At 39.5% G+C, this 142,441-nt stretch overlaps 10 protein-coding genes and 1 long non-coding RNA gene across 20 annotated transcripts in view; 5 read left to right on the top strand and 6 right to left on the bottom strand.

Moving 5' to 3' along the window:
- LOC128258411 (antigen 5 like allergen Cul n 1-like) overlaps nucleotides 1–1,595 on the top strand; it is a 1,844-nt gene extending 249 nt beyond the window's left edge. The window contains exons 1-3 of the mRNA XM_052990010.1: nucleotides 1–44; nucleotides 401–819; nucleotides 884–1,595. The exon at nucleotides 1–44 is cut by the window's left edge and continues 249 nt beyond it. Coding sequence (XP_052845970.1) covers nucleotides 1–44; nucleotides 401–819; nucleotides 884–1,109 — 689 coding nt within the window. The 3' untranslated portion in view covers nucleotides 1,110–1,595. The remainder of the gene's footprint in view (nucleotides 45–400; nucleotides 820–883) is intronic.
- Nucleotides 1,596–21,948: 20,353 nt separating this feature from the next.
- Nucleotides 21,949–63,870, bottom strand: LOC128258501 (zwei Ig domain protein zig-8). 7 transcript variants are annotated; one of them, XM_052990134.1, is made up of 8 exons: nucleotides 63,704–63,870; nucleotides 59,535–59,818; nucleotides 31,794–32,005; nucleotides 29,844–30,054; nucleotides 28,447–28,584; nucleotides 25,656–25,783; nucleotides 25,071–25,239; nucleotides 21,949–24,171 (listed from the first exon to the last, which is right to left on the bottom strand). In XM_052990134.1, exons 2-8 carry the CDS (start codon nucleotides 59,572–59,574, stop codon nucleotides 23,855–23,857), a joined length of 1,215 nt encoding a protein of 404 aa, XP_052846094.1. In that variant the 5' UTR covers nucleotides 59,575–59,818; nucleotides 63,704–63,870; the 3' UTR covers nucleotides 21,949–23,854. The 7 variants fall into 7 exon arrangements, with proteins under 7 accessions (XP_052846094.1, XP_052846095.1, XP_052846098.1 ...); XM_052990135.1 differs by having other exon boundaries at nucleotides 59,535–59,741; XM_052990138.1 differs by having other exon boundaries at nucleotides 59,535–59,743; nucleotides 63,835–63,870.
- Nucleotides 26,040–27,622, top strand: LOC128258504 (scoloptoxin SSD976). Of its 2 annotated transcripts, none has more exons than XM_052990142.1 (2): nucleotides 26,040–26,799; nucleotides 26,853–27,618. In XM_052990142.1, exons 1-2 carry the CDS (start codon nucleotides 26,674–26,676, stop codon nucleotides 27,468–27,470), a joined length of 744 nt encoding a protein of 247 aa, XP_052846102.1. In that variant the 5' UTR covers nucleotides 26,040–26,673; the 3' UTR covers nucleotides 27,471–27,618. The 2 variants fall into 2 exon arrangements, with proteins under 2 accessions (XP_052846102.1, XP_052846103.1); XM_052990143.1 differs by having other exon boundaries at nucleotides 26,723–26,803; nucleotides 26,853–27,622.
- LOC128258503 (antigen 5 like allergen Cul n 1) lies at nucleotides 41,610–42,885 on the bottom strand. Its single transcript, XM_052990141.1, has 3 exons — nucleotides 42,626–42,885; nucleotides 42,163–42,569; nucleotides 41,610–42,101 (listed from the first exon to the last, which is right to left on the bottom strand). The coding sequence occupies exons 1-3, from the start codon at nucleotides 42,773–42,775 to the stop codon at nucleotides 41,825–41,827; spliced, it is 834 nt and encodes a 277-aa protein (XP_052846101.1). The 5' UTR covers nucleotides 42,776–42,885; the 3' UTR covers nucleotides 41,610–41,824.
- A 4,448-nt stretch (nucleotides 63,871–68,318) lies between the features above and the next one.
- Nucleotides 68,319–80,645, bottom strand: LOC128258510 (germ cell nuclear acidic protein). Of its 3 annotated transcripts, none has more exons than XM_052990152.1 (8): nucleotides 80,470–80,645; nucleotides 74,690–74,925; nucleotides 74,298–74,450; nucleotides 73,889–74,152; nucleotides 73,358–73,456; nucleotides 69,935–70,169; nucleotides 68,688–69,328; nucleotides 68,319–68,620 (listed from the first exon to the last, which is right to left on the bottom strand). In XM_052990152.1, exons 2-8 carry the CDS (start codon nucleotides 74,913–74,915, stop codon nucleotides 68,409–68,411), a joined length of 1,830 nt encoding a protein of 609 aa, XP_052846112.1. In that variant the 5' UTR covers nucleotides 74,916–74,925; nucleotides 80,470–80,645; the 3' UTR covers nucleotides 68,319–68,408. The 3 variants fall into 3 exon arrangements, with proteins under 3 accessions (XP_052846112.1, XP_052846114.1, XP_052846113.1); XM_052990154.1 differs by having other exon boundaries at nucleotides 68,319–68,626; nucleotides 68,692–69,328; nucleotides 80,470–80,644; XM_052990153.1 differs by lacking the exon at nucleotides 80,470–80,645 and adding an exon at nucleotides 80,240–80,395.
- Nucleotides 80,646–99,037: 18,392 nt separating this feature from the next.
- Nucleotides 99,038–100,971, bottom strand: LOC128258641 (insulin-like growth factor-binding protein complex acid labile subunit). Its single transcript, XM_052990359.1, has 2 exons — nucleotides 100,219–100,971; nucleotides 99,038–100,158 (listed from the first exon to the last, which is right to left on the bottom strand). The coding sequence occupies exons 1-2, from the start codon at nucleotides 100,831–100,833 to the stop codon at nucleotides 99,169–99,171; spliced, it is 1,605 nt and encodes a 534-aa protein (XP_052846319.1). The 5' UTR covers nucleotides 100,834–100,971; the 3' UTR covers nucleotides 99,038–99,168.
- Nucleotides 100,972–101,536: 565 nt separating this feature from the next.
- On the bottom strand, nucleotides 101,537–107,531 carry LOC128258546 (phospholipid scramblase 2). The gene is given in 6 exon segments (XM_052990204.1): nucleotides 101,537–102,175; nucleotides 102,428–102,469; nucleotides 102,471–102,587; nucleotides 102,650–103,140; nucleotides 105,540–105,900; nucleotides 107,126–107,531. Coding segments are annotated over 6 exon segments (1,251 nt in total). The 5' UTR covers nucleotides 107,306–107,531; the 3' UTR covers nucleotides 101,537–102,115.
- A 9,103-nt stretch (nucleotides 107,532–116,634) lies between these two features.
- LOC128258600 (uncharacterized) lies at nucleotides 116,635–117,740 on the top strand. Its single transcript, XR_008267977.1, has 3 exons — nucleotides 116,635–116,780; nucleotides 116,952–117,426; nucleotides 117,587–117,740. It is a non-coding gene; the product is annotated as an uncharacterized LOC128258600 (long non-coding RNA).
- A 7,313-nt stretch (nucleotides 117,741–125,053) lies between these two features.
- On the top strand, nucleotides 125,054–126,567 carry LOC128258302 (importin subunit alpha-3-like). Its single transcript, XM_052989857.1, has 2 exons — nucleotides 125,054–125,407; nucleotides 125,467–126,567. Exons 1-2 carry the CDS (start codon nucleotides 125,120–125,122, stop codon nucleotides 125,893–125,895), a joined length of 717 nt encoding a protein of 238 aa, XP_052845817.1. The 5' UTR covers nucleotides 125,054–125,119; the 3' UTR covers nucleotides 125,896–126,567.
- Nucleotides 125,924–126,478, top strand: LOC128258353 (importin subunit alpha-4-like). The gene has a single exon (XM_052989938.1). It carries the CDS (start codon nucleotides 125,924–125,926, stop codon nucleotides 126,476–126,478), a length of 555 nt encoding a protein of 184 aa, XP_052845898.1.
- Nucleotides 126,568–129,575: 3,008 nt separating the features above from the next.
- On the bottom strand, nucleotides 129,576–131,755 carry LOC128258429 (odorant receptor 67c). Its single transcript, XM_052990030.1, has 4 exons — nucleotides 130,956–131,755; nucleotides 130,704–130,902; nucleotides 130,492–130,647; nucleotides 129,576–130,429 (listed from the first exon to the last, which is right to left on the bottom strand). Exons 1-4 carry the CDS (start codon nucleotides 131,753–131,755, stop codon nucleotides 130,370–130,372), a joined length of 1,215 nt encoding a protein of 404 aa, XP_052845990.1. The 3' UTR covers nucleotides 129,576–130,369.
- Between the last annotated feature and the right edge of the window lie 10,686 nt (nucleotides 131,756–142,441).

The raw sequence follows: 142,441 nt of genomic DNA, 5'->3' as shown, positions 1-142,441 counted from the left end.
GCCCCAAAGGACAAACCCACGTGGCTTGCGAAAGCTATTACAAAGTGAGTACTATTCGAGTCATGAGCCAAAAGAATGAATGCCAAGAGCTTGTATATAACCTGAAGGAGAGTATACATAATCAATATATATTTTATATATTTTTAAGATTAATATAAATCCTTTACTAAAACTTTAGAAATCCAGTCCAGTGCCTCCAAATACCCAAATTCTTTTCAAAAAGTTACAAAAGAGGAGAAATTAAGGAGAAATTGTCTGATAGTTTCTTTTTGTGCCTTTAACATTCTCTCATTTATTTTGCATCTGATACCTAATTTTGCATTGAAATCGAAAACGTATTCGATCTATTATGTAAATTGTATTACTTTATATATAGTTAACTCCCGAAATCCTTTCACAGAGTCTATACCGCTCCTGCGCCGCCAAGGAGACGGTTTTGGTGAACATGACTACACACGCGGAGACTATTCTGAAGCAGCACAACGAGCGGCGGTATTTGCTGGCCAGCGGTAAGGACTCCTCACTGCCACGTGCCGCTCGAATGGTGGCCATGCAGTGGGACGAGGACCTGGCCGCCGTGGCAGGATTCAATGCCAGGATGTGTCAGCCCAAGCACGACGACTGCCGCAACACGGTTAAGTTTCCGCGATCCGGTCAGAATATTATTGTTTTCAATATGACGCGTCGAGTGGATAAAGAACTGATGGAGAAACTCTACCCGAAGCTGCTGTCCATTGCGGTGAAGACGTGGTGGACGGAGTCGCAAAAGATGTCCGCCGGGAACATGGAACTCTATCCGTGTGATGAGAAAAAGCAGGAGTAAGTTGAATCCCTCGACCACTATATGAAGCCGCCTCTTGACCAACTCCACTCCATTCGACAGAGCGTACCGCCACTTTGCGGTCATGGCCATCGAGGGCAACTCGCACGTGGGCTGCGCCGGCCTGCGATACGTGTTGGGCAACCTGACCCAGTTCAAGCTCACCTGCAACTACGCCCGGGCTCCGGTCTGCGGACAGCCGATCTACCGCTTCCAGCACGTAGGATGCCAGACGGGCCGCAACAAGAAGCACTCGTCCCTGTGCTCGCCCATGGAACTCTTCCGCTGAGTTTTCCGCGAAAGCCACTCACTGCGAAAAGCCACATTAACGCATCTTGTTTATTCATGTTTGTCCGAAATCTGGCCCACTTGGCCATGAATACCAGCCAACGAGTGGCCAAAACGAATGGGCATGTCCCACAGCTGCACATGCAAAATTCAAACAACTCCATCGGAATGGAATTTCTGCCAATTTCCTGTGACGAACCCGGCCCGAGGTCCTTGGTGTTCCTGGCAGGAAGTATCGATGGCGGTGCAATTACCTGCATAACAGCCGGCAAAAATACCCACACTGTAAAATAATGATTTGAAACTATGGAGCTCAAACTGGCGAATTTTACTGAATTTTCCCACTTATAACATAATTTTAAAATTGGTAGAAGTGCTTCCTAACTTATATTTAATATAGGGACAAACTTACATTTCTTCGGGTTACACATTTTGTTGTTAAAGCAACATTAAAGACTCCTTTTTAACTTTGAGTTTTATTTTTATATAGATCTAATGTAGCAGTTTCACGTTTTAAAGAAGAAGAATTTTTATAAAATGGAAGAAGTACTTCATAATTTATATAAGTTTTATGTTTTGCATTTAAATCAATAACATTTCTTTTAGTTTCACATATTAAACTTAACTAAGCATCACTTAACGTTTAAACAAGAACTAAAAATTATTTTCAAATAAAAAGCATACGAATTAAAAGTACTTCAAATTAATTTTAAGTATAAAATTCCATCCGGTTTTTCCCTGAGTATACTTTGCGGTCTCGTTTGGGAAATGATAGTTAAAATGTCACTTACAGGCATTCCTCACTTAGCAGGTATCTAGAGCACTCTAAGTGAAAAAAATCGAAGCGAAATGATGCAACGCTCATGATTATCGCAGTCCATACATCCGACGCGCCTTTATGGGTGTAAACAACTTGATTAGGACAACTTGATTGGACTGAGCTCATTTAATTTAATTTTATTTCTGCATAAACTTTATGACTGGCTTAGGATTGGCGTTTAATGGCCAATCGAGTGGCGTTTGGGTCATTAACCGACCCCGTTGCAATGCCAATGAGGGGTGGTCGTGGACGTAGACCCTCCAAAGTGGATGCTGTTGCCGAACAGTATCGGTATCGTAAAAGCTAACTACCTCTTAGGACCAACCGTGGTGTTAAACACGTGTTTTCTTTTCAGGGGCGAAGCTCTAGAGAGCCGATACTGGATAGTTAATTAAAAGTGCCACACCGATTGAATGGCTGAATGATATTCATTTGCTGCGGCACACAGCCCCTCCATTTTCAATCCGATTAGCACTCTTCGCATCATTGCCATTCCATTATTTTATGCGACTTCATTTGATTGAAATGCATGAGAGTTTCGGTGGAATGGAAACGGCAGAGTGGAAAATCGACTTTTCCCCCAGTCGGCAGCTGGCTTGGCTGGCATTAAACTAGAGTTAGGCTACCTCCACCCATTCTTGGCCACTTGGCATTCGCATGTCTGACACCTGGCGAGAGAAAAACTAAAAGTCACCACTTCCGCAGCACATAAATTTGAAGCGCTGCTCGTTTTTGAGGCTTCCTGATCCCCTCCAAAAAATATGCAACAAGCTGGGAGGGCTGAATGAAAAATAAAATGCTAGACGGTGTCCTTCCATTTTTCCTCTTTTCCTTTTTTTCGGGTCGCTTTTCTCTCGCATTGCATGCCAAATTGTTCATGTAGTTTGCAGTTTTTGTTTCGCCACAATTTGTTTTGCTTTGGTTCACCGTTCTCACTGTTCGTTTTCCACTTTACACTTTTCACTTTTCCGTTCCCGTTTAAGCACTTGAACTTAAAGCTTTTGCGTTTTTATGCCGGGTAGCGACGAGGAGCAACAATTTATCAAAGTTATGGCCGTGGATCTGAAAGTGGAGCAAATGTTTGGACCCGCCATGAACCGCCCGAATAAATATCTATTAAAGCCCTTCAGTCTTCAGATGCAAGTGAAGATTTACGGGACTCCGGACTCCTGATGATGGTGCATTAGCGTGTAAAGCGTTTTCGATGCACTTCCCACGGAGACAGTTCCATTTCCATCCCCTTTTTTTCTCGTTGAGCGTCCAAGGACCAAAGTCATTACCATTGTCAGCACGTAAAGCTTGCTCGCATGTTCAATATGTGTTTTCCTTACTAGTGTGAGTGAGTCGGGTTTTTCGCGGCTTTTTCTTGCATTATGCCTTTGACCGCGCTTTTTCCTTGTCCCTCTCACCTCTTCTGTTCCTGCTCCACAAACACCAACTTAAAACTCAGGCGGCAAAGGTGTACCGCCCCAAAGGAAAAGGCCACTTGAAAGAAATTGTTTTTCATGCCCCTAAGCTCCACTCCAAAAGGTAGGATTGAGTTTATTAAAGCAAACGAGGCTTTGAACATTTTTACCTGACATAGAAAAGTTTAGAAAATAATGGACAAGCCATTAAAAAATAATGATGATATTTAAAATGTTTAACAAGTTTAAGACCTCGTAAAATGAATTTTTTTTCTAAAAACCTTAATGGTGTACTATGTCAAAGATATATTTTTTTTGGGAATATTTAAAGAAAGTCTTTTTAAAAATTCTTGACGCCAAAATTATTTATTAAATATTTATTTTAACCACTTTTCTGTGGCTAAGAAGTTTTTTTTTACATACGGACTTACAGATTTAAAAATGTAAACTTTAGGTTTCGAAATACTTCTATACACCCTTTTTATTTTAAACAGCATTGATTATAACCTAATATAATACTATTTCTACGTTTCTAAGAACAATAAACAACACGAAATATTTAAAAATAGAGTTTATAATTTGTAAACACAAGTGAATAAAGACTCTAGGAAACAATGTTCTTAATGGAATGTCCCAATTGGTACTGGTATATTTTTATCGTGTAAAATTATATTTAAATACAATAACACTCACTGAAATCTTCAGTTAATATATATATATTTTTTTTTTAATAGTTGGTCTGGGAAAGTTTAGCTGTCACTTCTCGAGTCGCTTTAGAGCTTATCAGCTCATCGGGAATTGCCTTTGGGGGCTGAGCCACGCCTGCAAATCGCTCCCAGTACTCATCATTTGGTTGTCGGTTATTTTTATTTTTATGACTTCACTTCCCCTGGTAATGGAGCTCGGTTTACGTTTATTAGCATACTTCGCAGTGGCTTTGGCCGTGGCTCAAGGTGCGTTTAATGGCGGACATCTAGTTGCCTCCGCCGGGCACTTTATGACTTCATTAGGAAGCCATTTACGAGTATGTGCTTCAGATGTTTTCCGCCCGCCCATTTGCTATAGACCACATATATATATATCCCCCGATTCCAGAGCCTATCTCACTCTGTCCTATGTGGGCCCGTGCTGAAGGCCAATTGATTTGCTATAGACATTGGTATCAAGAAGCAGGCTTCGGGGCGAGAAATCGAGAGTGGGGACTGAAGGTGGCCAGAGCTAAAATCTAATGAAATTTATGCAGGCGCTGCATTGCGGCTAAACATGAACGGGCAGCCTCAAACTCTCACTCTCACTCACCTGGCCCATGTGGTGGCAACTTTTACCTGGCTTTTCCGCTAGTTTACAATGTTGCATGAATGTGTGTGGCTACACTTGGAAAAATTAGTGACAGTCATGGAACAAAGTTAATATAGCTTGCTTTTCAACTCAATACAAAATGTAACAAAATACGATGGTAACTCATTCCTATTAAATATCAAAGAAACTACTAAACATAATCATAAAACTATGCTTTTTCAATTTATTAAAATTGTTGTGCTGTAATTTAAACAGAATTTTCCCATTTAACATTTTTGTCAAATGTATGCCGAATCATCAGAGTTCAACAGATTTTATTGTACCCTACACAAGTTTATCCAATTCTATTTTAATTTTTCCAATTCATTGTTATTAGATTGGCTAAAACGTTTGGTTTACTTAGCTAATTATGGAAACTCTTAGAATTTGTCAAGTGTACTGCTGACCTACATAGTTTCCTCGCCATTGAGAGGGAAGGCGGAATGGGTTTTATGAACACTCTGGGAAATGCCTTTGTCTCGGCTGTTGGCTTAGCTAAAACCCGACATCGATGGCCAGCTGGAGCCAGATTGGCGACCTGTTTCCCCTTTCCGAGTTGCCCTAGTCGAGTTGAAATCCCAGCCCCGATTCGGGTTCAGCATGTGGAAGTAACAGTTTAGCGCTCGAACAGGCCCCAAGTTGCATGGCGCTGGCACTTTTCACTTTCGCCCCCCGAAAACTAAAGTCTCTGGCAAAGGGAAAGTTTTCGGTCCTGGCGGCAACAAATACAATTTGTGCTCGGTTTTTAAAAACAAACAACTTAAAGTGCTCGGCAATGGAAAGGATGAGCATCCTGATACAAGGTGTCAGTCTCCTGCCAGACAGCCCGAAAGGAAGGAAGCTCTTTCAAAACGCCAAATGATAAATGCATTTTTAATGGAGTGCCCGAGACGCCCGAGGCGGAAAAGCGAGCATTTTCCGGCGGCAAGGCTTAGCGGTAATCGTGAATGGGAGCGCTTCGAAAGTCCCCTCGGGTTGGGCGGATGATTAAGCTAATGTTTCGCTCCTTTAAACTCGGTGAATTCTTGTTTCAATTAACCGAAGCTAGCTGACAAACAAATTGCCTCCCATTGAACAAATGCTCGACGCGTGTGCGTTAATAAATTGCCTGAATTTAACCTTTTGCCAAAGCAATTGCCTAAGCATTTATTTGTGCAATCAGACCGTAATGCAATGAACCCCTGTGTGCCCTCTGCAATTGTTTCTACTCACATTCACAAGCGGCGTATCCATTTAATCAATATTCAAAACACAAAGCCGGCACAAATGGAGATAGCAGAACTTTCAATCCAAAATTGTGGCTAAACAAAAACTAAATGGTGAGCAGAAGCGATGGCAAAAGGTCGAAAAAAAAGGGAGAGGGTGCGAGCGCCTAAAAGCATGCCACACAAATTGAAAATAAATGCCAGCGAAACAAAAAACGCCTCGCTGACCATTTTAATTTACTAAGTTTTGATGATGCACAAAAAGAGAATTGAGGGAAAAATAACCCAGCCAGCCAACCAGCCAGCCAGTCAGCCAGCACATAAAGTATATATATATATATATGTGGTTATTTGATGTATAAAATGTACACACACCAAAGGTGGAAGAGTTCTGAGCAGTGAAAATGAAAAATGGCTTACCGTGTGTGGGAGGGGGATTTGCCTTAGATAGTTATTGATATTTGTACGGTCGGTGTGGCCGGGCCAGCACCTGCAAGCAATCAATTCATAATGCTGTGGAGAAGAGCCCCAGAAATGGCTATCCAATGACCAGAGCAGGATGAATTTATGGCCACTGGAGCAGAGATAGAACCGCAGAGCAATGTCATTAACTGGAAGGCGAAAATGAACCGAAGAACTGGCGGGGATGAAGGATAAATGAGCTGTTGATGGCCAGCCATAAGGATGCTGTGCGGATAAGCTGGCGAAATTGCCATAAAATTACTAACGAGTTGATTAGGTCACTGAAACTAAAAAGCTTCAGTGCAAATTGAAATGGTTTCCGGATCTCCACATAATTTGAGTAGGAATTATTTATCATATGCTGAATTTGAAAGGGAAAGAAGTGCCAGTGTCAGTTCTATTCTTAAGTGTCAAATTCAATTATATAGTTCAGAAATGTAGGTCTACATTACTTAATCTAGGAAAACTAAAATTCTTTTGAGTTAGTTAAAAGAACTAAATACTTAATTTGACTGTAAATGTATGTTCACTTTGTTTAAAAATACAAAAATATACTATATATTTTAAGATATTTAATTTTGATAACTTTTCTAATATGCAACTAAACCATCTTAACTTAAGTTTCCATGCCAAACAACAAAGCTTGTAATAATGAAAGCCTAGGGCTGGAAAAACTTTAACGTAGAGCAGGTGGCTTAGGTTTTAATTAGTTGCTTAGTATAGATAGGGAGGAAATAAAATACTTTTGAAGTTTAATTGAAAGAGCAGGAGAAAGTGTAATACATATATTTTTCAACTTTGCTGCAAATGATAAAATCGCTCGTTCCTTCCTCTTACTTATTGCCACTATAGTTTTTACTCCGTTGGGGCCATTTTTATTTTTCCTTTGTAGCCTGGCAATTATGAATTTTTTACTCTGCCTTCTGTTTGAATATTGCGCATTGCGCCTGGCCAAAGAAAAATGTATTAATATCACTCAGCGAATAAGTAATTTTTTCTTTTCAATAACAAAAAAAAATCCAATAAAATGTAGTTTTAATTGCATTCAAAGCAAATAGCCTGAAGGAAGGAAGTGAATTGTTGATGGCAATATTGGCGATGTCAGTTATGCAAAACTAACGCTGAAAAACAAAGGGCCACAAAAAATAAAAACTGTGCAGTGTGGTAGGGGGTATTCACACGTTTTGCCGTCGCAGCAACCTTAATAGGTAAAACAAAGGGCTCTAGACAAAAGGCTTTGCGGCAGGCCCAATTGGATAAGGACTAGCCCAGTTCACTCCCGCTCTCAGATTTCATACCATTCGCTCCATTGTTGCACTTGTCTGACAAACACAAAGGCCCCACAGAACCGGCTAATGTGTTGCACTTTCTTTAACGTCCTGCGGTCCTTTCCCCGCGGCAACTGTTTCAGTTGTTCGTGCCAGTGTTGGTTTTGTTCCCATCCAGGACTCAGACAATGCCTGTTCTATCTGCAATAAGGAAATGGTTGTGTTCTATATTTAGGCGGCGGTGCCACGCCCTATTAAATGGGCCCGGGCTGCAGCTGCCCATTGTTTATGCCACGCGCGTTGATTCAATAAATTCCAGGGCACGTGGATGTTAGTCTGCGTGTTTTCTGGGGTGAACATTTTATGCCATTGCACTGGGTCAACGAATGTGTTTTGTAGAGATGGCAAAATCCTAGAGGTTTTAATATAATAACTCTTTTGAGACAGTCAAACCCGATCTAATGGGATATTGTATTTAATATTTTGTATTAGAAATCTAGCAAAGCTTATATGCGTATAAATTTGTTTTGATAGTTGCTCAAAAAAAACAAGGTCTCATATTATTTTAGAGTTTATCAAAAGGCGCAAAATATATTAAAAGTGAATATTATGAAAATGCATATATTAATGTTTTGCAAATAATCCTGGCGTACAATCGTAGTACCAGATATTTATTGAAATTTTGTGTTCTCTAGTGAATGCCACAAAAATATATATTCTATATTTTATACTTGCAATAGTTACATTTTCAAATTTGTTTGCACTGCAAATTAGAATCCCTATAAAATTGAATCAGTATCTTTCTCATTGGCATTTATCGCACGCATGATTAGCAAGCCATTCCGCATATTACGCTCGCACCATTATTTCCCGCGATTATCTTGCGAGTAGCAAATTGCAACTGCTGCTGCAGGAGCCTCTTCTTCGTCCTGGAGAACAGGAAAAAAAGAAAGAAAAAAGGAGCAAGCAGAAGACACAAAATGGGGTTAACTCGTGCACTTAACGGCAACTCGAGCGCCTCGAGGACGAGGACAACATTATAAATCCTTGGCAGGCATTTTGCAAGTGGCAGTCGCAACTTGTAACCAGTGGATAAGCCCAGCCCCTGCCCCGTTTTAACCACCGAACGTAAGAGCATTACCAAGAAATGTAAACGGTAGGGTTTTCTTTTTTCGGCGATGTTTAGTCAGTTTTTAATGAGGAAACTCAGTATGCACTATTCCACTGCCACCCCTTGTGCTCTACACTAATAATCACCATGTCACTCTAGTCAACATTATACACTCATACACCTGCAGAAAGTTAACTCAAATTTTATTTAATTATTGTGTTTATTCTAGTATTCTTAATTTTAAGCTTTATTACAGTGATAACGCTGTCTTACTTTATCTACCTAAATGTTGATTTAAATACAAAAGTTTAAATAAACTTTAAGTTATATGTTTATGTTAATTCCAAACCAAATTTTTTTGAAGAATTTGGATATTTGAGCACTCATACATTATTTATATTATATTTCAGCTCATTTTGGCTTCTTAAATTTTAAGAATGCAGAATTTCTTAAACGCTTTTGATATAGTTACTGAAGTTAATACCCTATTAGTATATCTCAAATCATGTTTGCTTTTAGTTTGTTTTTTACATAAATAATTTTCTGCTATATATTTTTCTAAGTGCAGTGAACAGCCCATTTGCATTGGGTAAGCGGTTATGACTATGACAGGAGTCGAGCTCCGATGCAGCGTTCCGGGTTCCTCAAAGGAATTCGCCTAGATGTCTGTCATGTCATTTATTACCGGTCTTCCTCGACGCAAGCCCCTTTCCCCTGGCTCAACTTACCGCCCCTTCCGGCCACGCCTCTTTGGCATCCGTTTTGTTCAATCGTTAGACATTTCCGTTGCGCTGTCCCTTTTTAATGCGACGCTCGACGCTCGTCCTTTGTGTAAACGCCATCCTGCGCCTGTCCAGCCCGTGACCTGTTCTCTGCCTTTTCCGTGCTTCACTGTACAGTGAACACTGCGCTCCCAGTGCGGCGCTTTGTTGTTGGTGTAATCGCATAAAGATGGCTCAATAACAACATGAGCGGGGGAGTCCTTTGGGCTGCGCCAGCAATTTGTGGGTCAAATTGAATTTGTATTGTGCCCGGGCAGCGGCAAAATTGATTGAAACATTTGCGTGAATTTATGTCCTTGAAATGATTGGCCAGCCGCATCTTTGAGAGCCCGAAACTGGGCAGTCCCCAAGTCTGAGTCCTTGCCAATCTACCGAACTTGTTTGGCCTGTGCATTATTTATGGGATTAGTGGCCTCAGCCCATTCGGCGAGTGGCCACGTGCCAGGACCCAAACTTGCTCAAAACTGATTACGTTCAATGAAGTCCTATCCTGTCCTCTGCTTCGTGTCTCTGCTGGGCCGTTTTCTTTGAGGCAGTGAAAAGCTGCCACCGTTTTTTTTCTTCGGCCACCCGGCTTCATCTATTTTTCATGCACATTGCCCAGCAAAAAATAAAACAAATTTTCACTTTAATATGAGACAGAGTTGACCTTGGCTTGAGTTGAAAACTTGCGCACACTCATGCCAACTGCTGGTGTCTGTCGGCCTGTCGGGCAACAAGTTGTCTCGTGTATGTGGCTGGAAATCTGGCTAGAAGACTGCAAAACAGCCATCAGCATGGGTGTGCAAGCACCACACTAGGCAACAAGGATTCAAATCGCAAAAATACTAAAAAAGAACTCTGGATTTGCTCCTTTGCAAGTCAGAAATTTGAAACTGAAATTTTAATTGGATTTCTTTGGCCCTTTTTTTTAAACATGATGAGAGCTAAGCTAAAAAAATGGCAAATATAATTTGTTTTACCAAGCAAAACATACAAAATAATTTATATTAAAATTTGTATTTTCATGTACTTCTGTAAAAGTTATTTATTTACCGTGGACTAGTCTTATATTTCTTTAATTTTTATTCAAAGGTTTATGTTTAGTTGAAGTGAAAGCATAAATGATTGCACAATTTAAAGAAAAAAGTAAAGGTTAAGATAACAAAAATCAAAAGGATTTTTTAACAAATTATAGGGGTATGCAATACATTTTATTGAATATGAACCTCGTCTTTCGAAATGAATATGTAGAATTTTATGCTTAAAAATGTACTGTAAATTGTTTATTCCCTACTTTTAGCCACCTTCATAAATTGTTTCAAAACCCTAGTGATTTCTGAGGCAACGCTCGACAATACCATTTATTAAAAAAACAAGAAAGAATTTTTGTATCCCAAGCATATGGGTTTTTCTTGGTCAGTGTAACGAAGCCAATGTCATGCTTCAACGTACACACATATTTTTTTTTAATTTATAAAATGACGTTTCGTATTTTTCCACCTCCCGCTCAAAGCGGTCGGATTGGGTGGGGGCCAGGCAAATAGTTTAATTCCTTTAAGTGCCCAACGTGGCGTATGCGTAATGGGTGCAACGCTGAGCAGTAGGCTGCAGCAGAATTTCAATTACAAAATGTCAGACAAGCCGCAGATAGCGGGCTTATCAAGATGTTTGTGTCTGTATCCGAATGTGCAACTTTATGGGTTGGGGGTGCCATAGCGTTGTTGTGTGTGTGTGTTATCATTGGCATTGTAAAACAAGTCACTTAACACACAAACAGTGCGGCATACACACACATGGGAAAGAAGTTAAATTTGCTGCTTTTGTTGGCAGTTGTAAAACAATGGCCTGGAATTGTGTCTTTTGTGTGTGTCTGCGCTGTATCTTGTATCTTTTTGTTAGCTCAAGTCAATTGTTCTGCATGTGTCGCTCTTTCTGTGTATATCTGTGTATGTGCGTCTTTATTTACGTGTTATCTGAGCCCATTTTGGCCCCAAGGCACTCCCCCTGTTCGTTGTGTTGCCACATTCCATCGGTGCTGCTGCTTTTGGCACTTGTCTGCCTATTGCGCACTGATTGTTTGCATAAATTGGCATAATTAAACAACGCTGCAAATGGGTATTAACTTAAATACCACCAGGTTTTGGATGAAGTTTTAAGCAATCGGAATGTTAAGCCCCGAAAACTTATAGTGCCAGCATCAGATGTCCTTGGAAATTCCGTGAGACTTAGGGATTATGGAAGTTGTGAAATAATTTGTTAGGTTATTAAGGTGGAGAAATTTAATATTGTATGTAAATTTGTATTAGTATAGTTATGGTAAATTATATATCTAGTTATTGTAATTCCGATATCACTAGAGTTATAAAATATATACTTTAATCGATTCTTGGCTACTTTAAAAACACTTTTAGAGATAAAACAATATTTAATATAGATTGACAATACTTATATGTACTTTACAATAGCTTTCCGAATATGAACTTTAAAAATGTTAACAGAAGTGCAATTTTTTGGCTTTCAACTTGGATTCTCTTTTTTGCCCCAGGCCCTTCTGTGCGGAATAGCGAAAACTTCTGTTTTCTTTTATCACGACCTTTACGCGTGTCCAGTCGTGCACAAAAAACAGAAAACAAGGCTGTCTGCAGGGAGAGGGTGTTTTTTTTTGGAGGGGCCAGGCGAAGAAAAGCGTTATGTAATGGGCCACCACTGCGTATACGCAATGAAGGCGGCGTTGTCGCCTTGTTAGCTGGTCCTTTGCCATTCATTTCCATTTTTTATATGCACTGCTGGCTGCCATTATTTGGCTTTAATTGCCGAATGCACCCCCTTCCATCGGCCACTACGTGCTTTAATTAAAATACAATACAATGAGCGGCACAATAGCACCATTTCAGAGACAGAAATGCTAAAGTGATAAGTTTCAGTCTTAAATTTCATAACTTGCGTATGCCGAACATCTGTGCCGGGCCTTGTTGCTGCCATAATTAAGCAAATTAACAGTAAGTAAAAATTCAGTTAATGCGTGCGCCAATCAAAAAGCAACTTGTTAGGTGCCACACACCAAAACATCGGGCCATAATTCCCCTGCCACATCGAAAGAGCTTATTTATGCGCACATGGACGGCTCGAACGGAGTCTCCGGCATTCGTAATTGGCTCACCTTTAATTTGATGTAAGCAGGTGGGTGAAGAGAAGATGGTGGATGGGGAGGCAAACGGGCAAAGTGTAATAAATAAATTAACATAAAACAAACACAAATTAATGAATGAATAAATGATTGCCAAGGCGGAGCAGCTCGAGGCAAGGCCATTGACAGAAACGTATAAATGTTGTTCAGATTTCTGTATAAATGGCAACTGTCGATCAACATCAATTAGTTGCCAAATGGCTAAGGCACATTTCCAATCAATTTTTTGATAATTTCTTTGTTTTCTCTTCCATGCCCGTAATGAGGGCAGGCAAATCCTGCTTTGGCCAAATGTAAATTGCAAGCAAATCAATCAGCCAGCAGCAACAGCTGCTCATGATTTATTCACGGGTCGGAAAGCAGTCGAAAATTTTAATAATATACAAAGACTGTTGTCAGTCTGTTGAATTGATTTTCTCCGAATTTTCATTTAATGTTCTTTCATTTGTTTACTTATTTATGCGACATTGCGGCACGATGACAAGGAACTAAAAAATTTTGGAGTGAAGCAGCAGGTGTATCTCCTTGAAAGTAAGTTCATGTGAGGGAACTTTTCAAGGAAATCGAAGGTACTTACAAATATGTTTTACATGTACTCTTACCTCCAATAAAAACCTTTTCCGTACATTAAAGCTAGACAAGGGCTTACTTTTAATGGAAACAAAATACGGGGAATATTTCCCTTTCACCGAATAATTTCTGACATCGAGTTGTAAATTTTAATTAAACACAGTTTACGTCAAATTCGGACAAGAGTATCTGCATTATTTATGGCATTCACCACTCCAACTTTCCTGCGAAAAAGGAGAAATCTTCGTGCGCAATACAATAAATAAAAGCGAACGAGCCCAGCGGAAATAATTAACACGAAAGGCAAGGAAAATAACTTGGTTAGCAGTTTTGCTCCTCTTGCGATGATGTAGTTTTCCGATGATGAGAACGATAATGACGGGGCCTTTGTCAGCAGTTTTTCCAGCAGTCGTAATGAATTAATTGATTCGCGGTTGCCGTGGCAAAGGTGAATGAAATATTTAAGTCAACATCTGATGGGAGTTGAGCAGGTGGGGAGGTGCAAAAGTGGAAAAGTGGCAACTGTCATTGGCATCTGTCGCAGCTCGATTTGCATTGCCATTGTAAATGGTGACTCGTATATTTAATGGCCCATACGGGCGCTCTTCAAGTGGCCCAAAGCTTTCATTAAGGGCCCTCACACTCTCTCTGTAGTCCGGGTAATGTGCAATTAAAGTAATTTAATTTATTATTGCCATTGATCAGCAAACTTCAGCAGGCATAAATCATTGAGCAACGGCCTGTTTTTCTGCAGTTATGTTGCATTTTATTTAAATGCTGACAGAACACATTAAGGCGAGTGTATAGTGTAGATTCGAGGACATTTAATTATTCAAGAGTATTAAGGCTCCTAAATCCTTTCAATTTTTAGTTTGCAATTTGGGTTAAGAGCTGCTGTGGCAGCAGCTAGTAAATGCAATTAAACATGCTCTCAGATTTTCGGGCAGAACCCTTCAGAACCAAGCGTATTCCCGCTTCGCATAATCCCCTCTCACTCATTAATACGGTTGTCGCTATATCCGATTAATTACGTCCCCAACCTCCGAATGGCAGGTAAAATGAGTTATGCTGCAGCGACAACCTCAAATTATGTTTGCGGAAATTTATGAGTGGGCCAATTCAGGCCGGGAACTGGATGCCTGGATATTACGAGTGCATATATCAGGGCCGTGTAATTATATTTTTTAATAAGCAGTTAGCATAACAAGGACACCAACTAATCGCCGCTTAACATCTTGGCTTACAGAGTCAAATAACATTTTGTTACCTTTCCCGTTTAATAACTTAATGCAGACACACACATCCCGCCTTTCAGGATTGGTCTAAGCGAATTTAATAAGCTTAATGCGTCTGCCAGGACGCCAGGACTCCAGGACAAACAGGCAGCGCGAACTTAGATGAATTTCCTAAGATATGCTGGGCACACCCTCGAAAAGCACACACACACACTTATACACACATACCCATACACATACGCACATGCGAGTGACTTGTGCGCCCAACAAATGCAATTAATTATAATTTTTAATTAGCTCGGCAGCAGCCACCCAACTGCCATCCAACCATAACAAAGGCGAAGAAAGCTGCAAAATTCTATTTCATATGGCCGACGCATGACGCGCCTCGACACGCGATTAATAAAAGGGGCCAAGCGGCGAGTCAAGTGATGGGCGGTGGGTGGTGGGCGGTTCTCGGGACGAGGGGCGTGGCCGGTATAAGCGACAGAAACAGCGACAGCAAGTGAAAGGTATTTAGTCACGCGGAAAGAAATGTTTACTTTTATTAGCCGGGCGACCGGATTAAGGTGGCCCGGGTGCGAAGAAAGCGGGAAGAGGCTGGTGAAAAGTGAAAATTGGGAGAGTTTCCCATCTGGGTGGACCTTTGTAGGCATTTGAAAACAAAAGGAACAAAATAAAAAGGATCAAGATTTTAATGACCAATAAAAGATTCACTCACTTGCACTATTGCCTTTGAACATCTTCTACTCCGAGCAATTAAATTAAAATACCTACGGATTTTCTGCTAATATTGATAAATCTTTTGTAGGAATGCAGAAAAACCAAGGGAAAATGTGAATGCTATATGAATTTCCTGCCATTAAAATTGAACTTATCAAAGCCAAAACGCGTGTCATTTGCCTAATAGCTATATGCACACATTATTTTTTTCAACTTTTTTGTATTGCGAGATGAAAATGTGTCAAAAAGAAAATTAGTATTAGGTTTTTTGTTAACATGACATTGACTATAAATTTGGATGAAATTAAAAAATCGCTTTAAATTTAAAACCACTGTTTTCTTAAAGATTGCTAAATGGGAAGCCAGTTAAACCTTGAATCTTTTTGACTTTACTTAGACTTCTGATAAATTAAAACAAATAAATATATATTAAAATATATAAGTATTGATAAATTAAAACAAATAAATATATATTAAAATATATAAATATTGATATATATTTGAGCAAATAAGACTTACTAAAAGCCAACGTTAAGGTGAGAGGAACTAAACTTGAATCAACATTACCTCATCCAAGTCCACCCTATTTATCTGCACATGCCTTGGCAAGTCGAATGTGGATTAGCCACTTCCACCCCATTTTTTGGCCACTCAATGCGTTGTTTACGTGCGAATGTGAAATACTCATTTCTATTTCGCTGTTGTTTATTATTGTGAAACGCCGGCAGAAAGGATGATGAAAGCAAATATGGCCGGGGGTGGTGGAGTGAAAGTAAGCCGAGACCCCTGCAATCCATCAGCCAAAATGGCTTTAATTCCCCCACAGGGCTGTCTGTCGGTGGGTCGTGGAATCTGTTTAAGGCCGGAACGGGATACACGGCTCCAAGGTCATCTGTCGTACTCCGAGCAGCTGCTAAGGCGCAAATTAGATTTCGCTGAGCCAACCGTGCGCCGAGACAAAGCCGCCAAAGCCTTGACAGATCAGGGCCAAAAGGGCCGTCAACTCGAGAGCACGGCAAAAACCATAGACAATTTTCGGCTCGGTACTAATCAACATTGGTTCATATCAAGTCTAATAAGTGTCAGTTTCGATTTGATTTTATGATTTTAATAATAATTTAATTTCTGTTAGTTTGCTTTTCAAATGTTTTACATTTCGAGAGAAAAATAAAAGTCTTCTTTAAATCTCTTAAAATTTCTTTCATTGCACAAGCAGTGTTTCAGAGAAGCGAAGGCTAAATTAAAGAGTCGAAGACTTTGTCTCCTTGTTTGTTGCTAATTAGGCAAAAATTACATTTTAAAAGGCTGTCAAGCGTAAAATGGAAAAAGTTCCCGACCAGAACTCGACTCCGCTTGTTCTGCATTTTGCAAGTCTGCAGCTGGAAGAAGGTCATCTCCTGCGGAGAGTGGCACACATAACTTTTAGTGGCCCTAGCACTGCGTTATAATGACTATGACACAAACGTGATGTTGCAGATGGTTGTCGTACGGCAGGACATCAGCACGGATCCTTGGACAGCGGAGAGCGACTCGGATTCAGGGTCAACTTCCTGGGTCACAAAGTTTCAGCTACTGCTATACATGCCAGCCAAACAAATTACGGCCAGCCAGAATTTATTCTATGCATAAGCGAGAATGTGGCAAACCTAACCATGCTTATTTAATAGAGTTCAGCGATAAATTGATAAATCGTCATTAGAGGCGATTGCAAAGAGTTTAAATTGAAATGTCAAAACAAATCGAGTTTGGCCCCCAAAGGCTGCCTGTTGAAAATACAATTTGCCTAAAATGTATTGGTGGCTTTTTCTTGTGACACAATTAGCGGCTCGCTTTGGCATTTTTCGGCCATTTATTAAAGCCCAAAAAAAGCGATATATGTGTATGCGAAATTTATGCCCGAAACTCATTCAACTTTATGCCCACTAAGCCAATAAAAATTCGAACAAAAACGGAATGACAAGCCGCCGAAAATGTCAGTGGCCCATCAAAAGGGATTGACACCAAACCCTGGGGAACAGGCCGCCAGGAGAAGCGAAGGACGAACACATATATAAATAAAGCAGGATTGGGAATAACAAGAAGCCAGCTATTTGCGGCATATTTTACACGCTTCTCTACTTCGTTTACTGGCACGAACCGGAGGACGAGCTGCCAGGACGAAGGACCTTGCCCCACTCCGTCAGTCCGGGCAAAATAGACAGAATAGAGCGACGGCGGCCAAAGTATTTGATGTGCATGTATGAGTGCGCATATAAAGTGAAAACATTTACACATGTTTGATTTATGGGTCAAGTGTGTGATAAAACTCCAAAAGCAGTCTGAATGGAGCGAACGGGACGGGCTCTGAAATCAGAGTAAATCATGCAAAATACAAACGAAAGATGAGAATATGGCGGCGTGCCGCACAGCAAAATTATGCAGTCACAGGGATGTGCGAAAGTCGCAAAAGTATGCTATAAAAGTGACAAAAGGAGTGAGGCCATCATCAACCAGGATTCCACTTTCCGCACTCCTCCATTCCTGCTCGCGTGGCCATAAAAATTGTATTTCAGTTAAGTGCCCGGCAATTGGACACTGTCCGCTCGGAAAAGGACCGGCTTAAATGGAATTAAATGCACACCAGGGCCAGAGTCTTTTCATCCGGCCTCACAGTCCATAACTCGAACTACGTCGAAAGGATAACGACAAGATGAGCAGTTTCTGGCCAGGTTATATTGTTGTATGTACCAAAATGAATTTAAAATCTCTGTTATTTGTCCCTTATTATGCCTTTTCTTAATATATTATGCACATTCTTATAATCTTATAAGATATATAAAAATTAACAAAAATTAATCGTATTATTTATTTTAAAATTTTGGTTCAAAAGCTAAAATGTCAATAGACATAAACAAATAAGTAAAGTAAAGTAAGTAAACAAGTAAGTAAAGTAAGGTACGGGACGTTTATATAAGCCCTTGAATTAAACATAAATTGTTGTTGACAAAAATACTAAAACACTAACTAAAAAACTAAATTATTAATTTTCCAAGAAAGCATTTTTTTACAAAGTTACTATTAATTTGTCACTTGTTTTGTTCGTATCATTTTTTAAAAATATGTATGTACTGGATATTTGCTTTCTGTTTAAAGGGATTGTTGAAATATACTGGTCTGAGCCCATATTTTTATTGGAGTCTTGAAATAAATCTAGTCCACTTTTATCCAAGTCAAACCGACTTGGTAACTCCACCAAGCCACCCGTATAATACGGCACTCACATGCGGCAATCCAAACATAGTGCAGATGGATAATTGCATTTGATCCCAACTTAAATTGACCAGGAACGACAGTTGCCAGCAAATCGAGTTAGCTTGTGGCAGAGCCCAAATCAGATGCCCATACGGATTAACGATTATGCCAACGCTCGTGTAACCGTGACGCCAAGAGAGAATGCCCCTTTAATTTGCAGTCACAGCTACTCCTAATGTAATTGCCAACAGCAAACGAGTTTGTGAAATATGCGAAAAGTAAACAATTTGCGTCCAAGCGAAATGGAAAAAATAATTATTTATACAGCAATTTTTGAGTGCAGCACTGGCAATAGCAAGAGAATAAACAAGCAAAGACGGCAGGACAGACGGTCAGGCCTAATTTATGTGAACGAAATGCCAAAAATTCCATTTGAGACAAAAGCCAGAGAGCCAAAGAAACAAAAATTGAAAATGACAAATTGCATTAGGAGGGCGTTTTCCGGACGGCTTTTTCAAGCGCTCGTGAGAGTGGGAGTGTTGACCGCAAAAATGACAAACCAAAGTGGGCATAGAGTGAGCAACAAATTCAGCACAGCTCGGATATTCATTTATGGAGACAACGGCAACAATGTCGCACATATTCAAAAAGCAATTCTCGGCTAAAACTGGCTCACACACACACAAACACACACCCCAAAACCAAAACCAAAGCCACATGAACACACAGACAATTTAAAAAACGAAATTCCAGCCAAACAAAAAGCAGAGCATCAAAACAAACAGTTAGCAATGGCTAAACCATTTAAACCGATTTCCTAATCAAAGCCGTATTACTTCCCCCGTATAAAACCGCACATCCATGTGTATACGCAATATGAGCCCACATACCCCTATTTTCCACACCTTACGCACAAATGCAAAATTTAATTATGAGCCAGGGCAATGATTTATTTTTTTTCTTTTTTTTAGGTTGCTGTCGACAACGCGGCGTGAAATATAATTAATTTGTTATTTTTAAAGCAGAAAAATGAGAAATTTGGTTGAAAAGCTGGCGCCAAATAATTGCCAAGGGAAACGCCCCCCATGAACTCTTTGTTTTCCCTGGCGAATAACCACAGAAATTTCATTACATGTGTAAATAATATAGCCAACAAATTTGGCTTCCGTTTTTCTTCATTGTTTTATTTTTAAATGCGGAATATTAAGGGAATGTGGAAGTAATTACACTTAATAATAACGCTGTATGTAAGCACTAATGAGGGGTGAAATGAATTGTTTGTTTTCCCAAAATAAAAGTTGGTTACTTCGCCAAGACAAAGCAGCTTAAATCGTTGAAAGTCAATGGGAAAACCGGCAGAGGAATGCATTTATCTCGTCATTTTGCTTCAATTCAAATTGGCCACTGGCATTCGCTTTGACAGTGCCACAAGCACGCTGAATGGTCGAGGGGATCAGTAAAATAATGTACAATATTCCAGTTGGCAGCTCGAGGACAAAGTGCGGCAGTTCCTGACAGGGCTTTGGTCCTGCCAGAATTCACAGTCATGTCAATAAATTATGTACTGGATTTACGCAAATACACAAACACACGACTATGTGTGTGTGCTCTTGAAGCCATAGACGTTTGATTTATGTTCAATAAGCGAATTTAAATTGCAACTTCTGATGCAGGCGAAACAAATGTGTGGCTGAGCCAAATAAAATCAAATCATACTTTCGCATTAAAAATGTACGCGGCAATATAAGGGGCCTCCACAGGAGGCAACACATAAAAGGCAAACGTGTCCTGTTTGCTTTCGCTTATATTTTTTCGCCAGTCAAAGTGAAGTAAAATTCCTGGCCAAATTGCCAGACTTTTTTCAAAACGTTAATGTTGATCCTGTGGCACTGTCCTTTTAGGCAGCCCAGGAATGCGACACAGGGAAAATTACGTTGACAAATGAAAATGTCACAATGATGATAATTTATTTTCCCTTTTGTCGATTGCCTGTGCTCGGACCCAACTGTGTGCCACATTCCCGGGGCATTCCGGCTTTCATCTGCACCCCAGTCGACATCTGTGGCCCGAGCAATGCGCAATTAAAGGTAATATCCGACAATTGCGTTGGCGCCTTTTTTGGGGAGCATATTTTGCAGAGAATGATTGTCAGGAGACGGCTGAATATAAATGGATTTATATAGGATTTAAGCTAAAATGGGGAATCTATTATACCGTACTATGAACAAAGACAACGGGTAAGCTCTTAGAATAAAAAACCGAACGAAAAAGAGTTTTAAATAATATTTTTAATTTAGTTTAATTGAAATATTTTTAGTTTATGTGAATTTAACAAATTTCTACAAATAAATAAGTCTAATTATTATTATTTACTATTTTATTAATATTACTTTAGAGCCCTTCAGACATTAAATCTAGTTTAATTCAAATATTTACATTAAATAAATAAATTTAATATATTTAAATAAATTTTTATATAGCCAATTTTTTTTTTTTTAAGAAAAATTTGGCTACATAAAAATTTATTTAAATTTTTTTTATATAAATTAAGACTTTAAATTGTTTGATATTTTCAAACTTTCTTTTTAATATTATTTTTTACATAATACTTAACTAACTAACTAATAATTATTTTACCCTTATCTATTATCTGGGAATTTAAATTTGAAGTCTCTGCTTTAAAATGGTTCTATAAATATATCGATTTATAAATTATATATATAATATTGTTTTCGGATATTGCATTTTTTATACCCGCAAAGAAATGTAAAGCTTCCTGTGCAGATCCAGCGATTTATCGACTCGTGCAGTCCATCCATCTTGCATACGCGGCTGTGTTTCCGAAACCAGAGCATCCCAATCATCGTCGTCATCATCTCGGGTAATACTTTCTTTCCGGCCGAGGCGGGGGAACTTTCCGCTTCATGAGCCTTATGCGCCTTATTCGCTCCTTACGCTTTCCACTCAATGGATTCGGAGGAAAAGCGGGCAAGGAAGGCGTACTGTACTGGGTTGACGCGATGTGCGCTATTAAACTTTTTGGCATGCTATTACGGGCCAGGACACAGGCAGATACATACTTACTTGTCATATAATAAACTTTTATGCTAACGGCTTTTGATGTCTTACCAAAGCGCAAACAGAGTCCTGCCACACATGGCCCACTGCTAGTCGTTGGATTCGTAGGATTCGTAGGACTCGTAGGGACAGCTGCCAGCCAGGCACTTAATGCCCATTCTTCTTGCCTTCAGTTTTCCTGCCTTTCGCATTGCGGCTTTATTAGGCTGAAAAATGGAAAATGTGAAAATGCCGCCCCCGAAAACAGAGGAAAAACTTGCAGTCCCCCGTGGGGCCACCTCCGCAATTCCATTGTCTGTGGTCTTGTGCGTGTGGCCCATTAAAATTCCCAGGCTAAGGCTAAATGCATGAATGGCAACGGAAAATATTTGCATAAATCTTACCAGGATTCGACTCAGCATGTGGCGACGGGCCCCCAAGCCAAAAATCAAAGAAAAGTCGAGCTTTTGTAATACATATTTATCATTGGATGGTAGTAACTAAAAAAAACTTTATTGAAATTTTTCATACCGATTTCCATATTTACGTGGCTACGTCGCTTAAAAATTAAAAACAATTTCCATAATCTGAATAATGCGTTGCTTTTTGTTTGCAACAAAAGTCAACAGAGTTTGTTTTTGTTTTTGCTTTCGTTTTCTGCTTCTCGTCTCCAGTTATAATACTCGCTATTTTTCTCCTTATTATGCTTATAACATATATTATTTTATTTGCTTAATTGCAATTATATTCATGGTTTTTTTCTGTCCCTCATCTGGCAACATTAATTTACCCATTAAACATTCATTTACATGTCGCGACTAATTTTGCATGCGTTGGGTTTACATTTTAAATATCGATACGTTTATAAATCCGTACATTTATATATGACCGATTCGCGATGTCAGTGTGCATTCTTATGTGTGTGTTTTATATGTAATGTATGACTACCACGCAAATACTTGATTACAGTTTATAGTTTATTCATATGGTATATATGCAGGTTTATTTACAATTTTGATCAGTTAAACTCAGCTCCTTACAGGCCATGGCTTCCCAATGTCCCTGCCAGTGGCCATACATTTTTAAATGTGGCACAGGACGAAGTAGCCTCGGCTCGCGTTGCAGGACAAAGTTCCTCAAGACAAGACCAGCCTGAACCCATTCGACTGCGAGCGCCTCGGCAAATGGAAATGCAAATATTTTGTTGACAAGAGTGAAAAGTGACTTGCCAGTTCTGTCTTCCTTTTTTCTATTTTCCGGAGGGGCAGTAAGGGGCGTAAAAATGCAACCGGAAATGCTGAAATGGGAGCTCTAAATTTCACTGGGCTAGGGGAGAGCAATGAACCCATTGCCAGGAGCTAGTAAATGGGAACAGGAACTGCCCACAAGACTTGGAGAATTCTTCTTAATAAATTGTTTAGCCCGGAAAGTCGCACTTCGAACAGAGGCGTGTTTTTGGCAGGAATTTTTCATGCATTCTCCGAGTTACCATAGATTATTGAGGGAGAAGTGGACATGTAAATTGTGTTCAAAAATTTTGTTGGCTTAGGAACCTTTGGAGAAGTTCGTGTCGAAACAGTTAGCTACTTTGTATGTCTAAATATTTACAATGCTTAAACGCTAGACTATACAGGGTAACCCAAGGACAAAACACACACAAATTAAGAACGAATCCCTTTAATATTTACAACAATCTGAGTAAACTTTTGCTACTTTTGTATATTCTTACGTTTCTAGTCAGGGGTCTTTCGGAAATCAGTAGATATTTAAAATCAAATCTTAGGGTGACTGAGTTCTACATATATACAAATTAAATTTATTTTCTTATTTTTTATAAAACGAATTACACTTTACCTTAGGTATTTAAATCCAATTATTTTAGAGAACACCTTAATATTTGTTTTTAAATTTCTGCTGCTTGCCAAAAACCCCCCTGCTTTCCATTTTATTTACTTTAATATTTCTGCTCTATAAGCAAACCACTTGAGTATAGTTCTCTAATTTGATGATTCGTTCGAAATGCTTTCCATTTAGCTAAGTTCGCTAGTGTGCTGGCAATTTACGTGAGAAGTTTATGTACATGGCTCTGATTTCCGCCTAACTAACTAATCCCCAGCCCACTTAATTAGAAACACACTTACTTACAACTTACGAAGGAGGAGGAGCAGCGCCATCAGCACGGCGTCTTCCATCATTAGCATAATTAGTTGGGTTAATTTTTTTTTTTTTTGGAAAGGTATTACATGCAGCTCGGGCGGAAGGACCTCAGATGCTGCTGCTCCCGTAAGTTCGCCTATAAATCATTTCTGCTGCATTTGGGGGCTGATGCTGCATTGGCGGTGGAATTCCAACGGGGCGACATTAATTTATCACCGTGCATTGTGGCTGCCATTATTGACTCGCTCCTCGGACGTCGTCGAGGGTTCCTTAGGGTTACCTACGTAGCTTCTGGGCCTCTCCTGTCGCTCGCTCCTGATTCGAGTGGGTCCTCCTCCTCCTCCGCCTCCGCCACCGCCACCGCCTCTTTGAAGCAGCAACGAGGAGCAGGCCTCCAACAATACAAGTGCCGCCACCATTGTGCTAATTACCCTGACCGCCTGCGTGGCCTCTCCAAAGTGACAGGACCAACAGGCCAGGGCCACTGCCGCCGGCGCCGCGTTCGTTTGCATCGCCTCGGGTCGCTCGCCTGTCCGGGAAATGGAAAACGGTAAAGGAAAATGGAAAATGGTTAGGGTCGTGTCGTGTCGTCTCGTGTCGCGGAGAGATGGCACAAGATTTGCGCTGAATGAGTAACAATTTGTAGTTTGTCTGCGTCACAAAAAGGTCCTACATTTATATATAAAGTGGCCCAAAAAAGGAAGCTCAGGGAGATTTGTAGCGCCGACAGGGACAAAATACAAAGTGTTCTACAAAAAATTACATTCATTTTGTTATCTAATTAACCTGAATCACTTTTGTGTATTTATATTATGTTAAGATTAAATTCAAGTCATTTTTAAACTGTAATACGTTCTGCTTTCATTCAATTTTAAGTAATCAAAAAAACGTTTTATTCTTTACAAAAACTTATGCAAGCGAACGTTAAAAAAAAAAAAATATTTCACATAATTAATTACTAACTTTGCTTAAAAAAAGAATCAATATTGAACTTAAGCTTAAAACTTGCTGAGCTACAAAGTTTTTGAAATGAATGTCTTCTTGAAAAAAAATTCATAAACTTTTATTTTATTAAAACAAATTAAAAAAAAAATACCGGAAAATTCGAAAATCTTTGAGTTGTTTGCCTCAATTAAGAGCCAGTGGCTTCCAAATAACGTAAGTTAAAAGAATTAGCTTTCCGAAAATCTCTCGAGATGCACATTTCTTGGAGTGTACTTCTGTTGTGCTGGCCAGTTCATAAATTGCGCAAAAGTTGGCCCAACAAAGACGGAACGAGATGCAAGTTTAATGCATACAAATCGAGGTCAAGCAGATGCATGAATGTATAATCCACATTATCAAACTCGAGCATCCAATTAAGGCCTTAAAGAGGGAGCCTGGCAGCGCCCGAAAAGAAAACTCGGAGGAGAAGCACCCAAAACTTACCTTGAAGGACGTGGACGCGTATGCTGGCTATCTCCGTGTTCGAAGGATAACACGAGTATTTGCCAGAGTGCAGGAGATCCGCATCGTAGATGAGCAAAATGGATTTGGTCTCCTCCGACTTGATGGTCTTGAATTTCAGCCGACCGCCCGAATTCTCCTCGCTGAGAACCTGCAGGGAAAAAGCGATGGAGGTGGTTGGGTTGTCATATTAAAAGCGATTTTCCCCCTGTTGAAAAAGCCAAGTGCTGGTGAGTGCTAAGCTAAATGCAAAAGCATGTTTTCTCATAATCATAAAAGCCAAAATTAAATACGTTGCGTATACGACGCGTAAACAAACGCGAGCAAACGCGAACAAACTCACACTCCCACACACTCAATTTCACTGGAAAGGCGCCAGCAAAGAGCTCATAAAAGTTTAAAACGTTTATCCTGCAGCAATTGGCTGGGCGTGGCGCCGCCCCTCTTGCGCTTTTTACTGCTCACAAACTCAATTATTGCAGGATAATTTGGCACCAAAAAGGAAAAACCTTAAATTGGGTTTTGGCTCACTGTCGCCCCTGTAAATTGATTTCAACAGATATTTACCTTGTCCTGATGATACCAGAAGATATGGGTCGGCGGCTCCGGGCTGAACTTGATGATGCAAGTTAGATTTATGGTGCTGCCCTTGTCCACATACAGATCCGGTCCTCCAAGAATGGTGGCCGTGGGCACTGCGAACGGAAAAAAGGGGGAAAAATATTAAAGCAACCATTACCCAACCCGTGCAACATTATCTTTATAAATCGCAAAAATTCCCAAGCTCTCTGCTAATCACTGCGTTACGTGGCCTAATCAGCAAACGTTCACAGCTCTCGTCTCTGACGAGTTGTGAAATTCCGAAAATGGTTTGTTTTCCCAATTTCCAGCACATCGCCTGCAACCAGTGACATGTGACCTCCCTTGACTACACCCTGCACTCCCACATTCTCTCCCACATTTCCACATTGCCACGTTCCCACCTTCCTGACCAGGCCAATCCGGTCCAGCTTGGCTTTCGTTGCCAATTTCCATAGTTCGCAGCTGAAGCTGCTGCCGTGCCAGTCAAAGTCAGCACGTTAAATAATCGATTACCGCCCGTCAGGCGGCCAGAGAACGGAAAGTTTGAAAAGGACAAGGCTGCACAAAGTCGAGTGTGATTTTAGGACGGACAACAGCTTAATTTTGTGCTGCTCTGGTAGGGATACAACAACTTAATATTTTAAATAAGATTCCATGAAGTTTTCGGGGCTTGTTGTTAGGGGGACAAATACTGCTTTATTAAAAAGGTCTTAAGAATTAGAAATACAAAAGCTTAAATTAAAAAAGAAAACTTGTTAACCGAAATAAGTATTAGCTAATTTAACTTTTCATTATCCAACACCAAGCATTGGCTTTTTCCTACACTAAAGCAAATGTCAAGTTAGTCATAGTTTGCTTTGCTGTGTTACTTGTTATGAGCTGAAAATTTGTAATAATTTTTGTGTTCAATTTGTATACCATTTGGCAATTTGGCCAGTGCAGTTTTTTACACTCCCATTACACTTAACAATTCACTTGGCAGCTTAGTTAGTACTCAACAGAAATGGAAGGACTGCAGTTGAGTTTTTTTCTAAGCCAGATTTTGTTTCTCAGAAGTATTCTGGGCATAGACTTCTGTGATGTTAAGTCCTGCCATGGCAAGAGGCATATAGGATGTGATAACACCATGGTGGGTGAGTACTTCATGGTCATGTACCTTTATTCAAACCCAATTTTCTTAAGATGTTCGATGACAGCTGTCTGCGTTACCACAGTCTGGTAAATATGCAGTTTTTTAGGCAGTATTTACTGGGTCTCCACAACGAATATCGGCAGGAGGTGGCCAGCAGCGTGTATGCAGACCTGCCACCTGCCCAAAACATGCCCGAGTTGGTGTGGGACGATTACCTGTCGGTGGTGGCCGAATATCACCTGAAACGTTGCCAAAGGGAAGTTCCTGATGACTTGTGCCTGGCCACCGATGACTTCGCCGATCCCCATTTCAACTACGCCGAGGATTTCTATCCAAGACCACGGATTCGCCAGTCAAACGTGCGCGAGATGACAATTCTATCGGAACAATGGATGGATGAGCTATTCGATTTGGACGATATCAGCACGGAGAATGCGGAAAGCGAGATCGGAAATATTATAAACGATAAGAGCTCTTACATGGGTTGTGCCGCTGGCCGGGACTTCGATCTGTGGAACATACACTTCGTCCTTGTCTGCTACTACAGCTCAGGACCTCCTGAGAAGGGAAGTCTCTACGAGGAGGGCCTTTTCAATGCCAGCCTCTGTCCCCACGGACAAAGTGATGAGTACCCCAACCTTTGCAAAACACTGACCCTGAATGACTAAGTCGCAGCATCTCCGGCCAAATAAATATTGCAAAGGCTTTGGGTATAATTAAATGTGCGAGTCACTTGGGCCAGTGCTGAACTGTTGAATTCTCTTATAGCTGGAAATCAATTGGTTGTTGTTAACCAAAAGTTAATAACTTTAGAAAATGAATTCATTTTTAATTCATATTAATTTAAGTCCCATTAATCACGTACCCAATTTATGATTTTATTATTTTATGCGCGAATAGTAATTGATTCAATAACTATATTAAACTACATTTTAAATTGAATAAGAAACCAATCAAAACCAATTTAAAAGAATTTTGACTCGCTGTTTATTATAAATTGTTGATTTGGACAGAAGACTAAACTGTTTATTTATTTTTATACTGATTATTTTGGTTTAATCCTTACTGTTCAAGTTAAAAAGTTATAAATTATTGCGCTAGTCGCACAATTGTTAAAAAAAGTTGATAATTTGTTGAAAAACATTTTTATGTAAAAAAAACAAATTTTTTCCCAATTTCATTGCCATTTCAAACATTTTTCTTGCCATTTTAGCAATTTTCTGGCTCTCAATTGCGGCAACACTAGAGCAGACAGACCGAGAAATTTCGAATAGGTAGAAAATAATAGACGGAGTAACAGTAACCGTAACAAGCTGGCAAAGTTAGTGGGTAAAAGCTTGTTGGAAAGCAATTTGTTCGTCATGAGCCAGAAAAGTGCTTGCCCCGGGCGCCCAGCACTTGACTCGGCAAACACCCGACTCCGCACCACCACCGCAGCTCGCAGCTGGCACGAAAAATGTTGTAAAATATTAAAAAATAATGTGCATGCATGGCAGCCCTCGAGCAGACCTCTCATCTCCGTCTGCCACCTTATTGCTCCTCTATTCGGCGAGCAGTCTTGTCACTCAGCCAAATAGTGTGTGCGCCAGAGTCTAGGCAGTCCAGCCAAAACCCATTCACCGACTCTGCGACAACTTTACTAACCCGCAACTGTCTGTATGGGTCCGAACATCCCGGCAAACTCATCGTTGCCGGACTGATAGACCCGATTTTCGGCTATATAGAAGGCGTCGTCGCTATAATACTGCTGCATCATGTCGCTGGTCTCGGCGTCTATCAGATCTGCCCATCGAATCGTCGGCGAGGGGTAACCAAAAATATAAAAAAAGAAAAAAAGTAAACAAATAATATATGAAACCAAAATATAAATATAAATAGAAAATCGTTTAACTAATTATTACAGGCAACCCGCTAAACTAATCAAGCAAATTACTTAGGCGGGCATGAAACCAAAAATAAATTTCACCGTCCATTATAATTAGGTGGCCATAAGTCCACCTGCTGAATAATTCAAATGCGATTTATTGGCTACTATTTTAGGAAAAAACTTAAAGTTTGGTTCCATCGAATTGTGTTTCCAATCACGATTTCAAATTTGGTATTCTGTTTTTTTCCACTCCAGGCTCGCTTATCCGGTGAGGCTCTGTCTGGTGGATTTAGAAAATCCATAAAAATAATTCAACCAAAATACGCTTTATGGCCCCATGATTAAAGAGAGAATGAATGTTATTCTAGTACAAATATGTGTCTGCGAATTGTTTTTGTTTAACAGTCTGTTTTCCATTTATCTACACCTTAATTCCAGTATAAAAAGGGTGTGCTGTCGATATCCGTTTATGTGTGCGACACGGCTCACGTCAGTCCATCAATCTGCCCGAAAGAATTTGGGTAAATTCCTCTGTCATATTTACCGGCAAAGTCGCGCCTCGCTTTTGTATCCTGCTGCGACGATTGCCAAGTGTGCATAATTTACACCCTTGAAAATGGCATGAAAATGCGAAAACGATACAGAAAAATATGCGAAATTTCCCAAACAAAAAGGAAACCATGACAGAGGCTCTGAATTCTTTCGTTTCTGCGCGTAAATATTACGTTTAGTGAGCTAAACCGGAAACACGTAATCCATAAACAAGTTTTTGTATACTCTTTTAAAAATATTTTTTAATTGGTCTAAACATACAGTAAAAACTCTACTTTGTAGGGTGTGTCTTTGTTTTGCAGTTTAAGAAAAAAAAAACGAAAAAAGTAACGGATAACACTCCAATATCGTATAAATATAAGAAAAGTTATGGGCTTGGTACTGCAGGTATTTAGTCCCTTTTCTGCAAAACCACTTTTAAAAAATTTATATGGGGAAAATATATATTAAAAATCAAGACAACCCAAATTAAAAATAAATCAAACCATAGACTAAAGCCACAAGACTAAGCCTGGAAGAAAATTTATGGACTTGGAATGCAGGTTTTTGGCTACTTTTCTGCTAAGCCATTTTTCGCAAATTAAGAAGGGGTTACATCATCAAAACAAGTGTAGCTACTCACCCACGATATTCAGGTTGACCGAGTAGCTGCGCACGGGCTGCGTGGATATTTGGCACTCGTACACCCCGGCGTCCCTCTGCTGGGCCCACTTGATCTGCAGGGTCCACTCGTCGATGTCCCGATGGTAGGAGGTCTGGAACCGCTGGTCCGTCGTATAGGTATAGGTGCCCACGGTGAGGATGTGCAGGTCGCGATGTCGTATCCAGGCAACCTGAGGAAAGGACCTCATGTCTATTAATACTAGGCTCTGGGGACTTTAAGAGGGCAGGTTTGAATTTTTGTTAAGGGTCAATCGCCGCCACAGAAACCGCAAAATTTATGCAGCTCACAGACTGAATTTTCATACAACTTGGAATTAGTGTGCGGAACGCATGACAGACCCGGAAAATGATACGCCCCATCCTGCGACATTCACTCGACATTGCCCACTACATTTGATACAAATTTTTAGCCTGTCGTTCTTTTTTTTTTGTCTATTTTTGGTAGTGGAGGCTCCTTGTTTATGCGGCTAACTGTCTAACCAATAACACACATAGACCGAGAGACCGAAAGACAGACAGAGTCAGCCAACTGTGTGGCATCCATCTGTGCAGTTCCAGTTCCAGTTCCACTTTGCTGCCTGGCCCGCCTGTCTAATTCTGCAATAACAGCAGGAAAAAAGCACAAAAAAACGAGGCAACGGCAACCCGATAAAGTAGGAAAGTAAACTTTAGCCCGGGCTGGCCATAAATTTACTGTTGGCCAAAAACCGAGCACGGCCAGTTAACTGGAGGATGTGTGTGTAGTTTACTGATTGCGGAAGCGGATTTGGCCTGGAGGAAATCTATGAGCCCCATGACCGTGGCCAAATCGCTTAGCGTAATCAACGTTTGCGAGCCAGCCAGCACCTGCAAACTTTCGCAGCAAAAAGAACGGGGCAGCGGTGAATTTGGCAAATGCGTGCACAATATTTCCGCATTGTGTCTGCGGCAGAAACTATCCCGCCCTTCTTTGTTATGGCAACCAATTTAATTTTAATAGCTGAAATGTAACACCTTGTTTCGGAGCTCAAAACTTAACTAACAATCGGCTAGAGGAGACTTTAATTGGGTTGGGTGGATCAAGTTACGCCACCCTAGACAAAAAAGGGCAAAAGGGCAAAAAAACCGGGTTGGTCAGCATGTGTGCGAGTGTGTGTGTGTGTGTGTGTGTCGGCTGCTGTCACGTATTACATAATAAACTGGCAGCAAATTTAATAACACCACTGTGCCTGTAGTCGGCCATCTAAGTGGATATTTGGTGACACATTCGCCACACTTGCGGTCGCCCCATTTCCGAGCTCTTTGTTTATTAAATGTAAATAAAAATCAAGATTATTAATACGAAATGTTTCCGGCTGTTGTGTCGCTGTTGACTTATTCTGCACTGAGGAAAAAACTGGCAATCTAATATTCAAATTGAAAGAGCTTTACCCACAAACATTTTAAATAAACCGAATAAGTCATAATAGCATTGGCTAAAACATACATAGGCTGTATTTTTATTGCTTTAAATAAGCAAAGGAGTCTGATTTTTGGATTCAAGCTTTCGATTTTAATTTCGATAAAAAAGAACTAGTATTTTTGGGGCTCTAATATTATTTTGCATTGATTGCAAATGATTACATTTCATAAATTTTGGAATTCTAATATAAACTACCCCTTTGTAATTTGTAATTTTTATCTTAGTTTTGTTTTTGATTTGTTAAACATACTTATATTAATTCCTGAAAAAAGTGTTTTCGCTTTCCCGCAATCTTTAACAAATTCTTAATGTTTTGTTTGCTTCGATTGTTCGTGAAAATGAGACCTATTTTGTTTTGTATAGTGTTTTAAAAAAGTTGCCAATTAACAATGAGTTTCTTAAAACCCTCGTATAACATATTTGTCGGTTTTTGCAGGTGTAGATTTATTACGGCACGCCGGAACTTACCGTCTTATTGCCCAGATGTTTGACACGACAGCCCAGATATGCGGATTTGCCCACCAGCGATGTGATGTTCCTGGGCATGGTGAGATCAAAGTACGGCTCGTTCCACTTGTGGCCATGGGGATAATGCGAGGGGGGTGCGTGGGTGGGCTTTGCCTCGGCGTTGTTGTGATTGTTGTTGCTCACAGATTGCCGCTGGTAGCACACGGCCAGCCCTGAAAAATATGAAAGGAAACGGGATTTGAGTGTGATTTATGCCGCAGATATAGCTTCAAGTGCGAATATAGCCTGCCATAATGGGGCTGGCACCTGCCGTCAAGGAGAATCAAAACCTGCACATTCACGTGTGTACTTTAATTAAAGCGATGACACAACCACCGTATATTTTTCTGTTTTCGCTAGGTTTCATTTCACGCTTTTCCCCACCCTTAGAAAAATAAAAAATAGTCACTAAGTGGCCTTCGCTTGGCCGATTTTACCAAGTGGTCACCATGTGAAGTGCCGGTTGTTGTTGTTTAGTTAGTTGCTCGCATTGCAAAAACACAGTTGTTGTTTCATTTTCATTTATGGCCTGCTGGCAGGGGTTAATTTTCTAATTACTCGACGCGACGACGACTTTCTATGACTTCGCCGTCGCCATTTGTAAAACGTCAAAAGCAAAAAGCTTTTATAGCCCACTCAAAACCATCCCCGCTCCTTACAAAAAAAGGAAAACAGAAAACATGGAACCCTTTTACGGCAAAATAGTAAAACTGTAAAATTGCAAAAATTTCATTTCCGCCTAAAAGGAACCTAGCTGGCAAACAAAACAAACAAACAACAATCTAAACGTACTCCCAAATGGCTCAGCTCATAAAGTTTGCCATTAACAGAATTAAGTACGAGGACGTGGATGAGGATTTTTTAAATTGGGTAAAAATAAAACCCAAAGAGCAATCAAAAATCACTGATAATTATGAAAGAATTGCCTTAAATTATATTTACCAGTTCTCTGGCAATCGATTCAAGTATTCGAAATGCCAGCAACTGAAATGAATTTCTACCACAAGCCGAAGCACCAAAAGGAATTTTCGGAGCAGTCGGTGAAGGAAAAGCATTCAATGGTCACCTGTAATAGTATACTGATGCTTATTTCGAAAAGCTGCACTGGGGAAAAATGTTGGCTTCATTGATTGGCAATGCGGAAACTTATATTTAATATTCAATTTACTATGAGACATAGCTACTTTTCCATTGAATTTAATGTGTAGTGAAATAACACTAAACATATATTAATTATTTGCCAATTAAAATGGGTAAGCAAATAATTTAAAATACTGTCCTTTTTTTGGGTTCTGTATGGCGACCCGAAGAAATTCGGTTTGTGTGCCTTTCATCGCCATTCCGAGTGTCGTTTAGTCAGTAGTTAAGTTTCCTGAAGCCAGCAACGGACCGCAAAACTTAAAGAGCTGCCAGCCAGAAGCTCTACAAGCGCTTTTCAGGGTTTTCCACAGGGTTTTTCACTGGGTTTGAGGGTGCAAAGCGGGAAGGGGGAATCGCCTCGGAGGCAAACATTGCAGCAGAGTGAACGCAAATAGCAGTGCTGCATTGGCATAGCGGGCATATGCGTATTGCTTTTATAAAACAGCAAATAGCAGGTGGATGGGTGAGTACTGCATCACCCCCTTTAAAAGTCCGCAGATTGTTTGTACGGACTCGTTAGCCAGGCTTTTGTACTCGGCCCGCTTGAGCAACTCATTTATTCATGGCAGCAATTTAAAGGCGAACACAAAAAGCTGCGGGCAAATCCAAAATGGAAATAATTCAGAAAGCGGATTCATGACAAAAATCCAAGCGAAAGGTCAAGGTGCTGACTACTGACTACTGAATACAGTACGATGAACAATCGGAGTCGTAATCGCAATCGCAGCTTGTGCAATAAATATTAATGTGCTGGGATAGAATTAATTTCGGGCAATAAATCAATTAGCAGGTCCGCAGGAAGGGGCCAACATCACGTATACGCCACCGACTCAAGCGAATCGTGGCCGTTGACAATCTATGATTGATTCGTTGTGCGGGTGCAGTGGCCCCAAGGTACCGGAAGGTCCTTTAAATCGCCCCCTTCGCACCCCCTGTGTTCATTTGCATATATGCGCATGCAACGGGTCCTTTGGGAGCCATAATGAATCATTCGAGCGGCTGCTCAGCGCTCATTTTACGCAAAATTAGCCTTGCCATCCGCCGCAGACATCGTAGCCCGCCAGATGATGGCAAAACAATTGGGCCCAGGTACACACGATAACGATGACGATTACGGTTGCGATGGTGGGACTTTGAAAGGGAAGGGAATTTGCACTACGACCCCTGCCAGGGCCACAAAACTACGACTCCGGCTGCGGCAACAATGGCAAACGGCGGAGGCACGGGAAGGACCATAAAACGCTTAGTCCTGGCCAGGATTACGAATGCATGTGTGTGTGAATGGGCTGTCTGTTTAATGGCCTTAAATATTTATAAAGCAAGCAAGCACTGGGCAGCAGCAGCCGCAGCAGCAAACGTCGAACTGCCCGAAGGGTTAACGATTAATTGAAACAAATTTGAGCTACTCCTGCGGCGCCTGGATAAACATGGCTGGGGGGTCAACGCATTATTGGAGGAGGTTGGGGCGGTAAATACCATCAAATATATTTAACCAATTGCGGTCGCTTTATGAGGGCTTGGTTAAGTGTGTTAACCGGTTTAAATTAACTATAAGGATAATTTGCTTTTTTCATGTTAAAATGATCGTTCTGGGAAAGCCTATCAGGGAATACAAATAAAAGAAGTGATGTAATTTCACAGAATACAATAATATTCCATTTTTGTATTTTCAGTAAAAAAAATAAGCAGCTACCAAAAATAGGTTAAGTAAAAGGTTTAGTAGTATTATTAAACCAGTGCGATTTTTTTTTGAAAATATAGCAAAAAAGTTGTATTAAAAAAAAACTTACTTAAAGAAGGTTTTGATTCATGTTACCATTAAAAAGTTAAATTTTCCTTAAAATTTTATCAAATAATTGTATTTATAAATTTTTGAAAAGCGGGCATGCCTTCCCATTAAATGTACAGAGTGTCAGCACCGTTTCGCACCCATTTCAACTCTCAACCGAAAGCAGACAGACCGAACGAGCCAAATGCGAATGAAAAGTTGCTCATCGTGGCGTGGCAGACGGGACTTTTGTCGGTACTTCGCCTCCTTTCGCCGTGCTGAATGTTACCTCAATTAAAGATAAGTATCAAAGTGCATAGTAATCAGGAGGCAGCCAGCCGAGCGCCGGGCCAATGAGTAACAGAAACACACGGCCACAGGCGGAGACCAATTCCGGGGTAAACACGGCGGAGAGAGCCTGTCAAAATGATTGTCTTACATGCATTACCCTCCATCACTCAACCATTTTATGTGGAGCGGCGCACCTGGCGTATGCGCAATTTTTACCTGCCAGCAAGCTTTTCGGTTACTCGTAACTTATTTTTCCACTCGCTCTCCACTCTCAACTGTGCAACTTTTTTGTTGCACATCGTTTTTCCCAACAGCCACAAAATGTGAAATTTTTGCGCCATTTTTACTGCAATTTATGCACACTGGCAGGGGAAACGAATCCGAAATCCCAGGCCTGCCGGGTACGGCCCTGTTTGGTCATTGCTTGTTAACACACCCAATGGGAGTTATTAATGTTTGCGGCGCTTTATTTACGGCTGCCAGGACTCCGGCCGTATTCAGCCTGTCCAGCGAGTCGATTTTTTACGGCTCCCGGCGGCGGCCGCCCAAGGATTCGAAGGATTCGCTGACAGGCAACGAGACTTCAACACCCCACCCCCCTACTGCAGTTGATTTAAATTTGGTGTAGTTAATTTTTAACCCAATTTTTTACTCAGCGATTTTTTTATTTATGTGCACCGCCCTTTTAATGTTGGAACACTTTATTGCCGGGCGCCATGAAAAAAGTGCCAGGCTTAAAGGATTCAATTGCCCGGAGAGTTGTTGATGTCGGAATTTCGTAGGAGGGTTAACAGACGGAGATACTGAGTTCCATCTAGGTTTATATCCGTACTTAATGTTCATAAACTTTTGGGGAGTGCCTTCCGTTATTTTTAATCAGTTGAAACCTTTAACAAACATTTAATACCACTTGCCTCGGCTCGTGTTGAACTTTCTCAACTTGACTTGTCACATTTTCCGACCTTTCCCTCTTGACTTGCGAAAGTTTTCGACTTCAATTTCTTGCCATGTTTCTCTCTGTGTCATTTGCAAATCAAATTGTAATTGAAGAACTTGGATAAGTTTTCCCCCTCGCCGATCTTCACTCTCATTTTCCGTACAACAATGTCGGAATGTCTTGAGCAGTAAAATATTGTTCGGAAAATTCCCGGAAGGGGTGTGCGTGTGTATGTGGCCTGTGGCATATTGAATTTTGATTTTAATCCCGCCTGCATTTGTATGCAAATGTAGACAGAAACCGAAACTGAATTGGAATGATTCTTTTCAATTTGATTTGCCCTTCACCATGTTTGATTTGGCTTATTGGAATATATATATATATTTTCCAGTTCGAATATGGTTCAAAAGGGTTCACTTGGTCTTTTCAGCGGATGTATGTCAATTGGTTGATATAAAAAATCAATAGGAAAAGCTTTTCCGGGAAGCATTATAGTCGTCTGATTAAAAATGCATAATTGCCATACTAAAGTCCACCGAAGAAGACCAAGAACGCCACTAGGAAACGTCACGCATTGTCAATTTATCATATGCACATGTTGTTTAAAGTTCGGAACATCAATATAGATTGCTGAATAATTAAGGAAATATTTCTATGGGCCTTTTTTGCCATATTTTATTAAAATGTACTAACGGTATTAGTAATAAATATTTTCATTTGACGTTGTATTTTACAAATGACTTTCTTTGATAGACCTTTTGATTTTGAAGTATTCTTTTTTGCTACAAATCAAAGACTTGTAATGACTTTCATTCATTCATCACAAAATCAAATGCAGGTTTTTAGGCAATCACTATGAGAACATTATAATTAAAATGTTGCAGGAAACTTAAAGTATCTTTAAACCTATTTTCATTTTAAATTTATTAAGTAATCAGAGAAGATAACAAATAAATAATTAGAGAAAGTTTCTTGGCCCGATTGAAGTTTAGAGAGGGAACATTCTCTAAGAGCTCCCTAGCCTAATGCGGTTTGCAATTCTGGGCGGGACTGTATCCAACTACCAGTTGATGGCGATGTGAATGACCAACCTGACATGCAACTAGCGGTGCACTTTCCCAATGCACCGTTCTCAACCCACAAAGTCCAGTTCTCGAGCTTCGTGCACTTCATTGCATGTTAGCCAGACTCGAGACGGGTTGGTCGTAATTCACATTTCTGCCGGGTCTGATGTTTATTAATGTGCATTTGTCGTGGTGTTTATTTAAGCAATTATAGTTATTCAGCCATGTCATTCGGCAGGAGTGGTTTGAAATGCTAATTAGATTTCGTTGTTGGCGGAGCATGAAAGCTGAGGAACCAGGAGGACATCTATTGAATGGAAAAACGAAAGATCAAATATTTGCCTGACACGCAACATCAACTGTCAATTAATATTGTTCGGCCAAATATTGTTGTGCTCTCAATTAAATTTCAATCGAACTGCATAAGCGGCTAATAAATTTCGATGGCGACCGAAGCCGAGGGCGCTAATCGCATTATGTGAAAACATTCTTTGTTTGTTTTCCATTTAACAAGTCTCAGGGGAAAAAACCTCCAAAAAGTATACGAAAACAAGATAAATATTCGTCGCAGGAGGAGTACGAGGGAATATTTTTTTCACAAAAATATTTGCGCAATTCACACATCAAACGAGAGCAAAGTTTTTATTTTTTTTTCACTTTTCGGGAGTGAAGTGGAGATTTTCTGTTTGATGTTGTGCAGAGGCGGAAATTGCACAAATTGTAAAGCGCCACTTTCCGGCCATTCTGCACGGACCATCTATCGCTCTCCTCCTTTTTGGCCATATCTGTCTCTATATATTTGTGTGTGTGTGGTGTGTTGTGGCATCCAATGGCCAGGCGTTAATTGAATTATGTTTGCCGCACAATTGGTCGCTGCAAGTGCATCCAAATTAAAAGTGACCTCTGAAAATGTTTGATCATTGGTTTAGAACTAAAAAAAAATGACAATAAAAAAATGGAAAATAATATTGATCCACCTGCCGTTGAAATGACTGTACAATCAAAGCAAATTGTATGCTCAAATGAGCTGAATAAATAAACAATGAAATTGGCAAATAAATTAAATCAGCTGGCATCGCATTTCAAACGAATCAATTAAATCACGAATTAATCGAAATATATTCATCCATAGAAAATGTATGTCAGGGAATTTGTAAAAATTGAAAAAAAAGGATTTAAGGAATTATAAAGCTTAAATTTTAGCTGCAAAAAACTTATGTTTGAATAGTGTTATCCTATCATTATAAGTCCTTCGTGATGAGTGGATTAAGTGAATCGCATTAGATGGCCTCAGCCAACGACATTTTGACTGCTTGACATTTGCGCAACCTTTATCGGGCTGTTTCGATCGCTGTTTTATTCATATCCTTGATGACCCGCACATAAGCAGTCCGAGCAGCTCATTACAAACAATCAAAAGGCAATAGGATAGGCAGCCAAAAATTACACAGACCGCAGGGCTCATAGTTGGAGCCATAAAAGCAAATAGGCCCAAAATCCCCCACACTATAACCCATACACACGCATGTGAAGAGAGTGCCAAAAACAAATGAAACACTAAAACTTAATTTGGTGTTTACGTCGGACAGAGAGGGGCAAACGCCGGACGAAACCCTAATGACAACTGTCCCGTTGTCTGGCTCCTTGGAGGATTAATAAAGCAAGTTCCTGGCCGAGGGACCGCTAATGAACTGTGCCGTTAAGATCCTGTCTATGAACTTGAGCCGGCCAACAGGGCGTATGTGTGACGTCGGCTGTCTGTTATGCGTTGTGTGTTTTTGCTGCTCGTATAAATTATTTGCGCAAACAGTGCAAACATTTGGCGCTGATTGCCAAATGCCTTTGGCAATTGTTGTCGGTTGTCCTCGCCAGCCTCGGAGCCACATAAAAAATAATGAAGAAAAATAACTTAAAGCGACGGACTATAAAATAAATGATCCGGCAATGGGATCCTTCGTGTCTCCGCCGCCCCTTCCACACAAATTCCCCTTGCATAAATTGTGTGGAAATTTGTGGCCAGCCAAGCCAGTATGGCCTGCGGTCATATTATACATAAACAAAGCATATATCCGTTCCGTTTGCATATCGCTATATAGCTTGGCAAATTTGTCGGTCATTTGCATTTGACTTGACACAAGAGGCAGGGCACAAGAAACCCGGGCTCAGTCCCACTCCTGTCCAAAGTTTTACTAGCCCATTTATTATGCTCCATGTATGACATTTTCGGCCCTAGAAGGGTGAGAGGGGTAAGGAGCTGTCTCCAAATCCCCGGCTAAGCATTTGCGGCTGCGTTTGGGGAATTACCCAGAGCACCCAGAACACCCAGAATACCCCACCCCAGTCAAGGACAAATAAATCAAAGCCTGCTTTGCCATTTTATTGGAATTGTTGGCCAAATTTTATTTCCCCCACGCCAGTGTTATCAAATGGATTTGTATTTTTAGCGCAAATTGCATAAATCAAAAGTTTCGCTTTGTCAATTTTGTTTTTATATTTTGCGCTCTTGTTGCCATTTCTTTTGGTCAAACTTTTGATTGCCTTTTTAGAAGCTTCCCCATGTCCGAGGCCAGACTTTGCATGCCAAGGCGAACAACTTCAAACACACTTAAAAGTGAAAAGAATGGGATTTTGCATGTTTCGCCGACTGTGTAAGCCGCTTTGTGACTTATGAATCATAATTAAACAAATTTCCATTTAGCCTGTTGACACATCTGAGTGCTCATTAAACAGTCAAACGAGCAGCACTAAATCAGGCCAGCTTTGTTTATATTGTTCATCCTCTTCTCAATAGAGCACGCTTTCATAATTTATGCTTGCCTCCAACTAATATCATATTAACTTGTTTAAATTCAGCCACAATTTATGCAACGCATAGTCCTCCTTCAGGCCATAAATTGGCGCTTTCATTTTGTCCGTGCCATCAAATCATTTTCAACAATCAAATTTGTGAAGCGTTCAGGGACAGACAGTCCATAGAAATTTGAATGGGCGTGTGTTTTGATTTCAAAATCACCGAATATAAATATTTAATACGCCATATAATATTATGCGGAAAGCTTTAAGACCTGTTAAACTTTTTATGATATATTAAATCATGCTGGTTAGTGGAGAAAAAAAAAACTAAAAATAGTTTTATATTTATTTGAAGACATTTACAAAATTCCAATTTAGAAAATATTTCTGGGAAATGCCTTAGCAGTTTGACTATATTCAAGTTTAAGTCGGTACCACACCTAAATATGATATATTAACCCCTATAATAAATGGCACCCTATAAAAACCAAAATTCCCTCAACATCCATCAACACCGAACAAAACCCTACATCGTTGTCCTAGTAGGAGAATAATTTATATGACTCTAACCACTGACATAACTTCGTACATTATTTTATTTATGCTTTTATGAGTCGCGTGAAATATGTTGTTGGGCATGTGGGTTTTACACGCATTTAATGAGGGCCAAAAACAACAGCAGAACCAGCACTTTAGTGATTTTCATATTCGGGCAAAATGAACAACAGAATATGCACTAAAAAGTAATTAGCACAAAAAATACAGATATAAAGAGATATAAATATTTAAAGCTTGATAAGTATAATGGTCGTTTTTCGAGGTGCTGGAAACTAATTCCAGTTGAATTTTAATTAAGCCATAATGAATGTGGCCGGCATTAGTACGAAATTAATTATCGCTACGGAAAAAATGAACAAAAATGTTGCCTATTTTTCTCGCCTGACTTTAATGAGCCTCGGATTTGACAACGTAACGGCATATTAAACGTAGGCCTCATCGTGGATGGACACTAAAAATAAAGCAGAGCCAAGGAAAACATTTTCTTTTCAGCCCTTGGAGGCGGCATTATTAATAGGCACTTAGGGAGTTCGGGGGCAGAGAGGGGATGGTGGCCTCTATATTACGAGCTGATGAAGACACGTTTTTACATTTTGTATATTGACGTTAAAATTAGATGCCAACTTGTCGGCGTCTCGTTCGCGTTTTTCCGACCCATACAACGCGTATCATATTTTAGTTGCTGATGAAAATGATGATGATGTGGGGGCGGCGAAGTGGAGCTAAATGCGTGTGAGTACTTGAGTTGTGGTTTTAGCCGTTTTAGAGCTTCTTTTTGGGAGGTCAGTATGACATTATGCTAATATAATTATTAAATATTGAATTTGAATTTAATACAAAAACCCAATTCATTTTATTGGTTTTTTTTGGGTGTAAAAAGATTAGTTATTAAAAAAGTTTTCAAATTTCAATTTAATTTAATTTTAATATGAAAGCAAGCGATTAGAAAACCATTCAATTTATTATCGCTTTTCAGAAATGAAATTAATATCATTATTAAATTGTAAGCTGCTTTGAACTTGAATATCCAAAAACAGTTTACTCTTTGATATAAATAAATATTTTATGTTGAATACAATATATCGTACTTTTCATCCTATTAAGATTTAATTATATATCTTGATAATCATGAAAAATATATATTTACAATATATTATATTTATATCTATATTTTATATATATACAAGCAAAAAAAATCGTTCTCTAAAAAACGAATAATACCCTCCTTTCGTTCACAGCTTATATTATTTTACTCAAATTTTCGGATTTTTTTGGCTTTCATAAAATGGCATCACTGGTTTTCCAGGTGTCTGTACTAATGCGGCTGCTGTGAGATGATATATGACCGCCACGCACTGTGACACAAATCAACATGTTAAATAGACTGTGAGTGCACCTCCGCCCACTCCGCCCACTTGGCTAAGTGTTATTTTTAGCACTCCTACAGCCTCCAAAAGCTCTTCGCCTTAGTGGTCTCATCCATCGGCTGCTCTTGATATTGCTCACCAGCCTTGCAAAGGGATGGATACTTGGGGTCAGAGCCCGACTGGCAGCCGATGGCTTTTTCCCGGTAAATAGGCCAGTCGGGGACATAATTGCTGGCATAATTGCAGGCCAACAGGAATTGAGGATGGCCAGCGGGCTTCTCGAAACTCAAGGCAGCACAACCCACGAACGTGTTGTTGTCTCGGGCCATAACGGCAAAGTTGCTAATGGATCTGGTTAGGCATAAAAAATATCAATAAAAGAAAAAAAGCACCAGTAAAAAGGCAAACCCACTCAGCCAATTTTCCCTTTGGAAAACGCTGCAACTGCTCCTTTGTGATATTGGCACTCTGATTCCACCAGCCGCCAATAGACTCCCTTATTAGACACTCAGTTGTGTGATTTCCATCTCCTTTTAGCAAGTTTATATTGACCAGTGCCAGATTCTGGCCAGAGTTACCGAAATCAGGAGTATTGTGACAAAGATCGTACTTCAAATCACACTGCTTCACGTTCAGTGTGGCCAGATACTCCAGTTCGGTATGCCACTGCAGTGTGGCCATGCGATCGGGTTGAGGTAAATTCGAGACTTTTCCAGCAGCAAGGATATTACGCAATGCATTGTGCTCATCCAGGATCAGATCATGCAGACCACTTAGATTGACCAGCTGGGCGCCAGCAGGACACTGTTTGCTAATCTCCTAAAGGTAATAATAACAACCTTGATTATAAGTCTAGAAAAAAGGGGGGAGCTTACTCCTTTGTTTCTACAGGCAATGTGTTTTTTCGTAAAATGACACAAACCACTCTGACAGTAGTCCGTGGGCGTAGTGGTTGTGTTATCCTGGCAGTACACAACCTGCAGGATTCCGCAGAGAATGAGGGCCACTACAAACACTGTAGACATGCTGCTGATTCAGTCTTTGACTGCTCGTTTGCCAGCCAAGTTCCCCTTATATACTGCCCAGATGTCGGGCAATATCGGGGACAACTGTTTCCCAATCGGGCCACTTGCCACAGCTGTTTTTGCCCCTGCAACTTGATTCAAACTGAAACTGGGACTAAGCCGGGCCAACACAAACACAGCTAGCCGTCCGTAAATGGGCAAGTTAAGAGCTGGCTCTGGCTGTTCCCAAATGGGATGACACCTGCTTCGATCCTATCAATGCAGGTGAACGGGCTCTCCTTCTTACCACCCACCGACTTATGCCACTTGACATATTATCCCACTTGGCATCCAAAAAAGAAGAAATAGAACATAGAAGGCAAATGAAAACGAATGCTTAAATCCAAAAAAATTCCTTTCATAGTGCAATTTAAACTGCAAACACACAAATAGAAATGGAGAAGAGTGGGCATCCATTCATAGCAAGACCAAGAAAAACATAGAAGGCAAAAGGAAACTGAAAATACGAGAAAAAATCAGAGGGAAATGCCGCCATGTCCTTGTCGTTCATTTTCTACCTCAATTGAAATAGTTTTCTCCTCGGCTGCGAAATTGTTTGCTGTTGCTGCAACAGTTTTTCACTTTCATTATGGGGGAGAAGATTACGAGGGTGGCTTGAGAATGTCTTCAAAAGTACTCAAATTTTAAGTAAAATATTGATTGGATTTTCCATTCAACCTATTGGTTTTGAAGAGCTCTTTTAAGTACTTAAATTTTGAAGAAAATATTTATTTATATAGACGTTTATATAGTTTTAACTTAATGAATTTCTTAATTTCATTTTGCCTAATGAACTGAATGTATAATTTATTTAATTTTCAATAATTTATATATTTTCTAAACCTAAACTTTTAAGCTGTACGTTCCAATCATATAACTAATGATGTGATCCTGAGTGAACAATTTTAACAATTAAGATGGAAATTTATTTTAAAATTATTTTTAAGCCATTAGTTATCCTTGCTACTACAATTGTGCATCTTTAATGTTCCCAAAATATTTCGGGCAGAATCAAGTGGCATTTTCGCAACAAAAATTAAGTAGGACTGCCAACTGGTGAAGCAACTCTTGCCACATAATTTTTCATTCTCTTTCACAGAGCCCATTTCTCCGCTTTCCTATTTCCCCTTTCTCCGCTCCAAATCTCCGGGTGTTTTTTTGTGCAACACGCAATGACAGTTCACAGCAGACAAAAGTAAGCCAAGTCCAAGTCCAAGAGTGAAGAGTGAAGAGCAAGGAGGAGGCTTTGGTCCAGATAACAGCAAAAGATTTCTCTCTTTTTGTAAACACATTTAACCATTATTATTTATTATTACTATCGTCATTGTTGTGCCTGTAGCTGGGCAATTTCATTTCATGCTTTCAAGGGGAGCCAAACTGGAGAGTCGAGGAAAAAGAACACTTTTGGGGGGACCTAAATCCGACAGAGGGGTGGAAAAAGGGGGGCGGAAAAAAAAACGGGCTAAGGTCAGCAGCTCGAGTTACCCAGTTAACTACAGGGGGAAAATGGGGTTACGAAGAATCAGGTGAACTGGTCAGGTAAAAGGCATCGGCTTACACTTGCTTTTCACTTAATTGGATTTGCCCTGGAAGCGTCTCCATAGCCGGGCTAATAATTGCAGTTTGTAATTATTTTCAGCCCCTTTTGCTCCCTGGGGAGCTGCAGGATTAGCTATGCACTTGCAAAATGTCAATTGGAAATTAAAACTTTCCCCGGCTTAAGTCGAGCCCAAAATAAGGAGCCTTTAAGGGAAGAAGAAAAACTTGGTGTGTGCGCGAAACAATTTCAATTTGGTTTAATTTCCTCGTTCGCTGCAAATTTATTCACCCGCCTTTCGATCGGGGTTTTTCTTTTGATTGGCACGGGTGTGAGCAGGAAATTGAAATTCTCACACATTCCCCACACACATTAGGGTGGAAGTTCGGGCAAAAGAAGCACTTGCCACTGGCAGCACTTTGGCAGCACTTATTTGCATATTTTAAGTAAAAATTGAAGTGTTAAGATGGAACCTCTTTCTCTTTTCTCTGCACTTCAGAATGGGCCGTGAGTGTGTGAGAAATGTCAATAAAACAATGACAACGTCATTTGCTCGCCAGACTCACAGACAAAGTCGGCAGTGCTCAGATCTTCGCTCCTCACAAACTGCAAACTGTCACTTAAAATGCCCCACTCAAGTCGAGTCAACTCAATTCGTTTGTCCCATCGACAAGACTTGTCGGGGCTCCAGTTTATGTCACGCATTATTAACACACGCCCCATCGGATGGCAGCAGCAGCACTGCAACGTGGCGTATGCGCAACGACAGTTCTGAGGCAGAGCCACTGCAACTCAGACTGGCTGCCAAGTCGTGAGCTGATTGCTAAGCGCATTGCCAACGACTGCACTTAGAAAAGTGGCTTACAGGGATTTGACATGTAATAAAACGATGATACTCGGGCATGGACTTTAAGAGTTCTATGAATAGATATGTTTCGCAATTTATAAGTGCAGAAAAGCCTGTCAAAAGGTACTCAAATTTTTCAGCTTAAGAGGAATTATAGAAATCTTAATTGATCTATTAATGCAGTATAACACTTAGAGCACAATTTTTTAAGGATTTGATGTGCAAATGAATTATGACACTTTTTAAAGTGTCCCTTTTTTTCTTAAAATTATTTAGTGAGGAAGAAATTGTATCATATAATATATATTATATATATATATATTATAGAACTCCGTTAAGCATGACTTTAAATTATATATGAACTTTCAATCTTTTTATGTTTAAAACAATCATATTCCGGTGCTTCTTTTAATTGTATAAATTTTTTGTTAGTGTTTTGCAAGAAAGCCGCTTTTTGATTTCCCAACTTTTTCCCACAGTGCAAATATCTGGGTATGTGTGGCTGAGATTTGTTTTCTCGGTCGTAGGAGCAATCGGTGCAGGAGCAGGAACAAAAATATTGTCCTCGCCATGCCCGTATTTACGTTACCCCTTTTTGTTTTCCTCCACCTTTTTTGCACTACTGATTTCGTTGTCCGCCTGCGCTTATGCAATGCTTTTTGGCACGTCCCGCAATGCCTGGAACGTGTCGTGAGTTGGCCATGTGTGACTGTGTGTGTTTAGCGGACTGTGTGTGTTTGTGGCATGCAGCTGTGCGGCACTTCCACTAATGAAAAAGTCCTGTGGTCTGTCCCGACCCCCGGCCTCCTCTTCGGTGGCAGTTCCTGGTCAAATTCCCTAGAGATTTTCGGCCAGGTAAGGGGAAAGGTGTCTATAGCAACGAAACGAGTCCATTTGTTATCGAGCTGGCTGCTAATGAAGCATCTCCCAACTGCTCCATCAGCACTCGAGGCATACACTTCACTTATGCCGTGCTGTCTCATTTCCGTCTCTCTGGAGTTCCCCAAATAAGTTCGCGTCAAGGTCACTGGCTTCTAGCCTCTGTCAGTCTTGTCAAGCATATTGATGTCATTATCCTACCTAGCCAACAACAAAAGCCTTCACATCAGCCTAGACAATTTCGGTTTGCCTGATGGAAAGTTCCCCAACCCTCCTCCCTAGAATCCTTCCCTCCGCCCTCAAATGCAATCGAGGGAAACGAAGACAGGCACGCATCGCGGTATTTGCCACAAGCTTTTCTCCGGCTGCTTGTGGCCATTCCAGAACAATAACACTCAGAGAAATAATATTATAATATTATAATAATATTAACCTACCTGAAAAAATTAAATGTTCATATTATAATATTTACTTGTGGTATTGTTGAATACACTTCCATTTCAGCCTATTGGCTTATTAAAAGGCTTGAGTAATATACCTATGTTTATCTATTAAGCCTCTAAATTAAACATTATTCCTTAAAGCGTAAACTGCTATTAAGACTTAATTAATTAAAATCAAATTCAATTTGAAGCCGCCCAAAAATGTTTTTAAATATTGTGCACAGCATTTCTAATTATTTTGGCCTTAAAAGTAACATTTTTTTAAATTGTTTTGGAGTAACAAATGTTATGGACTAAAAATTATTTAGGTATTTTAGTCCTATGTGACATGCCATAGATAAAAAAAACTCAATTATTAAAAAGATTATATTATATGACACAAACATTTTAAAATAAATATTGATATTAATTATTTTAACACTTGTCACCTTTAAAGATGTTAAGAATAGGTCTCTTATTTATCTTATTTATTATTTATCTTTCAAAAGTAAACTCGAGAAAATTATTTCTGCTATAAATGTATTTAAGTACTTTTAAAGCTGAACAGCATTTTTTGTAAGTGCACTAAAACACACACTTCCCCAACAATTTCACCCCGAAAAACACAATCCCTAGCAAACAGTGCCAGCATGATGTCGTCGTTGTCGTTGTTTCGATGTTGTCGCCGCGGTTTTGGTGCCCCCTTGCTAAGACCCCCTTCCAAATCCCCCTCCTCTGCGCCACTGTCTGCCGTGATTTCTTGCCAACTGATTTCGTGATTTTCACAGGAACAGCACCACTTGGGTGGTGGTGTGGTGGTGCAGAGGGGTTATGTAGACATAGGTGCCACGGTGGTTGGGGCGTCTGCTCATTAAATTCGCTTTGACAATCGCAGTGCTACGCTCCGCTTATCTGATTGTGGGACACACAATGATGGATCTGCCACACAGTACCTCCGGCTCATGTCAGACCCCTCGGCTGGGTAACATGTGTGCCAGCACCCTAATTAGCCGCTTGATCTTTAAATTTAAATGCACTATAAAACAACATATGTGTCTGGGGTGTAAATAAATACAATCTTATGTATATAAGAGCCAAAGTTGCTCTGCCCCTCTGCATTTTTGCATAATTGTTATGCTGATTGCAAATTTCCAACGCGGCGAAAGTAAATTCCCCAAATGCTTGCTAAACAACACTGATGATGGCCAAATGGGGTGGCCCAGAAGCGAGGGCGGCTAGGGTGGCACGAAAAACTCGAGACGCACTTTTGGCATGCAAATTTTATGCAATTTTTATGTGTGCAGTGGGAACAAATGTCAAGTGTTGTTTACCCCTCTGCAAACGATGTTGCCGTTGTTTCCGGCACAGCTGCAATTTCATGTTGCCACCGCTTGCCCCGGTGGCATTTGTAATTAATATAATTTCTGTTTTCATACGCATAAATTTGAAAACATTTTCCTCTGCGTGCTGCGTGACTTTTAACGAGCGCTTGAAGCCATTTTGTACTGCAATTTGAGCTGCAATTTTTCACACTTGACAACTGACCAAACCCAACCGCTTTTCTCCTTTTTCATCCGCTCATTTCTTTCGTTTTGTTGCACTTTTTTTGTGAGCCGGAAAAGCCTTGGCAGCAACTAATTAAGAAAATATTTGCCAAGCTCTCTCTTCCAAGAAGAATTGGGTTGTGCTGGGATTGGCAAAGAAGGAAGCACTCAGAAAAATTATAGCAAAATGATTGTTTGTAATAGAAAGTTAACTGCAAGACATTCAGTTTTCAAAAATTCTAGTTGAATTTAAAATATATTACAAAAGACATATATCAAGAAATTTTAAAAAAACGTTATCGACAATTAAAAAATGTCTAAGAAATATAAAACATATAAAAAATAGATATACAATTACAAAACAAGAAAATGTAAATATTGTTTTAAAGCCAAGGAAATGTGTTTACCTGATAATGTTTTTTACTTACTTCTTCGTTTTGATAAGTTATATTTAGATTTCATTTTTGAATCAAAGATTAGACATCAAAACATTTTTGAACTGTAGAAATATGGTTTTAAGGCCAGGGAAGTGTTTCTAAAAGTGGGTAAAGGATATAGCCAAACAGGCAGCCGGGCAAGCAATTGCCGCATTCCGTCTGCTGAGACTTGCTGCAAGTTGGACTGGTCGGGGAAAAAGGGGATTGGTCGGTTTCTTTCACAGGATGCTGGCACAGTGCAGTTCTCAAGAACCAACCTCTCTCGGCGAGGCAACATTTACTAAGCCAGAAAAATCGGGCACAACAAAATTAATTTTTCCCATACCCTGACAGAACCAACAAAGTGCCCAATTCTGAACCCAAATAAATAAGTGTCCTCTTAAGTAGAAAATAGTTTGATTTGTAGTTTTCAACGAGAAGTTGTCCAAACTATCCACAGATTAAAGACGAACCCTTTTGAGCTCGGCCAGAACCGCAAAGGACCAAAGTTTTCCACAAAGTTTTCCACAAAGCTAATGTACCCCAATGGGACTCCCCTCTCTCGAGTTGTATTCCCCATTCCTGTTTCGGTGCACCTTAGTTCACTCATCCACGTCCTCATGTTCCTTTTCCCTTTTCCTTCTTTTCGACCTTCTGCCCTTTCACCTCCCCCTTTCACAGCCTTGAACTGGGTCAGGTAGGTCAGCTCAGGTGAGATTGCCCCTCTGCACGTTGTAGAAAATAAAATCTGGGGTCCAAGATTATTTTGCCTTGATGTAATATTGATGTAAGGACCTTAAGAAAATATGGAATTTTCCGCGCCAGAAGTTTTTTATCCTTTCATTTTAAATTGATTTTATAAAGTTGTCGCTTTGAAGATTGGATTTTTTAAGAACAACTGTGATGATGAACATCAGAATTCTCCTTTATGCATGTACATTATTAGACTAAGAATAAATTGGTTTCTTTTTCAGATTATTATGGTAAGAAAAAGTTGGTATTTTGTATAAATTTCAGTTTAATGAATACACTTTAGAAACATTTTTATTTTTGACAAAACTATGCTATGAATAAATTTGTATTTGATTAAAAAGATGAGCCATAAAAGTCTTTAAATTTGGTTGTATTTTGATTGAAAATTTAAATAAAATGTTTATTAGTTTTTAGGCAACCATATCATACTTTTGTATTGTATTAGAAAAACATCATTGTAATTTTGATTTCGATAAAAAATATCATATCATGACATTTCATAAATTTTGTATTTGGATGGAAAACAATCCTTGAATTTAAATTTATTACTTATTTGTTTTCTTTTTGGTTTGAGGAATTAACATATATTATTCAGTTTTTTTCATGATCTTATGTTTATTTTTTCGATGTGCACCTTCTAGCTTGGAACTCATCTAAAATCTGGAGATGAGCTGGTTCTGATGGACATTGTTCACCAACTCAGAAATGCATTCCCTTTCACCCGCAAAGGCATCGAAAGTTCCCAACCCGGTTGAATTATTCAAAGCAGGAGACCAAAACTGAAGCCATAGCCAAGGTCGCTGGGCAGGGGGATATTTGAGAGGTGGCCTTTCCTTTGTGGAACATAATTTTAGGCGACCGACCAGTGTTCGCCTTGTTCATGCAAATTGAAGTGCGTGGATGGAGATAATGATATACACCACCAACGAATTCCGGGTGGGTGGGAAATGCCTGGGTGGTTGAGCAATGGCGTCAGTGTAAACAAGCCAGCCACATGCAGCGCCGCAAAAATTAATATTTGTATTAATAAAACCGTCGTAGGGAGAAGGGTTTGGGGAGAAGTTCGCAGCAGATGTGCGGTCGTAAGTGTTTACATAACATGTTTTGGATCCCAGCACATTTAGTCAAGCGCACCAAAATCGGGTGGTGAGTGTTTGGAAGGGAGGTGGCTGGGATTCTGTGCGGCGCAAGAAGATAAAACGAGGAACGTGCCAAACATCAAAACGCTTAAAATAGACGCCCAAACTTAAGCCATACAAACTCCCTCCTTCGACAGCTAAAACGTTGACCAAAAGAGGAATCGAAATAGCGCGGATAGCGCCTGCAATTGAAGTCTTGCAGCGTACAATTCAATTAACGAACTTTTCTCCTTTTTTGCCCCCTGTCTGCTACTTTTTTTTTGCTTCCCATTACGTTCCGTTTGCTGCGTTGGCGGTGACGTCGCAATTTTTAGCCACCGCCGCAGGCCAAAAAGGCAAGAGCGATTGGAATGTCCGTGCCGCATTTAAAAGTCAGGGAAAACAAAAGGGTCAAGATCTAAAAGGAAAGTGCTCCATACAGTGGGGAAATTTAGAAATTTTCAAATTTTAGATAACAAAGAAGAGATGCTCTGTCTCCAAATAAAACGTACACGCAAGCAAAATGACCCCCACTATTAGCAACAATTTAGTCAACCTTTTTTCTTGTACTTATGAACATACAATTTTTTTTATGAATTATTATTGAAGTATTTTTAACTAAGAAAATGCATTGAAATAAATCATTTGATAAAAATAATATCAAACGCTATTTATACAATACATAACCTATCCATTCATTCTTTTTTTCGTGTTCTATCAAACTTTCTCCATACCAACCCACTTAATTGTTTTTTACGGGTAACATTTTGCACTGCAAACTTTTGTTGAAATGGGTAGCCGAACTAACAAAAGCCGAGCGGCTTAAGTTGTTCATTTTTTGCCAACTTGCCGCACTCATTTCACCCATTGTTTGCCACTTCTCTTTCGACGTTCTGGCAGCTTCTCTCACTTTCGCACTCCTTCATTCCCACACCCTGAAACCTCATCACCACCCACCCGCAACCTTGCCAATGCAATGCCACCCACCGCAGTCACTCACACCGCCGAATATCCACTTGCCATTGCATTCTGGCTTGGCGCCTCTGAAATGGGTATTTATTTGGTGTGTACCTATTCTTTTTGCGGAATTAAGAATTTTATGCATTCAGATAATAAAAAAATTATGAACAATTATTAATGCTATAATTATATGATGGAAATGATCACGTAATGTTTTATTTAACATATTTTGCGTTGCTACAGAAATCCCTGCCAAAAATGTTCATAGAAATAAAAGAGTAACATTAAAATATCTTTAATTTGCCAACTTATTACACTTCGACGAAAACGAGAAATATGTAAAAGTTTTTTTTTTAATTTAGCTTGCTTATCGCCCTAAATAAATAAATATTTTGAAAACCATATTTTCTGACATATATTTAGGCCCATAAACGTATTAATGAATTAGCAAACTACACCTTTTTATGAGATAATAAAAATTTTATGGTATTTTAGTTTGGTTATTAATATTTAATGGATATACCAAAGTCGGTGCTCCAAAATCTTTTATTTTTCTTTTGTTTCGTTGTTTTTTTGGTATTTTTTCCTTTAACCAATTCGCTGGAGTGAGAATGAAATGGCATTGAAGGGAAATAAAACTTCACACCATTACCGACACCTTATTCGCTTTCCATCCCGCAGGATTGCTTCTGCTTAGCTATGAATGAAGTGCAATTAAGTGGATTTCGAAGGGAGTTTATAGTGGCTCACTGAGCAGATGTTGGAGTTTGATACTAGACAAGCTGCACAGAAAACAAGAAAGAAAGCAATCTTCGGAAAGCCGAAGTTTACATACCCTTGCAGCTATTAACAAAATTAACATTCTTGAAAACACTTACATTTCGTTTTTTAGGCGTATATGTTTAATAAACATTGATGATTTTCAGCTAATTAATCATTCCTGTGGCAGAAATATGATATCGTTTGCCAATTTGAATTAAATTAAAAACAGCAAGCTTCTGACTGAAATTATAATATCCTCTGCAAGGGTATAAAAATGGTATTGAAATTAAGATACATGTCTTTGAAAGAAATAAATATCATTGATATATTTTAATTTAAATCTTAATAAAAAACATATATATTTTTCAGTGTGTAGGTAAGATAAGTAACAGTAAACAAACAACACAACTCCTGACTATTGATGAGTGTCCTGGCAGTTATTGTTGAACTCGGTGTTGAGTGATTGAATTCTCAACCACCGTTCGAGTGACTAAGTGGACTCATATGGATGGTTGTTGTAGTGGGGATCTAATAGTGCCGCTCTAGTAGCAGTTGTCATGCCAGCTTATTTAATTAACTCAATTCCCGCCAACATGTGGTACAATCCAAAACGTTGCCACATATTTCAGTCGCTAATTAAGAGCAACAGTGCAACTTCAGCTGCAATTGTAATTGCAACTACAGCTGCAGTCACGACAACCCTCGAGCTGCAGGCCAAGCAAATATTATTAAAATAAACTAGGACTGGGCTGCCTTCTCTCTCTCTCTGTTCCTCAACTTTGTTGAGCCCAGTCAAACAGTGCGTTTTAAAAGTGTGCACTTAAAGGGTATTTAACTATAAAAGGCAACATGGGAAGTGAGCAAATTAAGAACCTTGGTTAAGGACTTTTTAAACTTACTTAGCTTTTAATGAAAATAAACGGTGAGTTCAATTACTAGAAGCTGATGAATGCATCAGTGAAATTATAAAAACTTAAAATTGAAATTACATGATTTTGAACTTACAAAAAATTTCTCCTTTTCAATAATTTGACAAACATGAAATTATAAAATAAATTGATGTTGTTTTAGGATCTTCAAACAACACCTTTTTTAATAACTTTAAAATGGCTTAAAGGAATGCATTGTTTGTTATTTCTGAATTGCCAAATATTTTTACCAAAGCAGACAAAAATTTAAAAAAGATATGGTTAACAAGTAATTGTATAACGTATAATTATTATGTTAATTCTTTGAGCTTAAAAATATATAATTTTTAGCTATTACTACAACAAACATTTTTTAAAGGAAACTCAACTTTTCACCAGACAATAATTCCCAAAAAGTTATATTTATGTGAGGACTTCTTTTCGTGTCCTCTTGCCTTAATAGTTGGTAAAGTTTAATGAGCAACAATGCCGTTCCGTTTCGTGCGAGAAAGTGTCAAACATTGGGGAACTGACAAAAGTTGCGCACACTACAATACACACATGTCTGCCACGCCCACACACTTAGTGGGCTGTCTTCGTAATGGCTTTTGGTTAGAAGAAAGTGAGTAAAAGATAGGAATGAACAGAGGTGGCCGAGGCAAAAGGCAAAGCAAAAATTTGCGGCTACAAGTTCATTTATCATTTTGCTTGAGTAATTGAAATTTCAACGTCGCCGGGCGAAAAGCAGAGTGGGGCAATCGCCAATAGCTAGGTGGTGCAGGGTGGTTCCGGGTGGTTTCTGGTGGTGCTGGGTCTTAGGTGGTGCACAAGCAGCATCCACAGGACCGGGAAACCAAGCGGAGTTGGAGCCAATACATTAGACGCTTCCGCCGATGTTGCCGCCTGTCCGGACACATCTTTCGCTTTGAACTTAATGGATATGAAATACATAAAAAATGTATACATATTCCCCGACACCAGAGACTTCCTCTATGGCACCCCCCTCGCCACATGCAAAAAAGGGAACCTCGCTCAAAGTCACCAAATGGCGAACGGAAACTCATTCAATGAGTCTCGCTTCTCCTTTTCACTTTGTATTTTTTTCAGGATTTTTTTAAATCGATTGGGGATTACTTTCGGGGCATCGCTCTTCATTTTTACCTCGTTTCACATATTTATTTTTGGGCCCCTGGATTATCCCTCGGGCCGGTCGGTTCTTAAAGCTCTTTGGGGCGTTTGCTTACGCATCGCCGCACAAATGATTTATAAGTTAGACAAAGGGCAAAAATTGAGGCAAGACCTCGCTTCACCTTTTACCACCCGCTGCTGGCTGGCTGACACAAAAATGAAATCATTTGACCATAAACATTGAACTAAATTCAAAATCAATTTAGCGTAATAATAAAACACAGGAGGCTGTCCTGGAAAAGTCTGCTGTTGGCAATTATGTCAACAATTGACTTCAATTGACACTGGATGGGCCGCTGGCATAAGGAAAACAAATTGAAAAACGTGATGTTTTTCAAGGGCCTTAATAGGATTAAATGGGCAATAAATAGGATGCACGTTCATTCAAAATGATTAAGAGAGTCCCTGGGCAACGTGATGGCCGAACACACAAAAACTTGACGAAAAGTTGGAGAGTTAAGTAAAGCCAACTAAGAAACTGCAAAGTAAACTTCTTCGACAAAATGTGTTTTTATTTTCGCTACTCGCAGCGCAGTCTGTTGACTTTAAAGTTGCAAACTTTCGTTGCGATATGCATATAGTAAGGGGCCATAAAGATGCCATGAAAGTCCTGGCCAACTCCGCCGACAAATAGCCATAAATAAGAGCCGGGGCAAATACCCATGCCTTGGCTTTGGATTGTGTGTGTAAGTGTGCTACCTATTGGCCATTGTTGGCCCAGATCGGCGACAACTGCATGCAGTCGGACTCTTGGCCTGGCCCCGAGCTTATTTATGCCCCCAAGTCTCTGCCGAAGAAGCCAAGTAGAAATACACAAAAAAAACGGTGGCCAAAAGTCAAGTGAATTTCCTTAGCGCGCACACAGACACAAAGAGCATGAAATGTAGTTTGTTATGAATTTCTGCTACATCCTTTTCTCGGTTTCGGCTTGGGTTTTGTATTTTTTGTATTTTTTTTGGTTGCCAGAGAAGCGGGTCGCAAACACATCCGTAAACAATTTGTTCATGCTCCTATTCGCTTTTATTTTTCTCGGCTTTTTGTTGCCGCTACCCGATAAGCAAAATAAAGAAATGAACGGGGAGAATTGAAAATAGGCAACCCTATTACTTGGGATACAAATGGCAGGCCAAACAAAAACAATTCAAATGAACTGCGAACCCAAAAAGGCGAACACGAGGAGCTCTGGAATTTTTCAAGTTTTTCCAAGCGCGCGCGTTGCCCATTTAAAAAAGGGTTAAAAAGGGGCAATCAACGCACTGGGTGGCAATTGGTGGGGAAAAGGGTTAAACGGAAGCGTACAAAAGAGTTTCCAGTAACATGGTTGAATTATGGGATATCGTTAATCAGTGCGATTATGATCCACTGCCCGTTTCATTGGTTCCTTAATCTGCAAACAGCTGTAATTACTGTTGTTTACCTCCGACGGTTTTTCAAGCCCCTAAGTAATTTAATTGCATTTGCAACTGATAAAATTAAATTGAACAAAGCTATCGTGTTAATTAAGCTAACTATTTGGAAGTTGCAATCCTAATTGAGTGCCTTTGCGTTCGTCAATCACATAATAATAAACATTTTATTGACTTATAATCGCTCTAATCCTGCAATTACATTCAAATATGTGAATTAATTTGGACAGGCGAAGCTATTGTAAATATTTATAGTAAATTTGGCATATTTTGTTTTTTTAAGCTTAGGGATTTGCAAACATTTTAAAAATATTATGTGTCGGAATTTCGCAAATAATTTTATTGTTTTGTTACTGTTTAAGCTTTAAAGCTATATATTTGTTATAATTAAAATGAATATAAAATAAATTTTTGATTAAATAAAGTGTAGTATATATACAACCACGTACCAATTGATTTTTGGTTTAGTAACAAGGCAAATAACGTTTGAAAATATTGATTTATATATATATTTGTTGGTACGTTGATTTGTGATTTTATGCTTTTTTTCAATTACTTCTTTATCTAAGCATTTTTGAGTGCAGTGAATCAGAAAAGATACAGTTAATAATTGAATTAAACTGTTGCTGTAGCTTAAAGTGAAATATGGGTGATGGTGGTAAAAGTGTGATTTAGCCAATTTCCTTTTTCTTTTGGCGTTGGTGTGAGTTAGCCTTTCCTTTTTCGCGCTTGTGTGTGTGAGCGTTTGCTTGTGTCAACGTAATTTTCCCCTGACTTTCTTTGCTCCACTTCAGCTCTCACTCTTGTTTGCCATTTCATTTCCATATGCACAAGGCAAATAGGCAAACAATCTGCAGGGTTGGTGAAAATAAGGGGGGTGGAGGGGTAGGGGGGTAAATCGGGAAAGGGGGCGCTGGGCGGGTGTGGTTTGCGAGTTGTGAGTGAATGTTAATACTGGCCCGATACAATTTGTTGGTGGTCGTCTTGGCAGCAGGGTTAGACTCCAAGGAGCAAGGATCGAGGGGCTTTGGCATCTTGACAGCCAACAACTCACTGCTCAGTGACACGTGTGAAATGCTATGTTCTGCGGGGCCAGGGGCGTAGTCAGGCGAGGGGGTTCCCGGTCTCGATTCCAAGTTTTTTGACACATACAAGGGGCGAACGATGGCAAATTGGAAAGTCAAGCCGAAGTTGACAGGATTTGCGCGCAAAAGGATTTGGCCCGCGAAATATAGCGGATAATACACAGCAAAAAATTACACTACATTATAATTTTCAAATATTTGAAAAAACTAATATAAATTATTTAAAATAGATTGGTAATTAATATATTTCATAAAATTTATATACTTTTTGATTAAAGATGAATTCAAATCCAAGACCAACTTGTTTTTGAATAATACAAATCATAAAATTGTTATAATAAAATAGCCTTAAATTTATGTTTTATTTTTTTTATTCGATATGAAAATACAATTTTGTTTAGCATAGGTTATATAATACAACAACTATATTCACATTTATTATGAAAATACAATTTTTATATTACATGCGGTTCCCCTTCAGATACATATTGTGCATTTCATGTCATGAAAATAGATTTTTTTGGCATTCAACATGCGAATAATATATATATGAAATTTTTTTTTTCTGTACAGCTACATGTTGTGTATGTGCATTTTGTGTGTAAGCGAGTTGAACAGGATAAGGAAAGGAATTGGAGCAGGAGCTCTTGAAGCCGCAGCAGGATAATCGACTGCCTGTCATTGTGTTTACACTAAATTTCAATTAAAATTTGAGGCCTCCTTTGACAACTGACAGTACAAGGAAGGCGGGCGGCTTCCCGCATAGGAATATTCAAGTAGTATATAGAAGGATCAGCGCCACTTGCCACTTTTTGCCAAACGACAACAAATCTCGGCCAAACTTTAGAAACAATCTTATGCGGGAAAATTAAGCCACTTTTGCTTAGCGCCCACAACAGCCAAAGCAACAACAGCCAAATCCGGAAAAGAAAATTCAAAAAAAAAGAAAGAAAATACCAGCAATCCGCCAAACTGGGCGGGGATTTGCCGACTGGATTTAAAATGGAAATTATTTCAAGAAAACCAATTCGCTTTATTACTTTGGGGCATACGCAGCTAAGTAAAACAAGAGCAGTCGACGCTAACGCTGCCAGCAACAAAAACGAAGTTCTCCAACAACACGAACAATAACAATAACAAAAACAAAAACATTGGGGGAGCAACTAAAGAACAACAAAAGCAAGCGACCATAAAAATTAATGCAATAAAAACACATGGCCAAACTGGCAGGAGCAAAAGCCCAAACAAAGGACACAAACAATGAAAAGTTGCTGCCAGAATGGCAAAGAAATAAAGCCAAATGGATGGATGGAGTGTATACAGGTATAGTGTTAGGATCGATAAGTTTTTGCTTGCACAGTCATCCACCATCGAATGACAAGAATATATTTCAGCGGCAGGAAAAAATACATTTATTAGGATCCCCCGAACTACTGAAAAAAATTCTTAATAATATGAAAACAATTGTGTAAACAAAAATATGTATGAATTGCTTATATTTGGCGAAGTTTTTTAACATGCGGTTACCACTGTGTAAAAAAGTTATTATTACAAAAGTGTAAATTGGAAAAAGTTGAGCAGAATATAATCTTTTAATGTTGCATATTTACAGCAATTCCTATAGATGTGGTGTGTTGCCTATAGAAATTAAATATAGAGATTACTTCGATACTATAATGGCAGTAAACTACATAATGATTTTCCACTAAGGGCCGTATCTATTTATGTCAGAAGCAGCTTTAATAGGTAAGGGGATAGAGAAATATCGGCAAAAAGAAAGCTGCCAGGACTCCTTAGCCTTTTCTTGCTCTTTTGCTCTGTGCAGGCAGCACGCAATTAAAAGGACTTTCGACTTATAAACATTGCGCTTGAGTGGATGGCTAGGTGGTTCGTCTCTGGCCCTTTAACAGCACCACCCACCACCACCCACTCCTTCACCCAACCACCCACCGCCTTTTGCTGCTCGCCTGATTGAGCTCACAGTTTGCGGCTCATAAAGTCAGAGTCTCGGGCATAATTACACTTTTCAATTATGCATAATTATGTGTAGAAAGCCATTTGCGTTTGTTTGGAGCGCGTTTAAAAATTAAAGTGCAGTGACACCAGCCGCCTCTCAGCCTTAACCCCTGACCCCACACTCCACGTCCATAGCCCTTAACCCCGCATTCCTCATTGGAGCTGCTGTTATGCGATATGGCCTTAAAAACGACTCCAAGCAACCAGCAAGCGACCGCATTTGTTTGCTTTGGCTCCACATTGCCCTCTCACTTTTTACACTGAAAAAAGTACTACAAAAATTATCAAGAAAGGAATCGTCTCAAATCAAAACATTTAGCATACATTATAGCATTTTGAATAATCTTAAATGTATCAAAATAAGATTGTCTCTGTGAAAAAGTTGGTATTTATTTTGATCTACGATCTAAATCGGCTTAAAATATCTGAGGCACTGTTAATTTGTGGGTGAGTTAAATATAAATCTCCTTATTTTACTTCAGAAGGTCTCATAAAAATTAAAAAAATGGATAGAAATCGTTATGAACTTTAAATGTAATGTTTTTTCTCTCGGTTCACCCATCGCTTTCACTGCTCCTGCTGCGGTTGGCAGTGGCCATGTCAGAGCAGCAGCATAGGACTGCAAGGACAACGCAGCAGGCAGAAACATAAATCAGGATTTTCGCAGCCCGAACCACAAATGTTTTTAAAAGGATTCAGCGCCCGGCGAGGCGGCAACAATAACAACCTTGAGCGGGGGTGGTGGGCCTATATTGTATATGTTTATATATATATATATATTGCTGATAATCTTATGCATGCTTAAGCAGGCTACGGAACATGGGATGTGCGGTGTTATTGTACTGTGTATATGGAAGGATCGGGTGGAACTTGACTTACCCGACAGGCAGCAGAAAAGTGCCGTCCACAGGGTCAACATTTTGCGATGACCCACTCGATTTGCGGTCGGTTTTTAGTGTTGCACCTCTACTTCTTTTCACTGCTTTCAATCCTCGGCTGACTCCTTTTTCTATCACTTTATCGGGTTTGCTTTGCGTCCTATCAATTCGCACTTTGTTTGCTTTGAGAGCTTTGATCTACGGCAATCTCTGGGAAGATATATTTTTGTTTTCATTCCTCGTATTCACACACCACTTTTTTCGTGTCTATCTTTTCTATTAGCCCTTTCAACAGAGAGAAAAATTTTTCATCCTTCATGGCACTTTTTTTAATTTTTCGGTGTACAAAATTTAATTTTGTGCTTTTTAAAAGAGGTTTTACGCATCGTTTTATTTCAATATTTCAAATATTTAAAAGAACTCTTTAAACAATAAAAAATATAATATCAAATGAGGTATTTAAATTAGATCTTCAACATTTAGAAATCATGTATAGCCTTATCTGTTAAATTAACATACTAAATTTTTTTTATATACATGTTAAAAATATGGTTAAATGTATTAAAAATTCCAATATGACCTGAAAGTTATTTTTATTTTTCCCTCTGCACCTCTTTCTGATTCTCTCTTTTCGTTTCGCGTGAATTAAACACTTGCAATGACATTTAAAACACTTAATATCAATGGCAGACAATTTAATCCTTTAACGTTCGTTTGTTGAACTTTTTGTGTAATGTCCTTGTTGTTGCACGTCCTTGTTGCTGCTGCTGCTGTTGTTGTTGCTGTTGCAGTTGCAGTCCTGTTTGCTCTTTTGGCTCGTCCTAGGCCGGAATAATATTTTTTGTTGCCCTGCTCGTTTCGCATTTCCATGAACGACTTTTTATTTTCTTTCCGCCTGGAACCAACCCAAAAAGAATTGATTTTCGTCTGGGGCTAAAGAGCTTTAAGAGGAATTTCATTTGTTCTGTTTTCGGTTTTTTTTTTACAGCTGCTCCCCTTGCTGTTATGAAACATAAATTGATTAAATTTGTGTTGATGTCGAGTCTGATAAGCCAGATTTTGATAGAGTGTCTGGCACGTAAAATATTGTTAACTAAAACTTAGCATAAATTGGTATTTTCCCTTTTGGAAGAGAGCCAGGAATATATTTTTTTAGAGCAAAAGTAAATAATTGAAAGGCAACCAATAGTCTTCCGTGTAAGGGAATCAGCAATTGCTTCAAAAAGATACTAACAAAAGTTTTAAATACAAGTTAGAAAAACATGCCTTTGGGGCAACGCCCAACTTTAACTGTCGTTCTTTTCCCTTCGAAACACCTTTTCACAACATTCAATTAATTATGGCTAATGCATAAACCAAAATCAGTTATTGACAAAAGTTTGGAATTGTCTCCGGTCAGCTGGCTGCCCCTGCATATTTCGTAGGCCCAAACTTCGTGGCATGTGACCGGGTCCCAAAATAAACCCTCCTTCCTTGGCCTTTCGAAATTGGAAGGAGTTTGTGGAGAACTGTTCACAGCAGTCACGCCTCTTCTCCACATGTTTCCGCCTTCGGCTATTTCCAGACCTGCTACCATCCATTCATTTGGCATCAATCAATTGCCTGGCCCAGGGGAAAAACTTTACCTCACTTTGGCATTTCCCTCACATCTAATTTGTTAAGCATTTGCAGGGGAATTGCCTTTTTCACACGCTCCTTGAAAACGATGTGAGTTTTGGTCTGAAAATTTTTTCCCTCGCCCTGTGTGAAATTAATTAAAACTTAATTAATTGCAAACTTCGCTGGGGCGCAAGAGACAGACACACTAATGAGAAGGGGGAAGGGATTAAGGTCCGAGATCAACTGCAGGTCTCATTTGACATGCAGAGAAAAAAAAATTAATCATGTGAATAAGAAGAACAAAAAACTTAAAATGAACGAAGTCTTACATACAGAGAAAACGAAAAATTACTGAATTTTCAAAACGAATGTACTTCTCGTAAAGTAAACATTGAAATATTAAATTCAAGACGATATACACTTAAAAAATTTTTTTTAATTGCCCTTAAAATATTTTGTTAAAAAATAAATGTGAAATGGGCTTTTACAGACCTGTAAATGAATACAGGAGTCAAAGAAGTTTATTTTCTTGCTTAACTGAAGGTTAAGATTGGTACATTTCTTTGACACATCGTATTAATAACTTTTATCCTACTTGCTCTCACTGAAAAGTAAACCCGACCACAGGCTTAGAGTTTAGCACGAAAATAAACATATTCTAAAAAAATTGTTCTTACAAAGGTTTGCAATATAACAAAAATATCCTTGTAATTTTATTTTATAAATAGTTTACTGATTTAATTATTATATTATTAAAATAACTTGTTTGACCATGTTATAATTATATTACTATCCATCCTTACGATATACAAGTTTTTAAATAAAAATTATTTTTATCCTATCCATTTCACCTGGTCAAGATAACTATTATTCAAGATCTTCTTTGGTATTGTACTCCAATATTTTTCTCTGCACGATCCTCCACTGTGTAACTTCAATCAGAAGTGGCTGCTGCTGACATGGTGTCCCTCTCTCCTGCTCCTGCTCCTGTTCCTGCTCCTGTTCCTACACCTACTCCCATCTGGAATCCTGCCCGGAATCCTTGGCCACTTGTCACTGTTGCTTCCGTAATGGAATTAGAGAGGGGCAGGGAGTGTGGAAATGTCTGTGGGGGGGACCAGGCCCGAGGCAAGGACTCAGTGATTCAGGGACGGAGTCTGAGACTCCTGCCAACGTCAGCAGTGTCTTTCAAAAGTGTTAACGCACTCAATTGCTCTGGCCATCTCTTTCTCAGCCAACTATGCCCCTCCCTTTCGGCCCCCGGCTTCTTCGGCCTCTCTCTCTCTAATTGTAAGCGTCTGCATTTTCCTTCTCGCCTCGGGGGCAGTGTCTGCTCTAATGCTTAGTAACTGTGATTAGGAGGAAACTTTAGTTCCGGGTGGGTTTAATTCGCCACCCACTTCTCCCCGGGGTCAATCTTTGCCTTGCCTTGCTTTGCTTTTGTTTCTGCCCCATTGTGTGTCGACTAATTCCTGGTGTATGAATATTTTATTGAGGAAGGTTTTCTCTTTTATTGGCTACATGGCATTATGTGCAAGAACAAAGAAAGGATACAATTAAATTTTTGTTTGGGTATGCCAGCTGGAATGCCACATAAGCTGTTGGCCTTAAAAGTTGATACCCCAAACAATAGTGCTGGTGGAAAAGGAAAACGCTGAGAAGCCAAAGTACTTGACACTTGACAAAACTTTTCCATCAACAACTGCAGTTGCGACAGGAAAAGTTTTGCCCAACGAAACTTAATTTTCCCCAACAGCCACAATATCTTATCGTACCATACGAGATGCTTTTCATTTTCTTCAGCCAGGCACATTGCGCATACGCACTGTGATCAGCCAGATTGGCGGCCTGTCGTAAATTTCCCTGCACACTTGTTTTCCGTTAATATTTTATGTGTTTTCTATTAATTTTTGTCACATTCTTTTAGTGGTCGCTGCTGGGCCCTAATATTGGATTACACAAAAAAAAGTGTATTACGGCCGATATTTTTCTGTGGCAGCGATTTCTGTTTTGACGCAGATCAAAGATAGTTTCCCTATGTTTTTTGTTTGGCATTTTGGTGTTGTTTTAATTTGTTAATTTGTGTTTGGGGTCCGGGCTCCCCTCGTCTGTGTCTAAATATAAAACAACTTAATTTGCTGCATGCTAATGAGGCGATGGGAAAGGGGACGGGCTGGAGGTCGTTGTGTGGGCGTTTAACACTTTTATAATTTGTTTGCCTGCAGACGAATTGCTCTGCAGCTTTTATTTTGGTCTTTTGTCGCCTGCCACAGCTGACAAGCTGCTAACACGCACCGAAATTTCGTTAGATTTCTTATTACTTTTTTGGTATATAATTTTTTAGGAGACGATGGTCGTAAAATATTCGCGTGCCGAGCGGTATTGACTTGCCCAGCAAAAGCAACAACAGTTAGCAGTAACAGTAACTGGAACAACAACAACAAAAGCGACAAAAGGTCATTCAATTTTCGACTGCCGGCAATGGGGCAATGAGGCTTTTCCTGCGTTTTCACACGTTTTCCAAAATTTACGACCCAATTGTGCCCGCTTTTCTTATCCGTTTGCACTCACACTTCTGCCTCGAGTCAGAAAAACACACGCACAAGCGCGCACACACACACTGGTCCGGAAAATGTCGCGCCTCACGTATTTGGGCCTCACATTTCCATCAATTTTTTATTTGGATTTTTCACGCGCTTTACCGTTCTTTCGCCTTTCGTTCACCGTCGATGTCGCGCTGAAACTGAAACAGAAACTGAAACTGATTTCTGCCAGCAGTGGAGCACTTTTTTGGGGACTCGAGGGGGCCTTCCGAGCAGACACGAACCTTTATCAACGGCGGTTCGGGTTTGTTGTCTTCGTCTCGGGAAAAGTCGGGGAAAAGGGGTGGAAAAATCGTGTCCCGAGCATTTACACTCCTGCTGAATTCGCCGCATTTGACTCTCTTTACTGGCCTTACTCTCTCTTATACTAAACACTTGATGCTCTTTCAAGGTCTATCAATAAAATGTTTGAAATAGTTTTGGCAATTTGCGATTATCATGTTAGTGGCAACAGGGGGAATAACTTAATGATCCCGAATTATGTGCTTCTGGCAAATGAAAGCTTATTTTACGACTGTCTTTTCAACGGGTTAAGTTGATTTTTATGGTGGGAACTTAAGATACAAGCAGTGATTCGAGTTCTTTACAGCAGGGGAAATTAAATGGAAATGAAAGGTAATAACTTGATTTATGGTTATACCTAGACGGAGGATTGAGGGAGTAGGCTAAAGGCTTTGGGGCATAAAATATAGATAGTAAAGAATTTATTAGGGTTCTTACAAAATGTATTATTAAAACCATATTTGGCTTGTTAGTCTAATTTATGTCTTTTTTAAGTAGCTGTTTTTTCGAGTAACTTCATTAAATGCAATGCAAGATCATAAACATGGCGTATTGTTTCGGCCAAAGAAATTAAAACTACTTTTCTCATTCTGAATAAATAAATATAGAAGCAGTCAATTTTTAAAACGGTATGGTAAATAAAATCTACTAAATAATTGTATTTGATTTTTTAAAAACACATAAAATATTCAGCAAATTTAAAAATAAATTTAAAATGGACAAATTGGTACAGTAAATCCTATAGGTTGTTAATTCCTTGGAATTGTTCCTATTTTGCTTAAGTCCGTATTCCTGTGTACTGAAAACATTCCGGTTAGTGGAAGATAAATTTCTTTTTTTTTCTATTCTTTTTCCAAAAAACTACATACGTCCGTCTGCCTTAGACGATATCTAAATCAAGACTGTGGGGCTTAAGTCAGTATCAAAGAGTACTGTTACAGACTTAAGCAAAGAGCGCGCATGAACTGAAAAATTCGAAAGTTCTCTTAGATTATTTCTTGCTTTTTTTTTTGTTTGCGGCGAATTGGATAATGTGCCCAGAAGGCAGGGATTTCAATAAAATACACTGGAGTTGGCACAAAAAGAGCTAATGACAATATAAATTCGCATGGCGTATGGAAATGCGTGGCAGATGGGAAACGGGAGCTGGCCGAAAGATTTCCTTCCGCACTTGATGAAAAGCGGGGAAAATTGCGGGTGCAAGGCAGCTGACAGCAGTTATCGCTGGAGCGAAAGGCAGTAATTAGCGTAAATTGAGTTGGTAAAAAGCGCAAGTGTTTAAAATCCGCCACCCACTTGTGCCACCCACCCAAAAACCACCCAAAAATTCCACCCACAGCAGTAGCTGCCCCTCGTTTTTGTGGTTGCTGTTGCTGCCACTGCTGCTGTTGTTGATTATGTGGCAATTAGTTGTCGCTTTTGTGGCAAGCCGCGCGACACTTTCAATCAGAGCATCTTATTCCGACAGCCACATTATGCCCATCCAGGTGGGGCTTAGTGAGCTAATTAAACAAGCCGCTTACGGCCCGACATCCCGCTGACCTTGGCCACCAGCCACGCCCCCTTACCGCCCACTCCAAGTCCATCTCGCAAAAGTTTGCCACAACTCCTAACCGACTGGACCCCACAACATTTCTCCAGTTATCAACTTTCTGCACATATTGTCAGAGGTGTTTAAAAGTCTGGGTCACTGGTGGGTTAAGTGGGCGGACAGGGGAGGCTGGGCATTTCGGGGGGCGTGGCTGCAGTCTAATGAGAGGCATTTGGTGTACTTGCTCGGTATTAGAAACTTTGCGAAAAGGCAAATGACCAAAAGTTTCCAATTTGGTTTCCCAGAAAATATTGTGGAATGAATTTGTTTAACTTCTAACTCAACGAATGACAAATGCACTTAACAAAAAAAAAAAACAACAAATTATTATATCAATATTCTCAATAGAATTTTCCCTCAGTACACACTTTAAAATATTCCTTAAATAATTTATGGCTTTAGATAACTTTTCTTGCTCTTAGGTGTTAAATTTTATAAACCATTGTCCGTAGCTCAACAACCCCCGCTGCAGAATGCAGTTCATTTGCGAAAATTGTATGATTTATGAAAATGTTCTACGAGTATTTCTGTTCTCTCCCACTTTTCAAATGAAAGGGCGTTATTCCGCCCACATTGTAATACAATCAGGATCTGGCTAGGAATTAAATCTGCTAACCAAGTTAAAGCGCTCGAGGAGGGGACGATACGAGATTCTGTTCTGGGGCATTGTTGCATATTCAACAATTGCAACTGCAAACCGACGAAGTAATAACAAATGCAAATTTTAAGCTCAAGAATTTTCGTTGGCAAAAATTGTATACATTTCCCTTTTTTTTAGCTCATATTTTACTTATTTGTGCTTTTGCCTTTTGGCAACAGCAGGCAAAAGTGCAAATGAGTTTTGGCCAGCCCCCCATCCCCTGACAATTGAATTTGTTTAAATTGTTGCCTGCTAAATTTGTGAGCGAGTGGCGCAATCGTAACCATGCATCAGCATTCAGGAAAGGGGAGATCTGATCCACTAAACTTGAAGTCGGAACACATTGTCCTCCTCGCTGAGAGCCAATATAATCAAGCGGCAGCAGCTGGCAAAAAATGATGTGGCAATGTGTATGGGTTTGTGCGACATGCACTGGGAAAAATCGAATTTCAATTTTACATTTGTCAAAATTAATTGTATGATTAATTATAGCTACTAAGAACATAAGATTAGGGAACCGTATGTCCAGGAATCGAAATATTTAAGGAATCTCGATTATGATTGTAACAATTAATAAACATATTCTCCATTGACTCAAAAATGTTAAATTGTCTTTAGGAATAAATAAAGTTGGAAATAACTAAAATAACTCACAGCAGCTTTCTTAATAAAACCATTAAATGCTAGTAGTTGTAACTAATGAATATTTAAAAGTAAAAGGTTTTGCTCATAATAAGAGTTTTTTGGCCAATTTAGTTGTAGAATTTATTCAAGTCAAATTGAACAGATGATTTATTATTGGTAAGTAATGATTATAATTCATCAAAAAATTAAAACTTTGAAATTTCTTAATATTATATTAACTTTTCAACAAAAATTATATAGCTTTCATGCGAATTTCTTTATCTGTACAGGGAGGTCGTGGACCAGCAGGCTGCAGGACTTGGGCACTGATGAGTTCACTTCAGTGAGCAAATGAAACGATATTGTTGTCAATTTAGGTGCAACAAAGAGCAGCAATGCCTCCCGTCCCTTTCCATCCGTCGGCAGACAAGGACAAGACAAAACAAACAGCATGCATGATGAGCGAGCGAGAGGGAGAGAGGAGAGGAAGGGCTGCATTGGCAGGATGTCGGAGGGAGACAGCGATAGCTAGCGTAACAACAATGGCAAACAACAACAAATTGCATGTCCTTCCGCCTAAGGTTGCAACACAATATACAACGCACTCATATTTACTTTGTTCGGAGGATCCTGTCCCAGACTCTCTTTCTCTGTCCCCCTGCCTCCATCTTCCCTCTCGCTCGCACCAGGACATCGGTGAACTCCTCGCAAAATTGCAACATTAATGAAAACTGCAAGCGACCTGACACAGAAACGTGTGGGGTGGTGGCAAGGTGGGAAAAGGGATGAAAAGGGGGTGAAAAAGGGGTGAAAAGAGGGTCCGAAATGGGACAATAAGGACACCATGGCTGAACCTTTATTTACAGAACCAAGGAAGCGGAGGAAGAGCTTTCCCCGAATTGGACCATATTTTTAGCCATTTTAAGAGCCTGATTTTCCCCCAGGTGATCTAGGATAATTGCCAACTAAACTGGGCTTAATGGTTTGGCAAGGGTTTGTAATTTAATGAAACTCGTTTAGATCGAAAAAATGCTTCAGACAAAAATGCACATTCTACTGATTTTCCCTTCATAGTCATTGCCTATAAATGCCTTTCATTTTACTGGATGAAATGTATGCCGCAATAAATAAACTTAAATTTTTTTCCAATTCAAACACGATTGAGATAAATGTAGCAGCAATGTTTTATCCAAAATTGAAGCTGACACTGTTTTGATCAGCAAGTCTGTATAAATTTGACTCGATAAATATCTTGTTCAGTTTTATAAAATTTTCCAATCTGTATGCCATTTATACCCATTAGCTTTATTTGGCTATTTAAATAACTTTTTTACTCCAAAAGTGAACTACTCTTCCATAATACAGACAAGTGTCAATTGCATCAAAGCCTTGGATAAGCACCCAATTAAAATTCTGTCCAATCAAATTAAACATAAACCAAACCAATGCATAGACAGAGTTGATTTATTATCGATAGATGGGTTGATAAATAGATGGGTAAATAAGTTAAATAAATAAATAAATTAGGCATTACAATTAGGCGTAGACTACAGCTGAGCAGAGCAGTGAGAGATGGCTGTTATCCTCGAGGACCCCATTTGCGTTTAGAGCCTGACGACTTCGACGCCCTGCGGGGCAAACAAGGATTCGGCTGCCAATTTGAGTTTCTCGTTGACCAATTTGGCAATTTTGGGCGTGCGTCGCCACACAAATTCGCGGGTGCGGTCGTGATTGTCCTTGCTCTCCACCTCCACCTGTGTCAAAGGTTGATTGGTCAAAGGAGCTGGGGAAACAGCTGGGATTTGCGGCTGCCACTCACCTGCTTTGGCTGCTGCACCTTGATGGACATTAGGGTGGCCCGATCGTCCAGAACGCTGAACTTGATGCGTCCAACCATCTCATTCGTCCTGGCCGTCGCACTCTTCACGCTCCTCACGCTGCCCTTCTTGAAGGACTTCTCCACGCGCAGGATCAAGGGACCCAGGGTGAACTTGGCCTTGATCGTCGAGTTGCGTCCCTCGGCATCGCTGATCACCTTGACATTTCCCACCCGCTTCAGGGATGCCAATCCCGAGAGCCTGCCCTCGGCCTTCTGCAGCTTCTCCACCGCAGCACTTGCTCCTGCCTTGCTGGCCCCCGCAGGCTGATTGTAGTTTCCTGATTTCAGGCCAGAAGCCTTTTTCGCATTCTGCTTGTGGCCCTGAGTGCCGTTCGACGAGGACTTCTTTTGGCTGGTTTTCGTGCCCGAAACAGTGCGCGTTTCCGCCTTCGGTGACTCGGAAGCGGCTGCAGAGGGGGCGCGGTCGGACTGCGGTTCGCTGGGCCTCTTCTCAACGGCTTTGATGGCCAGCTCGGACTGTAATTGCGTCAACTGCTCCTGCAGCTTCACCGCAGCCTCCCGAGCCTCCTGATTCTGGTTCGAATTACCGGCACGGGGCTCCGAACGCGTGTTCTTTCTGCAAAGGCAACGAAATTTGAGTTGGTAAATAGAAGACCGCTTGATTGCAGCGTTGAATCTACTTTAATGATTTACGGCGAATTTATTGAGACTTTTCTTCTCAGAAACTTGAAGGCCTTAGGGAAATATTTTCTTTGTCCTTAACCTTAAGTTCATTTAAGAAACCTATTGTAATAACCCCATATTTTGTTTAAGAATAACAATACAACAAAAATTTTACTGTTTTAAAAAATTAAGTCAACAAAAAAACACCTTTAAATCATTTTTTTATCTGTTTTGATCTTGATTACAAAAACCAAATAAGAAAAATATATCATTTTTGTTATAAAAATTTAGATTAAAAAATAATTGAAGATAAAAGGTTATAATTTTTAAACAACTATTTTGAAAATCCTTGAAGTCAATTAAATATTTTCTTGAAAGTTGGCCAAAGCTTCTTAAATACCTGCTTATGCAGTAAAAAGTTAAAGATATACAATTTTAAAATATTATTTTCAATAAATTAGCCTATTTGTTCATTATTGTCAACTCAGCTCATAAGTTATTACCTAGAGTAGAACTATGTGAGGAAATGGAAGTTGTATTCTTAAGTGGAATAACTTACAGCTTTTTGTGACCTCCGACCTTGCTGGTGGTGGAGTGCTTCTTGTTGGCGGCCTTGACCGTTGACCCACTGGCGGCATTGGGGGATGCCCAGCGACCCGTGAGGTTGACCACGTAGGGATCATAGTTATCCGACACGATGCGGTTGATCCTCGAGAAGATGGCGTCGATGAAGTGATTGTGGCGGGCCTGGAAAGCATCCGTGGACATGTCGATGACGTTGTTCTTCAGATCACCTGCGTGGGGGTCAAAGGTCGAGGGGGAAGCGCAGGGAAAGGGCCGGCGGGGGCAGAAAAATGTTCACATTAGTTCGGTTCAGCTGAACACAATGAAAGTTCAAATCCAGGGGGTGAAAGGGCAGTGGGAGGACATTGTGGTTTCATTTTCGAAGGGGTGAGTGTGGGTGTGATTTTCCATAGGAATTTGCTTTGTTTTCAACCTCTAATTACATTCAGGTGCATCTGAGTGTGTGTGTGTGTGTGTGTGTGTATGAGAGCTGACCACAGATACACACTAACACACTAAGATTATGCGGTGCGTGTGTGTTCGTGGCTGGGGTTAGCAAATAATGTGAAAAAGAACATGAACATTAAAGCCCCACCTCCGACATGCCGTTAAGTTCACATACGTGTACAAAAAATCCAATAACCAACGGTTGAGCAAAGCAATTTATAGCAGTTTCCCTATCGTAAATCATTGCAACTTTAGTGTTAATGAATAGCGTGCTTAATCACCCGATAATTAAGTGATTTGTTGAGCTTTTTTTGTTATTGCAAAATAATTATTAAATATCATACTTGAAGCTTTGATTAAATAGGTCAACATATTTTTGTAAAATAAGTAATATAATTTTCTAATATAAATCACTGTGATTAAATGTCTTTTTAATATAAATTATATTTTTCTACAATATTTGTACAAATATTTTATTAAGATTAATAGGTTTAGTCAATAAATATGAATGACATTGCTAACAAAAAACTACATAGTTAGAATTTATGATTATAGCTATTCTTCTAAAATAAAAATGCTTTTTAATGATTTATAAAAAGTATTTTATGTTTTAAATTAATATAAGGAAAGTGAAATTGAATTTGGTAATCTGCTTCTATTAGGGCCTAATTATTTTAAAGGTATTTTGTAGGAAACTCCTCAACAATGACAAAATCTGAACGCAGCGGTCACTTAACCCCATAAATGTATTTCCGAAACTGCCATCCTCGGCGACAGTGTATGCAGCGATTAGCCAGGACATACCCGTCAGCCAGGACCCCAGGTCCTAATCCTTTGCTTTTCCTTATCGCGGTGACCCATCACCCGGTCACCTCCCTTTCGGGTGGTTTGGGACCCACAAGCGGATATAATCTCACACTCGACCACCGTTGAACGTGATGAGGTACTAATGTACTTTTTGCATGATAGCACTGCCCCACCCCACAGTGGGTCCGCTAAGTATTCGCCCACGCCCGGAATCGGGTTCAGTTTTAGCAGTTGCCCTTTTCTCTAGCTGTTAATTGAAGCGGGGAATTGTAAATTTAAAGCGGCATATTCTAAAATAGATAATCGTGTGGGCGTTGGTGGGTTATTTCAGAGAAAGCTGGGGGTAAGAAATGCACAATTACAATGGTTAAGGACCAGACCCTAACTAATTACAGCTGCAGATGGGCGAGATAGATGATATGAGGGTGTGCCGAGATAGCTCGGCACGTTACTGTAATGACGCAAGCTCCTAATGATGAGTGTGTGTGAGGGGCGACAGAGAGGGGTAAAGGACAGACAGAGACAGAGACACCAGTACCTGGTCTAAGGTGACGCTTGAAAGTATGCTACCGGAAATAAAAACACAAAATTTCCAATTCCACAGTTTCCAATACCATTAAAAGTTGCACAAGGAATTTCATTTCGCAAATTTATTTAAGCAAATTTTCATGTTGTTTTGTGGCTTGTTCTTCATCATCTTGCTTTGTTTTTCTTTACAATAAATAATAAATAAATAAATAAATAAATAATAAATTATAAATTAAATGACCTAAAACGCAATGTTTAACAATTTTCTATTTTGTTCTTGTGAAATTTTGCGCTGCCTTTCAAGCGTTCAACTTTTAGCTACAATTTGTTGTTTTTTTAGTTCAATTGAGTTTCTTTCCATGATTTTACGAAATTTGCGTTATTTACGTTTGGAAAATTATGCGAGCCGAGAAAAGAGACAGAAAAGCCAAAAGGTAAAACATTTACATCTTTTTTTCTCATCTAAAATGTTCAATTGTAAGCCAAATGTGTGAAAGCAAGAGATAGCGATAGTGCTTAAATGCGTATGTGTTGAATGTGCGTGAGAGAGATAGACATAGATAGGTAGATAGACATAGAGCGAGTGAGATAGGCAGTTCTTTACATCATGATAACTAATTCCGAATCTGTTTTGTTTAATTACACAAATAAATACGAAGATGAAATTACAACTAGAAATAAATAAATTACACTAAGTGAACAATTCTTATTGCTGTTGTTTGTTGTTGTTACATCAATTTAGCTATAAGTGTATGCGGGGTGTTTGTGTGTGTGTGAGAGAGGGAGAGAGATATGTGGATGTGATAGAGTGGGAAAGAGAGAGCAAGGGAAGCCTTTCTTTCTGGGATATATCTTTCTTCTTCTTTCTTTCAATTCTTCTCTTGCTCTGCTTTTTCTCTTCTTCCGCCTTCTCATCTTCTTCTGCGCCTTCTTCATCTTCATCTTCATCTTCATCATCTTCTGTTTCTGCTTTGTGATCTCTTTGAATTCAACCATTTTTGTGCTTGGGCATTAAACATGTTGCTGTTGCTGTTGCTGTTGCAGCTGCAGCTGCAACTAGTGTTGCTGTTGTGCGTACAGTTGCTGTTGCAACTCTTTTGTCAGGTGAAACAGTCCGTGCGTAAATAACTCAACAATTGTGCGTTGGAGGGATTAAGTGGAATTTAAGGGATAATTGTGCTGTTTTTTGTTGTTTTGCAGATAGTTTGACTAGCACCAAACTCTCGATAACTTCATCCCCTCATCGGGGATGCGTTAAAATATATGTACTTAACTCAGTTTTTAATAAATTATAGGATAGCGAGGGGTGGGGGGAGGAAAGTCAGTGCAGGCAAAGATGCAGTTGCAAAAGTCCGGATTGCGTCCTGCCCCATTGTGAAAATTTTCAGAAAAATCGCTTCCCTTTTTTTTTTTTTTGTGGGGCTTGTCATTCTTTGTTGCTGTTGCTGTTTTTTTTGTTGTTGTTGTGGGTCCCTGTCTTTAGTTGTTGTTGCGGTTGTTGTTGTTTGTTGTTTGTTGTTCTTTTAGCAATTGTTTGGTTAATGCTTCAGCTCTTTTTTGGCCTTCTTGGAGGGACTTGTTGATTTCTTGGCCTTGGTTTCTTTCGTCGCCGTTTCCGACTTCGATTTGGACTCACGTGCTTCGCGGCGGGCCTCGATGATGTCATCGCCGATAATGTCATCGTCGTCATCGTCATCATCATCGTCGGCCTCCTCGTCGTCATCACCGGCAATACCTGTAATTTCACCAATTTCATCGACTCCATCATCAATATCATCATCATCTTCATCGTCCTCATCGTCCTCATCATATTCGTCATCGTCAGCGTTGTCAGTGTCGTCGGTGCCAGCAGCAACACTCCCCGGAGCAACACCGGCAACAAGTGCTGCTGGTTGCCCCAAGGTCGTACCACTGGACACCAGCTTATTGTTAATGATGTGGTTGTTGGTTAGAGTGTTCTTGTTGACTGTGCTAGTTGTTGATGTCGTTGCATGCTGAGATGAAGCCAGTAATTGCTGTTGCTGTTGTTGCAGTTGCTGCTGCTGTTGCAGCCGTATGTTTGTTTGTTTCTGTTGTTCGTCAATTGCAAGGGTGCTACTTAAACTACTTGTGCCACCACTAACACCATCTACAAGTGCGTCTTCATCGTAAAAAACATTTTGTTCACCTTCATTGTTGCTGGCGGCAGCGGACTGCACCGGAGCAACGTTAGCGGACACAGACTCATCGGCGGCATTTCCGGCGGCCACGGCATCCGCAGCGTTTCCGGACTCGGCAGGCAGATCGACACCGTCGGAGATTCCGGCGCTCACAGAGGAAGCGGCAGCGGAGGCAACCTCATCCAGAGTTTGGGCGGGAGCGGCGGCAACAGCACTCTGCTGAGCGCTGGCAGCGGGCGCAACCTCGTCATCGTCATCCTCATCTTCATCATCTGCAAAAAGTATTGATTTTAGTAAGCACACCTCAGAAATATTGAAATATTTTTATATTGTTGAACACATTACTTTTTTCTATTTCAGTTAAAATAGTTATTGAAATATTGTAATTAATCTGGAGACATTCTTTCGCAAACTCACCTCCCAAGATATCATCGAACAGCCTGTCTAGATAATCATCATCATCATCGTCCTCTTCTTCATCATCGTCGCTAGCAGTGGCTGCTGGGGCAGCCTGACCTTGGGGCGTGTCATCCTCCTCGTCATCGTCATCGTCCTCCTCCTCATCATCATCTGAAAGTCCCGAAATCAAAAGAACTTTGTTACCCAAGGAGAAGGGAACCACAGAAGAGAGTCACAAAAATTGATGGTTAATAAAAGCTGGTCAAATATCGTTTTTGGCTGGGTGCGTATTGCATTGCTCAGTGGTTCAGTGGTCGAGTGGTTCGACCAGATCATACAGTGGTGCTGTGCTGGTGGTGCGGCCTGGGTGCATTCAATGATCTAGAAAAGGTACGTATCTCTGGACCTACCATCATCGTCATCAATCAGATCCCCTAGATCAGGCTCATCATCGTCGTCCTCATCATCATCATCATCATCATCGTCGCTGGCAGGAGCTACCGCTGGAGCCACCTCATTATTGACCGCCTGCTGACGAGAAACAGCCCGCTCGCTCCTCGAAAGTCGCTGAAGTGGCGATGCCTCAATTTGCAGCAGCAATGCGCTTAGCACGCACAACAGAATAACGAACTTCATTCTGTCAGATCTGTAAGGAAAGATGGGACATGTGAGTTAAGTCAAAGATCAATAGATCGTTGGGTAATATAAAATACAAATTTATATCAAAACTAAGATTTCATAGTTTTCTTAAAACAGAAAGGCTTGTCAAATGATCTCAGCTTCTTAAATTTGATGGGGCAAACACCTTCATTTCACATTCCACTAAAAAGAGACCCCAGGTCATTGTTGTTTACAAATCTCTACACATTTTTGTTGTGATAGTGCAGTCACTTTCTTTTGCATGACTGCGAAATTACACATTTAGTGGGCAAACGTCGCTCAGTGGTCGGTGGAGTGGTCGCTCGGTCAATAAGCCAGCCACTAAAGAAAGCAGACAAAGGAGCGGCGCCCGTGTGAGAGTGCGAGTGTAAACATGTTTTTGAGCTACGCCTCAAAGTTGCCGCCGGCGCAGTTCGCATGTCCAGTTGCTGGCACTTGACACACAGCAGCAACAGCAACAGTTGCAGCAGCAACACAAGCAGCAACAGCAGCAGCCACCTGAGCAACAACAACACCTTTTTGGACAGCTGCAGGCGCCACAGTGGCAGTTGAAGGCTGTGAGAGACACAAGCGGGTCTCACCATCCATGGATACGCTTGGAATCGGACAAAAACGCTGGGCAAAGTTCTCAGAGGAAGTCCGACTTCGAAGGGTATTCACAAGTTCGGTTTGCTGTCATGGCATGACTGTCATTGTTGTTGCTGCTGTGATGTTGCTGCTGTTGCTTCCATTGCTGGTGGCTTTTAAGTCATGACAATCAGCACGACCAACAGCCAACTGCAATTGCAAACAACCGCAGCAATTGTTGCCGTTGATGCTGCTGTCGCAGTTGTTGCTGGTGTTGTTGTTGTTGTCGCAGATATTGCAGTTGTTGCTGCTGCTGTTATTGTCGCAGTGTCAAGTGCGGCTGCTGCGGGCTTAGTGAAAGCGACTGAGACGCATCGTTTTTCCAAAAACTTGTTCGCAGCAATTCGTTGCAGCAACTGTTGTTGCCGCAGTTAATGCTGCTGCTGCCGCTCATTGAAAAAAGAGTAAAACGCTTTCGGGAAATCAAGTCCAGCACTGATAAGCAAACGGCAAAGTGGCCATAAACCAAAGTGAAAACCCAGTGACCCACTGGCCAACTGCAGCAGCAACTTCAGCGACAGCAGCAACAAGCAACTCCACCTGCATAAGGCAGCAATGCGGGAATGTCTCAGATTTGAGTGGTTTAGTTTCGGGGTTAAGGGCTCGGTTTTTGATAAGCCGCCAAGTCGCTGTTTTATGACGCTTCAGTGTCTCAAGTTTTTCAAGTGAAATACTGCCAGCAGCAATATCAGCATCACGGCAGCAGCATCAGCCGTTGCCGTCGCTTAATTAAAAGTTTTACGGAGCGAAGCTCCTCAGCGGTGTTTATTAAATACCGATGCCCCAGGCAAATACCTTCTCAGCCGTCGAGTAAGGGCAAAGCTCAACAAAATATGATGACATATTACCTGACCTAAGAACAGTGGGTGCTAATTACCTAGACTAAATATGGGACTTATACAAGGAGATCTAATGTTTTAAATAATGATTAAAATGAAGAATTATGATTTTTCAAGTGAAGTGAAGACCATAAAGTTCATACAAATTTACAGATTGCTTGGGAAATATGATGGAATCTAAAAAAAAATAAATAAAATCTGAACTGAAATCATCTCGCTTACTACCCTGTTGCACATGCAATTTACCCACTTTTTTCCCCCCTTTTGCTGAATTTTCCCAAAGGCCTTCTGTTTCGAAGTACTTATAAACTCCTGCCTATTGAAGTCTTGAGGAAATTGCATTTACTCTGCGCACCGTCCCGTCCCCTTTTGCCACAAAGCTCTTTTATCTACCATTTTTCTCACCGAACTCGGAACATTTCACGCGTCATGCCGCAAGAACGGCAAGAACAAGGAAAGCATGGGGGATCTTAGGGTTACTGGAAGGCTGGAAGGGTTTTCTGGTTTGGTGCGGGTGGTGAGGGGGGTGGTAGGGTTGAAGGCTGAAGGGCAGGGTAACAATGCAATGCAAAACTTCTGACAAGCGTGGGACAGAAAGAAAAGAGGGGCAAGTTTTTGCAGTTCTTTAGCTTTGACAACCACTTGGCTCTTTCTGCTTCTTCTTCTTCTTCACTAGATTCTTCTTCTTGTTCGTTCTGGTGTTGTCTATTGTAGGGACTAACTCGTATGGAACGCTGCTCCCACTATACAATATTTTAATGCCCCCATAGAAGAGCACAGCTAACCGTGTGTGCATTCTACATTAATATTCATGTGCGTGATGCTGATGGAAAAGATACCGGGTATGGAAAACTGAGAGAAAATAAAATAGGCAAACTAAAATGAAGATAATCTTATGTTAAATGAACACAAATTAAACTGAAAAAAGTATATGAATATTTAACGTATACAAGACACATAAATGATTCATAATTTTAAAAGAATTGTAAAAGAAGATGCAGCTCATTTTTAAATCCTGCGGACTGATCACATTTTTCTTTAAATGTTTTTGACTGGCAAAAAACCTCAAAACATTACCGAAAATAAATCACAAGTATTTAAGAAACTATCAATATACGCTTTAAGCTTTATATCAAAGAGTTCTCAAATTAAATCTTAAGCTAGATAGAAAAAACTAAATGTTTAAGACATGTTTTGAAAGTTAGCAGCTTAAATATCTAGTTCTGCAAACGTTATATTTTAGAATAATTCACAACTTTTCCCACATTTAGAACTGGATTTCATCTAAGTTTTTCCCAGTGCACTTTGGTTGTGTTTGCTGTGCACTTGCACGTCACATAGCTGGCAAAAATTACTTAAGCCCACTCAGGGGAGCGAAGGGGAGTCGAGGAGCTGCAGGGCAGGACGGAGGGGTAACTACTGAAGGTGGTTGCTTGAGGCGCGGCAGCTGCCACTTGACGTTGGGACTCCTCGCGGTGGCTTCTCCATTGCAGCTGCTGTCCTGTCCTCTATCCGCATTGTCATATCAGCGTCATATCAATAAATATGCAGGCCGCACAAAAGGCCACGTGCAGACAGGATTTGCATAGCCGTAACCCACTGCCACGCCTTCTGCACCTGATTTGCCCTAGCTTGGGATCCTTCTTTGTTCGAGTTGGTCGCATATGTTTGCGGAGCCTTGTCTTCGCAGCTGCGTTGCAGTTAATTTTCCAAGACAATGGCCCAAGAGGTGGTGTAGAAAAATAAGCTTTACACGTGCCGCTTCAACAGCCACGCCCCCTCTAAATTTACAGTAAGCGCTTTTTGGGGGCGCAGCTGAATTTGGGTGGGGATTTTTCGAGGGGTCTTAAATCTCAGAAAAAAGGAAATTGTTTCCAAGGGGAGACTGTTCTTTAAAAAGTCTGCAGGAAAATATGCGTTGAATTAATGAAGACCTTTAAAATTTCGTTTAATTATATAAAAATTATTAAAAAAAATTAGAAATAAAAATTTTAAGAAATTCTGACAAACAAGTTTTGTTAAACTTTTTATGAGACAACTTCTTTGGAACTTCTCTAAAAATCTTACAGCTTTAAAGACAATGCCCCTATAAACTAAAAAAATACATTTTTTTTAGGTGCATTGTGTACGCAAAAGTTGCTATCGTTCGCTCTCTTGTGTTTTTTGCATTTTGTTTGTCACTCTCAGCATTTCATTTTTCGCATGCACTCGCACGTCACTCGAATTGGGACTTTGTTATCGTCGCGTCGGCGCCACCTGGCGGAACAAGCTGGCAACTGTGGCCGGACAGGGGATTCCCCTGAATTCTCCTGAGTGACAAGCTGCATAAACTTGGTCATGAACTAACTACTTAAGAGAGCAAAAAGCAAGAGCATAACAACAAAATAGAACGAACACTGCCGGGGAATGTGCGAAAAAGTGGAAAATGAATTGGAGCCACTCGAACTGCCAGCAGACTTTGTTCTGTTAATAGCTTGTCCTTGCTGGCAAGTACAAACCAATTCATCCGCCCCGTTGGCCTGGCCCCCGTGTGTGTGTGTGTGTGTGTGTGTGTGTGTGTGTGTGTGTGTGTGTTTTGTTTTGGCAGCAAAGTGCTGGCCAATGTAAACAGTGTAAACTATAACTTGGAACTGGAACTGGTTGAGGCTGCTTCAGCTTCAGCTGGCCAGGAAACACTTAAATTAACTGCTTCAAGTCGCTCGTATGTGGGTCAGCTGGGCAGAAGAAACCTGAGAGCCACTGAGAGATGATTACTCAACTTGGTTCGCATCGGTTCGGTATAGGTTGCTTTGCCTTGCTTTGGTTTTGGCTTGGCTTGGGTTGGCCTGGTCTGCTGACCGCAGAATACCAAACAACATCAGCAGCACATGTGAAAATAGAGGGCATAAAAACCAGAGAAATTGCCACTGAACAACGAAGGGGGTACGGAACTGGGACTGGGACTGGGACTGTATTGTACTATACTGGCCCTAAATTGCCGCAGATACAATTTATGACCCGGCCAGTTAAGAGTCCGACTCCGAGCACAAGTTGCCTTCCGCAGTTGAAAATCAATTAAAAGTTCTTGCCCAAGACGTTTGGCCCATTCCAAGGCTGCATCGCGTCGAGCTGAGCTTTATGGCCCCTTTTTGCTCGAGGAAAATCGGTGTGGGAAAACCGGGAAAAGGGGTGGGAAAAACTAAGCATGCAAACGCTAACATTTCCCACAAAAAGTATTACAAGAGTGGAAGGTTAAATGGAACAGATCGAAATCGCCGCTCCACTTTCACGTCTTTTTTAGTCCAATGCTAACTTGCAAACTTGACTCTAAGGATACTCATATTTTCACACAGCAAAATCGATGATAATCCTTGAAGCTGTTTCATGGTTTTTGCTACGTCTGTAAATATTAGCAGAAATTATTAACAATCTTTAGCCTTCTCGAAAAGCTCTTTATCTGATTTTGTAGCCGAGATTCGCTCTAGATTTCACATGTTTTTGTGGTTTAAACGATCAATATTGAATAATTCAATTAGAGAAGCTGTGCTTTTGAATTTGTTATTTTTACATAAAACTAGATAAACAATTTTTTGTTGGCACTAAAAAAGTAATATTTTTAATAAAATTAACTAAAATGCAAAAAATTGGCATAGTAGAACTTTGCAAATGATTTATAATCCTCGGTGCTTTGCATATGTGCATTTGTTTCATTTGCAAAGCGAATTTGGATTGAAAATGAAAATCACTCAAGATAATCCTTAATAAATTATAGCCATTTTCCAAAATGTACTTCAAATAACAGGTGCAGCGGTTGAACACACAGTGTTTCTTATTTTTCGTAATCCAAAGGCTAACCTTGACTAAGTATTATTCACTGATCTTGGCACAGAACCGATAACAACCGATTATAGTTTTGGGTTTTTAGACCGTTTCGAAGCGCTGCGATCTCCTCGAGTTGCCGTGAAAGACTGTCGCTGGCGAAGTGCTTCTGGGATAGTTTTGAGTTTTCAGTCTTGAGTTCGAGGCCCCCCTTTTTTCAGCCCGGTTCTTGGACAGTGACTTTCTTTTTTACCGCCTCTCTTTACCTGTTTTTGTGGCGATTCGATTCGTTTCGATTCGATTCGAGTCGACTTGAGTCGATTGTGGATTCTGGCCTGAGCTTGGCTGGCTTTTCAGAGATTCGAGTTCGGTTTACCAACACCGCCGCGCACACAACTGTCTCGCTCGACTGACCGTCTGCAACTGATCGCTTTCAACCAGCTCGTCTTACCAACATACCAACTGGGCTCGCACAGCCCGAAGCGCGGCCCGAAGCGTGAATTTACATTTGGCTGATTTCTTGGCTCTCTTCGCTTGCCGCTCGTCGATTCCTCAATTAATTTGACAAGCTGGGTTGGCCTGGGAAAGTATTTGGCACACTAAACGGCCAGCTCAAACAGTTAGCGGCTTATCAGCGGTCTGACAACCTCCCGACCACTCATGAGCTATGATCTAAGAACCGAAAACGGGCGAGTCTCGTTGACGGCACGGTGGTTTTATTGCAGCTCTAAATAGAACAGAGCCGGGACAGCAATAAAGCCCATTTGAATTACTCCTCGAATCATAAAACTCCAATTTTCCATTACTTAAATGGAAAAGTCAGCCCATAAAATGCTTCGTTACGGGAAGAAATGCATTAAAAGTTTGTTTAAACACGTAATAAACCTCATTTGGTGGGAAAAATATTGTTTACATAGTTTTTGATTTTTTCAGAAAATGTCTTGAGTGTTTAAAGCCTGAAACCTATATACCTAACATATATCTGTTTTATAGTATATTAGAACCAAAATTTAACAGGAGTTGTTAATCAAAAGTTCGAATCATTAGTATTTTGTAAAAATAAATATTAAATATTAAACAAGAAGAAACGCGGTTAAATATACTTATATAATTAAAGCCATACAAATAAAAAGACGGAACCAGTTGATAAAGCTTTGATTAATCCAGCTGGTAATACAAATTTAACAAGACGACCCACAATTTCTATTGACGGCATACCTTAACACTTTTGTTTGGTTTAAAGCCAAATAAAATTCTTTCGATTGACTTCCTTGTTTCCCCGTGGCAATCCCATACATACATATTTTTGCCACCTGGAGTTGCGAATCGCAGAGTGCTATATTAATATTGATTTATTCAGTCATCGTTCCGCACCCTAACCCCATTCCGCATTCTCCTGGCCCCGATCGGAAGGTATTATGCATATATGGCCGCCAGAGCGTTCCCCAAGTGCTAATTTCTGCTTCTGCCGAACGGACCAGCCCATCAAAGTGAAATCGCACTGGGGCAGGTGGGGAAAAATGAGCGAATACGCTTTATAGAAATACATCCGATGATAAATTGAGGTGTAATTAATTCGATTCGCCCTGACTGACGTTTCATTTTCAGTGTCCGGGACGAGGAAAATTGACAGTCACTGCACTGGCACTCAAAGTCAGAGCTTTCCCACATACTCGGGAAAATCGTTGGATGTCGTCGACTGAGGCAGCGACGTCGGCTGTGGCAGCGAAGTCGACTGAGGCAGCGATGGTTCACATCCAACAGTAAAACGTGTTCTACTCGTTTATGGCCAACACTGCGGCTGCTTCTTCTTGGGCAAAAGTTGTTTTTACTGTAGTGTAGCTGTCTATAACTTTCTTCTTGGCCAACTGGAGTCGCTGCGAGCCAAGTTAACTGGCTGTATGGCATAGTAAAGTCTCTGTTAACAGGTCAGTGGAGTTTTCTTAAACTTCCAACTTAGCCCGCTGCCGAAAGACAGAAACCGAAACCGAGTGTCTGCAGACTGCCGCAGAATGTTACGAAATTTTATGTAATGTGCCAAAAAAAAAAAAAAAACAAGATGGGAAAACAATCTGAAAAAAAACAAAGCTCTGCTCAGTGAACAATGCCAGAAAACTTTCATTTCAAGGCAACAAACAAACACCACTCTTCGCTTAGCCAAACTTTAACTATTTGTTTTTTGTTTTTTTTTTGAGTCGGGGGAAGTCGAGCCGAGGCAAGTTCAAAAAGCATATAATTTTACATTTTAATGGCTTAATACACTTTGACATTTGCTCGGTTTTTCGGGTCACACAGGTGGGCAACATTTTAGGAAAGACAAAAACAATCACATCAACACTCGGTACACCTCAGTATAGTCCCTCCCTTCGGTCTAATCAAAATCCTTCTTCAGCTTAATATTTTAGGGGTATTTTCCTGCTCCATTTGACTAATTAATTTCTGGGAAACTTGCTGGGCTTTAGTGAGTGGCTTCAGTGGGGGTCTGCCAAAAGTTTTTCCGGCTTATTAATTTTGGTTGCACTTGTTGTTGGGCTGTTAGTTTTCCCAGAACGCCACCCACTGAAAATCATTGCCAGCGATTGGCAGTTCTAATTGAGAGTTTCCGTTCGCAAATTTGGCGCTAGATTCAGCCATTAATTATGCATGTCAAGTGCTTCAGCGGTTGTGTGATACAGTTTTAATAGGGCCACGGCCAAAGAGCAAACAACTCCTGTGGAAAGTATACAGTTTTGTACAACGATTGCCAAACTTATGGTGCTTGGTTTGGAGGATAATAAGAATTTAATGGAAAACTATAATCTGTCATCTATCATTAAGAATTCATTTGACCCAAAATATTCATTTTTAAGAATACAATATTTCAGAAATATTCGTATCAGAGAACAGAAAAACGTTGTAAATGTTTTTTCAAGCAACTGGCAATAATTTGCATACAAATGGAGAAAACTTAAATTGTGACAGCTTGCAGATTATCACCCCAGCAATATTTTAGCATTTATCAATGGTTTTGTTCAAATTTGGAACGGCTTGACCTCACAAGTCTTCTGAAAATACATTCGAATTTGAGTAAGGTTTTAATAAGGTTTGCCAAACAAAAGTCATATATGTTATTATTATTTCATTACTGCAAGGCAGAAATGCACAAACGCTTTGTTTTATTAACTCTTAAAGCCTAAAGGTTAATTTTTACAAAATAAAATTAATTTGTTGAATAATGGTTTAGCTTTCTTATTCATAAAAGATAAGATGGGTTAAGTGTAATGTAATTAATTATGGCGAACTTACAACTTATTTTTAGTTAAGTAAAAGAAGTGCAATTAAAATGATTATTACTCGCAAAACTACAAAATTCCCTTAACATAATATATAACAATTACTTTAGCCATAATCTCATTAATTTAAAATTTGTGCAGCTTTTATCGCTTGAAACTTGTAATCCAATTAAATGTATGTTAAAGTAGCAACTTCGCTCTCTCGCTTATACTTTAATTCATCTCCCCCTCAACTCAGCTTATCACTAATTGCCCTGGCAGCGTTCTTAACCGCTTCTCGTCCATGAAACTCCTTATTAACCCAATAATAGCCCCCGCCCACAACTCCGCCCACTGCCACGTACATTGTTCATTTAACGCTCGTTATTGTTCCGGCGCTCATTCAAGCAATCCAATTATCCTCACTAACCGACCTCTGCCGACAATTAAAGGCATGAAATTATTTGATTACCAACGTTTTGTCGCTGTCTCAAACGAATTTCGCTTTTATTTCGAGCTTTTCACGAGCAAGGCACGAAACAAACGTAAAAGTCCACGAATTTTCTCGGCTTTTCCTTAACTCCACGTGTGTGTGGCTGCAAGTATTTGTGGTGTAATGGTATTGGTGTAATGGCTGTTATTCGCCGTGTAGTTGTAGGTGAGATTATGCATGAAAGCGCTTCTGTGTGCTCGGAATAATCAAGGCGGACACTTTTTTCGAGGCGTGGCGATGAAAAGGACGGGTGGATGCTCTTCACACGCGCCAACTGTCAATAAACTGATGGCGATTGAGGGGGGATTTCCATTTCCATTTTTATCCCCATCCCCTTTCACGACTAATCGATTTTGAAAAGCGGCTTATAGTGGCTAATATTGCAGCTGTTGCTGCTGTGCCAATTGGTGTTGCTGCTGTACGTACTGATTAAATGCAAAGTGCGTGCCGCTAATTTCGCTTTGTTTAAAGCGAGTACATGCATGTCGCCAGAAGCCAAATGAAAACCATTGGACATTGCCGGGATTTGTATTTGGATTTGCCGCCGTTTGACGCCGCTGAATTTCATTTGCGCATTACATTCAATTTTCATGCTGCCCTGCACTGGGGCTGCCTTTTGGTTTCGTTTTTATTTCTTTATGAATTCATTCACGTACCGCGCACAATAGGCAACTCAACTCGAACCCTCTTGACCGTTAAGTTCCTGCACAGGGAAAAACTTGGAAAACCCTTCAAATCAGAGGTAAATAGGTACAAAAAACGTGTGTGAAAACCAAGTTTACAAACGCAATATAAACGCAAGATCTAGATCCTATATGTTTGTATTATGCATTCATTTTGTTCCATTTTCGTTTTGTTTTTTTTATTGAGATTTAAATATTATCACTAAGAATTCTTTTGCAGCTCGTGCAAATGTTATAATTTGTAATCTACAAATATTAAAATTTAGACAAGAATTTTTAAACACATTTTATAAATATTAATATATTTTTGTAAAATGAAAAAAAAAATAAAGTCCTTTTCTACAAAACTAAAATTGGACACCTTATGAACAATTTTACCTCTCTTTATTTCATTATATTAATTAAATAATGATTAATAATTAATGTTTTCTTTTTTGCAATAATGCTTCTTGTCTTTTGTGCTTCTAGTGTGTAGGCATGTCCCCATGGTATATTTAGCATAAGCTTTTGGCTTCACAAAGATCTCTTTTAATGTCTTTTGTATTTATTGCTAGGACATAGAAAATAAACCAACAAAGTTATGTTTTTTCTCCGTGTGCCTCTGCAACCGCCTTTGTGTGCCTTCGGTCTCATTTCGCATTCAATAAGCGAACGCATCCATCCATCGAACGAAAGCCAAGACAACCGAGGCAATTTCAATACAAGCGAACAAAATCAACGTCGACAACAACGGCAACAAGAAATGGTAAATGAAAGTGCCCTCAAAAGGTTTTCTAAATTTGTACCTCCAAGTGCGCGAAGAAGAGTTTTTTTCAATTCCGTTTTTTATTTTTCTCCGTTTTTACTCCGACTTTTTAGAGGTTGGGCTTAATTGTGTCGCAGTGCAGTGAATGACTGAATGACTGAATGGCGGAGCAATTGAGTGACTGACTGCAGAGAGAACTGAACTCGCCGGCTTTCAATTAGCGAAAGTCCGATATGCATATGAAGCTGGTTCTACCCGACTCGCAGTGGGCGAAACCGAAAGAAAAAGCTGTCATCGGCCGGAATGGGATCGTTAAAACGCCATCTAATGAGCTGTTTATGCCTATTTTTACTTTCAGGTTAGCGGCTTCTATTTCTTTTCCAGGGCCAATAGCAAATGGCCAAGGCCTAATCGAAGTTGGCCAAGTAGCACACCGGAAAAAGTTAATACAAGCTTCTGATTATTAACCAGTTTATACGCTTCTGACATGTTTGTATAATCATCGTTAATATCATCGTAGGTTTTAAAATGATTTGTTTTCAATGTTTAAGAACTTTTGATTGGCAACTTAAAAATTAACAAAATATTGCACAAAGCTAACAATAATAACGTTTATTTTGAATTTGAAGAATTTTTAAAAATTTTTAAAATGGATCTAACATTGAATGTTAGAAAATGCATAAAAACTAAACAGGGTACATTATTTTATACAATAACTTTAGATACCTTACACCTTTATTAGTTAAATTCAGAGCTCAGTTAGTATATAGAGATTGCCAAAACTTAGTCCAATAACTATTTTAAAGCTAGAATGTTCAATAAATGGAAAAGTTTTGAAAATGGGACCTTTAAATGCTGAGGGTAAAGGTCAAAATATTGTATATTTCTAGGCCAAAGAATGCCGAACAATAAGATATTTCCTAGGCGAATTTACCAGGATATAGAGGATACTTTTAAGGACAATTTCTCTCAGTGCACTTAACTGAGAGCGGAATTCAGCTCTCGCACAGGAAGGGAAAGCGGCCGATGTGGCTGAGCATCGAATTGTGTTTGTGCCTCAGTCTTGTTTTACAGCTCCAAAGAAAAGCAAAAGTCTGAGGCACATTATGGCCAGAAATTGACATTCTTTGCTTCCCGCCCTCTCCCGACCCCGCCCCCTTGGCCAGCAATCCGCCAGCAGCATCGGCCACACATCGACAACAATTCGAACAACGAAATAAGAGAAGAAAAAATACCGAAAAAAAACTGGCTCCAGGCACTTTCTCTTTCTTTCACTGGCGAAACGGATGGCTAAAAGGGGGGATGGCTTTAAGGGGGAGCGGCCGAAAAGGCGGGCACAACAACAAAAAGGGAAGCACACACAATCATCCTACAAACAGCCACATCAAATAGAAAAACAACAACGGCAATCGTAGTAAATAGACCAATTGCTCTTGTTGTTGCCCCTAAGCAATTTATAATTTATTTATGCCGCTAACACGCACACAAGCCAACATCCACAAACACACACACACACACACACTGATGCTTCATCTTGGTAATTGACACCTTAAGGCATTGAAATGTGGGCGTGGCTCACGAGTGACAATTACATTAACAAAATACCATTTACGCTCATAAAACTGTCAAATTGAAGTGTCGACTTGGCTTACACGCAACATCAGTGAGATGATGAGTGAACGGGGGGAAAAGGGGTTTTGGCCAAATCAACGTCACTCCAAAATTAGACGGAGCAGGCTGCGAAATTCGCTTAACTCAGCCAAAAGTTGAAGTTAATCTCTCAAGTTTAATAATAGTGCATGCAAATTATTAAATTCATTTTAATTTCGGAATTAGATAAGCAACTAGTAAGCCAAAGTGAAATTTAAGAACCTGAAATATTTAAAAGTATAAAGACATATTTATTATTATTAATATTTAAAATAAAATATTAAATATTTCAAATGTTTTAAAATCGAAAAACTTAAAACAAATAAGAACTTTTAAAGTAAAATAAAAATAGGTATTTATTATGCTAAAATTCTGAACACTAATAAAATTGTAAATAAAACTTATACAAATTTTGTTTTATTAATTTTATCAATAATTTAAAAGCAAAAAAGTATTATTAAACATAGATTTAATTTAAAAATTTATGAGTTTTAAAACAAAACTTTAGTTCCAATAAATTTTTAGAATGATTTTATTTAATCTTTGTTTTGTTATTATGTCTAAGATGTTTCAATTAAAACTTAACTACAAGGGCTTTAGTTGTACTCCCTTAAGAGGATTAACTTAAACTTAAACAAAACAGCAACTTCTGATTCTCTTTTTTGGGTAACGAAGAAAATCCCTCGGAGTTGCAGCTCAAAAAACTTCAATTTCCCCGTATCGACAGACAATAACTCGCTTGCCCAGCAAAAGTTTTAGTTGTATCTTACAGCTCTTGTCGGTGTATAAAACTTGCTTCAATTTCAAGCAAAGTTTCCAGCAAAACACTCCATATTTTAGCACTCCCTTTTCCTTTTATTTATTTGTTTCACAGCAATTTATCTGAGATTTTATATGACTAGGGAACTGGATAATTCTGAGAGCCTCTATATCCAAACATTTTATTACAAAAGTAATTGGCAACAATAAAGCTGACATTTCAAAGAACATGGACGCATTTTACGAATATAACTTTCTCCCTTATCAAACATCTCACATTGCTCATATAAAGTCACAAATTAGACATTTACTATGTGTCAAATGGCGGGGAATGTGAAACTTGGGGAATTTCAGTACATACCAACTTGATGACTAATTTAATGTTTTCGCTCTAACAACTAATTTAGTCACGAGATGGTAGGAAAAAATCAATGCGAACGTCTGTCTGTATTCGCTAATGAAACCGCAAGTTTTCGGTAGCCGAACTTTGTGTCGGGGAAAACTGGATACCGATTCCAATCAATAAATCAGCCCAGCACATCGAAGGTTTCGCCCCCAACCCTTATCCCTTATCAAATTCAATCAGAAAATTTAATAAATATGCAAATTTGGCCTGTCCGTGTAAAATTACTGGTACATGAGAGTTTTACGATTATCCTATTGCCGTGTTGCACAGCCAGCAATGGTGTTTCATCGAAAATGTTACCTGAAGAGGCTCTAGTGATGGGCATTTAATGTCCGCATTGTGGAGTCGTTAGTTGGAAGACAACTATTGTGGGGAAAACGTGACTCAGCTGCCTGCACATTGCGCAATTGTAGAAATTCGTCGGGCTTCATTGAATTATGCAAGCCACACTTAACACTTAACACACACGTTTAATTAAAGGCACTTTCTTTTCACACACCCGACGGGCTGCGGCTTTTGGCTCACAGTTTGTTTTCAGTGTTGCGTGTGCTGGGCATTAAATAATGTCGTTTGAATTAACACCCACCGGCGCGCCGGGGGCATTAGCATAAGTTGCCAGCTCAGACTCAATTTTTGTGGCATACTCTCGGGCGAAAGGTGAAATGAAATAAGCTCTGTGGAAATTCATAAAAAAAAATCTGGGTAAATTGCGTGGGGGCGTTGGCGTTTGCATGGCCACTCGATGTCGGTGGCGTTGTTAATAAGGTAAATATTTGCCGGACATTTCAGGACCCTCAAAAAACCAAAAAAACCAACATACACACAAATCTGAGAGCCCAACAACCTGGGCTCCGATTTTTATCTCAGGCGAGAAATTTAATTTGCATTCGAAATGCAAAATGTTCGCTTCCCCAACTTGACAGCTGCTTGGAGCTGTACATTTCAGTGTTTTCTTCTAATTGGATGACTCTGGCTTTGGCCAGTTGCATTTCCCAACCGAAACTGGAACTTGTTTTCGGGGGCAAGAAAGTCGCAGTCGAAGTGAGTGCGAGGCAAGTGAAAGGTTTCGGCCAGGCCAAATGTCTGAAATCAAATGTCAAATCCACATTGACTTGACGTCTAGTGAACCGGGCCTAACCTTGCCAGACCCCAGCCGACCTGCTCACGTCTCTCTCCTCTATCCACACAGTGAGAAATAAAGTTTAATGTGGGCTAAGCTAAATATATCACAATAATAATTGAAGGTTTCCGTTTATCACTTCTTTGCAGTGTCAATGTCAAAGTGTTTTTAAGTGTTGATGGGTATTTAACTTTCATTTACTCAACAAGTTACTAGATTAATTTAGCTAAGTTTTAGGAGGATTATTAGGAGCTATCCTTAACAAAAATTGGAAAATAAAGTATATTATTCTATTAATTAAAAAACCTATTGTAATTTATTGTTATTTTAAGAAATCCTCTTTAAGAATTTAATGATATTAGCCTCATATATAGATGATTTAAATATGGGCTACAATGTTTAGCCTATTTTAAGATTTATTTTCCCATTTTAAAGGTTGTTTCCCATAACATTTGAATATAAATCTTTTATGTATTTAATTGTATATCTTTCATATTTTCTACCATCCTTTCACCATAGAGATTTTTGGCAGTGCATCAATCGCTTCTACCTGTGTCTTTTCCATGTCTTTTCTTTACGCTTCCCTGACTGCTTATTGCCTCAGGGCTGAGTTGAAATCTTTGAGGATTGTTTGTTGGCCTGTGAGTCCTGGCCGTGAGTCCTGGCCGGGTCCTTTCTGTTGCCCGTCTCGTGGTCTGCTGGCCGCAAAGGAAACTCAACGTCCGGACGCAAATTCGATTTTCGTCGCATTTTTTTGTTGATTCCAATTCAATTTTCCCGGCGTTTAAGCACGGTAAACAATAATTAGATGTGCCGCACTATATATGCATGTCTGGGCATCTGTGAAATGGAGCACTCCCCCCACCTCCAATCCTCAGTTTTCCCTGGCAAATGCAGTCTGTTTTGCGGTGGAGCCTGCGGTTTTAGCTCGGCCGCATCTTTAACGATGAGATTTTGGTCAGGGCACTTCGATTTGTGCAAAGTGCAGAGTCGGTAAAATTAAATTGGATTTCCATTGTGACGAACTGGACGGCAGCAGGCCAGAGAAATTTGCGGTCACTCGGCTGGGATATCTTTCACTTCCAGGGGCGGGGAAACCTTGGACCTTGGACCCTGGCATCTTGGACTGTTACAATTTCCCCTCTCGCTAAATTCAAGCTCGGGTTCAACTTGCTGCCGGCCAGTTGAACTAATGTTTTTTTAAACGCTTCCATTGTCGGTGGCTCGTGGCGATATATATACAGTATATATACAAATATATCGGGGAAGCTGGGGAACAGCACAATAGAAACTTCGATGGGGATTTGCGGTCGGAACGCTGCGTGATATCACAATGGATGAATGGATTTAAAAGCATTGTGCAGTAAAGATAATAATTGTTGAATAGAAAAATTGTTGCAAATTTTAAATTTGTACTAAAAACATAGTTGTTTAAGCAAAGCAAAAAACAAAAAATAATACTTTTCTAAAAAAATTTATTTAGTAATAATAACAGTTGAATAGATTTTATTTGGTTTTTAATATAACATTTTTTAATTGAAATAAATGTGGGCTGTCACAGACATCACTTTTGTTTTAAAATAATATAAAATATATTTTAAATCCTGAAGTCCGATATATACATACTTTGAGACACAAGTATAAATGATTTCATTATTATTATTATTTTATTTCCTCAACTGATTAAGCATAAATAAATTCTTCCCATTGAAGCACTTAATTCACATCAATGAGTAAGTGAAAAATAGTATTCTTTTGAAATAAGCCCGAAGCGGCACTCCATCGCCCTTTGAGTACTTGAGTGTGGCATCCATTTGGCGTGAGGCCATTCTTTAATGATTATTTCTGCAGCCCCATTTCACTTACCGATAATCGCCCTATTGTGCCCGATAGGCAGCGGCTCCTTGTGGAATTGAGCAATTGCATGGAAACGCAATTATACGGTGTATTCACTTTGAGAAATTCCCGGGCTCCGTCTGTCTGGCTCTCGCAATCTCCCAATCCCAATCATAATTATTATTGATCGTTTTTCAATTTATTGGTACGTTTTTTATCCGCTGGCGTCCAAGCTGGCAACATTGTCAACGCATCGCATTTGTATTGTTGATGATTTTTCAAATGCGCTTAATGACACCGGGACTGCTGTGCTGCTCCAATTCGTTTATCCCCACTTTCTGACTCCCTTTTTCGCTCCTCCCTCCAGGACACTGAAAGAAAACGCAACGATTAAAAAAATCATAGAAACAATTATTGAAAACAATTCAAATTAGCCATGAAATGATCACTATGAATTATATCTGAACACAAAAAAGAAAGGTAAAGGTACAAGAATAATAAATCTGTTGACTTTAAAACTTTAATATTCCAATTTTAACAATTTTAATCGTCGAAAACAATTTTAATTTTTATAATAAAAATATAATAAATATTTTTCCTTAATGTGCAAATCAAGATGATATTTTAACATATTAATACATTTTTTGCGCTGTGCACCTTATTTCCTTTTTAAACGGTTGGCGCGTGATTGAAGCCCCTCTTAATGCATATGAAATGGTAATTACGCATACGCCGCGTTGTTCCAGCGGAAGTCGGGAAGTCAGCCGGGAATGAAATCGAAGTGCCAGCGCCACTTATTGCCGCTCATTTATCTTATTAATAGCTCCAGCAAGTTGCTCGCACAATTTATCAAGCGGCTAAAAAACCGAAAATTACTTAGCTTTGTATGGCCATGCTGCTTTTGTCATTTCTATAATCGACTTGAAGGCATTGACTTGGTCCCAAGTCCTCCAAGTCCTGGAGGAGCATCAAGTTTTGACAGTCGCCTTGGTCTAGACAATGTAATTGTCGACAGCAGCAAATCGAGTGTCCACTCAAGGAACGGTATTCTTCTAATAGCCTTTGTGGCGGTAAATCAACTTGGCCCGTATAAATCACCGGGACCAAGACGTTCCCGCTCCCGATTCCGACTCATATGTTGCGGCTTTTAAATCACAAGGTGTCAGGATGAAAAAAATACAGCCCAGTCTATTTTTGATGAGGGTAAAAGTGAAAGTGGAACTGTGCCAAACAAATAGGCATAAAAGGGGGAATTCGGAATGTTGAACTAACCAGGACACAGGTCGCAGGTTCGCTTGTTTGTTTATTTATTTATTTGAAGCGTCCGACCAGTCGGCCGACCACTTGTCACCGACAACAGTCGCAACTTGATTTATAAACATTTGCATGTCACAGGGCTCTTCCATTTTTATTCTTTGTCTCGGTGCCTTTGCACCCGCTTTATTGTTGGCCAATTAGGCGCAGCCATAAATTCAGGCGAACTGGAGGAACAGGAACTTCGGGGAGCTGCTCTGCAGTGCCGTTAATTAAAAAGTTTTTTAACAAGTTAATTGAAATAGATCTCGATTGGAGTTTTTATTGATATTTGGCTGACGTTTGGCCTTTGCCGCTGCAAAACGGAACGAAGCGAAACTAAATAATTAGTTTGCTGGCCTCTTTTGGGCCAAACTTTCTGTGCCACTTGAAGCTCGAAGTTGGGAGGAGTGGAGTGGCGTTTTGGCCAAGGAGCCAAACTGTTTGCCAACAACTCGAGCACGAGCCACTCACTCGTCGGGCGAAAACTTAACACATTATGAGTTCCTCGCTTTGACTCTCGCCCCTTAAAAAAATGAAAGGAGGAAAAGCCAATGCATTTGACATTTACGCCGGAGCAACAGCTGCTACATAAATTAAAAAATGTACCAAGCAGGCCCAAAGCCAATACAAATAAAAGAGCAATAACAACCGTGACAGGAGCAACTTGTATTGAGGGGACCTCTGGCCCCTCATTGCCCCTCATCGCCCCTCTCCCTCCACCTCTTGAGCCCCCGGGAGCCGGGCATAAATAATATGTACAAAAGAAAGTTTTTGTCAAAGCGCCCCAAGTGGCATTCGCAGCTCACCCTTTTCCAGATAAGTCTGGCGAACGCGATTGGGGGACCCAGTCAGGAAATCAATAATGATTTGGCCTAGCCACCGGCTGTAAACTGGCTGCAGTCGTTGCGCTTATCACAGACTCTTTAATGCCCTTCTAATTAACGAGATGGGCAATATTATATTACAAGCAGCTAAAGTAAATGGAATAAAATACTTTCTTGGGAAAAACAATTATCTTATTTGGAAGACAGCTTATTTACATCTATATCTATCTATAAATTTAAAAATCAATGCCTTTTTTCGTTGTAATTGTATAACTCAAGGACGGGCTTACCTAATAAAAGCAAATGCTTAGGCTTTGTTCGGACTATTAAGTAAATGGATTATGTGAAATTTGCACAAAATCGGTAGATCGGGTTATCATTAAACACATTTTTTGTGTCGTTTATGTACTGTGAAATGGCATACATAGGTTGGCTGTTAAAAAGTTATTGCCCAATTTGATTGAAGCTACGATATAAAGTTATAATAAGTAGTCCCACAGAAATCATTAGAGTTTTTAAATCTTTTAAAAATGTGTCTTAAAGTTTTCAAATATGTAAAATTTTTTCATTTCAAACATTTTTTTTAACTGCATACTTTTGGAGACTTAAGATAGGCAGTTTTCTCCAAATAAGAAAATTGTTTCTCCTGAATTAACAACAATTAACAATATTCTCCTTGCCAACCAATATACAGAAAATATTTTACCCGAAAATAAAGATCTATATTTGGATTGATAAAGATTCCGCCTTACAAATTCCTGTTAATTCCATATTTCTTCTTTACTATTTCCTGGAAGTCAAATTTTCAACTTTTAAGGTTAAAAAAATCGCACCACTTAAAATTCCACAACAAGGAATTCCCGGGAAGTGGATCCTTGCACACTGAACCCGTCACCCGGCAATGCCATACATCTTCCCGTTCGAAGATGAAATGACAACCTGGGCAGACAATATGTCCAGGAGTCATTAAAAGTTGCCACAATCCCCGCGGTGAGGGTAAAATTAAGCGAGCCATTTGAATGGCAACCATGGCGACAACGTCGAGAGCAAAAGACTTGGACGGTCATCAAAGTAAAGTGTTTTCCAACTTTTCTTTTCTCTGGTTTTTCTCCTGCTGCTGCTGCTGCTGCCGCTTTTCGCTGTATTTTCTTTTTTTTCCCTTTTTGTATTGTTCTGAAACTTTGCGCAGCTGCTCCTGCGGCGCTTGTTATTGTTGTTATTTACTATTAAAGTTGGCAGGATCGTAAACAGCTTGCGGCCAAAGGGGGGAAAATCGGAAAAATGCGAATAGTTGCCCCTTTGATGCGGCGCTGGTGATTGCCGATTGGCAATTGGCTTTGCCAGCTGCAATTCCGCAATTTCCGGCTGCATGTGGGCTTAGCTTTATAACCAATTAAACTTATTCAATTGCCGCGCAAAAGTTAAAAGGTTGCACTAATTTCATTTCCACCCAGGCAAAACCAGCAAATACGCACAGCCCATATCTATTTTATGCTTCCGTTTATTGTGCTCCCCGAAATAACAACAAGAACAGCGGCTGCTGTTGTTGGGGCTTTTGCATGTTTAATGCATCTAATCAACATTAAGCCATGTTTTGGCAGGGCATGCAGACCTCTGTTCCCCTCTGTTCCCCTCTGTTCCATTGTTTTCGTGGGTAAACCGATGCCGGCGGCCCAAAGAGATACAAAATTCAGTTGCAGATACATCTCTGTTGTTGCCGCTTTTGCTGTCACATTTACATAATTTCATTTGCAACACATGCTGTGCACTTTCCCCCTCCCCCCCAGCATCATGTTTTCGGCTGGCAGCAAATTATTACACGCTTTTATTAACAAAAATTATGCTCGACTGTTGATTTGCAGCGTCATCAGAGTGGTCGTAGTCCTCATTCCCGTTCCCGTTCCCGTTCCCGTCCCTGTCCTCGTCATCCATCTGCCCCCGTAACCGCATGAATATTCATCATTTAATATCAGGGACCTATAAATAGATGCATTCTGGCAGCGGAGCAGGATTCAGGACTCACAGGATCAAGGAGCAACGGCCGCAGGCTCTTTCATTAATTAAGTTCCGATTTTTTTCATTTTTTTTTTTTTTTGCTTTGGCTGCACGAAAAGAGTGCGTAGTCAATGGACAGTGGCGGAGAAAATATCTAATAAAGGGGTTTATAACTAGATACCGGATTTGGCAAAAACTGTTGTAGCTTCAAATATATAAGCCAAATGGCAATATTTTAATAATAAATTAAAGTACATTTTATTCAAGGATCATTTTTGACTATCACTTTGAATTTTAGTTTCTGGAATGCATTCCATTTAAAAGAAAAAAGTGCTTAAGCTTTTATAAATGATTACTATAAAATATTAACATATGTATTTACAATTATTAAACTATTTGGTAACAAAAACATTGTTATATAACTATTAATGTTTCCCCGAAATCTGAAATCTGAAATGGGACTTGTATTTGCTTTTCCTTAAACATAATAGATGTCATAAAATATGCAACAAAAATCCTACTAATATTCTATTAAATTATGATAAAATTTCGACCTGAACTCCTCTACAATGGATTTATTTAATGCTATACAGACCCCTTTCAATCGCGTCTCTGTTCGAAAAACAGGATAACACCGATGACGATGCCGATGACAGCGATACACGAGCCACTCAATCTTGTTGAGTAAGCGCCACTAATTTGTTTTTAAGGTCAGCATGGTCACTGGAACCACCCACCCACCAGCCACCACCACTTTGCATACTTTATTGACCGCATCGAGGGTATGTGCCTGTGCGTGTGTGCGTGTGTGTGTGTCGACCAGGAGCCAAACCACAAATATGCTCTTAAGAGGCATTTCCAGGACCAAGGCAGCTGCGACCTGGTCTTGCTCTTGCAATTTGGCTATTAAAAATCATTAGCAGTGGGGAATTTGCGACCCTTTGGGCCAAATTTGAGGTGTGTGCCCTCTGACGAGCTGAATCTTCTGTGCATACCACATTGTTGCATCTGCATACTTTGTGACGCTCTGACAAGGTATTTTCATTAAAACGCCAGAGGCAAAAATTACAAAGCTGAAAACAAAGATCTGGAAATCTTTGTAATAAGAAATGTATTCTTGGTCTTGGGGTTTTTTGAAATAGAGTAAGAGGTCTTATTTTTTTAGATGGATGGATGGCTACCTTTTAAATTACACAGAAAAACAAAAAGAAGTCTTTGTAAAAGGTTTTTCCCATACACGAAAAGGTTAGTATAGATTTTTCGAAGCTATCCTTGTAGATATCTTAAATCAAATTGCATCGTCTATTGAACCAATCTATTCAAGCAAAGTAGTAGTGTCATTTTAAATACTTTCACAATCTTTCTTACCCACTGTATCACATAAACACCTATAATACAGAACATAAACTCAGCTAGCTGCAGAAAATATAAGAAGGAATGGACTGCAAGGCTCCCGGAAAAGACTGCTCGAGGTGCCAAAATGGCAGGAGGAGCTGAAACACCACAACGGGTTGTGTCTGGAACGAAACCACGACATTGGACATTTCGCGGGGCAACTACCTCGAGTACAGCGACGACTACGTGCGACCAACATGAAGCTCAGTTTTGCCTTAAAAGTTGGTTTCCCAAAGTATATTACAATTTTTAAAAACAAAAAAGAACATTACCTAAAAATGCTAAATATTATATATTTCGATTAAAAATAGTAGTAATTAGGGCAAATTTTAGTTTCCTAAGATTTTTTTCCTAAAATCAAGTAATGTGGTTTTCCTGGTATATACAATTTTATTTATATTTCAAAGTTAAGGATAGACAAAAGTTCATATTAAAAACAAAAAAATATATGGTTGTTTTTGTTGTTTTAGCTTAACTTGCAGCTTGAAACAGATGATAATTGAAAGTGCAATCGACCGCAAAAATGCACATGCTGTAATTTGAAGTCTCGTCCAGTTCCGATGTTTTGCGGGGCATAATAGATGTGCACACGGACAGGCGCAATACAACACACAATGACCGGGGCTAATTGTGCAAAAATGTTTTAGCAAATATTTTGTTAACAAATTTTGTGGCCATTTAAGCCACAGAAATGCAATTAGCCGTGAACGTAATTAACCAAACAAAATGAGAATGCAGCGACCACTCTAGCCGACTATAAAATAAAAAAGAAATGGCAAAACCACCTAGCAACGGATGTGCATAAAAATTTGAATTTGTGATTGGGAATGGGAATGGGTTTGAATTTGAATTTGAATTTATTTTAGAGAATATTACGCAGTCGACAGGGGTTGCGATCTGTGGGAAATTGATGGCCGGCATGTCTCTGACACCTCGGCGGAGCTTCATTCCAGGTTGACGAGGGTTCGCCGAGAATTTCCCCGGGGAGGAGCAACAGGTCTGTCATGTCCGTAGTGGAGTGGAGCGGAACTCCGGCCATTTCGGTTATCAAATTGGGCAAACAACAGCACGAACGACCAGCGTTTCTTGCCAAATTAATTGAACGGACTCTGACCGCAGGAATCGCCAAGGAAACCTTTCACCTTTGGCAGGGCACTTAATTCATCGGGCGAATGTGAGACCGAAAATTTAATTTAATTAGTGCTCTCCGAATGTGTTCGAGGTGCTTTAAGGCCTCGGCCGAAGTAAAACTTTTATGGCAGCTGTTGAGCAAGGATATGGCATGTTGCGCCCTTTATGCCCGTAATTGCGCATTGACTGCACTTGTCCTGGTTGCCAACTTCCCGGGTCCATTGTCCTTTTGTGCGAATACCTGGAATACTTGTGCCCGACTTGCCCTGACCCAGCCACCCATTCACACAGTTGACTATGCATTCGTGCACCAAGATGGGTGGGGAAACTTGTTCGGTTGTAATGGGAAAACCCAGGCACTCTCAGCTTGTAAATTCAGCCATTCATAACTCGCTTATCATGCCCACCTCCATGATTCATTACCCAACTGCTGCCAAACTTCCACCATTTACCAGCCCCATTTCATCTGTCAATCAGTCAATTCGTTGCGGCTGGTGTAAAAGTTTATCTGCAAACAAATTGGAAATTTTAATAAAAATTCTTGCGCTAAATTACGCTTAACAATCAAATCCCCACCTTCGCCACTCGGAATTCTCAATCCTCAATCCTAATCCTCAGTTCTCAATTCCCAATCCCCAGTCATTGTCATTGTCCAACTGTTCGCCTAAGTGGTGTTAAGTATTTGAAAATCTCTGCTTCGGTTTTCCGCCCCTCCCATCGCATGCCTTCCGTTTTATTGTTTTACGGCAGTTGGCCAAATACTTTGGCTAGCTAAAAGTTTTGCCCTCATGGTCATCCAGTTGTCTGTGATTTACGGGAGCTGCTCCAAGGATCCTGCGGCGGACGGCCAGTCAGTCAGCGGAGCGAAGCGGAACCCACAACAGAAACTGCAGCCCGGCATTTAGTGGTTATTGATTTATTACTCCTCAGCTGGCCAGACAAATGCGCTTCAAAATCAGGAGTAATTATGGATTTGACACTGGTTTTTCTTAGTTATGTTCGAATGAATTAATTTAGTTTCAGCACTTTTAAAACAGATTTAATTACATATGAAATTTAAAGTTGAGTTTAAATTAATGTTTACCAGGGACTGTAAATATAGTAATTTAAGACTTTTTTAAAAAATTTGTTTTTAATTTTGACTGATTTTAATATATTTTGTGGATAAGATAAATAATATTTTATTTATTAAATGAAAGCCGAAAATAGGGAACATTTTTTTCTTTTTAAATTTTACTAATAAACGTAACTTATAATCAAAAAAGACTTTAATTATATTTATATTAAAGGAGTAAGTGTCATGATCCTCTTAAGAAAACTTGTGTAGAACTGAAACCCTGGCTTAAGAAGGGTATATCCAAAATGTTTATATCTATAAAGTCTATATCTTCTCGTAGCTTTCGACGATTCCCTGAGTCCTCACCTCATCGACGAGACGCAGGCACTTTTCCATGGGCGTGACCACGCAGAGGGGCTTCTTTCCACTGAAATAGGCGCTGCTGGGTCGGGCGTAACCCACCTGATGGCCATTCAACCAGGAGGTGATCTCGTCCAGACACAGACACTGCCAAGGATTTCCCTCCAGACTGATGTGCCCCAAGTTCTGAAGACCTTCGGACGACTTCAGATCCGGCAGAAAGGTGAGTCGATTGTTATTGATTTCCAAATGGGTGAGGTTCTCAAAGGTGTCCAGAATTTCGGACTCAAGCTCCTCGAGTCGATTTTCACCGATCGTCAGCCATTGCAATCGTCTTAGAGGTGCAAACATACGCAGATCCAGGCTAACTAACTTATTCCTCCTCATCCTCAGTTCCTTGATAAAGGGTAACGAAGAAAGCGCCAGAGGATGCAGCTCCGCAATGAAGTTGTTACTCAAATCCAAGTAGGTTAGCTTACGCAGAATAGTTGCCCCAAAAACCTGCATACCCAACTTTTTGATATTATTCCTACTTAAATCCAATTTCTCCAAGGCCGTGAGATTGGCAAACACTTCTTCGGCCAGAATCGAGATTTTGTTGCCCTGCAGTTGCAGGGATTCCAGGGATGCAAGTCCAAGAAAAGCCCTCGGATGGATCCTGTTGATCTGATTGAGCCACAAATTGAGGGTCTTCAAATTGCCAAGCTTGCAAAATACCGAATCCTCTAGAACTTTGACATTGTTTGAGCTGTAATCGAGCAGCTCCAATGGTGCCACTTCGCCAGGGGCCAAGAAAAGCGTTCGCTTGATCTCATACAAATTGTTGTTGGAAACATTCAAGACCCTCAGCTTTGGCAAGGCGTAGAACACTCCCATTTCCAGGTTCTCCAGCCAGTTGCTGTGCAGGTGCAGTTCCTCCAACTTGGGTAATCCCCGCAGGCGACACCATTGAAACTGGGGGATAAATAATACTTATATATAAATATATAATGTATACATATCTTGAGCACTTACATCTCTCACATTGTTGTTACTTATGGACAGGTAGCGCAAGTTGGCATTCTCGCCCAGAGTCACGTTCTCCTGCTCATTTGTGGTCAGATCCAGAAATCTCAGTTTCTTGAGATCCTTAAAGGCATTCGGTTCTATCTCGGCTATCAGGTTGTTGGAAAAGTTGGCGTACTCCAAGTTGGCCAATCCGCTCATCACTTTGGCCGTGATTATCTGTATGTCATTGTAGCTCACATCCAGACTGGTTAGTTGAGAATTGTTGGGAAAATTCTGCGACTGCAGCTCCTCCAGTTGACAGTGGGTGAGATTCAGTGCCTGCAGAGCCCCAAAGTCCTGCAGTCCTCTTTCTCCCAGTGTAACGCCCCCGGATTCAGATAAATCCAAGTGCAGAAGCCTGGAGAGACCCTGCAACTCGCCATCTTCTGCATTTTCAATGCCTGTGTGCTCGTTCACCACCTTTACACTTCGCCAGTTTTTCCCAACGTAACGACTCAGTTGCTCAAAGCTTTCGATTTCCCGGCAGAGATGGCTGCCTTTTCCCAAGTCCTCGCACTCCTGCAGATCCTTTCCCAACACTCCGGCTACAAGCAGACCGATGAGAACTCGCAATGCCTGCATTTTTGCAACTGAACTTGGCCACAACTTGTGCCAAGTGCGTTGCCTTAATTTGAGTTTATTTTTAAGCAGATCAAACTCGTTTCAGTTCTCTCGAGAAGCCGGTTTCCGATCGAATTTAACGAAATCAGCTGATGGGTTAGAGGTGGTCTTATTGCTATCGAAAGAAAATCAGTTCTCAACCGAGAAAATATAACTGAAGAAAACTGGCAATAAAAGTCATTTTATGAAATGCCCATGTTGGTTTACAAAAATACAGTTTTTGGATAGCTTTGTAGAGCTCCAAGCCGAAATTTAAAGCCACAACATGAGTCGCAGCAAGTTTTCAAAACTGCGTCTATATATAGTAGTATTATCTGCCATTTAAAAAATTTAGAAATTTTTAAAGAAAGAGAAAGTGACTGCTTCATTCATAATTGTACCTAAAGTATTTATGCACAAAGTATTTTCAAAAGAATTTAGTTAAGAACATTAATGTCCGTTCTAATGTCTGCCTTAAGAGTGCAACTCTTGACACAAATAGGTTTTTTGTTGTAGTCCCACACTTAAAAATACAATTTGCGAACGGCTGATCTTTCATAGAATATGGCATTTACAATTTTATATATTTTTACAATAAAATATAAGTTATCAGTTGCTCAAAATGAAACATGAAACGCCAGTAAGATCGATTTCTGCACGAATATGCCATATTTAAACAGATATCTTAAGGACAAATTTATTATTCATTATTTATTTGACCATATAAATAGAAAGAAAACATCGATTTTGATTTAATCTGTGTTATCAATAAGGGTAAATATAAATTTCCTGACAGCTTACCAGTAAACACTGGTATATATATAATATATTGTCTATACCTAAGACACTCAAAATACAGTTTAAAGTACATGGTTTTATAACGAGAATTTCGTTAGTTAGTTTTTAATTCAGTGTGCATCGGTGTAAATTCATAAATGAAGCAGATTTGTCGATAAATATAATTCGTTGATGAGGCGAAATAGCAAAAATGCTTCATAGCTTAACATTAGTTTCATATACTGGCGATGTCCCGTTGAAGGGAGCCTGAGTTGAATAGGTTTGATTATCAGTTTGTCTATCAAAAATCAACGAAGCATTTGGTACAGAAGACTAGTTCGCGACAGTTCACAGGGAAGAAATTTGGATGCAGCGGCAACTCAAAGATAATGTACAACACTTAATCGTCGGTGCAGCATTCGGCGACTTCGCAAAGACAACCAGCCGCCTCGCACAAACAGTCGCAGAACAAGCCACCACCTGGTTCCTAGAGCATTCCGGGTCTATCGGTTTCCTGGTTGGCAGACTTCTCAAAGAACATGGCATCCTGTGGGGCAGAGAGAAGCACACAATTAGTCTGAGATGCGGATACATATCACGGAGCCACAGCTGGGCTAGCCTACTCAAACTAAGCTGGAGGATTTGATGGGCTGGGGCTTTAAATGTTACCTCAGCACCAACGAAATCTGCGCTGCAGACGCCTCAACAGCTTGAATCGATAAAAGTGAACGCTATACAACTGTGTGGCAGAGGCCAAGGTTGGATTACTATGTAAATCTAATCGAAGGAAACCACTTACGATGAGGAATGTGGCCCCCAGCAATACGGCCTTCATGCGCACAGTCCAAGTCCAGCGGGAAACTAATGCCGAAGAAGTCCGCATCCGTGAAAATCTCGCGCGCTAGTCCCGACCACTGCTTTGAGATCTTGCCGACCTTCTCGCCAGTGAGCGACACAACCTGAACAAGAGTAATTGTAAATAAAATTGTTCAATATATATATGATAATATCACAAACATACATTGAACTCAACGTCGCCGCAGAGCGAAAAGGTGCAGAAGGGTCCCTCGATGCGCATCACCGTGTCGCCAAGGTGATTGAGGATCCGGAACGAGGGCGAGCAGATGGACCACTCCTGCTCGATGGTGCCGATGACGTTGCCGGGCGGTGCCGAGACCTCGATGCTCTGCAGGCAGCAGGGGAACAGACAGGAGGAGCAGGCCAGCGGTCGGTGCATGTGGATCACCTCCTGCTGGAAGTTGTCGAAGACCCGCATGTCGAAGGGACGCGCAGGACCGCAACAGTTGCGCGTACAGCAGTCGTTGTCCTCCGCCGCGAAATAGACCTTCTGGCCCAGGGCGTTCTTGATCGAGAACTTGTTGTTGGTCTCGAAACCGGTGAAGGCCTCGAGCAGCTCGACCTTCTGCTTAACTAAAAGCTGGTCGATAGTCGTAAGGTACTCCAATCCGCGCGGACAGTTCGGAATTCCGGTGGGTATACTCATCCAGTCTCCTGCAAAAATATTGAAATTAATTTAAATATACGTTTAACGACATAAAATGTAGATTTTAATTAACATAATGATGACTCTAAAAATTAGGTTGATTAAAATATGATCTTGGTTTAACTCTAACTCTAATTGCTTCCATATTGGAATGTTCTCTACTATTTATCTTCGTGTAATCTTAATGCGTAAATTGAATTAGTCCACACAAAAGGGCATCTTGTTCAGCTCGTTCAGTTGCCAGTGTGTCAATTGGTCAATGTCGCCGGCACAATTGCTTGGCCCCTCTAATTGGACGCTTTTACAATGGAGCAGACCCCTCCTGAATGTCCCATTGACAACCCCCCAGCCACAAGCTATTATGCTGGCTAGTGCGCCACTGCGCCTCTGCGCCACTGCTCTTGAATCTAATCTAAGCGATTAAGATATACTTTATATCACGGGCTCTAAAGATAAACGTCTTAATAAATCTTCAATTTCACAACGTGAGGCAACCTTGAATTGATTTACATAATTGGGATGTTTTTAGTTAAAAAGGATTTGGACTTACGTTTTTCGCACCTAACTACAGTAGATAAAGCTTATCGAAAAAAATTAAAACAAAAATGTGCTTAGATACTGGCTCTATAATAATAATCATTCGACACATATAAAAGTTTTTTTTATGAAAGATTAGACAAGCTTACTTGCATTAAATTAAGTTAATAGTTATTTTCTCTACATTTTAAATTACATCGCTTTGTATTTCTAATAAATCAGCTTTAATTATTTCCTGTGTTGTTAACATGAGTATTTTTGTTACGTTGACTTTTTTTAAAGCCTTTTTTCAATGCTGTATGTCGTAAAAGAAGTAAGCTAATAAATTTTTGTAAATTTAAAATTATGAATAATCTTTGTCTAGACTGTACTTAGAAATCTAAAGGTTTTAAAGGGACACATAGAAAGGTCGTTAAACTGTAGACGGTATATCTTAAATTAAACCCTTTGACCCATGACCCTATGACCTCCTCACCTCCTGTCCTCGTCGCTGATGTAGTACTCGTATCCCTTCCGCTTGGCCGACTTGTTCAGCCGCATGGAGTGCCTCAGTTTCTTGGGCAGCGGCTTGTTGGCCTCCCGGGAGACCAGTTCCCTCAGAGTCTTGGATCTCGAGCAGAGCTGGTTGTATTGGCTGTACAGCGAGTGCCAGATGAAGCGCAGCACCTTTGAGCCGCTCCTCACGCCTCTGCCGTGGGACTCCTCCGGGTTGCCACGATTCTCGCTGGCACTCAGATCCAGCGTGGAAACGCCACTTAGGGGATTTTCGGTGGACATTTTACTAGACTTTGAGACACGACCGCCTGCTCAGCTGCACTGAGATGAACTAACTGAAGCACAGCTCTTGGTCGTCGGGGAAAAATCAACGCCATCCATGACGGTGGGGCGTTTTAAATGCCGCTTTGTATTATTTTATTGGTCCAATTAAGGCGGACGTTCCGCTTTCCGATAAGCGCCAAAGATCTGACACGGTTTTCAGCGCATTTCGGACAGATCAAGGCACGTGTAAACAAAAACACAGATAAGAACAGACGGTCTAAGAACCTCGAGATCTCTAACACTCTCCCAAGTGCCTAGGTAAATGTTTGCACCCCACTTTGCTTTCGGGTTCTACGTCAGATGGGCACCCTTTGATCTCCACCGATCTGGACTAGCTATGCACCTCTATCTGCGATGATGAGTTCAGTGGATGCACTCCGAGAAGTCTTGAGACAACTGATTGGACATTATCTCAGTCGCAGGGCAATGACACCTCGAGCACACAGAGATGCGCTTTTGTTTTGATTCAAGGAGCCGAACCCTAACATAATCCGATGGCGGAATATTACGTAGCAAGATTATATAAAGATAACATCAGATATGAATATGATGAATGATTACAAAGAAAAAAGACACTTAACCGCGGAAGCCGAAAATAATACATTTATGATTTGTTTTTATAAGAATCGTTCAAGGCACATTACCTTATCAGGAAACATAAAAATGTTGAAAACAATGACCTTTAAAAATGAGCTTAGTCCATGAAGTGTAGGAGAAATATGACTCATTTTGTAGGTCATTCCTCCTAAAAAACATGGGCTAGACTCATCTTTTACGTCATTTATTTTTTTTTTTAGGTAATGCAAAATTATTTGATTTTGAACTGTTAATTTAAGTAAATAGGTGAAAATACTCTTGGCGAACCTAATGATGGCAATGGTTTGTAAAACAAATGTTATGCCTTTCCAAATATTGTAAGCATTTCTTTTTAAATAAAAAAAACTACCTTGTTATTTTCGACTTCCGCGTTTAAATGCTGTGGTCTTCATAAAAATGGTTTTATAATCTTAAATCTAGTCTTTGGCATAAATTCTAGGTTTCGATTACTTGCCTGCTGGTCCGCCAGGTGCCACTCCAGGTTGCATTCCTGCTCCCATTCCCGGACCCATTCCTGGACCCATTCCTGGTCCCATTCCCGGTTGCGTGACAATGGGCTGCTGGGGCTGACCCGGCGGATAGCCTCCGAATGCGTTTGGATGTCCTGCTGGTCCGGGGGGATATCCGCCGAAGGCCTGGGGCGGTGGGCCTCCGCCGGCATAAGGTGGTTGTCCTCCACCACCCACGTAGGGTGGTTGACCACCCCCGCCACCCACATAGGGCGGTTGTCCGGCTCCATAGGGCGGGGCTTCTCCGTACGGCGGCATCTGGGGAACTGGAGCGTATCCGGCTTGCTGGGGACCCGGCGAAAAGCCCTGCAACGATCGAGTGTTGAGTGGTAAATGAGTAACATACATGTACAATTTTTTTGTGGGCGTTGTAATACATTTTCAGTTCTCTGACGTGGCCAGTTTTAAAGCTCTACTTATCGGCACGTTTACTCCCTAGAGGCTTTTAAACCTATAAAGTACGGCATAAGTGAATAATAATAATTACATATATTCTTCACCGGGTTTTCATATATAAAAGTAGTATTTTGCCGCTCTATTTGGTTTTATAAATCGAGCTTGCAGTTAGACATATGGTTAATGCGTTGTTTAAAATTTCGAAATAATTCATTTAATAAAGTTAAGCAAATAAAAAAGATGAAAAACTGAAAGACAAAAGTTAAATTTATATTTCATAAAATAAAGCCTTTGTTGAAAATTAAACTTTAAATTCAGAGCCCGCCTTTAATTATCAGTTTAGGACTTCAAAATTAATCCAATTTGAAATAAAAAAAACAAAATTCTATTCTATTTGAAACCATATTAAAAAACATATATGGTGAGCTTCATTTTTAATAACAAAATGAACTTATTAAATCAAAACCATTAAAATAATTGTTAAAAGGTAAAATAATGAAAGTAATAGTTCTAATTAAATACATTTTAGTTGAGTTTCAAAGCACAGAAAAACAAAATAAATAGCTAAGTCAGCAGTTTAGGTTACAAAATGCATCTAAATTGTAGAAGTCGATATTTATAAAACTCTTGATAATATAAAACCGAAAAGGCGTTCACTGGGTATTTACAAATTTGCTTTACTTAAATCAATATGAAATCAGTTCCCGATTGAAAACATTTTACTATCCATTAAGGTAATATTTGTACTTTAAATGCAATTTGAAATACATCTTTCTTTATTTATATACTATAGATTGAAAATGAATTATAGAAATATTGGAATAAATGAACGAAGAGCATTCAACTTTCCACTTGTTTAATCAGCCTGCATTACTGGTTTTAAAACAACATTGTTATCGTAGTTGTTTGCCAGGGCAAAAAAAAAGCTGTTGTTTATATTTATCCGCTGATTCCACGGAATCGCGTGTAGCAAATCGAATGAATCTCCTCCATTATGTGATTTTGGTTTAAAAATAAGCAAATATGAGCTGGCATGACGTCATGGTTGGGGTGCGTGTGCAAGGAGCACCCTATAGACCACCACCCCCTTCTTCCACTATTCAAGCGCTAAAGAGAGGACACTTTTGGAACTCACGTAATTCATGGGCGGCGGCGGCTGCTGATGACCGGGGTTCTGGGGAGGGGGGTAGGGAACCGAGTGGATGCCACTGGGGGTCGGTGGGTAGCCGAATCCCTCGGCAGGCGGAGCATTCGGCTGGTATCCGGATCCAAAACCGGGTGGGGCGTAACCGCCCTGGCTAACGTTGCTCTTCATTTCGTTCGATTTTCCGGGGATTTCCCAATTTGCCTGCCCTTCTGCTGATCTCCGCGTGCTGCGTTGTTGTTGCACTGGAGCGGAGTTGTTGCGGCCACGACCCCAACGAAATCGCAACAATGTTCTTTATATCTTAACCGCACTATGTAAAAGTTTATTTATATTTTAAGTTTTGCCAGTGAATTTCGCTCAATCAGGTGGCTTTCGATTAGAGGTGGAGAAACATCGATGTTTTCAAAATATCGGTCCTATCGATGTTTGACAGAGACTATCGATGTTAACCGTCTCTTACGATATTTTCTTGCCCCTGTTCACTTAACACTCTGTTTTTCTGCTAGTTCGACATTTCGCTAACATTTCGCTGTTAGTGCGACGTTTCGCTTACATTTCACTGCAAAACACAAACAAACCACAAGCACGAAAATTCACCACTGTTAACTTCTCACTCTAGTTCTTGCACACTTAGCCTGGTTCCACTCCATTTCTTGCTCAATTAGCCTGGTTCCACTCTATTTCTAGCACATTTAGCCTGGTTCCACTCCGTTTCTTGTTAAAATTTGTAACACCACCCATGTGAAAAATGTAAAAATTGTTTGTAAATTCTAAGAATGGATTTATATATTATTAATTTTTAAGACCCTTCGTTGACTTAGTTTAATAATTTCAATTACCAACAAAACTATTAGTAGTTTACTTACAAGGTAGAAGTGAATATTTTAATTGTAACAGTTGTTTGACAGTAAAAGGATACCATCTTCACACTAAAATTAAGTTTATGTGTATTATATAAATACACTTATCAATTTAATTCTAATAGACCAAAATTGGAATCATTTAAACATTATTTCACTTATGTATAACACATATTTTATATAAAATTTATTGACCTACAGAGGGCGGCACCATTTGTTATAACAGCTGTTAAAGTTTTTCTTGTTTTAACATTTTATAACCCAGTACAAAGCAACGTAATAGGCTAAACACAAGTTGAAAACAGGATTCCATAACCAATTCCATTTGTAATTGTTTTTAACAAGAAATTTATCAAAAATTTATTGGCCGCCCATCTGTTTATAGCGAGCGCCTTTAACAGAGCTCTGCTTTTAGCAGAAAAGGGAAGCTAAAAGCAAAGACACACACCGCAGTTGTGCACCCTCTTATCACATTTTAGAACGTTTTGGATTTAAATTTGAATGTTGGTGGTTGTTAAATCTGGGAAACGGTCCGAACTGATAAATAACTTTTTTTGGACCTAATATTTGTGTAATACTTATTTTTCAGCTTTAAAAACATTTCATAAACAAATATAGCACGACAACAATTTTTCAAATTGTATTTTATCACCATCGTTAATGAGTTAACATAAGCTTAATGGCATGAATTTATCGGTTAAACCTATAACGTATTTAAAAAAAAATAAATCTTGTTTATAGCTTAAAATAATTTAAAAATTCCCTTAACCATTTTTTTTATACATATTTTGGCTTTCCATCAATTTTTATTTTTCCGAATAGAAGTTTTTTTGTTTTGGAAAAAGCTATTTTTTTGTCAAAGATTTTAATTAAAAAAGTTTTACCAACTTTCTTCACTCAAATTTTTTTTAGTCTATGATGTAACTGGAAAAAATATTTTACAGCAAATTGTTGCATGTTACAACGAAATCGTCCATTATTAAATATAATTAAAATAAGGACGATACTTAAATATCTAAAAAAAATCCATTTTGTATGCCGCACACCTCTACACACACACACACACACACACACACTTCTACCACAGAGCACAGCCCACATTTTTTTCTAATGCGCCAATTTTCATTGTGAGGGTGCGCCTCCCTTACACTTACAAAGTGCGACAGAGAGGGGCTGCCAGGGAGGGAGGGAGAGAGGAATAGAGAGGGCGGCGTAGTTAGCGCGCATAAAAAATGGCGGTTTCCGACGCAAGTAAAACGCAAAAAACAAATGAGAAAAAAATGAGAAAAACAAACAACATGGGCAGGGTGGGCTGTTGGCATTGGAGCGAAAGAGGCAGGCTGCTGAAATGCTGGAAAAAAAAAAACGCTAAAAAACTGTGTATATAGAAAAAAAACTGCGAGCAGAATTCCACCCCATAACCATGGACATTCAGGACATCCAGCAAACGTCCCTCACTCACACACACCACCGTAATTACCCATACAAATGCAGCGAGAAATGGAGGAATCGTCATCAACATCATCGCCATGGTGGGAGGACCACCCACACACAGCACAAAATCGCTTATTTCATCCCAGCAATCTCGATATATGTTTAAAATCTTTAATATTTGTATTACTAAAGGGTTTTGAAAACATATGTTTTATGTGTTTTGTTTGGTATATGTACATATATACCCCTCGTTTTAGAAAAGTAAACATTTCAATTTAAATAATGAATATTAATATCTATGTGAAGCAGATTAACATGAACTTATAATTTAGTTTTCATGAGGCACTAATCGATGTATTTAGTTGCCATAATATTGATTTTCAATATAACAAAATCTATATAGTATATAGTTCTTAAACGATTGTTAATATTTTAAAAGCAATCGAAGATTTGAAAGTTGCACTCTTTATAAGTAAGAGGAAGTTAGTTAAAGCTTCTTTCAGTGCAGAGCGGATTCGGTGTATTTAGAATGGTCCTGCAGATGGATTCATCAGGGTCAGGGAAGAAATCCAGAAATGAGCGCTTAATGCGCCATATAACGCGATATTTGTGCCTGTGTGGGTGAGTTTAGCACATTCAATTAGTTGACTTTGCAATGGCAGCAAATGCAGAATGCGAAAATAAAACAGCCAACTGAATATGGAAGGGGAACCAGAACATATTTGCGGTTGGCAACCGAGCAACGGCACAAAAGCCTGGCTCAACAGTGCCGCAATTGTTGCTAAGCCACCGCCCCCCCCCCCCCCCATTCACCATTCACCATTCACCAACCACCGACCCCCTTGGGACCCTTAAGCCCCACCCATGACCTTTGCCATGGCCGCCGACGATGAACGGTTCAGTGCAGGAGAGGCCCTCAAAAAATCAGGCAAGCGGCAGGCAGCGAGCATAATGCAACGGTAAACAGCAATGCGGGTCCCTGCCCTTGGCCCCTACACTGCGAAAAATAATAAAAAAAAAATAACCAAAACAAATATATTAATATCTCAATATAAACAAAATGAATTTACCTATCGATTTAATTTTTGTGTCAGCAAATCAGTGTTATTCTAATTAAATGTTAGTTTAACAATTAAAATACTATACAAAAAACATAAACTTTTAGTTGATATTATAAATTATAAAAATAAATAAATAAACTATAGAAGAATAATCAAATGATTTGGTTTAATCAAGAATTTTTACAAAAATGTACAAAAATGTTGAAGGAAAACAAAAATGTAGCAATTTTTTGCAGTGTTCTGCAAAAACCCCTCAAAGTCCTTGGATCGGGTTACGTTTGTGCCTTGCAAAGCGCCTCATTAGCCGTCGCTTCGTCCTTAAAGCTGCTGGCGAGGAACAAATTACGGCGTTACTGAACTTTTTGCCCTTCTATCGCAAATGCGATCTAATTTATGGCCCTGTCCTTCAGCAAGAAATCGAAAGGATCGGAGCCTGCGACCATAAATCAAGTTTAAGAGATGCGATCAAGTGGACTTCTAATGTCCCGATCGATCAAAGCTGCCTTTGCCACGCGGCCAAAAATAAGAAGCAAGATGCAGCTGCTGTCGGGGAAACAGGAACCAATCAATCAATCATTGTTAGAAAGGTTTAAAGTGCATCAAAAAGAAGGTTAAAGTTAGATTAAAATTAATAGATAGTTATAATATCGTTAATATTTCTATTCACTGCTACACTTTGATATCTATGAACTATGATATGATTTAAATTAAATTCGCACCGCATGTTTTAAATTAATACAAAAAATTAAAAAGGTGAAGTACAATACAAAATATAGTAAAAAATATGATATAATCTTAGTTTCAATAATTTAGTTATGTTTTTATAAAAATACAATATATTAAACAAACTTAAAACCAAGAATAAAAACGACCATCACAAGTTACACTTTTATTCAATAAAAGCCAAAAAAAACTCCAATCAATTTGCTGTTATATTATAAATAATGATATATATTCAAACAGTGATGGAGATATCCCTGTTTTTGAGCAAACAATGATCTAGAAAATGATACGGTTTCCGAAATCCGCCAGATCTTGACCATTTAACAAAATCCCCATTGCGTCGGGTCAGTAAAGCGTGGGAACACACACATCCCCATCGCGAGAAATAAAACGAAAAAAAATGTGTCAATGCCGCAAAGGGGAAACTGCAACTGCCACTGCCACTGCCACTGCATTTGGCCAATGGTCAATGGCCAATGGCCAGTTGTTGGCCGTCCTTTCGGCCAGCTGCACCATCGAGTTCACATGTGCATATGCCAAATGCAATCACGATGTCGCGATTTCCAAAACGAATGACAGGAAGTGCAGAGCCACAGATACGAAAGCCAGTTAAAAGAGTTGAAAGAGTTTGCCTTTACACACCTGGCCCAAAGCACTTCACCTTGCCGTGGGTCAGTTAACAAGCTCCGAGCACCAATGGAATGGCAAAAGGGCGAAAGTGTTGCCCGGCTAATTGCTTAATTACGAGCCATGGACAAGAAGGTCAGCGCCGGCTGGCCCAGCAAAAAGTGGGTCAGAAAAGCCGGCGGAAAAAAGGGCTGTGCGGAAATCTTAATGAGTTTTCATGCTGGCCGCGCCGTACTCGTCCTTGGAATGTTTTCCAATTAAAAGCACAATGACCCTTTTCCCGGGGCCCCATGCTAATGAGCCTGGCACGCACTTTACTTTTCGCTTTGGCCGGCTCCCGGCAAATTAATTACCCAGTGTTGAACTTGAACTTGTCTGACCGTTTTAAAGCTGGCGGAGAATCGATAAAGCGACATTTTTTAGCGGGCAGCAGTAGAAGCAGTGCTTTAATGCAGGAAAAGGAAAGGGTTGCAGGGTGGACCTTGTCTGGTCGCCACATGTCATGGCCAAAGATTTAAATCAGAACCGACAGCCGGGCGGACTGTGTGTTTTTTGCCCGATTTTTCTTCCCCTTTTTTCGAACCCTTTTCTGCGGCGCTTTGTCCTGGCCGAGTGGCTGCTCAACCCTTTTATACTATTTTTTTTTTTTTTTTTTGATATTTTTTCGGCAGGACGTTGGGCAGGACGCTTTGACAGGATGCTGGTCGCTGGCACACGGTAATTGCTTATTTAAGCGCGCGCCTTTATCCTTCAACGGGATGCCGGGCTGTGCAAACACAGGGGGGCAGCGCCGAGGAGCGGAAAATAAATTTGAAAAAAAAGCAAAGAGCGAAACGCGAATCGCGAGACAAAGGCCAAGTAAATGCCCCGTGTAATTACAGGCCCGGGGAAGGGCGGGGGCGGGGGGCGGGGCAGCTGTCTAGCCGGACCATCCAGGAATATCCAGGACTCGGAATCCAGGAGCATCTCGAAATGAACTGCAAATCAAGCTCGGCCAGCGGCAAAGGGTTCGAGGGTAGTGGCAGGCCACGGGTCACCGTGCGTGCATATTAAAAATGTTCTCTCAATGTTTTTTTTAGCTGAGGTAGAGGGCCACACTTAAAAAATAAAATGACGATTAAAAGCAGCCGTCTTTCCTAGCAGCAGTCTTTTAATTCATTAAAATATATAGTATATACAAATAATAAATGCAATATGCCATATAAAAGCAATCTAGTTATAATGTGTAAACTTTATAAATACTTAAAATTTACTCTTAGTTTTAAATTAACTTGTAATAAGATTTTAACTATAACTTTTGCATTGAAAATAATAACATATCTCCGAAGAAAACTACAGCAAAAAAAGCAATTTTTTGATGACACTTAAACGTAGTTATATAGTAGTAGTTATATATCTTGCATAATTTGTAGTAATTGTAGAAATTTTGAATAATATTCTGGGGTCTTTAAAAAAGGTTTTGCTTAAAAACCATTTTAAATTATTTTTTTTTTTAATAACAAATTAATTTAATAATAATTATATTAAAATAGTGCCACCACTTTCTAGAGATCACTGCCGTGTCTCAGTGTAACATAAAGGGTTAGGGCCCACTGGCGGGCAGATTTTGTTGTGCAGTCGAGTGTGAGGTCCTAACTTACCTACCTCCCAATATCGAGCAGCTGTCGCTATCTATTAGGGCCTATCGCCATCTCGAAATCCGAACGGGTCAGAGGTCATTCGGGCTCAAAGGGGTGGCTGCGATCGATCTGCCTGCCCTTCTGGGGTTTTCACAGACTGTCGCGCTTTGGACTTCGCTGCTTGATTAGATGGACGAATGGAGAGGGACAAACAAACAACCAGACGGACAGCTGGCCGGAATAGTAACAACTTTTGTTAACAACTCAATAAGCAAGGTAACAAATGCAGAAAAAGCTGCCACAAGACTGTCCGTCCATAAATTACAACAAGTTGTCTTTGGTTGGCGCACAGAAAATAAACACAACAAACTACTTTGGCTTTTCATACATTAGCAAGAATATTCAATTAAAGGACTTTTTTGGAAAATCATACTTTAGATATGAAAAATATTTAAAGAATTTTTTGCTAATTGATTAGGTTATTCTTCTAATATTTTCCGCAGTGTAATTAACTTGACCAGCTACTAAAAACTGCATGTTGGGGCATTTTTCAGCCTTAATGGCACTTAACGAAGGTGGACGACGACATGAGCTGCATATACATATACATATGTATAAATATATTACCTGACGGCCAGAGAAGGAAAATCTCCATACGACACAAGAAATAACTGAAATTATTGTCAATTAATTACAAGCGACTGGGGCTGGTCTTTGACGCGTTTGACAGACGGTAGGAGTTGTCCATAAATAGCAGGCGTGTGACGTTCTCTCCACTGATTCTCAGGTGCTGATTTCGTCAGGGAAGTAGATTTAAAAGGGGTTTAGGGCTCATGATGAAGTTGGAAACTTTAAAAATATATTTTTTAACATTTTGATATATATACAAATTTAAACTAATAAATAATTAAACATGTTATAATAGCAATTTAAATAGTTTTAAGTATTGCAATACTTTGCTTTGACATAAGCCATATTTTAAAAATCAATTTTAAAAATATATTATATTTCAAATTTGTTTGAGGTAACTGAAGAGATAATGCAAATATGGAGTAAAAATATACATCAAATATTTTTAAATTGACCAATAAAAATATAGTTCAAGGGATGTCATAATATATTTATCCGTGTTTGCTATTTGGATATATATATATATATATTTTAATTTATATAAATATATATATATATAAATACGATTTTGGTTTTTTATTTTATGATCTGCTTAAATCCCTTCAAAGGCAATGCCACTGGTTTTTCTGCACTTGCCTCTGCCTGCGGCCTTTACCAACGTGGCTAAGCTGCCTAAATGGCTAAAAGCGTTTTTGCCCGGCATTTGCATAGACCAAGAGCCGCTTTTCAGCCACAACAATCGCTGGCATGTGAGCGGCGATTGAAGTAATAAACGTGTGTAATAATAATGAATTTTAATGTCGCGCATTAACAATTCTTGCATTTTAATTGGTCCACCCAAACGATAGCGACTGGCTCTCAGTCTGGATCCGAATCCGAGTCCAAATCCGAATCTGAATCTAAGCCAGTGTGGGCTGGCATAAATTGTTGCTGTTGATATGATTTAGTGACATGGAACAATGCACTGGAATTTATGGCAAAAGCTCCCCAATGCATTTAAGCGGATTATGTCAGAGTTCTGCGGTTTGGCGTGTAAATAAAATTCAGCTGTAATTTGTCAGCAAACATGACAAAATCGACAAACTTATTTTTAACATTTTTTTCTCGCAGCCATTCGAATGTTCAGAAAATGTTAATGAATGCACAAATCATTTGAGAATGTTGCTCTCCGAATGGCAAAATAGGGGCGTATCCACAGCAATCGATAAGCGACAAACTGGGGGCGTTTCGGAACGCAAGTTGATCTATAAAATGGGTCCAAGGCGGTGGCCAGCACTTCAATTAGGGAATCTGCTCAATCAGTGTCAACGATAAACTAATTTTTATTGTCGTTCGGTGTGTCGATTCGAATTGAAATACTCTTTTAACGAAGCTAAGGAAGTAAGGTCGCATAATCATCAAACCACTATTGTATTAGCTTTTTAAATTGTTAGATTGAATTCATTTTCATTTTTAAAATAAACAATTTTATGTTTTTTCTAAGTCACAGTAATAGTAAGCAAACAAATGGCTGAACTTACAAGAAGTTAAAGTGTATCGACAATTATTTTCGAATTTGTGAGATTCAAACATCTATCTCGAAGAAATTAAAACTTAATTTTAGTGTTAAAATAACAACTACCTTAAATTAAAGCTTCTAGGGATGATAAAAAGTTAATTATTTAGTACTTTATCGCATTTTTATTGGTTGTAAAAGTAAGTAAGAGTGTTGCGAAAGCATCTTCATTGAATCCAGTGTGGGATTGGCATCATCGGCCTGGATTTTGCCATTCTTTGCCTTTTGGCCTGGTCATAAATGTTTTTTATTAGCAATGGCGCTACAAGCAATGGGTGGATCTTCATTAGCGCTAAAATGGTTTTCCAATTTGTTGCCACTGGCATAACTAACACACACGACTTGCACAGAAAAAAACCACTGGTCTCTCGACCGCCACCACGGACCACCGGCCATGATCCAGCACCACTGCAAAACTAGAGATGCCAACTGAGAACTAAATAAAGATAAATTTGAAAAAGCTAGAAATAAATTTTTACGTGTTTTTGAACTCCTTTTCTAGCATTGTTATAAACGGGAAAAGCAAAGTTTTTTAATCAGTTTTGACTTTTGCTGTATTTTATTCAAATTCCATAGCATTTCAATAAATTTAATTGCAAAATGTTGGTGGCTTTGGAAATGATTAAAAAAATAATAATGTGTAAATAATTATGTTTGGCAATGCCAAAATATTTTAACAAATGGTTAAAACTAAATACAATTTTAAAATTTTAATTTGTAAGGTTAAACAAAAGCTGAAAGTTCAGTTCAATAAAAGTGTTTATTATTATAAAACATATTTCAAGAAATTCAATGGAATTTATACAATTATTTTTTTAAGCTAGAAATCAAAGCTGATTTTATAATCATAAATAAAATCAAAACTAAATAATATTTAAAATTATAACAACAGTTTTGCTTAACAATGAATATAATAAAATTGAATTGATAATTATGTCTTTCTTTTTATTAAATCTAGTGTTTAGTGTGATTGTTATTAAAAATCGTTTGAAGCCAGAAAATAGCTAGGCAGCTAACACTGCTGGCAATCTTCATTGAAATTATGGACCTCGGAGAGATCGCCCCAGTTGGACTTGGTTTATGAAGTCGTAAAGAGCACTCCCCTGTATCTTTTCCTCCGGATTTTCCCTGCAGGTGAGATGAGGCCTTTGTGCGGCAGCAAGTGCATCAGCATCAGCATCAGCATCAGCATCTGTCACATGCAATTAGAAGTGCGCACCACACACTAATTAACTGCAAGGCGGCCTCCGCTCACCTTTTGAAGTGAAAATCCCCCCAGTTTTAAGCATCCTTATAATGTCGCAGCGCCACTCGAGGATTTCCCTGAGGCAGGGACACAGCAGTTTGTCAACAGGAGACACGCGAAATGAAAAGAAATTGCCACTGTCTGCCGCTGGTTTGCTTTTTACGCCTGGCAGCGGCATCAACGGAAAATAACTAGCAAAAAAGGGGCAGAAAGCTGCGAGGGAAAATGGAGAAATGGAGAAATAGGGAAATGGAGAAATGGAGAAAAAGAAACGCCAAGGAAACGCAGCCATCTGCACGAATTGTAATTGAAAAGATTTCCCTTGAAGGAATTACAAGAGCGTGGCGAGGATCCCTCCCCGTTTTCCTGCCCCTTTCACTCCTCCTTTTTTTTTGGCCCGGTGAAAGCTACGAATTTAATAAGGACACCCGCGGCGATTTTATATTGTACTTTGTGTGGAAAATAATAGTTTTCTAACCAGACTGAATTGGCCAGCGGCGTTGGGAGAATTTTTGGCGTTGTGGTGTCAAGTTGGTATGCAAATAATTTTATTAACCGTAAAATATTCGCCAAGGCGATGGCTCGCAGTGCCCTCAAAAATGCGGCTTAATGAAGAAATATCAGTGAGCCAAAGCCAAACGGAATTTAACATTCAGCTTAAAGGCATTTCCATTTATCCCTTTGCCTCCCACAGACTCCACTTATCCCGTTCTCTTCGCTTTTCTCTGACTTTCTGCGGTTTCGCAAATGTGGCAATGGCAAATGGAAAATCTGAGGCATTTTTTAATGAAATCCCTGAAGGGGAGTCAGCCACAAGAACTCTCAGATGAGCTGCAAGTCAAATTGATGGCCAAGGAGAAGTTCAAAAGTGCTCTTTTAAGGGGTCTGTCATATTGAAAAAAAAGCATAACGATTTGTCATATATATCAGAATAATATTTAATCAATATTTAAATAATTTTGGGTTTATCCGAAATACTTAACTTCTAGAACCAACTTTTTAAAATGTGGTTCTGGAAATAAATTGCAATGTTTTTCAATATTAATTTTGCATACAAATAATATATTTAATATATATACTAAATTACAAAAGATAATTGAGTAAAAAAGAAGAAGGAGCATACAATAAAATATACTTAATTTTATATCCTGAATATAAAACGACTTTTCAAAGCTTACATAAAAAGTAAGTTTTTAGATCCGAAATCTTTAGATTTCTCTTGAAATTAAGTGTAGGGGTCGACTGACTGTACATTTATTTCTATTTTGGCCGGTTTTTCCGGCTGGGCTTGGTTTGGCTGTGTCTGCGGCATTTTCATTTGGCATCCGAGCCTCGGGAGGCGGAGACACACAAAAGGGTCAGCAAAGGGGGCGGGAATGCCCTCGGGAGGCGCCAATGAACTCAGGTGGCAAATTAAAGTATTAAAATAATTACTTGGCCGCCACAGACAATGCAATTATGAGCAGAAAATTATGTAAAACCCCTAGGGGTGACAGTTACCCTAAGCCCCCTGCCCTTTTTTCGGTCCTAATGAGAGTATCAACAATCAATACAATCGATATACCAATCAATAGGAACCGCACAATCGATCAGTGCAACAACAGTAGCCGAAATGTCAGCAGCAACAACAGCAGCTAAGTGAGCATTGATCGAACCCCGAACCGCGAACTCTGAGCCCTTAACCCTGACTTTTGTGCCAGGGGTGAGATTCAGCAGGGGTGCAACCCCTGACGATTTTTTTTTCCATTTTTTGGCGGAGGAGAAAAAGGTTAATAGGCTTACTTTTTTGTCGTCCACTTTTGTTTAGTGTGAAATTTGCTCAAGCACTTGAATCTGACAATTTTGTGACTCTGCTTTATTGACTTCCTAGCGATACCCAGTCAAAATCCCATTTGTTTGTCAATAAATTGGCACAAAAAAAAATGCATGAATATTTGTGAAACGAGAGGGAGGGAAATAAATTTAGATGGCATACTCCTGTTGCTATTTTTTCGCTTTTTTTCCCGACTCTGGTTGATTGATGTTCTCACATCGCAAAACAGATTAATGTGGTTTCAAGTTAGTGGAAGATTTTGATGGATGCTGATGAAGTTGTCTAAGCGGGGAAATCTACCGGAAAATGTCCTCTTAATTGGAGGATAGTTGATGGCTGCCAGAATCAATTAATCAAACGAATAAATAGGTTGAAATATTGGAAAAAGGCGATGAAAAAAGAATTCATTTAATATTCATTAGTGAACGTTTAGATTAATTCGCTAAAGCGGAGTAAATTAATTGGTGGAAGAGTATAAACGAAAATATGGATTGATACTAAAGTCTGAATTTTTAATTGAAATAATCTTATACTTAAGTTTTGTATGTATACAATATATTTTAATTTATACAATATACAATAATTAATACAATATATATTAACTAAAATAATATTAGACTTTAGTTTTGTATTCCCACATTAAATTGTAAAAGAAATTTATACAGTATATATCATTTAATATATAGTATATTAATTATAATAATATATGACTTTTAATTAGGAATGAAATCAAACTACCGATTCCAATGGAAAAGCTTTATAGGAGTTTTCCGAGGTCTATTTTTTGATGGCATGCCATTTTTTTTCCGGCTTTTATCCCAAAAAATTAAACTTTTTTCACTGACAATATAGTTCTCGCCTTTTAATCCAACTTGATCCCCGAGCATTCATTGTAATTCGCTTCACCCGATTTGCAATTCCACTCGACCAGAGCGGGCATTAAAATCCGATTTTTTGTCCGCTACTTTGAGTCAAAATTTATAACACTAAATGCAGCCGACAGCTTGTCAGTGGCAATGCGCTTTTAGGCTAACAAGCGTGAACCAAGCGAAACAACAGAGGCAACAACAGGCCAAAATCCATTTACATTAAAATTTATAGAGCATAAAGTGAGCGCTTTTTTATTTTAATTTCATTTCATTTCCACTGAACAGGGCACTCCGTAAGGAGGGCAAAAAAAATTGTTACACTTTGACTATAAAATTACAAATTTTCTGTTTTTTTTCTTCCTTTTTTGGGTCCTTTATTGTTAAAAGAGAATATGTCAGCATGTGATTCCAAAAAGGAAAAAAAAAACAAATGACAAAAAAAATGTGAAAAAAAGATTTTAATAAAAACCGACCGGAAATTATGTGCGTAAAAGATGGGGAGGGGGGTAAGGGGAGGAAGCCGTTGCCATGAGGTACATATATTCACCTATATAAACCATAAGTACGCAGCACAATATTGTTGTCAGGGAGAACGTTTTTTTTTCGGCATTTTCTCTTGTTTTTTTTTTTTTTTTTTGTGTTATGGTGTTGTGCTCCTCACTATTTTAATTTTTCCGCGTCGCTTTCTGTGCGGCACGAACAATTGAATTATTTCAGTACGCGGAAGCTGCGAGGGGTGGGCATTTGGCCATTAGCCGAGTGCCACCCCACGATCATCCGCAGAGCTCAGGAGGTACTCCCCTTCTCATCAACGCCTCACCGAAAACAAAAAAAAATCCTCAAAAAAATGTGAATAAACGGATTCTGGATAAAAATTTGTAGCAAAAGTTGTACGACGTGACTGTTGGCAAGTTTCTCGTTTTTTTTTCCACGTTCTATTATAATATTTTTTTTAATTTTTAGACGACTTGATTGGAATGTCAGATAAAGTCAAATGGATTTCAGCGTAAATTAAGTTGCCACAAAAATGGAGAATTTCAGCCAGCTGCTGGTAGGTCTTTGGTTTGCGATAGAAATAAAATTTTACTGCATTTTTGGGGACTAAACATGTAAATGCAAAAACAAATGATAAAATATTTCAATTAAAACAAACAAATAAAGACAAGACATTTTTGTGCTTGCAATCATGGCATAAGTATATAGTTCTTTATATTTCTTTGAATACTTTTAATGTATTCACAAATAACGTGACATGTTCAAATTTCTTTTGCAGTAAAATGTATTTTTACAAAACAGTGTCTTAAGGATAAGTTATCCCGATGTTTTTCGTTGGTTATTATCTCACTAATATTTTTTAACAAAATTGTAAACAATACAGTTTTTGGTCGTTTTTTTTAATCCAGGAACCTTTACCTCTAAGCTTTAACTTTGTTTTAATGAGGATGCCCAAACAAAAAGGATAACAGTAAATAATATGGAACCGGTTCGACCGGTTTCCTTGACGAATTATTGTGGTATTTTTTATGAAAATATTTGAGCCATTTCGCATATGAATATCCCGGGAGAAGGAATAAATTAAACCCCTTTTTCGGCATGCAGCTGGACAAGTTTCGGGTGAATTCAGGTAGGAATTCAATTAAAATCGGTTGTGGAAGTAGGGGAAGTAGAGCAGCATCCTCTGGACCCTTGACACAATCGCAATCACAGTCCCAAACACGGAACATAGAAAACACAGATGATCGCCACATTGTGAGAACACAATCGGCGAACGCCAGTCACCAACCGATCTCCATTCATTACGCGGCATTCATCTTTCACCATTATTTTTCACCCTTTCACCCTTTCCCCGATCCGATCCGCGTTGACAAAACTGTTGCCTTAGTTCCTAATGCCGCGTTATCCTTCGACGGGGATTGTGTCCTGTGAAGTGACATTCCGTCTAATTTGAATATTGCCGCCGCCGGAGTCGTCGTTTCCCACGATTTATGCTTATGATTTGCCAGCGGTCCTTTTCTTGGGCCTCTCCACTCGACAATCCTTAACCCTGCTCATTCTATGCTAATGCAGTTGCCATAAATTCACTTCCTTCGGTGGTCCTGGCTACAGGTTCGCCTTTCTTGCGAGTGAGTGCTCCCCTCGAAACCCATATTCGAATGAGGTCCTTTGTCTGGCCCGTAATTGTCGTAGAAATTATTTACACATTTTTAATTGGCACTCAAGTGGTCGGGCACCTCCTGCTGATATTTCTCGTTTTCTTCTTAAATCGATTGCTAATACTTCCTCATTAGTGACAATAGCATGCTGAAACTGTTTCTATATTATATTCTTAAGAATGCTTGAGAGGTAACTTTCCATTTATTATTTTTATTTACAATAATACAGAGCTTTTTTGGCCTGAAACAAAAGTTTATTTTAAGTTTGAGCAAATTACCAGCTGTGCATAACTTGCTTAAGTAAAAAGAATACGAATAAGAAAAAATAGTCCAATCCCTAAACTAAAATTAAAATTTGTGAGATGGATAAAGACTTACGAGGTACATTATTTCGAAATGGAACCATTTTCAACAAATTTCTCATAAAAATGTAATCTCAATCTCATTTTGAAATCCGATATAAATAGTTTTGGTTTTATTTTGTTTTTTAAAAAATTATGATGATGATGTCTGTGTGCAAAGAAGTATCCATATCTCCTAATTGCCCCATTGCTGTGACACTGAACAAATCTACTTTTGATTCCATTGAGTGGCACTTTGGGGCAGCCTTTTTGACCTAGTCCTTAAGTTTGGAACCGCCTCCGATTGATTGTCCCGTCATTTGGGGGGCACTTGTGGGGTCTGAGGTGGCCCAGAGGAAACCTTATAGAGTATCATTTGCTTTGCTGACTCGAGCACTAAAAAAAAGTAATTATGCCGACTAAGAGCTTCATCAGACATCAGACATCCCATTATGCGGCCTGCACTCGACACAAACACACATGCCTCCATGGTGGAAAAAACAAAAGCTGGGCGGGCTACCTTTGTGCGAACCACAGCGGCCCCGCCTCCTCAACGCCCACTGCCCCACGCCCACCGCCCTCCACCCTCCGCCCAACGCCCAACGCCCCTTTCAACGTCATCATAAATGTTTGCATATGAAGTGCGGGGCGACGAAAAAAGGGGGTGTGGCATACACTTGAGTTGAGGCATTGAAAAGAGGAGAAAAACCTTGCGTCGGGATTAAAAATGCAGTGCATTGAATTTGCACAGCCTCCGAAACACCCTTTCTCCTTTATTACTTATCCCGCCAGCCTCCATTTGCAACAAATAATGATGCACTTGAAAAATTCAGTGTGTGTGAGTGTGTGTATGCGTCTGTGTGTGTGTGTGTGTGTGTGTGTGTGCAAAACAACAGCGGTAGAAGTTGGAAAAAAAAATATATATCATTAAAAGCTTTCCCTGCTCCATGCTGAATCCCTAGTTCCTTCGTCCTGGAACATCGCTTTATTAGAGCCAAAGAGCCGAGTTGCTCCTTGCCGACATCCATCCCATTAATATTTCATTTAACGCTGCAATTGTCCCAAGAGCAATACCAACCATGCCCTCGCTTACACCTACCTACGCCCCTAAATAGCCTTAAAATGTTTAATTCATTTTATGCGATTTCATTCAGCACGGGTTTTAATTATGAGCGGAGACCAGTGCTGACGCCGCCTCGAAGTGGATAGTCAGCCGCAGAGGGAGCCGAGTTCAGAGGGGAAGTGCACCGAGAAAAACTGGATGTTTGTTAAATTAAATAGTAAATAAAACACTGAAAAATCGAAAACTATTTTATTTTGCTGAAAATGGTTTTATTTTTAATAAAAGATTTTTATAAGTTATCAGTTTATCATCGTCTTAAAACTTGAAACATGACATTTGAACTAATTTGGTATTTCAGTCTAAGGATTGTTCTAGGTACCGTGTAGGGTATAATTTTAGAAAATTAATATCATTTATTCTTTTGTTTTCCGATGATATTATTCATTGTTAAAATCGCCATATACACTAGTAATGAATTTACGTATATGTATAATTAAAGTTTTTCTCTTAAAAATGTCTACAAAGAAATATTTGTTTTAGTTCAAAAGCATGTACTCACCAGGGGATGTCTCTATAACTAAGAATATTATTTTTATTTAATTTAATTTATTTAATACAATAATGTCAGAATTTTTAGTTTGTGTTGATTAATGTAATTTAATTTTTTTAGTTAGGCAAAACATTTTTTGTAAATACAATTACTATTATTTTTAATTAAAATGTTAAAATAGCTTCATTATAAACAAATTTGTTACAAGAAGTAACATTACTTGGATTAAGCTCAACAATTTTTAAATAAATATATATTTATAATATTATCTTTGGCTTATAGTTTTATTGTTTGCTTGTATTTAATATTACTTGTTATTAATAAAAAAAATTTAACTGTTGGATACCATATAAAATCTTAATATTAATTCCAATTGATGCAATTTGATAATAATGTTGTTGTATAACTGACCAGCCAAAGTATTTATTTCATATATTCTTTTTTCCGAGTGCATTTGTGTAGATGCCAGTCAACTGACTTGTGTAATTTGTGCATAAGTTTCATTTACTTTGGGGGCGACATAATCTTTAGTTGCTTACTCCGCCCCACGGCTAATGTCAGCTATGGTTGCCGCTCCTGTTCCTGTTCCCTCTGATCCTGCCACTCCTGTTGCCCATCCCACTGCCCCCCGCTTCCATCTGCTTCGCCAGCTCCTTGGGCATCCACTTTTGAAGGCAGTGTCAGCCGCACGGGGCGTTGGCAACTCTTGGCGCTCGAAAAAAATTGTCTCAATGGCCTTGCCCGGTCTGGTTTGGTCTGTGATTATGCACTTGATGTGATGTGCATAAAGCTGAATTTTAATTACGAGTAAATATTTAAGCCATTAAGCTCGAAAAGTATGCTGCAGGCTAAGCAGTAGACTTTGGTGTGCCGGAGGGGATGCGAGGGAGGTGTCCAAGTGGTTGTCGTTGGATTTTCGCCAGCAGTTACGTTACAACCAAGAAAATTAGAACGCACTTGAGGACCAGTAACACGAAGCCAAAATCTTAATTATATCCCCAATGGCAGGTTGAAAATGGTTAGGTATAATCACAACACTTAAAACAGTAAGTTTAATTGGGTTCTAATGAAAAAAATAAAAAAAAAACTATTTATAGATTCAATATTCTTGCCAGCTTTAATGATTTACTGATATAATTATTTAATGACTTACCGTCACTTGCAAAATAAAACCTAATTTTATTTTTTTTTTATTTTACGACTTTTTAAAGCACATTTGCAAGGTTTAATCTGCTATAGATTTTATAAATATTAAACATGTTTATGAATAAAAATATGATTTTTCAAACATACGTATGTTGAATTGAAGAGTTTTATAACCATTGAGTGTACATCACAGTAGGCCGCTTTTTTTTTTTTTAATAACTGACAGTAGACATAAGTTTTAAGTTCCGAATTTTACGCATTTCAAACGGATACGGGAAATATAAGATATAAAATGCCGGCAAATCGATTAAATCTTTACTTGAAATCGGAATTACACTATCTAATGATGATCATTCAGGCAGCGGGAGATGCCACTAAACCACAGAAGCAGCTGTCCGCCGTCCAGGAGATCCGCTTGCTGGTGTGCTCAGAGAGTCCACCCATCAATGACCTGATCGAAAATGGGGTTCTGCCAGTTTTGGTGGAGTGCCTCAAGGAAAGTGGCCATAAAAGTCTGCGATATGAAGCCGCCTGGTCACTGAGCAACTTAGCCTCTGGCAACTCGGAACAGACCACCCAGGTAGAGTTTTGAATTGAATGAACTGGATTTGGCATTGACTTAACCCAATCCCCTTTTAGGTTGTGGCAGCTGGAGCAGTACCATATTTCCTGGAGCTTCTGAAATCGCCAGATCTGGATCTGTGCGAACAGGCCGTTTGGGGTTTGGGTAACATAATAGGCGATGGTCCTTTGCTACGCGACTTTGTCATCAGGTTGGGCGTGGTTCCGCCCTTGCTTTCCCTCGTCCAACAGGACATGCCCTACCAATTTCTAAGAAGCGTGACCTTGGCCATTGGGAATCTATGCCGCCACTACGATCCACCGATATCGGCAGAAACTATTGATCAGATCCTGCCGACACTCAATGTTTTGATCCATCACGAGGACGTGGAAATACTCAAAGGCACTTTGTGGGCTATCAGCTTTTTGGCCGACGGGCAGTCAGGATCAGATCCAAATGGTTATAGACACTGGAATGCTGGGCAAGTTGATATCCTTGATGGGTGACAAAGAGGACACAGTGCGAAGCGCGGCAATGCGTGCCGTTGGAAATATTCTGTCCGGAAACGATGAGCAGTGCCAGAAAGTTCTCGGCCTCGATCCCTTGTCGTATTTTCCAACCTTGGCCTTCTTTTCCGACACGGAATTGCGCGAGGAGATTCTATTCATCCTTAGAGCCAGTTCCCGAAGTCAGATGTGGGTGCAGGCCTTCATTAACGTGGGACTGTTGGCTAAAATAACTGAGATTTTAGGGAGGGGAGAAATGCATGAAAAGGCAGTGGCTGCCATGGTCATTAGTAACCTCACAATCAATTGCAATGAGGAACAGTTACTAGTTCTTATTGCAGAGGATATCCTTCAGCCATTCTGTGATCTCCTCACCAGCCAGTTTGATCAACTTTCACGGACTGTGCTGAATGGCCTAAGAAATATGTTCGAGGTTTCCCATTCCCTTGCGGATAAGGTGGCCCAAACCATCGATGAGTGTGGCGGTCTGGCCAAAATCGAGATACTTCAGACCCACGAAGATGTGCAAATTTATCAGCTAGCTCTCAACATCATAGAACGATACTTTGGCTGTGAAACCTAGCCCAGCTTTAATTTGGATTTTGATTAACAAATGCTATATTGCATTAAACTTTTTACTCGACCCCTTTTGAATAATTTTACAAAAAAAAAAAACAAAAAAAAACGGCAGTCAATCGCAATTATACTTTTCAAACTTTTGCCATAAATAAACATTTTTTTTGCTTTGTTAATTCTCTGATTAATTTGAACAAGAACAACGGAAAAATATTTTATTAATTTGTAAGCCCATGGTTGGGGGCACTCAATTAAAAGTTTCAGCATCGACTTCCACCATCAGACGAGTGTCGATAACAGTGCCTGTGGAAAGTGTGTGTACACGGGTAATAATCAATGCAAATAAACGCGAATCACTCATCGATCGATGTTAATAAAAATGCGAGAACGAGAAACGAGAAACGAACAACAGTCGGCAAAAAACTTTTCAACAAAGCCCTATAAAATGGCGGAGTGTACAAATATGGGGAAAAAAAAAATAAAATTACGTTTTCAGAGGGGGAGAAACCTCTGGCTTTGTTGCTTGTTGTTAGCTGTTTGCCTGCTGCCTGCTGATTATGTGTATTTGCATGCTAAAGCAATTGTCCTGCGGTCCCCGCGTCTATCGTCCTTCGCCTTGTCCACTAATAGTCGAAAGTGCCACCACCCCACCCATTGACCATCCAAGCCACCCGTCACCCTCTTGTCCACGCCTTGTTAACGTAATTTCCATAAAACATTTTGTTACTTATTTATCTTAATTAAAATAAATTTACATTTTTCTAATTTAAGAGCGCGACGGAGGAAACACAACAACGTCAACTAGTCAGTCGTGACCCCCTCATTTTCCCTTGAATTTTCCGCCCCCCTCTTACCAGGCTTTGGAAAGTGACATTTTCTTAACAAGCCAAAAGGACATTTGCTGTCCTATGGGGAAAATGTCGAGCCATCGCACAAAGGTTCTCGACGAAACACAACAAGGAGTGGGGCGAATAAAAAAGCTGGAAAAACTCAACGTAATGGAAAGTTGCCTGGGCTCTTCGCTCGGATCTCATTAGCGCCGGTTGCCACGACACTGAGTCTTAGCCTTAGTCCTGGAGTCCAGAGTACAGAGTCCTGGACTCTTCCGAGAAATCCCGGGTCCTGGGAGCCCGGGAAGAGCATAAAATTAAAAGCTGATGAGCTTGAATGCTGCACAAAATAAAAAAAGATTTCTTCACGTATTTGCGTAGTTTGTGTCCTGCGAATTTTTTCCACTCCTCCTGATGTTCCTGGAAAAGGACAAAACGAAATGTTTGCCCGAATGGAGCGGGAAAATGCGACAGGAAATATGAGCAGCAAATGGAGTGGACGCAATGGGCAAGAAATAATGTTCGATAAAAGGACATCAGGCAGTGACTTTGCACAGGGAATAAAGGCATAGATGAAAGGCAAACAAAACAGATAATTTGCCTAGTTGATTGAAATCAAAGTCATATTAAATAACTCCAAGACAGGCATTGCACTGTTACTGACATACGAAATGTTTTTATTTAAAAGAAACCGAAACTCATAATTTGGTCAACAAAAGGCCACTCAATACTAATAAATTGCACTTTTGTTATCCAATAAAGTTCATTGATAATGGTTCTTTTAATAGAATTTTTTTATTCTATTAAATTAAACCAAAAATGTTGTGATTTTTTAAGTTGCAATCCAAGTTGTGGGAAAATTTAATATTAAATGGACATTAATTTCAATCGATCAAAGATCTGTAATACCTTAAAGTATATGTTGCATGCCCAGTACAGTTGCCTCGTCGATGACTAATCATTAGCCCGACATGAGCCGCCTTGTTGGCCCTGTACAGTGGGCCCGCAATCCGGGCATAAACAAGGCAAATCGGCAATAAATCAAAAATCAATACAGTCAACGCCATTTTGCATTTCGCTGGTGGGAGTTGAAAGCGTCAACGGAAACCAATACAAAGGCCATAAGTAAATCTGGCTCACTCCCGCAGTCAGTCCGTCTTTGTCTGTCTCTGTCTGTCTCTGTCCGTCTCTGTCTGTCTCCGCTGGCTGACAAGAAATGTTAGAAAAGAAACAAGCCGAAGAAAAGGGGGCTGGGGAGAGGAGCATCCACCCGCCAGGACAAAGTCCTGAAAGAAGGGGAGGAGTCAGGCCAAGGGAAGCTGAAGCTTGAAAAGAAGAAACAGCGCTGCCCTGGAAAAAAAATAGGAAAATAAAAAGTAAATTCAAAGCAAACGAGACTAAAATTATAAAAATTGCCCTCCTGGTGGTTCAGAGTGCGCCCCCGTCCAAAGATCCGTCCTGCTGCTGCTGCTGCCGCTGCTTCTGATGATGATGATGATGGTGGTGCTGGTGATGGTCGTGTTGAGGAGGAGGACAAGGACTAAGGACCAAGAGCAGGACCAAAACGAAACGAACGCGATTCCAATACGGGACATCAACGTCACTGGGGGTGGATGGTCCGAGTTCGAGTTCGAGTTCGAGTCCATATCCTGGGGGTGGTACATAAGGACCTCTACTCTCCTCGCCGTTCCCTTCCCTATATGTGCATTATATACACACAGCACTCGCTTCTTCGCCTTGTGTATACTACACTATATAGCAATGGCCCGCAGCGTCAATGGACCAAAATAATAACGACTAACGGCCTGTTAAGGGAAAATGCAACGAGCTCAAGGCTTGATAAGGGGAGGGCAATGCGGGGGAGGGGGTGGCGAAGGAGCGGTGGGTGGTTGGGGGCTGGGTGGCCAAGGTTTTTTAAGTGGTCGCGCGTGACGTGCACATCGGAATTATACACTGAAAAGATAATTATATTTGTTGGCATTTAATATAAAATAAAAGAAAAATAAAAAAAAACTAATTTAAAAATTAGTAAAAGGTATTGATATTTCTGAGAAGCTTAAATAAATTAAAACATCTTAAAAAATCAACTAGTTTTGAACAATGGTTATTAAAAATGATTTAATGAATGTGTTTCAATTAAGTTTTCAAAATTTTGCAAATATTTTATTAACGTTTTAGTTAATTAACTTAAAAAAATATTTTAAACTTATTCAAACTATTTTATTCAGTTTGAGTGATCTAATGTTTAATTGAGTACTTTAAAATTGCATTATTGGGACTTCAGATTAAATTCGGATGTACTTGCCATTTTTTTTTCTCTGTGCACAGGGCTGTGGAGACGGAGGACGTCTCCTGCTGACGTGGTATTTGCCAGCTCCGACTCTGATCGGTTGGCCGCCATGGCAAAACAAATTTTCGTACCACCCTCGCCCACTTATTTGCACACAAAACTCTTGTTACTAGCTGCCATTATGATTTTGAAAAGCCATTGCCATTCCACCCCCGCACTCTCGACCATTTTTTTTACGCCCGCTCCGCTTCATTTTTGCTCATTGAAAAACTGTGAAATTTTATAATAAGCATTTTTTTGTTGGTTGTTGCTGCCAGATTATTGTCGATGATTGTGATTGCGTTTTATGTTGTTCCTTTTATTACCAGGTCAGAGCGGGAGTGTTTTTTTGGGGGATGGGACCCCCATTTCTGCTTTTATTTGCGCCCCGGTCCTTGGCGCTTTTTTTTTGTGAACGGTGCTGTAATATTCCTTTTGAAAAAAATATTATTTTGTTTGCCTCGTGTGCCTCTACTGCTGCCGGATTTTTGTGCTCGGCCAGGCGCTATTGGTCTCCATTTAAGCTTATTAATTTTAAATGCGATTTTTAATTAAATATTATCAAAGCGTGTCGAGGGCGTCATTAAGTTCGAATGCTTCAGATGTAGCGATTGGCGTTGAATTGCAGGGAAGAGCGGTGTAAGGGAGATTATTGAAGAGATGTTGAAAATCCCTATTAACGAATCGATTCCCACCAAGTGGATGCTTTGAGAAGCGCGGAGAGAGGCGCTGTGATTATTCAATTATCGCTGTATGTGGTCCTCAGTAAGGCAAAAAACTGATACGACATGCTGATGACCTAGGGAATAGTTCAGCGTTTATAAAATACTAAAATATTAATTTAAATTGTTTTAATCACACCTTCATATAGGTAACCAAGGAAATGGGTGGAAGTGTAGGCGGTCTTATTGAAGCTGGCTTCTGGCTTCGCAGAATTAGAAGCTTCAACATGCTGCAATAGGACTTGCTGCACTGGAACCACTTCTGATTGTAAGCGGCATCGCCCACTTTCAGACTCTAAAAAGGTCACAAAGTTGAGTTTCATGAATTCTTGATTTGTATATTATTCTTACCGTGGCAATCAACATGTCTCCATAGTAGCACACTAAAAATACTTGTACTAGCGAGGTCATCAGGAATATGCAGTAGATAATGATAACTTCCACGGTGGATTCGGTGACCTGAAAGGCTATAAAACATATCTGCATCGAGGCCATCAAGAAATTTAAGAGCAGCGAGATGCTGTAAATATCATTAACGCGTTCGCAGAGTCTAGAAGAAAGATAAATAAAGTTCTGGAAATTAAACAGCATTTCTGTACTTACTTAAGACACTTGTCGTGATACCTGATAATGCCAACGAGAAACTCTATATTCTCTCTGTCCTTGTCCGATTTACAGGGATGCTCCTCCAAACACAGCGATATATAACTGAAGTGCATACAGATCTGTGTAATGACCACAACGAGCAGAAGATCCGCGCAGAGAAAAGCTATGCCCGCTAAATAAGCTCCATGAGCTATATCCCAGTATGTGATCCAGTAAATCAAATTATTGCTAGTGGCATCGAAGGGAAACCAGATGAGGAAACCGAAGTTTCGATCAAAGGTGTCGTAGCCCAAAAAATTAAATTTTACCGTGGCCTTAATGGCCGGATAAAATGAAAATGTGGTCGTATATGCCAAGCAGAGAAACGTGAAGATATTGATCACACGTTTCATGGTCTTTTCGAAGTCCAACAATTTGTATGCCTTCTGTTTCTGCTGGGTCTTTGGATGCATGTCCTCCAGGTCTTCGAGCAGCATTATCAACGACTCCTTGCCAGTCATCATGGCGGCTTGCTTAAAATCGGACACCAGTGAAAATCCAATGCAGGGAGCCACGGCAATGGCCAAACGAATGGTTTCAAAGTCCTGCAGTGACTTGTAGAAAAACACCAGCTCACCGATCACTAGCAAATTGAAATTGATAAATCCCGCATATAAGTAGATCTTCAGCAGAAGCGATTTCAAAGGATTTGTGGATCGATAAGCGTAGATATCCTCGCCAATGGTCCTGTAAAACAGCACTGGCACTCGCATCATGTCCATAAAGGTCCTGACTGAGTTATCCACTGCCTTTTCCATTTTATATTTATTTTTCGGGCAGCTTTTCCTTAAAATTTCGAATTGAAACTGTTTTGTGGTCAGTCTGTCGCATTGGTTTTATACAGCTGGCGGCTTAGGGCGTTTCTGAAAACTTTTTTTTATGTCCCATCATGTCGCGCCTTGGAAAGTGTTGATAATTGTGCCTAAACTTTTAACTAACCAATGTAATTAGCTGTGAACTTTTCTCACTTTGTGCCACCAGCTGAGAAGGTTCCCAAAAAGCGAAATGTTGAGGGGGACTCGGGAAAACAGGACTCGACCTTCACCGGCCGTAAATCAACATGAATTGCAACAAAAGATATCGCCATCTTGACACCTGCGAAAATTGTGTGCCACACTGAACGAAAAAATAAACCAACTTAAATTCAGTAACTGATAAACAGTTTTAACGGCTTCGAATGATTTTGAATACATAACATATTAAAAAAATATTTTCTGCAAAAACCTAATGCAAATATTTGTTGTAGTTATTGATTTTTGCTTTTCAATTTTTTTTCGTTGATCATAAAATGTACTCTTTTCTCAGAAAAAGATTTTATAATTACGAGATTTATAAAAGTTTTGATGTTTAAGTGAGCTTTAAGAGCTTATATAGTCAATAATAATAATTTTTTCATGAAGTTTTTTTTTTGATTTTGTTTTTAGGTCTTAGTCTTGTATAAATTTCTAAATTTGTATAAAGATGGTTCCTTCTTTACCCAAAATTTTGTTTTTTTTTAGGTTTTTTTCTTAAATTTACATTATTTACCTTTCTAGCTTGAAAATCAAAATTTAAAAAGACTTCTTGCAAGTAAATCTTTCAGATATCAGTTTTTAATTTTCAATTAAGCTTAGGTTTTTTGTATAAGTATAAAAAATTTGTATAAGAAATCAATTTAATTATTCCTAATTAAATCGAGTTCGATCGATTTTTTCATGCCTTGATTTTATAGGAGAGACGTTGAAGGTGTGGCAATGGACACACTACTCTGGACCATAATGAATGTGTTGAATGAAATGAAAATAATTTTTCTTGTTATCCCGCCTCCCCAGGAGCACAAATTGAGCGGAAAATAACTAATAAAGTCGGACGTGGACGGAGGCCATGAATAAAATGCAAGGCTCCCAGGCATTTGCCAAGATTACCAAAGAGCGGGTGCTGGTATTGTGGGTGGGAAAATGGTGAAAATTCAACCAGCCATGGACCATTAGGGGGAAATAAGGGGAGGGGGGGAAAGGGAGGTCCTGGGTCAGAAGGAAGCCTTCTCTGGGCACGTGCAAAATGGCAGCTCAAATTGAAATGCTGCCGATGCCACAATGGGTAATTTTCATTTCAATTTTCACAGTTTTCCTCCACTCCGTTGGTCTGACAATTTTTTGCTCATTTGCAGCTTGCATTTGAGAATTGAACTTGTGCCCGGAGCGAACAATGATGTTTCAGATGATGATGGAGAATCTCTTCAGGATTTTTTTATTCGCTCGCCAGCCAAAAGGAAAACTTTATCCCGGCAGCTGCGTGTGGCAAGAAAAAGTTTGGGAAATGTAGAAAATGTTTGCATCATATTGAAAACTCTCAACATTCTTCGCCGCTTACGTCGCCGTGGTCCCCGTGAAACTTTCAGTTAGTTTCTGTATTTAATAATATTATAGGAAATAGGAAAGAATTTGAATTGAAAACATTGCAAAGTTTGTGCTGATAAATATATTGTCAATCTATTGTGAGTGTGATCATAATAACATGAAATTTAATTTACCAAACTAAACTAAATTGTGGGACATCATAAATTTTACGAAGATAACTTATTTTTCAAAATACGTAAATACAAATATAATTATTTACAATCATTTTCTAAATTTATTTTACATAAGATACGGATACCGTGGATCTGTAGTTTTGTTAAACACTACTAAAGTACGGAATATATATACAAGTATATAAAGTACGGAATGTATATAATAATGACAAAACAATTGAATTATTAACAAGGAAAAAAAACAAAATATTACCTTTTAAGTACCAAAAAATACCTCATTAAAATTTTTAAAGCGTTTAATAAAATAATTTAATTTTTAATATGAAATTTATTTGTTACGTGTTTGCTTATACATTTTTCCCTTTTCCAAGTACATAAACACGTTTTCAATTATTCTGTTCAATTACTAGCTTCGATTAATTAGCACAGCTGCCAGAAATGAAAAACACATAGAAGTAATGCCTATATACGAAAATTGGCAGGGGCTGTTTCGCTCAACCTGATTCTACTCAATTCTGTTCCCCTCTGTTTCTTTTGAGTTGAGTTACTTTTTTGCTTTGAGCCATTTGTTTTTAGGGGTAATTTTGAGTAAAGGGTGAGTTTGAGTTTGAGTTTGAGTTCGAGTGTATATTATTCTATGTTATTTCCTTGGCGACGTAATCCTATGTTTTCAACCCCTTTCAGATGATTTCCATGTTATTCCCCTCTCTGAAACCTTTCCCACTCGAAATGTGTCCGCGCTAAGGCAGTGGGAACAGTTTGTCCTGCCAACAGAGGGCGCTGATGGGCTCTGAAAGGACACGCAAATTATTTTAATGATTGTTTCTCTTTTTCTATTTGTACAGATTTATTTCTTTGTTTGCACAAACCAGACGCTAGGTGTCGTCGTTTAATAATAGAAAAATGTTTACTATTTCTGTCCGATTTAAGGACCTCAACCAGGCTATTCAAATCCCTTTTCTTTCATAATTCTGCAATACAATTTTGCACTTTTTTGTTTCACAGCAGCATTTTGAAGAGCTGCACTTAGGCGCAGATTTTAATTACTTTCCGGCCGACTGGCAACGGAAGAAACACACACAAAGATCCTTGCACAAGGGGTATCCATTTGCTCACGAGTGGAAGGGAAGGCGGTTGGGGGTATCCTTTTTGCAACATTTAGAGAATGCATTTATCTGACGGACCCTCGGAGCCGAGAATCTGGAATCTGGCATCTGAATTAGCCGCTCGCCTTTGTCGCACTCGAAGGAAGGCAGAAAGAAAAGAGTCCGCCTCAAGTGCAGGGCATTATGTATTCATGGCTAAAAGAAAAAGCAACGACACATGTGTGTGTGTGGCAAAACTCAAGGGGGTTGGGGAGGGGCCAAAGAAATGCTGGGCAAGTGCACTTAGCAGCTTGTAGACGCCCCAGTTGACATTGCCACACGCACACCAGCGTGTCTGCCACTTGGGGGTTGTTTTCTTCGAGCCATAAAAAATTCGCACATGAGCAAAACACACTTACACACACATACACACACACACTCACACAGAAGGCGAGACAATGGCGCTGGCAAAAAAAAATAAGAGGGCGGAGGGAGTAGGAAATGGGGGGGGGGAGATCCTGGCCCGAAGTGGTTGCTTGCAACCCTGCTGCAATTTTCAAATGGCCCAAACGCTCAAGGCGCAACAACAGCAACGACATGTCCATGTCCTGGCCGCCTTTGTTGCAGTCCTTGCTCGCAGGACCCCCTCCCCCGTTTCCGACCCCCTTCCCCCTTCCCCCACGGCACTGCCGTGCGAGTTCCCCCACTCGTGTAATCACAAACATGCTACAAAAGCCAGAAACAGGCTCAAGTTAATGACTTGGCAACATGTTGAGAACGCTGCGAGAGCACAACTCGGATGCACTACGAAAAGGACATGCACTGAAACCATTACTGATGCTATTCAGTAAATGTTATTTGACTTAAAACTTAAGCTCGTGTGTTTTCATTAGCTATTATACTTTATAAGATATAACATTCTCAAAAAGTTTAAATTTATTTATACTCTTTTTTTATTTTTTAGTCATCAATTTGTTAATCACAATCTTTTAAAATTATAACTACGAAAACAAAAACTACTCTTTCTTCCAAATTCTCGATGAAATGTTTTCTTTAAGTCTTTAAGTAGACAGAAATATTATAACCGAAAGAAGGTGTTTCTATATTTTTCATATTCAATCGATTTTTAAATCGAGATCAATATAGTATGACAAAGCTTGCAAAAAAGTAAGAGGCAATTGAAATATAATACCAGTGATTACTTGGTAGCATAAACTTAATAGTTTTAAGTACGATTAATATAAATACAAATAAAAGTCCAAGAAATATGAACACTGTGTGCTCGTTTTTTTATTGAAAAGCAAATCAAAAAGTACTTATTATTTATTATTATAATAACATAATAATTATATGCAGTACGAATTTGTGCCAAGTGCAAGTGCAGATGAAGTTGAATTCAAAGCTGTGGCTGAAGATGGATGTGGGATATGCACCTGCATTTTATTGCATCCTGCCGGAGGGCCGAACAATGGGGCCTTTGTCTAGGCTCGTCTATCCAGCTAACCAGCCATCCAGCTAGCCAGCCATCCAGCTGTTGGCCGCAAACAATTCCCATCTCGCGAAGTCAAAGTCGCGATGATCTTGATAGCTAATTGAGCTGGGACAGCTGGCTGGAGGTTGTCCCATGTCTGTGAGGCCAGAGGATTGTTTACCATATCGGATGGATCGGTTTGACCCCCCCATCCCCCAACCCATGCCTGTATTAATCCATCTCCTGGGGGTGTCACGCATGCGCCTTTGTCACCCGTCGCAGCCACGTCAACACTTCGAATGTTTCTGGCCATTTTTGGGCAAATAACTTGCTCTGTTGCGCGGCTCAGTGCTGAAATCCCGTTAGCGCGGACGGCCTAAAGAGTTGTCATTCAGTTGTCGCCGCAGACCACCGTTGGAGATGATGTCGCGTCTCCATCTGTCGCTGGTTTTTCTGTCTTGTTTCGTTTAGCTTTCAGCCAAGCCAGGGGCAAACAGGCCAAGGAGCTCCAAGTTTGTCTTCTCGGTTTTGCGGCGTGTTGTCGTCTGCAAATTGTTCGCGTCGCTATTATCCAGGGGCATCAATCTCCCGGCAATTGACAGGCCTGCTCCACTGAAAAACAGCCTTTTTATGGCCAAGACAAAATTATTTACTCAGCCACAGCCGCCGCCGCCGCCGCCGCCACCGCCACCGCCACCGCAATTGTCAACCCGGGAATTGGCCCCCTTTCGTTTCAGTGCACCCCCACCTTCTCCCCTTTTCGAGCTGCCCCTGGTTTTATGGCAATTTGATTTGTTGGCAGTTTTTCTGTAAATTGCTGCAAGTCTGCCTTTTGTCTCGTCGCTTAATTTAATTTGTTTTTCGGCTCTGGTGTATTTATGGTTAGTTGGCGGTCTTCACTTGATTTTTTCCCCCGACTGATTGATGGAATTGAGAGGTGGCCAGTGACAGGATGGCCAGGAGTGTTGGCACAAGCTAATTGAATGTAAATGATTGTAAAGTTAATTGTTGATCGAGATTCAAGTACATATACAATATACTCCAAACTGTACTGTTCTATTTGCTTAATTCAATGCATAGATAATTTGCGGAATACCATAACAGCAATTCAATGAAACTAAGAGTTTTAATTTACAATTAACCATTTAAAATTAATTTTATATCTTTGCAGAGCGCATAATTCAACAAAGCTAAACTAATTGAAAAGTTAATAGAAAACTCAGCTCATGGTTATTTGCTTAAAGGTATTTAAAACACTTTTTGTGCTTGGTATACAAACGTACTTGCAAACAAATTTCAAAGATTAAAGAACACCAAAATCTTAGGGCATATTATCCTTTAAAAATAACTCACATTATTCAGTTAAGGTTTTCCAAAAGCTCTTACCTTTTGCAGTGGTCTTTTCATAGCAAACTCACAGTTCGCTGGCTTTTTCAGCTCCATCGGTCTATACAACTTTAAGCTGATTTTGCGGTCATAACTGCCCAAACCCAAGGCACCGAAACAACGGCAGTCCAACAACTTTTGCCATATCAATGCCAGGCAAAATAAAAACCAAAAATGCAATGTACAAAAACAGGGCGAAGGAAAGGGCTGCGACTGGGGAAGGATGGAAAACGGGGAAAATGGGGGGGGGGAGGTAAATTTGGAAAACTGAGACTGGGTGCGGGTCCGTTCCATTGCATTTCCGTTGCTTTTGACGCGGTTTTTTCCCACACAGTCGACGCTGCATGCAACAAAAGCGATGAAAATAAAAACAAAACTTTTGCCATTTTTAATTACAGCTCTGAAAAGCGCCGAAAAAATCCACAGTTTGCTTTAATTACCGCGCGAAAAGCGAGACAGAGAGTCCGGGATAGATAGAGTGGGATGAAAAAGTGGCAGGGTTATTTTTTATTTTTTTTTTCTCTGTTTTTTTCGCTGATGAGGCGCACTTTGATGAAAGAATTCCAGCAACGTCGACGACTACCTCGCAATTATGGCAACATGGAAATAAAGAAAAGCGAAATAATTCTCGTACTTGAAGGTATCGCAACAACTCCATTTTCGCCGCTGCCCCTCGAGCTCTTGGTTGGCTGCTCGGCAAGTGGAAGTGCATTGAGGCATGCAACAGGAACAGTGCCTCTGAAAAGTCCCCAGCTGCACTCTAACTTTGGCGCGAAAAAAAGGGGAATGGGGCGAACAAGAAACGTACTTCGCATGGCCGCTGCCACGCCCCCCGCTGCCATTAATTTTAATTCTAAAATTAATGGAGAATTCTGCAATGTTTTCTCTGGACTACTATTATTCACTCTTGCAAGTATTTAAAAATGCATTTTAACATTTATTTCTCTTTTAATTTTGAAAATCTTATGTGTCCTATAAAAACTCAATTAAACTTTATAAATGCATGTGTACAAGAATATGTTTCATCTTAAGTTAATGTTTAAGGTTGTAATTCACAGTTCAATAATCTATAATTATAAGAGAAAATCAGAAAAATACTTTAATGTACCAACATTTAGAAATTTATAAAAGCAAAAATAGCCAAACTTTTCTCCAACACTTTCTTTGATTTTTGGTTTATTTTTCTTTTTTATAAAATTATTAAATATAAGCTTGTTTAATCATTTTAGTAAATAACTAAGCGATATATAGTTGGTTTTGGCGACCTTTCCAAAGTATTTTAATTGTTAGCCGACTCGAGGTCAGCGATATTTAAAAAGTTTTGGCCTCTAAAACTAAATCATTTTGCACAGTAGAATTCTCTACTACTTAAATTTAAAACTCTAGGAAATTATGACACAAAAATGTAATCCATTAATAAAATGTTGTGCTAAAACTATTTTTAGATAAAGACATTTAAGTGAAAAGTTAATTGAAATAATTTATGTCAATATGGAAAGATTTTCTGAGTGTTTCCATATTTTTCTATGGCTTAGCCGCATATGGAAAATATCCCGAGTAATAAACCAAAATGAAAAACAGCTAGAAATAATGAAAGCACTGAAAAATGCAAAAAAGAAAAGCTGGGGGCGCGTAGATAGTCCTAGTCGTAGACATTCCATTCGCAGACAGGGGAGAATATGGCTCTTAATTATGCTGACAAGAGTTTTCTGGCTGGGCTTCTTTGGGCTTTGGCTCCGCAAAATGCAATGGAAATGTCATTAATATTCGCGCCCATTAAAATCGACGCCAAGCGGAAAACTCCCAAAGGATGGGGCTCAAAAGGGCGAGGGTTTTCGAGGGGGATTGGTACATCATTGCACTTTGAATGGGCTTCATTAGTGCGGTTTATTGAAACGCCGACTGCTGCATAGATACAATTACAAGTGGATGGCTGGATGCATAGATAGATAGATGCGGATGCCATAGATCCAGTAGATACAATTGCAAAAAATTAGTAACCAACTTGCCGGCTGAAGTGGCAGTCCATTGAGAATGGCCACAATAGACCTGATCGGATCTGAAGTGGCCCGAAGTGTAGATAGATGACGCTGAATGGAGCCAATAAACGAGCCAATAAGCAAAATTGGATCCAATGAAACGAGCTACGCAACGAGGAAATGAAGTGCTGAAGTAAACATTCTTGGAACTCTAATTAGAAATAAGGTGGTGTTAGAATGCATGAATTAAGCAAAATGAGAAAAATTGTTAATTGATGATTAACTTTTGAAGAGCCATCAATTAACTTGAAGCACTTATACTAATCTTTTTGCCAGAAAGTTAGAAATTAACTTTTAACCCTAAGAAATTAAATTCCTAATCGGACTTTTTTAAAATGATATAAATAAGTGGCCAAATGTAAGTCATATTTTGCTATTATTTCAATTATCTTGCCCAGAATTCACTTTCAAGGTAAAACTATTAACAATCTTTCAAAGATGCAAGGTACTTAATTGAGAATCAGTTGACCAACAATTCTAGCATTTTTATTGAGTTTCTCTTAATTTTACAGCTTGTAACTTAGAAATAAAGAAAGGAATTTGGAAAGAGATAAAAATAATTAAAGTGGCGTCAATTAAAGTGGCGTTGTATTTATTTTCTTGTATTTATTTGTATTTATTTTCTGGCTACGTGTTAATTACCTTGCCAAGAGCTAACATTCGGGGTAATAAAAACTTTTCAGGCAGTGGCCCCAAGACTTTTCGTGTTTATAGATTTTCCCAACCTCCTTCCGATGTTTTTACTATTTCCATTACCCTCGACCACTAACAACTTCGTTTCCAATTTCAATCAACGGTTTTTCCACCGTTTTTCCCCTACGGTCTTTCAATTTTAAATGAGCTCACATCAATTTTAATTACCATCTGAATACGATGTCCGCTCCCTTCTCCATTTCTCGGCTTTCGATACGCCCCTCCGAATTATCTTGGCCATCACTTGCAGCGTGCGTTGAAATAATTTGCGTTAATTTTTTGGTATTAACAAGTGAAGTTTTAGTGCCCCTGTCTGGCTTCAAATGGCTATTTTTTCTCTTCGAGGAGGTTGGACCGGCGCCTGCAAGGGGCAATTAATCATAAGCTAGCTACCAAAAAACAGTCGAAACGAAACGGCTTCCCTTCCGGGCTGGGTCTCTCGTTTTTGGCCAGCAAATGTAAACAAAATGCACGCCCCGTCGTCATTCGGATCGTCATCGCTGTCTGCCGCAGACAAATGGTTGGCCAAACGGCCAAATGGCCAATGGGCCAATGTGACTGCCAACTGCAGTGCCTCTAAATACCCACCTTTCCCAAAAAAAAAAGACTGCTTTTGCCTTGCCAAGAAATGTGCATGTGAAACAATGTCTGCGGCTGAATTGGCTTTCACATGGGGGTTGCGCTGGTCATATCTGAACGAGTATTTTGACATGGCCGAGTGAGAAAATTTATAGGCCGGGCACTGAGAAAAAGCCCTCCCGAAAGAGGAAGAAAAATTAAAAAGTTTGGTAAAAATAACGCAACACCACATAAAAAAAGAAATTAAAAATAAAAATTAATTGTTGCTTGTTTTCCTCACTCACAAGCTGCCATATTTTAACATTAAACATTAATAAATTTTGTATATGTTCTTTTTACATATATATATATACATTTTTTATTGCTTTAAAGGTTTGTTTATATTTTTAATGCAACAGAAGTGTAATATCGGATTTTATTCCCATGTTTAATAAATAATATATAGTTAAAATACATAGTGTTTTCTCAGCAGTTTATTTTTTCCATTTTGAGTGCAAATATATTTTCCTTTCCCACAAGAAATATAATTTTCTTCAATATTATCATTTTAATTATTTAATTTTTGTGCTCATACAATTGTCCAAATTACTTCCCCAGAAGCTTAAGACTTCTGTTGAATTCTTTTCTGAGTGCAAATGTATTTTCTTCGGAAAATTGGTTCCTTGGCAGCCTTATCAATTGCATCAAGCTAAAGTGATCGTTTGCTGGCCTTGTTTTAAGCTTGGCTGCTTAGTGGTCGCGTTTTTTTTTAAGCCACCGCTTAATGCGCTTTTAAACATGCAAATTGGCTCATTACAGGCCACGTTTTCGGCTCCTATTCATGGGTGCGACTTAATTAGCCCGGTTAATTGCAAGGCGCTACCGTTTGCCGCGCGTTCTCGTTGCCAGTTTTATGGACTGTTAATTGAGTCAGACCACTCCAAAGCCAACAGTCCCCGATGCGCCTTTGTTTCCTCTCGATTTCGGGTAATTTCGAGCCGAGTTTATGATGCCTGAAATTGATTTCGGCTTTCAAAATGCAGGTTGCATTTATTCAGTTGGGTTGGCCGTTGAACAAATACTTAAATCTTGATGGCAAAGGAAAGAAAGGATTTGTAAGTGCTTGGTGTTAATAGCTTAGTTGTTTTTTCTGTATTAACTCAACACAATTAGGAGTTCAGTCATTAAAAATTAATTGCAAGTGCTAATGAAGTTTTTTTAATTTCCATTTCCATTTACATGTTCAGTATATTTTTTAGATAATAGCAATTTTTGTAAAATTTGTTTAGTTTTTATAGGAAACTATTAATCTGTTTTTTAATTAAGACCTCTTTTGCATTAATTATAGTTAAAAGTTCTTTAATATTTTCAGATTAAAGCGTGAATTGTGAACTTTAAAATCTCACATGATCTGGAGAGAAAAATGTTACAATGTAACCTTTTTTTAACTTATTAAGTTATAATGATTTCAGCTAGCAGACCACTTTATTGTTATTTGTAAGCTCTACATTCTTAATATAATAATAAAATTGATAAAGTGCTACAAATTTTAACCCTTTAGAAATTTAGTAGTTCCAAATGATTCCAGTTAATAGTCCACTTTGCTCTCTTTAAAATTTTCCATGGCATGTGTATTTGCATATGCATTCTTTTTGCATATATTAAATTGTTTTAAGTAATTCATAGCTGGTGTCGTTTTC

Source organism: Drosophila gunungcola, assembly GCF_025200985.1.
Source record: "Drosophila gunungcola strain Sukarami chromosome 3L unlocalized genomic scaffold, Dgunungcola_SK_2 000003F, whole genome shotgun sequence".
Lineage (NCBI taxonomy): Eukaryota > Metazoa > Arthropoda > Insecta > Diptera > Drosophilidae > Drosophila > Drosophila gunungcola.
Note: the sequence above shows the minus strand (reverse complement) of the source record. Positions and strands in the feature narration are given on the sequence as shown.

Excerpts from the sequence above, each read along its gene's own strand:
- LOC128258504 (XM_052990142.1), top strand. The coding sequence starts at position 26,674 with ATGGAAGGACTGCAGTTGAGTTTTTTTCTAAGCCAGATTTTGTTTCTC. Across the intron at positions 26,800-26,852 it reads TAGGATGTGATAACACCATG|ATGTTCGATGACAGCTGTCT; the intron begins GTGGGTGAGTAC and ends AATTTTCTTAAG.
- LOC128258503 (XM_052990141.1), bottom strand. The coding sequence starts at position 42,775 with ATGTCTACAGTGTTTGTAGTGGCCCTCATTCTCTGCGGAATCCTGCAG. Across the intron at positions 42,570-42,625 it reads TTGCCTGTAGAAACAAAGGA|GAGATTAGCAAACAGTGTCC; the intron begins GTAAGCTCCCCC and ends TATTACCTTTAG. Across the intron at positions 42,102-42,162 it reads CCAAAGGGAAAATTGGCTGA|ATCCATTAGCAACTTTGCCG; the intron begins GTGGGTTTGCCT and ends ATGCCTAACCAG.
- LOC128258501 (XM_052990134.1), bottom strand. The coding sequence starts at position 59,574 with ATGTTGACCCTGTGGACGGCACTTTTCTGCTGCCTGTCGG. Across the intron at positions 32,006-59,534 it reads ACTTTTCTGCTGCCTGTCGG|GGCTGGCCGTGTGCTACCAG; the intron begins GTAAGTCAAGTT and ends CATATTTTTCAG. Across the intron at positions 25,240-25,655 it reads TCTGGTATCATCAGGACAAG|GTTCTCAGCGAGGAGAATTC; the intron begins GTAAATATCTGT and ends TTTTCCCTGCAG.
- LOC128258510 (XM_052990152.1), bottom strand. The coding sequence starts at position 74,915 with ATGAAGTTCGTTATTCTGTTGTGCGTGCTAAGCGCATTGCTGCTGCAA. Across the intron at positions 73,457-73,888 it reads TGCCGCCAGCAACAATGAAG|GTATTGCCGGTGATGACGAC; the intron begins GTGAACAAAATG and ends GTGAAATTACAG. Across the intron at positions 69,329-69,934 it reads GTCGGAGGTCACAAAAAGCT|AAAGAACACGCGTTCGGAGC; the intron begins GTAAGTTATTCC and ends TTGCCTTTGCAG.
- LOC128258641 (XM_052990359.1), bottom strand. The coding sequence starts at position 100,833 with ATGCAGGCATTGCGAGTTCTCATCGGTCTGCTTGTAGCCGGAGTGTTG. Across the intron at positions 100,159-100,218 it reads GTAACAACAATGTGAGAGAT|TTTCAATGGTGTCGCCTGCG; the intron begins GTAAGTGCTCAA and ends TTTATCCCCCAG.
- LOC128258302 (XM_052989857.1), top strand. The coding sequence starts at position 125,120 with ATGCCGGCAAATCGATTAAATCTTTACTTGAAATCGGAATTACACTAT. Across the intron at positions 125,408-125,466 it reads ACTCGGAACAGACCACCCAG|GTTGTGGCAGCTGGAGCAGT; the intron begins GTAGAGTTTTGA and ends ATCCCCTTTTAG.
- LOC128258353 (XM_052989938.1), top strand. The coding sequence starts at position 125,924 with ATGCGTGCCGTTGGAAATATTCTGTCCGGAAACGATGAGCAGTGCCAG.
- LOC128258429 (XM_052990030.1), bottom strand. The coding sequence starts at position 131,755 with ATGGAAAAGGCAGTGGATAACTCAGTCAGGACCTTTATGGACATGATG. Across the intron at positions 130,648-130,703 it reads GAGACATGTTGATTGCCACG|AGTCTGAAAGTGGGCGATGC; the intron begins GTAAGAATAATA and ends TGACCTTTTTAG. Across the intron at positions 130,430-130,491 it reads CCTTGGTTACCTATATGAAG|GTCATCAGCATGTCGTATCA; the intron begins GTGTGATTAAAA and ends ACTATTCCCTAG.